The 144,179-nt window shown below is 50.9% G+C and overlaps 7 protein-coding genes and 2 long non-coding RNA genes across 14 annotated transcripts in view; 7 read left to right on the top strand and 2 right to left on the bottom strand.

Moving 5' to 3' along the window:
• Window positions 1-616, top strand: part of LOC144732174 (uncharacterized) — an 8,726-nt gene extending 8,110 nt beyond the window's left edge. Inside the window, exon 4 of the mRNA XM_078613521.1 lies at window positions 1-616. This exon is cut by the window's left edge and continues 1,258 nt beyond it. The gene's annotated coding sequence lies outside the window, so the exon portion shown is untranslated.
• A 14,931-nt stretch (window positions 617-15,547) lies between these two features.
• LOC144732173 (growth-regulated alpha protein-like) lies at window positions 15,548-24,731 on the top strand. Its single transcript, XM_078613520.1, has 4 exons — window positions 15,548-16,043; window positions 18,151-18,268; window positions 19,989-20,066; window positions 21,258-24,731. Exons 1-4 carry the CDS (start codon window positions 15,980-15,982, stop codon window positions 21,271-21,273), a joined length of 276 nt encoding a protein of 91 aa, XP_078469646.1. The 5' UTR covers window positions 15,548-15,979; the 3' UTR covers window positions 21,274-24,731.
• Window positions 24,732-33,394: 8,663 nt separating this feature from the next.
• LOC144732172 (uncharacterized) lies at window positions 33,395-43,497 on the top strand. 2 transcript variants are annotated; one of them, XM_078613518.1, is made up of 6 exons: window positions 33,395-33,520; window positions 35,742-35,871; window positions 37,730-37,798; window positions 38,781-38,844; window positions 39,674-39,756; window positions 42,067-43,497. In XM_078613518.1, the coding sequence occupies exons 1-5, from the start codon at window positions 33,457-33,459 to the stop codon at window positions 39,740-39,742; spliced, it is 396 nt and encodes a 131-aa protein (XP_078469644.1). In that variant the 5' UTR covers window positions 33,395-33,456; the 3' UTR covers window positions 39,743-39,756; window positions 42,067-43,497. The 2 variants fall into 2 exon arrangements, with proteins under 2 accessions (XP_078469644.1, XP_078469645.1); XM_078613519.1 differs by having other exon boundaries at window positions 39,674-39,757; window positions 42,064-43,497.
• A 13,045-nt stretch (window positions 43,498-56,542) lies between these two features.
• Window positions 56,543-65,363, top strand: LOC144732171 (interleukin-8-like). Its single transcript, XM_078613517.1, has 4 exons — window positions 56,543-57,045; window positions 60,608-60,734; window positions 63,019-63,103; window positions 63,906-65,363. The coding sequence occupies exons 1-4, from the start codon at window positions 56,976-56,978 to the stop codon at window positions 63,927-63,929; spliced, it is 306 nt and encodes a 101-aa protein (XP_078469643.1). The 5' UTR covers window positions 56,543-56,975; the 3' UTR covers window positions 63,930-65,363.
• An 18,115-nt stretch (window positions 65,364-83,478) lies between these two features.
• Window positions 83,479-89,449, top strand: LOC144732167 (uncharacterized). 5 transcript variants are annotated; one of them, XM_078613513.1, is made up of 5 exons: window positions 83,479-83,819; window positions 86,124-86,224; window positions 86,712-86,824; window positions 87,512-87,604; window positions 87,911-89,449. In XM_078613513.1, exons 2-5 carry the CDS (start codon window positions 86,155-86,157, stop codon window positions 88,172-88,174), a joined length of 540 nt encoding a protein of 179 aa, XP_078469639.1. In that variant the 5' UTR covers window positions 83,479-83,819; window positions 86,124-86,154; the 3' UTR covers window positions 88,175-89,449. The 5 variants fall into 5 exon arrangements, with proteins under 5 accessions (XP_078469639.1, XP_078469638.1, XP_078469640.1 ...); XM_078613512.1 differs by lacking the exon at window positions 83,479-83,819 and adding an exon at window positions 84,893-85,319; XM_078613511.1 differs by lacking the exon at window positions 83,479-83,819 and adding an exon at window positions 84,896-85,238.
• Window positions 89,029-99,734, bottom strand: LOC144732169 (uncharacterized). The gene is made up of 2 exons (XR_013588158.1): window positions 96,615-99,734; window positions 89,029-93,337 (listed from the first exon to the last, which is right to left on the bottom strand). It is a non-coding gene; the product is annotated as an uncharacterized LOC144732169 (long non-coding RNA).
• Window positions 96,605-110,473, top strand: STAR (steroidogenic acute regulatory protein). Its single transcript, XM_078613509.1, has 8 exons — window positions 96,605-97,021; window positions 98,622-98,756; window positions 99,768-99,922; window positions 101,318-101,380; window positions 101,562-101,657; window positions 102,283-102,467; window positions 104,357-104,450; window positions 105,504-110,473. The coding sequence occupies exons 1-8, from the start codon at window positions 96,958-96,960 to the stop codon at window positions 105,639-105,641; spliced, it is 930 nt and encodes a 309-aa protein (XP_078469635.1). The 5' UTR covers window positions 96,605-96,957; the 3' UTR covers window positions 105,642-110,473.
• On the bottom strand, window positions 100,443-102,132 carry LOC144732168 (uncharacterized). Its single transcript, XR_013588157.1, has 2 exons — window positions 101,946-102,132; window positions 100,443-101,664 (listed from the first exon to the last, which is right to left on the bottom strand). It is a non-coding gene; the product is annotated as an uncharacterized LOC144732168 (long non-coding RNA).
• Window positions 110,474-116,260: 5,787 nt separating the features above from the next.
• RACK1 (receptor for activated C kinase 1) lies at window positions 116,261-121,928 on the top strand. Its single transcript, XM_078613515.1, has 8 exons — window positions 116,261-116,574; window positions 117,487-117,658; window positions 117,970-118,117; window positions 118,806-118,901; window positions 119,973-120,083; window positions 120,296-120,436; window positions 120,865-120,975; window positions 121,715-121,928. Exons 1-8 carry the CDS (start codon window positions 116,466-116,468, stop codon window positions 121,778-121,780), a joined length of 954 nt encoding a protein of 317 aa, XP_078469641.1. The 5' UTR covers window positions 116,261-116,465; the 3' UTR covers window positions 121,781-121,928.
• Window positions 121,929-144,179: the final 22,251 nt, after the last annotated feature.

Below are 144,179 nucleotides of genomic sequence, written 5' to 3'. Positions count from 1 at the left end.
CAGGCAAGCTTAGCACGGTTCGGTTCCAATTCAGCTTGGCAAATAGTGGAAACCACCTGGACCATGACGGCCGCTTGCTGGCTCGGCTCAGATGTGTCAATGGAAAAGACGTATGCGTGCATGATTGGGGCCCTTTTTGTTGTATTTTGTAAACTCTCAGTTGTCAAAAATTTGGCCACCTGAGTGATTGTGGTGCTGGGTGGAGGCAACTGTAGACACCTACTGTTGTGTAACGATTATTAATCCCCTTGTTTCATGAATGTCGAGATCAACACGTGGGGTTTCTCACAGCAAGTACGGCGATGCATAACTGGTTTCTGGATTTGGGCAGATCAATATCCGGCAGAATTCTGTTGCAAGACTCCTTCGCCAAACGAACGAAACGGTCAAGTGCCCAGGCGATGAACAATTCACACATTTTGGCAACCTCAGTGTTTTGAGTCGCACGATTTATCTTAAAGTTAATCCGCTGAATTTACTAACTTTTTTTTACAGCGATCATAAATATATATATCTGTATAATCTTCCGCTGTATAAATGGGGCATGTTTGTGCTTTGGTGCCGTATATAAGTCGCCTTTGCTGTTTTTCCTGTGAAATAAAACTTCTCTCTGCTACCCCCTTCTCCTCGTCGATCGATGTGTCACTCGCCAAGTTCGTAGCGCAGCGCGCTAACCGCTACACAACACACACACATCAACCAACACACACACCAAACCCACACACACATCAACCAACACACACACCAAACCCACACACACATCAACCCACACACACACCAAACCCACACACACATCAACCAACACACACCCACACACACATCAACCCACACACACACCAAACCCACACACGCACACCCCAATCCACAAACACACACACATACCAACCCACACACATCAACCCACACACACATCAACCCACACACGCACACCCCAATCCACAAACACACACACATACCAACCCACACACACATCAACCCACACACGCACACCCCAATCCACAAACACACACACATACCAACCCACACACATCAACCCACACACACATCAACCCACACACGCACACCCCAATCCACAAACACACACACACATACCAACCCACACACACATCAATCCACACACACATCAACCAACCCACACACACATCAACCCACACACGCACACCCCAATCCACGAACACACACGCATTGAAACTGCCCAAGTAATTAAAACGGTCAAAATACCGTACATTGCGGGAGTAACTAATAAACTAGCCAGATGTTTGGAAAAACAAAACACCAGAATCAGATTTGGCACGGTACATAAAATACAGAAATTAATATCTGATACAAAATATGTATTACCGAGGCTATCAACTAACGTCACTTGTGGCAAATGTTATGCTGGGCAAAGAGGACGAATGATCAGCATGAGACTAAAATAACACCAAGGGAGATATTAAATTCTCCCAAATACAACTGTCAGCAGTAGCAGAACACGCGTGCCAACAAGGACACTCAATTGATTTTGATAATGTTGAAGTTCTGTGCAAAACTAGCTACTGCTGGCCAAGACTAATTAGATAATCTATTGAAATTGAAAGAATGTTTTTTTAACGTTCGGATAGCTACCGACTTGGAAGGGAATAATCAAATAACACATTGTTTAAATGCATGCCTACACAGGCCACCATACTTCAATAGGGATTACCGTTGGTACGGCTGTTTTAATAAATACAATGGGCAGGAAGGACAAGATTAATGGGCCCGCATAATGCACGTTGACTCAAGGGCACAGAAGCGTGGCCACCACATCTACGCCTCGATAAAAGGAATGAAACAGGAGGATTTCTCCACCAATCTGGCTGTCGCCTGATGAAGCTGGTTGTAATTACTGGCGAAACGTCGTACTCCGTTTGTAAATGTTGAGGCTTGGCTCTCCAACACACCGGTTTGTGCTGTACTAGTGACGATTGGTCACGTTCTGTTTACGTGACAACCCTTATAGTTGGCTGTGTCGGGTGGTGGCCGGTTTTAATGACACATTTATATATTTACGCGATCTAACCACAAAACCCCTCTACTATGAGCACACACATCCCAAACAACACTCACCAAACCACACACACGACTCCTAGGTGCCATGCCCTCTGGCAAGACAGGGCAGGTTTGAGGCGGACTATTTTTAGGGCACCTTTTGTAAGCGACTTCCCAACTGCGGCGGCGGTGGGGACGCGGGTGGTGGCGGTGGTGGTGGTGTGAGCAGAGTTGGATCCTAAAGAGGACTGCTCAGACACAGCTACAGCCCACCGCGCCAGCTCGCCACTCAAAGAGCTTCCAGCCGCACAAGCCGAAGACTTTCGTGGGGGTGCGTGGGGAGGTGGTGACGGTGAAGTCCACTGAAGGACGCTCGCGCACGAGCAGATTCGATGTGAGGACAGCCGCTGCTGGGCGCCAGTTTCCCCGCACGACGCTGAATCAGCACAGGACCTAGACGTGTGTAGTGACATAGAGTCGCTCACTTAGCAGCATAGCGCTGGTTTCTGGCAGGGAAGGGGATCTGCAGCTACAGCAGGCCTGACTACCATCCCACACACACCACCCCACACACACACACCGCCCCCCACACACACACACCCCCCACTCACACACACCACCCCCCCCCCACACACCCCCCCCCCCACACACACCACCCCCCACACACTGCACCCCCCCACACACACACCACCCCACACACACACACCACCCCCACACACACCACCCCCCACACACACCACCCCACACACACAACCACCCCCACACACACCACCCCACAGACACACCACCCCACACACACCACCACACACACACACCACCCCCCACACACACACCCCCCCCACACACACACCACCCCCCACACACTGCACCCCCACACACACACACCACCCCCACCCCCACACACACCACCCCCCACACACACACACCACCCCCCCCACACACACACCACCCCCCACACACACACACCACCCCCCACACACACACACCACCCCCCACACACACACACCACCCCCCACACACTGCACCCCCCCACACACACACCACCCCCACCCCCACACACACCACCCCCCACACACACACACCACCCCCCACACACACACACCACCCCCCCCACACACACACCACCCCCCCCCACACACACACCACCCCCCACACACACACACCACCCCCCACACACTGCACCCCCACACACACACACCACCCCCACCCCCACACACACCACCCCCCACACACACCACCCCACACACACAACCACCCCACACACACCACCCCACACACACCACCATCTCCACACCCCCCACACACCCCCCACACACACCCCCCACCCCACCCCCCCCACACACCCCCCACCCCATCCCCCCACACACACACACCACCCCCCACATACCCTCCACACACACCCCCCACCCCACTCCCCACACACACCACCCACACACACACCCCCCACCCCATCCCCCCACACACACACACCACCCCCCACATACCCTCCACACACACCACCCACCCCACCCCCCACACACACCACCCACACACACACCCCCTACCCCATCCCCCCACACACACACACCACCCCCCACACACCCCCCCCACCACCCCCACACACACCACCCCCTACACCCCCCCCACACACACCAACATCTCCACACCCCCCACACCACCCCCCACCCCCCACACACACCCCCCCACCCCCCACACACTGGGGGTGAGATGGTATCACACGACCCCCACCCACGTGACCCAGGCCCACACGGTGCGAACTTGGCTCGTGGCCAAACCGAAGAGGCACGAGTCGTTCTGCCGCTTCGCATTCCTCGCACTCGGCCAGGGCGACGCCCAACAAACTCACTCTCGTCTCTTTAACACAAAATCTCGTCTCTTTAACACAAAATCTCGTCTCTTTAACACAAAATCTCGTCTCTTTAACACAAAATCTCGTCTCTTTAACACAAAATCTCGTCTCTTTAACACAAAATCTCGTCTCTTTAACACAAAATCTCGTCTCTTTAACACAAAATCTCGTCTCTTTAACACAAAATCTCGTCTCTTTAACACAAAATCTCGTCTCTTTAACACAAAATCTCGTCTCTTTAACACAAAATCTCGTCTCTTTAACACAAAATCTCGTCTCTCTAACACAAAATCTCGTCTCTTTAACACAAAATCTCGTCTCTTTAACACAAAATCTCGTCTCTCTAACACAAAATCTCGTCTCTTTAACACAAAATCTCGTCTCTTTAACACAAAATCTCGTCTCTTTAACACAAAATCTCGTCTCTTTAACACAAAATCTCGTCTCTTTAACACAAAATCTTGTCTCTTTAACACAAAATCTAGTCTCTTTAACACAAAATCTAGTCTCTTTAACACAAAATCTCGTCTCTAACACAAAATCTCGTCTCTTTAACACAAAATCTCGTCTCTTTAACACAAAATCTCGTCTCTTTAACACAAAATCTCGTCTCTTTAACACAAAATCTCGTCTCTTTAACACAAAATCTCGTCTCTTTAACACAAAATCTCGTCTCTCTAACACAAAATCTCGTCTCTTTAACACAAAATCTCGTCTCTTTAACACAAAATCTCGTCTCTTTAACACAAAATCTCGTCTCTTTAACACAAAATCTCGTCTCTTTAACACAAAATCTCGTCTCTCTAACACAAAATCTCGTCTCTTTAACACAAAATCTCGTCTCTTTAACACAAAATCTCGTCTCTTTAACACAAAATCTCGTCTCTTTAGCACAAAATCTCGTCTCTTTAACACAAAATCTCGTCTCTTTAACACAAAATCTCGTCTCTTTAACACAAAATCTCGTCTCTTTAACACAAAATCTCGTCTCTTTAACACAAAATCTCGTCTCTCTAACACAAAATCTCGTCTCTTTAACACAAAATCTCGTCTCTTTAACACAAAATCTCGTCTCTTTAACACAAAATCTCGTCTCTTTAACACAAAATCTCGTCTCTTTAACACAAAATCTCATCTCTTTAACACAAAATCTCGTCTCTTTAACACAAAACCTCGTCTCTTTGACACAAAATCTCGTCTCTTTAACACAAAATCTCGTCTCTTTAACACAAAATCTCGTCTCTTTAACACAAACTCTCGTCTCTTTAACACAAAATCTCGTCTCTCGCGATAAGCAAACTCTGAGCGCCCTCCCGCGCCTTCATAATTCCCCGCCATCGCCTCGTCCCCCAAAGGTCTTCGTCTGATCCAGAAACGTGTGGACGTCTCGATTCGGGGCATCAGCGCCGCTTGCCCGGACGGGCAGGGCAACCCTACAGCTCGGCGAATGATCGCGACGACCGTCTTCCTCTGTCCGCACTGCGTGGTGGTGGTGGAGGAGGGGGTGGGGGGCGCGTTCGTTGTCACGATGCCACTGAGATGAGCGATTGTCACCCGCGGCTGGCGAGTCCCGAGTCGCGCGAGGTCGTGGATGAGGCTGAGTGGTCATGGTGAGCACAGAGTGGGGTGGGTGAGTGGGGTGGGTGGGGTGGGTGAGTGGGGTGGGTGGGTGAGTGTGGTGGGTGAGTGGGGTGGGTGGGGTGGGTGAGTGGGGTGGATGGGTGGGTGAGTGTGGTGGGTGGGTGGGGTGGGTGAGCGGGGTGGGTGGGGTGGGTGGGTGGGTGAGTGGGGTGGGTGGGTGAGTGGGGTGGGTGGGTGAGTGGGGTGAGTGGGTGGGTGAGTGGGGTGGGTGTGGTAGGTGGGTGAGTGGGTGAGTGGGGTGGGTGGGTGGGTGGGGTGGGTGAGTGGGGTGAGTGAATGAGTGGGTGGGTGAGTGAGTGAGTGGGTGGGTGGGTGAGTCGGTGAGTGAGTGGGTGGGTGGGTGAGTGGGGTGGGAGTGGTAGGTGGGTGAGTGGGGTGGGTGTGGTAGGTGGGTGAGTGGGGTGGGTGAGTGTGGTGGGGTGGGTGAGTGAGTGGGTGAGTGAGTGGGTGGGGTGGGTGAGTGGGTGGGGTGGGTGAGTAGGGTGGGTGAGTGGGGTGGGTGGGCGCTCAGGAGGGTAGAGAGCGAGCGGCTGGCCATCAGAAGCGCCACGCTTCAACTCGTGTCTGCGGCTCTGATGAGAATGTATCGCAACCAGGTCGAGCAACCAGACACCAAGTGGCTGTGAGAATGGTTCACGTGACCGGTCCATTTGTTTTGGCTGCGTCGGGTGGTGAAGGGGTCTGGCGACACGACAGAACTCCGCCAAGGTCACGAGGTTGCCGAGCACGAAACATAAAACCGATGTGTGAATCACAAACTCTGCTCATTGCCGTGTTTCGCATGCAGCTGTCGTGGCGACTCGTGAGGAGTTTGAGGCAGCGTGGATGTGTCTCACTTTGACACTCCGCATTGTATCCCGTGGCCTTTATCTCTCTTCACGGCCTGCTGGTTGCCGGCTGCACACCTAGGGGCGTGGAGAGGTCGCCGAGATAGAGAGAGAGAGAGGCGGGCTACAGGAAAGTCCCTGGAAGCACCGTGGGGCAGCAGAGCGAGAGGAGGGAGGGAGTCGCTATCGTGGGATCGATCGAGACCAACAGCAGCACTTCGATGTCTTACGCAACTTCGTTTTGATGGCGAAAGTTGACTGAATATTACTGATAATCACCATTGGAACCTCATTTGCCAGAAGAAAAAATATGATAATTGTTTTTTACCCTTTTATCTGGCAACAAAACTGACACCTTTTTTTACAAGGAGTCATGTTTGCATAGACCACAATACCTGCAGTCATAATGTATGCGCCTTTTTGCGTCATCTGGTCCAACCCATGTGAGACTAGGCTCTAAGGAAAGCTGTCTCGGGTGTGGACCAATCAACTTCAAGGACAGTGCATACATTATCAGAGTTATGTTTTTGTTTGCATTATGACTGCAGGTATTGTGGTCTATGCAAACATGACTCCTTGTAAAAAAGGTGTCAGTTTTGTTGCCAGATAGAAGGGTAAAAAAACAATTATCATTACTGATAATATTGCAACGTTGTTGTTGGTGGTGGTGATTAGTGGTTGTTGTTGTTGGTGGTGGTTGTTGTTTTTGTTGGGTCACGTTAACAAGACGTGCCAATCAGTGAGCACGCCAGGTGGTGGCGAAGGAGTTCGTGTCACGTGGGTGATCAATCGGCACGTGATGCGCCTTACGAGTTGGCCGTGTCGGGTGGCGGTGGGTTGACGACACATTTGCATTGACGCGATCTCAGAAAAGCACGTTCGTGTGAATGAGTGATTCTTGTCATTTGTCCGACCCGTCGCTTGATTGTAAATGAAGTGATTAATTAACGTAATTAAACTAAATAATGGGAATTGACGTTAATCGTGCACTGTTTTGTAACGCCGTGTTTTATTGCTCCGATGTGGATGTGTCTCGTCGTCATGCCGTCGTACTGCTGTCGGTTATCGCCTTGTCACGCTGTGACCCACGAGACGTCTCCTTATCTGCTGCTCAACAACAACTAAAGCAATAAACTCGCTTTATTGTGATCACCGCTGGTCCCTTTCTTTCACCACCCGAGCGCAAAACGTGAACTTTGCTCCCGACAAGAGGAGCAAGCGCCCCCCCCCCCCACTCGGAGAGCCACCGGGCGCTGCGAGCGATGCCCCCCCCCCCACCTCCCGCCCCCCACACTCGAGAGCCCCCCCCCCCCCCCCGAGTGTCGAGTCGCCGTCGGCATCCGCGCGGCGTCTTGGAGCCGAAGAGCTGCGGGCGGTGGCGGCGTCGTGACCAGCAGAGAGCGGTGCTGCTCCGCCCGGGGCCATTCAAACATCGGCGCCCAACGTCGTGGTGGTCGAGACGACGTCGTGATGAGCCGACGTGGTGGTGAGCGAGCCACGTGGCGGTGAGCGACACTCGCGACGTCGATCGCGCTCACGGCTGTGCACGTGACTCTGTGCTCGGAGGCAACACCGGTGGCGATTGTCTTGAACCAGTCCCGGGCCTCCCCTGGGTCAACTCAGCCTCAAATGAGGGGCTGGTGCAATGCGTAAACGCCGCCACGAGGGAGATAAAGGCGGCCGGGCATGGTGTTGGCCACCCACCCCCTCGTGTGCTGTGGGTGAGTGAGTGGGTGGGTGAGTGAGTGGGTGGGTGAGTGAGTTGTTGTGACCTGCAGTGTTGTGAGTGGGTGGGTAGGTGGGTGAGTGGGTGAGTGAGTGGATGAGTGAGTGAGTGGATGAGTGAGTGAGTGGATGAGTGAGTGGGTGGGTGGGTGAATGGATGAGTGAGTGGGTGGGTGAGTGAGTGAGCTAGTGGGTGAGTGAGTTGGTGAGTGAGTGGGTGAGTGAGTGAGTGGATGAGTGAGTGGGTGAGTGAGTTGGTGGGTGAGTGAGTGAGTGGGTGAGTGGGTGGGTGGGTGGGTGGGTGGATGAGTGAGTGAGTGAGTGGGTGGGTGGGTGAGTGAGTGGGTGGGTGAGTGGGTGCGTGAGTGGGTGAGTGAGTGAGTGGATGAGTGAGTGAGTGGATGAGTGAGTGAGTGGATGAGTGAGTGGGTGGGTGAGTGAGTGAATGAGTGGGTGAATGGATGAGTGAGTGGGCGGGTGAGTGAGTGAGCTAGTGGGTGAGTGAGTTGGTGAGTGAGTGGGTCAGTGGGTGAGTGGGTGAGTGAGTGGGTGGGTGAGTGGCTGGGTGGGTGAGTGGGTGGGTGAGTGAGTGGATAGGGGAGTGAGTGAGTGAGTGAGTGGGTGAGTGAGTGGATGAGTGAGTGAGTGGATGAGTGAGTGAGTGAGTGGATGAGTGAGTGGGTGGGTGGGTGAGTGAGTGAATGAGTGGGTGAATGGATGAGTGAGTGGGTGGGTGAGTGAGTGAGCTAGTGGGTGAGTGAGTTGGTGAGTGAGTGGGTCAGTGGGTGAGTGGGTGAGTGGGTGAGTGAGTGGGTGGGTGAGTGGCTGGGTGGGTGAGTGGGTGGGTGAGTGAGTGGATAGGGGAGTGAGTGAGTGAGTGGGTGAGTGAGTGAGTGGGTGAGTAGATGGGCGAGTGAGTTCCTGTGACCTGCAATGTTGTGGTTGGACACAATGTGAATGAGACGAAACAGTCAGTGTCTGGTAGCCCAACTCCTCAACATGGATGGACAAATCAATGAGTGAGCTTCACGTGTAACCATGCTAGCAGTGATAGAAGAGTGATATGAGAAGGCGACTGACCCCCAGTGAGTGACAGCAGTGAATCAGTGAGCGTTGTTTCATCGATCACTCCGACTGCTTCACTCAGAACTTCATCCGGTGCAGCAGTAAGTGAGGAACTGCGTGGCTCCAGCAGCAGGAGGAGGAGTCCGTCTTGTAAACGATGCATCGACTCATCGATTAAAACCGATTCCTTGTGCTTTAACTGCATTCACGTTTCACTTTTGTAATCGAACCATCATCACAATTGTCACCCAGCACTTTGGTTCTGTAAAAACAGAAAATCGCCAAGTTATGATGATTACGCTTTGCTTACCCAGGGAAGCCTCATTGAGTCTCAAGACTCATTTTTCAAGAGGGTCCTGCCAAGTTTTCGCAGTAATGGGGGTGGGGGCGATGTTGCTGCTGCTACCGCTGCTGTGTAGCACCCCAATCGAGTAATTTTCAGGTACATTTCTCAGCAGCAGTGGAGACGTTTGGTCAGTACGAGTGGCACTGCGTGTGGTGCTGATGTTTTACTTTATTGCAGGCAAGAGTGAGAGACGTTGCCCCGGGCACGGGGTGGAGGGGAGGGGGGAGAGTGGATGTCTCTCGTGTGACAGCGACGCGCGCTTGCCTCGTCATTTCACGAAAGTCACGATTCGGGGGATTTTACGAAGAGCACTTTTCTTCGGGGAAATTACAGCGGCGTTCTCACTTGATCCGCTCAGCAGATTGTCATTATCGCACGCACGTCACGCGCCACGGCAAGCGGGCGGTAGGCGCGCGAACCATTTGTCACCGCTTGCACGGTGACGCAATCCAGGTTTGCGGTTCGAATCCGGCCGGCCGCCCCGGCTATTAGTTGGGGTGCCGCGGTGGCGACGTGTTAACTCCCTCGCCTGGTATGCAGGAGGGCGTGGGTTCGATCCCGACCCTGACGATGCCAGGTTATTTAGGCGTTTGCAATGTTCTCCCCGTGGTCGTCGTGGATTTTTCTCCGGGTCCTCCGGTTTTCCCCTCCACACTTAGAAACGGCCGTGTGGAGTATTTGCCTGCTCTAAATGCGCGATTAACCACCACTTCGTTTGTGGCCAGGTCGCTTCTGAAAATAGCTCAGTGGGCCTTACCTGGTGAAATGAATATTTATCTAGCTTAGCTTATAGTATTCCTGCGGTGGTATTTACCAGAAAAAACTACACGGCGTCTGTTCCAAAGTGGACGTGAAACACCCATTTGACATAATTCTAAACCGGTAAAGGCTTTGTGCCGGGTGTGCATCATCCAAGAGTTGGTGGTGGAACTGGCGATTCTTTGCCTACGAGTTGATGGTGGCACCTTGAGGGACATTGCCACGACAACAAACCCGCTCGAACAAAAGGGCATTCACCAACCCGTGCCCTATTTCATTTTTGGCCGTACTGACAAATACGTCAATGAATAAACGTCGAGCATTGAGCACAGCTCCATGCCAATACACTGCTGCCCGAGGGTTTCCCGTGTCGTGTCGGCCACGTGATCTCCGTGGCTGAACTTCACCACGCCGGCGTGCGCGGGCCGGCAGAGGCAGCCAGAGGCTCAGGGCACGACCGCGACGCTCCGGCTCCCCCGCGAGCAGGAATGTGAGGATGCTCGGGCGAGGCCAGCGGCTTTGTGCCGAAACGTGTGTTTGCTGAAGCGTGTTCAAAGAGATGGAGGAGTCGGGGGTGGGGTGGGGGGTGCGAGCTCCTCCGCCTACCTGCGATGGCACCATGAGCGCGGCGCGAGAACATTCCTGCACACACGAGGGCGGCACTAAACTTAGACTGGCAGAAGCAATAACTCGGCATTCACACGCACGCCAACAACAACACGGCGGCAACAAAAACCCCGCTTTCAATTCAAGGTGAGAGGTCACGTGAGGATGCACAGACCCACCGGTGACCCCCCACCCCCCCACCACGTTCCCAGCGCAAACAACTTGAGATCAACAGGCAAATAATTTTGCGAACAATAATCGTTCCGGGTGCGTGCGCGAATGTGTGTGGTACGTGTGTGTGTGTGGTACGTGTGTGTGTGTGTGGTACGTGTGTGTGTGTGGTACGTGTGTTTGTGTGGTACGTGTGTGTGTGTGGTACGTGTGTGTGTGTGTGGTACGTGTGTTTGTGTGGTACGTGTGTGTGTGTGGTACGTGTGTTTGTGTGGTACGTGTGTGTGTGTGGTACGTGTCCACGTCTAGTGGGGAGCGGTAGTGTAGCGGTCAGCGCGCTGCGCTACGAACCTGGCCACCCGGGTTTGATTCCCGCTCACGGCCAACACCGGTGACGATTGTCTACGTCGACTCAGCCTCAAACGAGTACCTGGTGCGATGTGTAATCATCGCCACTTGGGAGACAAAGGCGGCCGGGCGTGGTGGTTGGCCACCCACCCCCCCTCGTGCGCCGCGCCGGCATTCATAGGTGTTACTCGCTCACAGCACTTGCCCCTACAGTCTGTTAAGGCTACACGGGGGATCTTTGTCTGTGTGTGCCCACGTCTCTTGCGAGCGGGCGCGTGGTCCGAATCGCCCGGGACTCTGACGTGTCGCTGAGCGCGCTGCTCGGGCCTCTTCAGGAACTCAACTGGCCGCAGAAGAAGCTCCCAGCACGAAACGTCGGACATTATTTGCATGCCCACTCCCCCCCCCGCACCTCCCCCCCCAAGCGCATGAAGACAGATCATGAGAAGACGCTTCCAGCCTTAGGTTGGACGTGTTCTCAATGTGCGGATTGCAATGAGGTGGGGGAGACGGAGGTGGGTGATGGGCTTCAGAGTCGATCACCAAATCCGCACACATTTCTCAGTCAGCCGAGGCCCATCATAAAAACTGTGCAATATCCTGCGATGTAGTTCAACGCAAATGCCACCATATCTCGGTACAAAGATCAAACTACTGCCACCCGAGCACGCACACCATTCGCCGGGGATGTCCCGGGTTACACCGGGACGGGTGATAACCTGAAGTGAAACAGGAGGAGGAGATGAAGCGCTCAGCGTGGTGGACTAAGCTAGTGCGGGGCCTGTAGCATATGTTGTTGGTAAAGGGGCCCTAAATATATAAAAAAACATAAAGGTTAAAACATAAATGCTTAACTTGCATAGTAAAGTAATTGTATTTGTTTCATTTGCTATACAGCCAGATAATACGACAACTCGCTAACCTTATACACCCAGTCGTTCATACAAGTTGAAGGCGGTATAGTACTCCAGCAGCATCACACCCCTTACGGACGACCTTTGTCCGCGAAGGGGCTAAACCACCGAAGAGCGGCTCTACACCATTAGAGCGAGACCAGCTGCGCTTGGCCCGCGACTGGAAAATGCTCGCTGACATTGGCCGGCAACTTGTGTTTCCTCCGGAGATCGCAACCACCACCCTAAGACCTGACATGGTGCTCTGGTCCCGTTCGCTCAAGAAGGTCTTCATCATTGAGCTCACAGTACCCTGGGAGGACTCAGTAGATGAGGCTTATGAGCGAAAACATCTGCGCTATGCCGATCTAGCTGCCGAAGCACGGCCTCATGGCTGGAACACAGAAGTCCGACCAGTGGAGGTGGGCTGCAGAGGTTTTGTGGCAACATCTACAACCAGACTGCCTAGAGACCTGGGAATTAAGGGCCAGAGCCAGCGTTCGGCAATCAGAGCTGTATCGGAGGCGGCAGAAGGCAGCAGTCAGTGGCTCTGGATGAAGAGGAAAGACCCCAGCTGGGCCCCAAAGTGAGAGGGCCAGGAGGTATGCAGTCAACAATGCTTGACTCAGGGAGGAGGACGCCCCTGCCATGCATAGTCCCATGGGATGTTGGCTATCAACAACAAGGCAACTCCTATGACTAATTGGGAATGGGACGCAAGCGTAGGATTGATCACCCTGTCGCTGGCCGCCTTTGGGGAGGGTGTATAGTATGAAAGGCCGAAACACCCTAGGAACCAAAGGTTCACTACTGACGATGCGCTCCCCAAATGTCACCAGGCTCACTGTTCATGAACTCTTGGAAGTGCTTGCACAAAGGATAGTAACATCTCATCCTGTGTTCTTTGGAATCTATAGTAAGAGCAAGTGCAGAATCACTGAACCGCTATTGATAGCTTGAAAGCGTTTAGCGCAGGGCCCTTGAAAGTGCGGGGCCCGTAGCTACGACATATGCAGCTACTACTTATATATCTACTACTTATATAACTACTACTTATGTACAGTGAGGGAAAACAGTTTTTGATCCCCTGCTGATTTTGTACGTTTGCCCACTGACAAAGAAATGATCAGTCTATAATTTTAATGGTAGGTTTATTTGAACAGTGAGAGACAGAATAACAACAACACAATTCCAGAAAAACGCATGTCAAAAATGTTATAAATTGATTTGCATTTTAATGAGGGAAATAAGCATTTGACCCCTCTGCAAAACATGACTTAGTACTTGGTGGCAAAACCCTTGTTGGCAATCACAGAGGTCAGACGTTTCTTGTAGTTGGCCACCAGGTTTGCACACATCTCAGGAGGGATTTTGTCCCACTCCTCTTTGCAGATCTTCTCCAAGTCATTAAGGTTTCGAGGCTGACGTTTGGCAACTCGAACCTTCAGCTCCCTCCACAGATTTTCTATGGGATTAAGGTCTGGAGACTGGCTAGGCCACTCCAAGACCTTAATGTGCTTCTTCTTGAGCCACTCCTTTGTTGCCTTGGCCGTGTGTTTTGGGTCATTGTCATGCTGGAATACCCATCCACGACCCATTTTCAATGCCCTGGCTGAGGGAAGGAGGTTCTTACCCAAGCTTTGACGGTACATGGCCCCGTCCATCGTCCCTCTGATGCGATGAAGTTGTCCTGTCCCCTTAGCAGAAAAACACCCCCACAGCATAATGTTTCCACCTCCATGTTTGATGGTGGGGATGGTGTTCTTGGGGTCATAGGCAGCATTCCTCCTCCTCCAAAAACGGCGAGTTGAGTTGATGCCAAAGAGCTCCGTTTTGGTCTCATCTGACCACAACACTTTTACCCAGTTGTCCTCTGAATCATTCAGATGTTCATTGGCAAACTTCAGACGGGCATGTATGTACTTTCTTGAGCAGGGGGACCTTGCGGGCGCTGCATGATTTCAGTCCTTCACGGCGTAGTGTGTTACCAACTGTTTTCTTGGTGACTATGGTCCCAGCTACCTTGAGATCATTGACAAGATCCTCCCGTGTAGTTCTGGGCTGATTCCTTGCCGTTCTCATGATCATTGCAACTGCACGAGGTGAGATCTTGCATGGAGCCCCAGGCCGAGGGAGATTGACAGTTCTTTTGTGTTTCTTCCATTTGCGAATAATCGCACCAACTGTTGTCACCTTCTTACCAAGCTGCTTTGCGATGGTCTTGTAGCCCATTCCAGCTTTGTGTAGGCCTACAATCTTGTCCCTGACATCCTTGGAGAGCTTTTTGGTCTTGGCCATGGTGGAGAGTTTGGAATCTGATTGATTTCTTCTGTGAACAGGTGTCTTTTATACAGGTAACAAGCTGAGATTAGGAGCACTCCCTTTAAGAGTGTGCTCCTAATCTCAGCTCGTTACCTGTATAAAAGACACCTGGGAGCCAGAAATCTTTCTGATTGAGAGGGGGTCAAATACTTATTTCCCTCATTAAAATGCAAATCAATTTATAACATTTTTGACATGCGTTTTTCTGGATTCTGTTGTTGTTATTCTGTCTCTCACTGTTCAAATAAACCTACCATTACAATTATAGACTGATCATTTCTTTGTCAGCGGGCAAACGTACAAAATCAGCAGGGGGTCAAATACTTGTTTCCCTCGCTGTAACTACTCGTGCTACTGGGAGAATCCGGTACTGGCTGGAACATACCTCGCCGCGCTCGTCAGCGCGGGTTTTGCGAATGCGATTCGACTAGACGAGCAATAGACGTGCAGTCCAACAACGGGTCAAGGCTGCCCTGCTGCTGCTGCTGCTGCCCCCTCGACTGCCCTCCGCGCATTCCCCGAGTGACGCGGCACATCACGAATCTGCTCCGCAACGAAGACGCGAGGAATTGGAGCGGGACCGCTCTGAACAGCCCGGAGTGCTGCTCCAGAGTGCGCCAGTTCGACTCAACTACAACTAAACTCTGCTTCTTTTCTCTCTTTTTCTTTATTTCTTTCACCAGCCAAGGCCCAGCGAGCGCCCAATCTCACGGCGCGGCAGATGGAATACCAAGGCCAGCGGTGGGGGGGGGGGGACACGCCGCTGGCACGGTGCGCGCATCGCCAGAGACCTGCTGCACCATTGCGGCTTAAGCCGGGCAACCGCGGGGGGCGGGGGGGGGGGACTTCTTGATTTGGTTGACGTTCGTGAAAGCACGGCGGGAACGACCGCCGCTTGTGCGTGCCCAAGACGACGACCCCATCATGGCGCTCCACAGACCGCACACGGCGCAAAGTGCCGTCAGCTGAGCACGCGCGTGGCGTGGTGGGTGGCCAAAGCCGATGTCTCCCCGGTGCTGATGTTGACACTCCGGGCGAGGTGCTCATTGTCAGCGGCGAGTCGCTCCGGTGGTGGCCCAGAACCGGTTCAATATTCGCCACCGTTATCGGTCGTGAGCGGGAATCGAACTCGAGACGCCGGTTCCGTAGCTGCGCTTACCGCTGCGCCACCGTTCTCCCTCTTGGCCTAATCTGCATCACCTCCAACCACCCCCCCCCACTCCACCTTCCGGCGTGCGTGGGAGTGTGCTTGGGGAGTGGCGTGGGAGCCTTGCACGCGGTTGCTGCTGCTGGTGGTGGTGCCACTCGGGGAGAGAGTCGAGGGAGGGGGTTTCCTAGGACCCTGACCTTCAAGTCAGCCGGCTGCTCGAGTCGCCTGACCGCCCGCACGAGAGAGAGCGAGAGAGAGAGGGGGATGGACTCACGGGCGCTGCTGCTGCTCTTGCTCGGGCTGGTGCTGCTGAGTCAGGCTGCTTCAGGTGCGTACAAGTCAAGGCGCAGCACCGCAAGCGCTCGCTCACGCCACTGCTGGCGGAAGGACCTCCGCTATGGCAACCCCCCCCCCCCTTCGATGTCTGACTCACGCCCGGCGTCTTGGCAATCGGCGTGAGTAGTGCCAACATTGTGCCACGTGGCGCCGATCGACGACCCGAAGCTGCGACCGGGGAGGGTTCGTTTTTGTTTCACTGAATAATCCGCGAGTCGCCGGTTGACCCGAGCAGGTAACCCGTGACCAGCAGCCACAGCCACAGGTATACTGGACGCGGTGTGCCGGGCGCGACAGCCTAGTTCAGTTCGTTGTGCGCCCATCTGTACGTGCAGTGCGTCGACCTTCTTTTGCACCGTACATTGTCGCCGACCGCGCTCAAGTGTGGGTAGGTGACGCAACAACGCCGATCGCCAGTGGGTTGTCAAAGCGTCGCTATGAAACTCGCGGCTGAGCTCGCAGGCTCAGCAGGTCCGAGCCTGGGTGGAGACTGGATGGGCGGCGGCCTTGCCCACGACTCGGAGGCGACTGCGCGAGATTTGCATTTACAGCAGAGAGCGGCGCAGAGAGGCGACGTTGTAAAACGGTGACGATGCTCCGACGTCAACGCTCCCCCGATCCTCATCAACGCGCTCGGGCCGTCGTGGTGAAATACGGTCAAATAACCCCCGACGGTTCGGGAATGGTCCTCATCCAGCGGTGGAGTGACACCGACAGTTGTTTACCCGGTGGGAGCCTCGCGGAGTCTCAAGGCTCCTCATCAGGAGGGTGCTGCCTACACCTGCGAGGCTCTGACCGCGCGTCCCACCAATGTGAGTTTGACTCGTTGACCCGCGAACACCGAAGAACCGGGAGGCGACTCCGCGCGCGCGAAGGGGTTGACACTTTAAGAAATCCGGATAACGACACTCGTCCAAGCAGCGGGTGCACAGTTCGAGAATGATCCTCATCATCATCGTCGTCATCTTCATCGCCGCCGCCACGCACGGTCGATCCGCTGATGGATGAAATACCGTCATCGTTTCCGCACTAGCTGAGTCTCGCCACGCGCCCCCTCTGTGTGCACAGAGAGGACGCGTGGATTTAGTGTCGGTGCGCTCGACAGCAGAGGATGGGAGCGTGACGGCGCAAGCTCAAAGCCGCCTGTTGTAACACGGAGAGGGGGGGGGGGTGTCACGACAAAGCTGGTAACGACGATTCAACAGACATTCATTTGTTTAACACGTCGTCTTTCGCGACCAATACCCCCCCCCCCCCCCAAAATAACCTCTATTATGGAAGACATTTCATTTACTTACAGTCGCGTTACTATGACAGGCAACTTACCCCGATACAAAACCAGCGACGTCGACAAGATGGGTCGCCCAAAAACCTGAAAAATAACTGGAACAAAAACACTTTGTGTTTGGCCACGCGAGCGCGCGGAACGTAACTTCATCATTGCCGTCGTTGAATATTTGACGAGGACAAAACTGCGGCTGGGCGACGCATGCCCAGGGAGGCCTTCTGTGGCCCTCCGGCGGGGCCACGCGGGTCCAGGGAGGCCTTCTGTGGCTCTCCGGCGGGGTCACGCGGGTCCAGGGAGGCCTTCTGTGGCTCTCCGGCGGGGTCACGCGGGTCCAGGGAGGCCTTCTGTGGCTCTCCGGCGGGGTCACGCGGGTCCAGGGAGGCATTCTGTGGCTCTCCGGCGGGGCCACGCGGGTCCAGGGAGGCCTTCTGTGGCTCTCCGGCGGGGCCACGCGGGTCCAGGGAGGCATTCTGTGGCTCTCCGGCGGGGCCACGCGGGTCCAGGGAGGCCTTCTGTGGCTCTCCGGCGGGGCCACGCGGGTCCAGGGAGGCCTTCTATGGCCCTCCGGCGGGGTCACGCGGGTCCAGGGAGGCCTTCTGCGGCCTTCCGGCGGGGCCACGTGGGTCCAGGGAGGCCTTCTGCGGGCCTCCGGCGGGGTCACGCGGGTCCAGGGAGGCCTTCTGTGGCCTTCCGGCGGGGCCACGTGGGTCCAGGGAGGCCTCCTGCGGGCCTCCAGGGGAAATTTTGAGAAGTATTTTAATCGGCGCGTGTGCTTGGTGTTGATGTTGTTTGTTTGTTCCCTTGTGTTTAGGTTTACCCCCCGGGTTTAGGATATGCCCCTGCTGGGGGTTCGCCTCCAAGCACGAAGCCAGACACGTGCGGTGCGTCGAGAAGGGCAGAGGGGGGCCCATCTGCAAGAAGCACGTGCTGTGAGTTTCATTCATTCGCTCGCTCTGTGAGGTTCATTCATTCGCTCACTCTGTGAGTTTCAATCATTCGCTCACTCTGTGAGTTTCATTCATTCGCTCACTCTGTGAGGTTCATTCATTCGCTCGCTCTCTCACAAACACCATGGACTTGCAGTTATACCGACTGATCGGGGAGAGAGGTGGGGGGGGGGGGGGTAACTTAGCCATCAGCTATCTGTGGGGCGATACAATTATGTAACAATTTGCGGGAAGGCCAGAGTGGTTGTAGTGTTGAGACACTGGCGCTCGCCGTGAGAATGTGGAGTTCCCCGCAGAATATTCGGGGTAACGTTGGTCTGGAAAGTCTGGCCCAATAAACGACACCACACGACCACTCCATCACCCCTCATCCACACCTGTCACCCCCTTATCAGTGGCCCTACCTTATTACAGAACATTTCAGACCGTATTAGTCACCCCGTGCCATTTACAAATCTCAACGTTCATCCGACAAAGTCTCATCACAAAGGAGAAACACAAACAAATAGACACAAACTTATGTTGCCCATATTGAGACGGCTGTACGCCGTATGGACCTGAAAACTCAATTTCCCTGTACAAGAATACGGGGTAAACCTCTTATGGGTTTAGACAGCTGTGATCATCCCATCGCTACACCATGCCGCACCACCACACCAGACCACGCACCACGCCATACCACCATCACACGTGTCTCCATAGTCAAACACTCCACAAATCTCCCACACTCCACCGCACCACCCACACCACCACGTTACTCCCACCCGCCCCCCTCCTCACACGAAGACAAACCCTCACCACTCGTTGCGTTCATCGCCCAAACATCTCATGGCAATATACCCTCCTCAAAAATAAACTTGAGACTCGGTGAGGTTTTCTTGGGTAAATTGGCGGTGTTATTGGTGCGCTGTGTTGTCACGTGTGCACGTGTGTGTGTGTGTTGGGGTTCTTTGTATGTCTGTATAGTCACGTGTGCACGTGTGTGTGTGTTGGGGTTCTTTGTATATCTGTATAGTCACGTGTGCACGTGTGTGTGTGTTGGGGTTCTTTGTATGTCTGTATAGTCACGTGTGCACGTGTGTGTGTGTGTGTTGGGGGTTCTTTGTATGTCTGTATAGTCACGTGTGCACGTGTGTGTGTGTGTTGGGGGTTCTTTGTATGTCTGTATAGTCACGTGTGCACGTGTGTGTATGTGTTGGGGGTTCTTTGTATGTCTGTATAGTCACGTGTGCACGTGTGTGTGTGTGTGTGTTGGGGGTTCTTTGTATGTCTGTATAGTCACGTGTGCACGTGTGTATGTGTTGGGGGTTCTTTGTATGTCTGTATAGTCACGTGTGCACGTGTGTGTGTGTGTGTGTTGGGGGTTCTTTGTATGTGTGCGTTGTTGTGTGTTGCAGTTAGCGCGCCGCTCTAAGAACCCGGCGACCCGAGTTCGATTCCCACTCACGGGCAACACCAGTGACGATTATCTGAACCCGTCCTGGGTCTCCCCTAGGTCGACTCAGGCTCAAATGAGTACCTGGTGCAGTGTGTAAACATCGCCATTAGGGAGACAAGGGAGGCCGGGCGTGGTGCTGCCCAGCCACCCACCCCCTCGTGTGCCGTGCCGGCCTTCACAGGTGCGACTCGCTGACAGCACTTGCCCCAACAGTCTGTGAAGCCTGTACGGGGGATCTTTGTCTCTGTGCTGTGTGAACTGTAGGGCCACAATATGGAAGGGAAGCCAGCTGTGCCTGAACCCTAAATGGCACTGGGTCAAGAGGCTCATCAAGAGAGTTGGGTGAGTGTCTTCTCCGTTCCTGGTGGGGGGTGGGGGGAGATAGGGGGGGGGATAGGGGTGATGGGGGAGAATGGAGGGATGGGGGGTGGGGGATTTGGGGAAATGGGGGAGATGGGGGAAATGGGGGGGGGGGGGTTGGGGGGGATGGGGGGTGGGGGATTTGGGGGTTGGGGGGGGATGGGGGAGATGGGGGAGTTTCCCTGCCACAAAAATCCTCACCGCCATCTTCTCTGTGGGGCGGGGAGGCTGCCCCCCGTGCTCGCCGCTCTGCCACAGACGTTCACGGTTCGAATCCGTCGGCCGCCCTGGTTCTCTATCCACCGTGAAACGCTTCACGATTCCCACGACCGAACGCAACGGCGATCGCAGTCCGCGTGTCGCTCGGAGCTGCGCGCGCCGAGCGACCAGGGGGCAGACATCCGCCAAGGCGGCCGTCCTGACACCGGCCGCGGCGTGCGGTCGTGCGCAATGTCCTTCGACTCGACCGGAGGAGCGAGCTGGAACGATGGCGACTTGGCGCGCTGATCGCCGCCACCGCCACGTGTGTGTGCCGCCTCTTGAACTTTCTTTCGCCCCGCACGCAGCCTCAACGTACGCTGTGCTCACGTCACTGTTGGTGAAAGAGCCTCCGCCAGGCGGTGCTCTCGAGAGCTTGAGGTAGCGCCCTCGAGAGAGAGAGAGAGTCGTTTCTGACCTGAGATTACCTATGTTGACCTGGGATTACCTATGTACGTGAATGTTGAACTTCTTTCGCACCGTACGTAGCCAACCGTGCTAATCGGAGGTGCAAACCACGTGACAAATGCATTTCCTTGGCTACGTCGGGTGGTGGAGGGTTTAAAGACGTGCATTCAGGCAGATCATTTGCGTACGCCTAACCCAAAATCCAATTATAAATCACGAAGCATAAAGGCAAGGCCCACGATCTCATCAGCCGTCAGGAAGGGGCAGTGCAGAGCGGGTGGACGGGCAACCTCCACGTGACCCGCGCTGTGGTGCAACGTGGTGGCAGCAGCAGCAGCAGCAACATCCACGGTTGTACTGTACTTCGTTGGTCGCATTTTCTTTGTTGCCCGCGTTCACCAACCCGCGCTGAGCATTGTGCTGAAGTGTGGGCGCGCGATTCACCAAAGGGCTGTGCGCGTACATGAATCACGACCTGCACCTCTCACCTGCCATTGCATCTCACAGGTACTGCTCGCAATGAAGACTGCAAGGCGTGGATGGAAGATTGACTTTCGAGTGCAACGGGGCGGAAAACCAAAGCAGCAAACTATCAAGCGACGGTGGATAGAGAGTGATGACACACGACCAAGCCTCTGCATCTAACGTGCACAAAATGAACCTCCACATCCGAGCCTCAGAGTCGAGCTACCACGTTTCCTGTCGCTTCAACGTTTACCGGGAGCATAGACGATTGAGCCTCGCGGAAGAGTACAACACTTTGATTGGATATTCTACTCACCGCTGTTGTATATATGCCTTTTTTCCAAAATTCATATCAAGAATAATTAGGGCAATATATATTTATTAAACAATTAAAACAAACATTTAACCCGCTACTCCTCACAAGCACCCAGCATTTGGAGGTCGTAAAATGCCATTAAATAATAAACTCGGGGCATAGGAAGGTTAGCGACTCTCTGGAAATCTCCAGATCGACAAAGGGCATATGAGCCCGACCTTCCCAAATGTTCTAGACAGTTCACAAACAAATACGCAGAGCCAGAGAAAGAACACACACGCACAGAGCAGAGACAAACAACACTACAACTCGCATCTTCTTTAACGATAAACATTTGAAACTCAGCAAAAAGAACAAATCAACGTCATAGGCTGCCAGTCTATATCAGTGGTTTTATCATTGTTAATTATTTTATTTCACCCTTATTCAACTCATATATTAGTGTGTATGGTATCTTTCTATCTATGTGACTTCACCAAATGAACCAAAATACACGAGCCCCTGCCATCACGAAAACTTAAGTCCAAACTAAAGCTATTCCTGCAGCATCAAAATATAACTCAAAATAAAACGCCAATCCCTGGAGACAGACTTATAACAAAGCTTGGCAAAACCCTCAAAATAATGACGTCACGAGGAGCATTACGAATATTGATTAAACATGAACCGAATAACAACCACGATATATTAAGACCGGGGGTAACTCATAAGAGATACAAGGAATAAATCCAACACACACAAGACCACGTCATGTGTATTCCATGGAACCAAAGCCTCCCCGGCCACCTTTGTCTTCCAACAATTCGACACAAACACATGGCAGCCATGAATACGTATGAAGGGTGTCTGGCCTCGAGATAACAAACACTAAGAAGGAGGGGGGGGAATGCAAACGAGCATAAACTTGACGGAAAACAGCCCGCTCGATTTCACCAAAGGAAGAGGGGGGGGCAATCAGGCGGAGCCGCGGGGGAAGAGACGCAGGGAGGGGAGAGAATTCAGATAGAACCAGAGACTCGGCCCATACATTTCAGAAGCTTGCCAGCAGAAGAAGAATCCAACCGAAGAGGACTCCAGCAAACGAAGAAGACTCTGCAATCATTGCATAATGCACGGGCATAATATGACTTTGAACCCCCCCCCCGCCCACCTCCTACGCATTTCACAAGTAGTACTAATCACATTCCTGCATTTCCCATAAATATGCTAAATTCCTCTTGATATGCAAATTCTTTTGTCAAGGCGCCCTTCCCCCCTTCCAACCCAACTTAAATATACGCTCCAAGCCTGGTGGTGTTTCATTCAGACGCTGTCTCCCTGACAGACCTGGTCTTCACCTGAGGACGGCTGCTTGCGTTGTGGCCGAAACGTCGTGAGAATTATTTTATTATGTTTTATTTTTATTATTGTATTACTTCCCTTCTACGTGACTTTACCGAAAGAACCAAGAAGAATACTCTGCAATCATCCAGGATGGCGAGGCTCGCTGAGTAGCGATGTGCTACCCAGCGCGAATTCGGAGTTGACTGACGAGGCATCGCTCGAAGCCACTCTGCCCCGAGTGCCGCTCCCACGAGCCGCTGCGGTGCGAGTGGAGCTGACAAGAATTCCAGCAACCATCATCGTCGAGTAAGGCCGGAAAGCGCCAAACATCGACCAAGCCAGCATCACAGAGAACCAGCTCCATCAGACATTGGTGCCTGCCACCAGCGAACGAGAGCATCGTTCATCGCCAAAGAACCCGGAGCCGTGGAGAGAACGCAGAGCCGCGCCGCCAGGGCCACCGAGCACAGGTGTCACATGCCAGCGGACGAGCGACACGAGCGACACAGCATCTTCAAGGACAAGCATCGTGCCGACGCAGCTCATCCCGCAATGGAGAGAGACGGCAGCTAACAGCAGACACGCCACGTGCGAGAGGGAGCTCCGAAGGCGTCCGTATGATACTCCCGCATTCACACTTCACACGCCAACACTCACCGCGCCGGCGTCCGCTCGACATAAAGAATTGATCCAGGGAATCAAAACCACACACACACACATGCACACACGCACACACACACATGCACACACGCACACACGCACATGCACACACGCACACACACACATGCACACACACACACACATGCACACACACACACATGCACACACGCACACACACGCACACACACACATGCACACACGCACACACACACATGCACACACGCACACACACGCACACACACACATGCACACACGCACACACACACATGCACACACGCACACACACACATGCACACACACACACATGCACACACACATGCACACACGCACACACACGCACACACACACACACATGCACACACATGCACACACACACACACACATGCACACACGCACGCACACACACACACACATGCACACACACACACACATGCACACACGCACGCACACACACGCACACACACACACACATGCACACACGCACACACACACATGCACACCCGAACTAACACAAGAATTACCAAGGAGACGATCCAACACACACACACATGTAACCAACCCTAGCCAATCATAAGAAGACTAATTATAAGAGGATGAACCATTAGCTGACTGTGAAAACATTGATGCTCATAGAGTGATACGAATACGGTCGTTTATAAGTACATTAGTCGTTAGATTTTTAAAATTATTTTTCTTTTTAATTGCGTAAAATTACCAATAGATTAATCGATGCAAACTAAACTTTTGAAACCTTCGTTACGAATCTACACGCTCACAGGGAGAATATTGTGTTAAACTGTCTTTTGAACACCGAATCCTGCCCACGAATCAATGGAAGCTTAGCAAAAAGACAAGCATCTCGCGTAAGCAGGACACACCGCTGCACACAATTGTCTCAAGACGTTTCGTTAATTATACAATCTTGCCGATGAATCTATTGACGTATACTTTTACCTTCGGGATATAATAATTTGCTTTTTATTGCCTTTCGTATGAACATCGTCGCGTGTATGTTTTAAGGACTTTCCCTATCGCCGTATTTGCTCGCGTTACTAATCAATTGTTTGGTTGCCCAGTTAACAACGCAATCATTGATGGTTACATGTACGGATCGGTGAGGGCTGCTTTCCCGTTGGTACCGTGGATAATTACAAGCATGAGAGTTCGCATATTAGAGTGTCATGTTTTTGTTTAAAATTAAAATTGCTTAAAGAGTCTGAGTGCTTCCTTCCTGAGTTAATGCATAATAATCTTATTTTTAAGAACTGTATCCTGCGTTGAGATTAGAATTCAAGACTTGACATGAACACACTAAGACATAATCAGTAAATGTTAAAGCGTGAATAATTGTATTTTCCCGATTGATAATACGACTCGAGACAAAGAAGCTTAACCTAATTGTCATAACGACCTACATTAGCATAATCACATACATTCGTTTCGATTTAAAGCTTTCGTAACTGCAGGGATTCATCTTCTAAAAGAATAAAAATAATACAATAATATTTTATTATGTTTTATTTTTATATTATTTCCCTTCTACGTGACTTTACCGAAAGAAAATAAAACATAAAATAATATTATTTTATTATTTTATTTTTATTATTTCCCTTCTACGTGACTTTACCGAAAGAACCAAGACACATACATTCGCATAAATTAATATTTGCTCACTAATTGGCATACATAAATTAGCATAATTTCTAATAATCGCACATTTTTCCAATTTCAATTAAATTTTTATTATTTCATTAATTTTTCAAGACCCAACATATACAACACCGCTGCCCAACCACGTGGCCGCACCGGAGCCTGCAGCACCTTCAGAATCATAAAATATATACTGCAGGAATCCGATGATCTATAAAGCTCTTTTTGTTCACGATGCCAGCGTCTCCGTAGACTCAACCCCTGCCAACAGCTGACGCGACTGTGCGCCCCACCGCCCTTGGTTTGGGTTTACACGGCCAGCATCGCTCCCTCCCCTGCGGTGTATTTCGTTTTCTGTTTTTATTTGTCCATTCACGAAGGGAGAAGCGTGAATCTGCCCCTGTTCGTCGTTTAGATGCGGTCGGTCAAGCCACGTGTCACGTGTCTTCCAATTACACGACGGCAGTGATGACGATGATGATGATGAGCGTTGTGGATGATTGTGACGATGATAACTGATAGCTACCGGTGATTGTGGAGGATGATGATGATGGCTGATGATTGTGGATGATGATTGTCGATGATGATTGTGATGATGATGATCGCTGCTGTCGATGACAGGCGGAGGAACAAGCGCCGAGTTCCTCTTGAGAGTGGGAAGTGACGTCGCAGCGGGGTGGGTGAGGTGAGTGCATGGGTGGGTGGGAAGTGACGTCAAGCGACTTTGCCGTGATTTCTCGGATGTGAGGGAATTAATTGGTGGGTGCGAGAGTGGGTGGGTGAGGGGATGGGTGAGTGGGTGGGTGCGTGAGTGGGTGGGTGGGTGCGTGAGTGGGTGGGTGGGTGCGTGAGTGGGTGGGTGGGCGCGTGAGTAGGTGGGCGCGTGAGTAGGTGGGCGCGTGAGTAGGTGGGCGCGTGAGTAGGTGGGCGCGTGAGTGGGTGGGTGGACGCGTGAGTGGGTGGGCGCCTGAGTGGGTGGGCGCGTGAGTGGATGAGCGAGTGGGTGGGTGCGTGAGTGGGTGGGTGCGTGAGTGGGTGCGTGAGTGGGCGCGTGAGTGGGTGGGTGCGTGAGTGGGCGCGTGAGTGGATGAGCGAGTGGGTGGGTGCGTGAGTGGGTGCGTGAGTGGGCGCGTGAGTGGGTGGGTGCGTGAGTGGGCGCGTGAGTGGATGAGCGAGTGGGTGGGTGCGTGAGTGGGTGCGTGAGTGGGCGCGTGAGTGGGTGGGTGCGTGAGTGGGCGCGTGAGTGGGTGGGTGCGTGAGTGCGTGGGTGCGTGAGTGGATGAGTGAGTGGGTGGGTGCGTGAGTGGGTGGGTGCGTGAGTGGGTGGGTGCGTGAGAGCGTGGGTGCGTGGGTGGGTGGGTGCGTGGGTGGGTGGGTGGAAAGTGACGCCTACACCCCGCCCCCACCGGCATGTTCGCATCGCTCGTCATCATGGCCTGCCATCTCTACAATGACCCTCTCCCCGGGGTGGGACAAGGGCGATGATCATGCCCGATTGATGATAATGATGATGATAACTAGTTGCTGATGGTGACCATCGGTGATGCGTGTGTACAGTGCCGCAATAAAGCCGGGAGTCCACGCGGCTCGCGCAAGAACACAGCAGCCATAAAGTCGCTCGAACGCTCCGCCTTGCCACCAAATTGCTCCGCAAATCATGAACGCTGATTGCCTGCGAATTGCCTGCTAATTGCCTGGGTATTTCCACTTTGGCCTTCCCTCCCCCTCTCCACCACCCCTCCGAACCTGCCTGCCCTTCGGCCCCACCTGCAAGGCACATCATCATCATCATCGCAGTGCCACATCAGCAGGAGAGCGCAAATCAGAACAAACTCGTTCCGCAACCCCCCCTCCTCCTCCTCCTGAAGACACCCGGAGCTGCGCCTCCCACGTGGCACCTTCGCGGGGGAGAGGAGGAGGAGGAGGGGTGGGGGGGTCCACGCGAGCGCATTCGATTATAGGCGCAATTAAATAAATAAGTCGTAAATTCTCCACCCGTAATAAAAATATATAATGGTAATTGCACGGTGTCGGTGTGGGGGAATTTACTGCGTGGGAGGGATGTTTACCCGCGGCCCTTGCGAGTTGTGTGAATGGGGAGCGGTGGCGCAGCGCTTAGCACCGCGCCGCCACGAACCCGGCCACCCAAGTTCGATTCCCCTTGACGTCCGACAACAGTGGCGAATGTTTGAAGCGGCCCCGGAGCCTCCTCTAGGTCGACTCGGCCTTAAATGGGTGGCTGGTGCGGCGTGTAAACTTCATCACTGGGGAGGCAGGGGCGCGGCCGAGCGTGGTGCTGGGGTCACCCCCAGGGGTCATGGGCTGACTGACTGAGATGAGTGGCATAGCTGCACCACCTGTGCTCCCCACTGCGCCAACTTGCTGCTGTTTATCCGCCCGGCGTTCCGCTCGTTGTTGTGAGCTTCGCTCCTGTCCCCTGCTGTTGATGGACGGCGCGACTGCCTCCAACTGCCCAGTCGCCTCCTTCACGAGCCTCCTCCTATTGACACCGCTGGTGCAGAGCATTGGCAAGTCCACTCAGCTCCACATCTTCTGTACCACGGCCCATCTCTTCTCAAGCCCGTGCCGCGACTGTTCAGTTCCCCTCTATCTGGCCAAAGAGAAGCTGCCTGGGCATGCGGTGGTTTGCGCCGACTGCTCACATTACTCGTGGCACAAGACAAACACACCAGACAAAATGTTATTCCCACGCAGTAAAACGCCTTCAGAGTGTTTACACACGGGTTTAAATGGCCCTCACCTGAGTATCCCTCGCACGCAATAGCCACGTCCGCGACCAGCTCCCAGGGCGTTCTCGGTCTGACTCCGGCTCGGTCTGGTGGTGAGCGCGGAGGAGAAGAAGGCTGTTCAGATCCGTTCAGGGTTACCGGTTTTCTGCGCCTACACCAATGTGTCCCAAGAAGCAACATTGTGGAGACGCATCGCGGCTCCTCAACAACGACTCAAGTTCCTACCCTCCGGCTTCTGGGGTCGCGCTGCTGCTGCTGCTGCTGCCCCCATCCTAGAATCTCAGCCGCTGTGCGGACAGAGTGGAACAACGCGGACGAACCCTGGCCAATGAGTTCCAATGTCTGGGTTCTAATATATTTAGGCCTGTCGGGATTCGTCACCCGCTCACCACGATGGTCGCGATTCCATTCAACAACTGATGGACGTTTTTTCAAATATATATTGTAGCGGCCTCCAGTGGCCAGTGGCCTCGTTATAGACAAGGTGTCATCGGTTCACGACGAAGAGCGACCGAGGGAGGCATCGTCGTCTCTCCGGGGATCTAACAATCCGAATGGTTCCGCACGCCCAGAAGATCGCTGCCCGGCGAACGGAGACCCGAATGTCATCGCGCCTCCTGGCTTGGACATTCCTCCTAGACGCCGGCGGAATCATCAACCGTATCAGAACATCACCAGGGCCATGCAGCCCACACCACGGGCCATGCAGTAAACCCGCTGTGACCTGCGCTCCTTCACCGGAGGATGGGGTGGAGCAGCAATACCACGCGAACTCTCTCTCTATCTCTCTCTCCTGAAGGCCCTCTGGTCGTAGCCAGCAGATGAGACATCGACATTGGCATTTGGCTCCTGAATCTATTGCTGCAAAAATAAAATGGCATTTTGGTTTGAAGAAGGTATCCTACCCACAGAGGTTAGTCAGTAGAACACGTCGGCTTTTGCGACCAATATTACCCATAATAGTGGCTGTTTGGGGCAGATCGACGACAATTGAGTGCCAAACGTCGTACTCGAATTGTAAATGTTGCGTGTTTACACTCCCAACACACCGGCGTGCTCGACTGATAACGAATTGGCACGTTTAGTTTCCCGTGACAAACCGTCTCACTTATCGGCTGTGTCGGGTGGTGGCGAGGTTAACGACACATATTGACGCGACCTGCCCGACAAAGAAACCTTCATTGTGAAGTGTTGACTGCGCCCACCACTTCCAAACCGCGTGGAGGCCCAAATCGCTGCGTGGTTCATTCTCCCTCCGCCGCTCACTTACAAAAGTAAAAGGTGGAAGCCCCTCCAATTGGTCGACCTCCGCCACTGCAGGCGAAAGAACCCTCCACTAGAGGGAGCTGTGGAGGGTTATTTGGCCTACTCTTCCACGCGGACCAGGCGTCTTGGAAGAGGCGCGCGTACCCACACTTTACCCCACCGCGCGCGCGACCTGCGATCCACGGTGGTGTACCCACGCACGCGCTTCGTGACCACGTGAACCAGGTAAACGTGGTCACGAAGCGCGCTCGGTAACCTGCGTGTGTTTTTTCTCTTTCTCTCTCGACCAGTCTTCCCATTCGGTTGCATTACCCCCCCCGCCCCTTCGATTCGCCTCGCTGGAGCCTCTTACGTCTCAACCATATGTTCTATAGGGGCCCTTAATTTTAAAAAAACACTTAAATATTAAAACACATACATGTTTTAATTGCATGCTAAAGTTATTGTATTTGTTCATTTGCTATACAGCCAGATAATACGACAAATCGCTAACCTTGAACACCCAGTCGTTCATAAAAGTTGAAGGCAGTATAGTACTGTAGTAATAGAGCAAGTGCAGAATCACTGAACCTGAATTGACAGCTTGAAAGCGTTTAGCGCGGGGCCATTGAAAGTGCGGGGCCCGTAGCATTTGTAGCTACTTTTGCTACTACGACAATCCGTCACTGTGTACGCATGCACGTACATGTACGCATGCACGTACATGTACGTATGGTGAACTTCTTTTTGCTGGCACGGTGCGTGGCCAGCTAACGGGAGGTGCGGCGGGGAGGACAACGAACTAAACACGAGCAGCAGCTCCAAAGAAGCGAGTTTTCATTCCGTACAGGGCAAGGCCGTGGCCATGGAGTCAACATTGGGGGGAAGAAAATCTTCCGGGGGGTGTGGGGGTCCCCCCCCAGAAAAAAATATCTAAATTTGAAAACGAATATCCTGCCATTTCCTGCCTAAAATATTTAAAAAATCACTAACACACAGGATGGACTTTTTATTTATGTTTTACAATAATGTCTAATAGTGTATTGCATTACATTGCTTTGTTTTTTTTTACCCTTTATTGTTTCATTCTATGTAATGGCAGAGATTAGGGATTAATAAAGTACAACCATAACCACAATCATATTAACAAAAATCTATTTTATAGCAATATATTGGGGGCCTTGGTACAGGGTGACTTATCAGTTTCGTTTCTCGATCCCTTTAACACTTCCATTTATATTAAACGGAATCATTTTAACGATCGGGGCCTGTACCTTGACCCCGGGCGCGTTTGTGTGAGCGCCCCCGCGGAGAAAGAGTTCCATGCGGCACATTAGGCCGGTTCCCTCCTGCCGTCGACGATTTCAACCTCGCACTGGGATCGTCTTCACGCGTTGGGGGCGAGCGTGAGCTCACCCATGGTGAACCACGCGTGAGCTCACCCATGGTGAACCACGCTCACGACTATACACTCTGCTCATAGCCAGGGGTAGCGAGGCGTGTGTTTGTCACTGCTGTTATTATTATTATTTCAGTGAATGCAATGGCTGATCGGTACTGGGCACGCGCCTCCAGTTGAGATTAGGGCTGGCCTCAGGACTCGGAGATTGAGGCTGTGGTGCTGTGACGAGGAGGGTGAGGCTCTGGTCGCTATTGCAGATGCCCCACTGCCCCTCTGAAGAAGACATTTAAATAAAATTTCACCGTTTCAACACCCGCCCCCCCCCCTTAGTGATCAGCTGTTGGGGAGTCGCCCACTTCTCCGGAGGACAGAACACAACGCAGAGTCTCGACTCATCGTTCCCTAACTTTATTTCTTCATCGTTGTTGTTGTTTATTTAGCCGACCTGTACCCCCCCCCCCCTCTACCTCGTGTCAAGGATTCACGACGGGAGGAGAGGGGACGGAGCGGCCCCGGCTCCACTCAACCCCCACCGCTCCGTCGGTTCCCCAGCGCCGCACGTGGCGGCTTCGTCGTCTTCACCACCACCATCATCATCATCATCACCACCACCACCACCACCACCATCACCACCATCACCATCACCACCACCACCATCACCATCACCACCACCATCATCATCATCACCACCATCACCACCACCACCACCACCACCATCACCACCACCATCATCATCATCATCATCACCACCACCACCATCACCACCACCACCACCATCACCACCACCACCATCACCACCATCACCACCACCACCATCATCACTACCATCACCACCATCACCATCACCACCACCACCACCATCACCACCACCACCACCACCATCATCACCACCACCACCACCATCATCATTATCATCATCACCACCACCACCACCATCATCATTATCATCATCACCACCATCACCACCATCACCACCACCACCACCATCACCACCACCACCACCATCATCATCATCTCGGATCCTGTTGTAGACCCCATAGAGAGCCCCCCCCACCCACCTCGCTCTCTCCACATTCTTATTGAGCTCTTTGTCCAGGCTTTGCCCACTGGTTTCACATCTCGATTCGCTTAATTTGGGGATAATCCGTTTTGCGACTTCTGGCAAATGTGAATATATACACACAGGGTGCTTCAAACAAATGTGAACACCTCTGAAAATTTGCAACGACACCACGACCAATGTGTTTCCGGGCTTTGGAGACCACCTGGAGAAGATTCCAGGCACGTGTTGACAACGATGGCGAACAAGTGGAGACTCATATTCTTGGTTCTTTCGGTAAAGTTACGTCGAAGGGAAATAATAAAATAATAAAAATATAAAACAATAAAATTCTCACGATGTTTATTTATTGTTTTATGTTTTTATTATTGTATTGTTTCCCTTCTATGTGACTTTACCGAAAGAACCAATAATATGAATCCCTGCAGTCACGAAAGCTTTAAATTGAAATTGGAGACTCTTTGACTTTTTGAAGCTATTAACATGACATTTGTTATCATGTTAGTGCATTATCCGTTCTTTTCCCATTAAAAACGATAGTCCCATGTAAGTGTCAACATTTTTTTTGAAGCACCCTGCGTATTCCCATACTGGTTGCACATCATTGTATCCGAGTCCGATTCGTTTCCACCTTCTCTCTCCGCCTGAAACGACAGTGGTGGTCTCGGACAGACAGCTGTTGAGCGCTCCCTCGGTGGTCGAGACTTTGCTGCGTCCGCCGTGCGATGCTCCGGCGTTTGGCGTCGATAGAACGGCCCTGCGGGTGACCGGACACCAGGAGCGTCCCCCGGGTTCACGAGCAAGGGGGGACGAGGAGGGACGGGGCGATCCCCCAATCCACGAACGGACACGTGGCCGCGTTCTCGGCAAAACAACGGAGACGATGAGGACGTTTTGCTTGGGCCCGCAATCAACAAACCAATCGAATGGGGAACCCCTACGCACAGGCACACACGTTATCGTGCTTGTCATCGGTTTACAGTGACCTTTGGAGCTGGATAAACGCCATAAAGCTCGGCCCGGTTAAAGCCCTACACGATGCGCTGACCAGATTGTCAATCTCGAGCGCCCGTCAACGTGTAACACAAACACCAGACGATGACCCTCCTCCCGCACGCGTGCACGGCATTGTGGGGGTTGTTTGACCACAACGCTTCAATTGCTCCGGGGTCAATTGCGGCTTGGTGAGTGGAGCGCGTGCCCCGAACTGGTTCAGACGCGGCAGCTTCGAGGAACGAGCACAACGATCGATTGAGCTGCACTTGCGTCTGCTGCCCACCGGCCAAGTCCCCAACGTTCAACAAACACAGCGACCATCGCGACCCCCTCGTGCGCCCTGCCGGCACGAACAGCACCTCGCTAACAGCACTTGCCCCAACAACCTGAGTGGGATACACGGGGGGTCTTTGTCTCTTCTCTAGGTACATGTGTGGGGGGGGGGTTTGGTCAATGTTTGTTTCAGCTGTCACACACAATAAAAACAGACTTGTGCCAAACCGGAGCTCTGGGGTACACACAAAGACACGAAGATCCCCCCCCCGTACATGGCCTTTCAACAGACTGTTTGGGGCAAGTCTGTAAGCGAGAACGTACCAAGGTCTAACAAAGACAGACGCACAACACAACACACACATAACACGCGCACACACACGTGCACACACACACGGCTCAAGGGGAATCACCGAGTCTGCGACTTCCTATAAACCGCGCGCGTTACAAGAATCCGCGAGCCCCCCCCCGCCGCACTCGCCAGCTATAAATCGAGGCGCGGGGCCGCGCTCGGCACACGCTCCAGCAGGGCGAGACGAGAGGCGAAGATTTGCGGCTGTCTTGCCATGGCGGTCGGCGTGACTCTGTTCGCGATCCTAGTGCTGTGCATCGCTGCCCTTGCAGTGACAGGTAAATAGACATCGATGTCAATGTGGATGCGCGCGCGCAGACAACGCAATTATTGTTTTTACCCCCCCCTTTCCAAAACTTGGCACAATTATTGTTCGCACACGCGCAGGTGCGAATGGGCAAATCACGTGGGGTATGCGGACGTGTGCATCTGCCCGTTGCTTGCAGCGAAATGTTAATTGTCAAACGTTTCGAGTTTGTTCCCTGCCATTGAGTGCATACCGCCAGCGAGGTTCGTCGAATCTTCTCCATGCGGTGTGTGTGTCTGTGTGTGTGTCTGTGTGTGTGTCACTGCGTGTGTCTGTGTGTGTCTGTGTGTATGTCACTGCGTGTGTCTGTGTGTGTCTGTGTGTGTGTCTGTGTGTGTGTCTGCATGTGTCTGTGTGTGTCTGTGTGTGTGTGTCTGTGTGTCACTGTGTGTGTCTGTGTGTGTGTCACAGTGTGTGTGTGTCACTGTGTGTGTCTGTGTGTCACTGTGTGTGTGTCACTGTGTGTGTCTGTGTGTGTGTCACTGTGTGTGTGTGTCACTGTGTGTGTGTCTGTGTGTGTGTCACTGTGTGTGTGTGTGTCACTGTGTGTGTCTGTGTGTCACTGTGTGTGTGTCACTGTGTGTGTCTGTGTGTGTGTCACTGTGTGTGTGTGTCACTGTGTGTGTCTGTGTGTGTGTCACTGTGTGTGTGTCACTGTGTGTGTCTGTGTGTGTCACTGTGTGTGTGTCACTGTGTGTGTGTCTGTGTGTGTGTCACTGTGTGTGTCACTGTGTGTGTCACTGTGTGTGTGTGTCACTGTGTGTGTGTCTGTGTGTGTGTATGTGTCGGTCTGTGTGTGTGTCACTGTGTGTGTGTCTGCATGTGGGGAGCGGCGGTGTGTGTGGATGTCACTGTGTGTGTGTCTGTGTGTGTCACTGTCTGTGTGTCTGTGCGTCTGTGTCTGTGTGTGTGTCTGTGTGTGTGTCACTGTGTGTGTCTGTGTGTGTCTGTGTGTGTGTGTCTGTGTGTGTCTGTGTGTGTATGTGTGTGTCACTGTGTGTGTGTCTGTGTGTGTGTCACTGTGTGTGTGTCTGTGTGTGTCTGTGTGTGTCTGTGTGTGTCTGCGTGTGTCTGTGTGTGTGTGTCACTGTGTGTGTGTCTGTGTGTGTCTGCGTGTGTCTGTGTGTGTGTCACTGTGTGTGTCTGCGTGTGTCTGTGTGTGTGTCACTGTGTGTGTCTGCGTGTGTCTGTCTGTGTGTCACTGTGTGTGTCTGCATGTGGAGAGCGGCGGTGTAGCGTGTAGCGCGCTGCGCTACGAACCCGGCGAGCCAAATTCGGCGAGCCTAGTTCGATTCCCGTTCACGGCCAACACCGGGTGACGATTATCCGAACCGGTCCTGGGCCTCCCCTAGGTCGACTCAGCCTCAAACGTGGTGCGGTGTGTGAACATCGCTACTAGGGAGACAAAAGCGGCCGGGCGTGGTGCTGGCCACCAACACCCTTCGCGTGCCGTGCAGGCCTCCACAGGCGCTCGATAACAGCACTTGCCCCTCCAGTCTGTTAAGGCTACACGGGGGATCTTTGTCTTTGTGTGCACGTGCTGCGAGCGTTAGTGTAGCGGTTAGCGCGCCGCGCACTCGGCGACTCGAGTTCGGTTCCCTTTCACGGCCAACATCAGTGGCGACTCTGAAAACGGTGGAGATCGACTCAGCCTCAAATGAGAAATTGGTAACGGCCTTCATGATTCTTGTCATTCACTGCCTCTGTTGGCCGTATGTGGAGAGATGAGTTGGGGGATTGGGGGAGGGGGGTTCCCGGGGGCAAAGGAACCCAGATCGAGCATCGCTGTTGCCGGCAGTGAGATGATGATATGATGATGGTGGTGGCGGTGGTGGTGTCGGTGATTGATGAGATGATGATGGTGGCGGTGATTGATGAGTGTTGCTCACGAACTCAGGCGCGCACCTCGAGTCGTCGAAATCTGTCCCGGGATGTCTCGGCCAGCCCGGTGAAGTGGCGACTGCGTTCGGGTGGCGGGTTGGTGGGGGTTGGGGCTATTTAAGAAACTTTCACCGTCGTCTCAAATGCCGCGCCGGGAGATAGAACCGGTGACCATCTGGAATGCAATTTCCACCGCACGCGTTGCACGCTGCACACTGCACGCTGCAGGCTGCACGCTGCAGTATGTACGCTGCAGGCTGCACGCTTGACGATCGTTCTCCGCTCCTCCTCCTCCTCGTCCGCGTGTGCAGTGCCCCAAAGCGAAGCCTACAATGGCTGTCACTGTGACTGGAAATCTGTCGAGAAAAAACCCTTCGAACAGAAACACCTGAAATGTTACATCAAAGAATTGAGAAGAATCGGCTGCATTGATTACGCGAGGTGGGTACGAAGTTGATCCCACGCTCACCTCACCGGTGTGTTTTTTTGGGGTTGCACCGCGTGTTGTTGAGCGGATCGATGGCGCGAAACGTCGGACATCGTGCCGAATGACGCGCTGCCGGCTTCTGCAGAGGCTCGCGCACGCTTCGAATCCCAGCGGACGCCCTGGTTAACACTGCGCGAGTGTTGACCGAAACACGTGGCACGACAACGGGAGCAGGCCTATTACCGTTCCGGCATCATTAACCCACGTTTCGATATGACCCTCAAATGACATTCACTGGGTAAAGCCACGGACCGACACTGCCGCCCCGGGTTTTGTTCATGCGGCTTCAGGGCCCCTTCAGATGTCGCTTCTTCCGTTGCAACGGAGCGCGTGCTGCAATGTGACTGTGATGGAACTGACACAAAGACAAAGATCCTCCCGTATAGCCTGGAACGGACTGTTGGGGGCAAAGTGCTGTTAGCGAGTAGCACATATGAAGGCCGGCACGGCACACGAGGGGGTGGGTGGACAACACCACGCCCGGCCGCCTTCGGCTCTCACAGTGGCGATGTTTACACACCGCACCAGGTACTCATTTGAGGCCGAGTAGACCTAGGGGGAGGCACAAGAGCGGTTCAGATAATCGTCACTGGTTTTGGCCGTGAGCGGGAATCAAGTTCGGGTGACCGGGTTCGTAGCGCAGCGTAGCGCTAACCGCTACGCCACGGCTCCCCACGCACACGCAGACACAGACACACACACGCACACACAGAGACACGCACACACACAGACACACAGACTCACACACACAGACACACACACTCACACGCACACTCACAGACACACTCACACGCACACACACAGACACAGACACACGCACGCACACACAGAGACACGCACACACACAGACACACAGACTCACACACACAGACACACACACTCACACGCACACTCACAGACACACTCACACACACACACACGCACACACAGAGACACGCACACACACAGACACACAGACTCACACACACAGACACACACACTCACATGCACACTCACAGACACACACACACTCACACACACACAGACACTCACACGCACACAGACACACACACAGACACACACAGACACACACACAGACACACTCACACTCACACAGACACACACGCACACACACACTCACACAGACACACACGCACACACAGACACACTCACACAGACACACACGCACACACAGACACACTCACACAGACACACACTCACACGCACGCACACACACACACACAGACACACACGCACACACAGACACACTCACACGCACACTCACAGTGCGGCAGGGTGGCGCTGTGGTCACGCGTGTGCCTTGTGCCTCACGTAACAAAAGGGCTTCCGATTTTTAACTTGGGCGCCTTTGCGACTGAGCGAGGATTTCCTGGGTAAACAATTACAAATAAGTAATAAGATCTCGCAGCGGTGGCGAGATGTTAACTACCTCGCCCGGTATACAGGAGGTAGTGGTTTCGATCGCGACCCTGACGCCTGCTGTTGTATATTTGGAGTTTGCGTCTCTCTCCCCGTGGTCGCGTGGATTTTTCTCCGGGTCCGCCGGTTTTCCCCTCCACACTTAGACACACGCGTTTAGAGTAGTTGTCTGCTATAAATCTCCACGTGATAAGCCGCTTCGTTCAGCTATCATTTGTGATAGCCAGGTCGCTTCTGAATAAAGAGCTACACAGCTCAGTGGGCCTTACCTGGTAGAATAAAAAGTTTAGTTTCATAAAATAACAAGTTTTAGTTTTAGTAATTTTACTTAAGCAAGTACAATAAGCAAGATCATTACATAATTAACTGCCATGTGCCCGCGTGTCCCGACAGGTTCAGGGGCAGAAGAGGGAGAGAGTGGTGTGTGTATCGGGGAGACGAATGGGTTCAAGTCCTGCTCAGGTAATAACAGACACGGAGGGTGTCGCAGCCAATGTCACGAGATGCATGGATTCATGGGTTGAAAAAAATTAACACGTAAAAACAAAGTTTTTCACTATAAATCCTTTATATGCGTGGCGGCTAGAGTCCTCTCGTCCTCTGGCTTGAGATGGCTGCCACATATGGGTCAGATGATTGCATGCCAGCATTAAGCAATTGGAAAATTAAATATAATATTTTTGTCCTAAAAAGTGTAAAATTTTGGAGAAAAAAAATTCACGAACATTAATTGTCACGCACAACGAGTCTGTGTGCTAAATGTCAGCTCGATTGGATCACGGGAAGGGGGTTAAAAAACGACCGAAAGATTTGCACGGTCGTAAACAAGCAAGCAAGCGCGCAAGTGAACTTAATATAAAGGATTTAAAAACACAGAGATCCCGCCGATTTTTGTTGCTTTGAAAACTCTCCACCACCCAGCGACGTATTCGCGGTTGGACCAGAGGGCCGGGCAGAGACGGCTTCACGACGTGAAAGACGCTTGCCGCGGTTTCAAGCGAAATGTCGCGAATCTAATCGCTGCTAAACTTGGCCGTGATAAATGAGAGCTGGAACAACAACAACAATAACAACAACAATAGCACGTTGACGTGCCGGCCACCGCGTGACATTTTTTACTTGTTCGCCCGTGTCGGGTGGTGACGGGTTTCCAGACGTGCATTTGGCCGGATCACTTAGAGGCATGACCCATAAGACAGCAACGATGATGACTTTAGAGATACGGGCTCTTAAAGAGAGACGCAGCCCGCTACGGGAAGGCGTGAGAGGCTTGGGGAGGCCTTCATCCAGCGGTGTATTCATCCTGGCCGATCATGAAAACGAACCCGTCTAATCAGTCCACTGCCGGGTGACTTCCCGCACGTTTTGGCCACTGTGGTTGCTTGGCCATACTTCACCACGCTGGTCTAACGTTGTTTTTATAAACGCACGTGTGTGTCCGCAGAAAGCTGAAGCCGTGCAGAAATGAAACTAACTTCGAGGCGATGACCCGCCAATACAAACCGAAGGTGAGACGAGCAAATAGAGAGACAAGAGGTGTGCATAGCAATAGAGCAGGTGGCGGTGCTGGTGGTGCTGGTGGTGGTGCTGGTGGTGGTGGTGAAGGTGGTGGTGAAGGTGGTGGTAGTGTTGGTGATGGGAGTGGTGGTGTAGTGATTAGCGCGCTGCGATACGAAACTGGCGAGCCGAGTTCGATTCCCACTCACGGCCAACACCGGTGATGATTATCTGAACCGTGCTGGGCATCCCCTAGGTCGACTCAGCCTCAAATGAGTACCTGGTGCGGTGTGTAAACATCACTACTGGGGAGACAAAGGCAGACGGGCGTGGTGCTGGCCACCCACCCCCTCGTGTGCCGTGCCGGCCTTCATAGGTGCTTGCTGACAGCACTTGTCCCAACAGTCTGTTACAAGCTATACGGGGGATCTTTGTTGTTTGCTTTGTTTGGTGGTGGTGCTGGTGGTGCTGACGATGGTGGTGTTGACGATGGTGGTGTTGGTGGCGTTGGTGGTGTTGGTGGCGTTGGTGGTGTTGGTGGTGATGGTGGTGGTATTGGTGTTGGCGATGGTGTTGGTGGTATTGATGATGGTGGTGGTGATGGTGTTGATGGTGTTGGTGGTGCTGGTGGTAATAGTGGTTTTGGTGGTGGTATTGGTGGTGTTGGTGGTAGTGACCATGGTGTTGGTGGTGTTGTTGGCGGTGGTCTAACGAACGATGTGACTGTGGTGGTGGTGGTGCTGGTGGTGTTGATGGTGCTGGTGGTGCTGGTGGTGTTGGTGGTGGTGGTGGTCTAAAGATGTGACTGTAATGGTGGTGGTGGTCGTTGTGCCCATGAAGCGCCACCATAGGAAGCGGAGTCAGCACAGGAGGGGCGATGGGAGGAGACGGCAACCGCGTGCCGGCTGAGCTCACCGCCCCAGGTATCTCGAGGGGAGGGACACGGGGGGCGGGGGGGCGCGGTGAGGGGGGGGGCCCACTCGCTCCATCCCTGCGTTGTTTGTGTTTTTCTCGAGCGCCGTGAGCGCGATGATCACGAAAACAGGCGACGCGTCTCGCCACGCAGACGTCGCCATGGACACTGCACGCGGCGCAGCGCGCGGTGTCCATAGACCCGTCATCGACTCACTCCGACTGGCCCCAGCGCCGCACTCAGCTAGTGCGGGGCCTGTAGCTTCATGTTGTCAGAAAGGGGCCCGAAATAAATAAATAAATAAAACCACGTACATATTAAAACAGAAATTTCTAAAATATCTAACTTGCTTAGCAAAGTAATTGTATTTTTTTCATTTTCTATACAGCCGGATAATACGACAAATCGCTAACCTTAAACACCCAGTCGTTCATAAAAGTTGAAGGCGGCATAGTACTGTAGTAATAGAGCAAGTGCAGAATTACTGAACCGGAATTGATAGCTTGAAAGAGTTTAGCGCGGGGCCCGTATCTGAAGTAGCTACTACAGAGTAGCTACTACATGTGTAGTAGCCTTCATCGCACATGTAGTAGCTACTACACGTGTAGTAGCTACTACATGTCATTGGGTACTACATGTGTAGTAGCCTTCATCACGCATGTAGTAGCTACTACATGTGTAGTAGCCTTCATCACACATGTAGTAGCTACTACACGTGTAGTAGCTACTACATGTCATTGGGTACTACATGTGTAGTAGCCTTCATCACGCGTGTAGTAGCTACTACACGTGTAGTAGCTACTACATGTCATTGGGTACTACATGTGTAGTAGCCTTCATCACGCGTGTAGTAGCTACTACACGTGTAGTAGCTACTACATGTCATTGGGTACTACATGTGTAGTAGCCTTCATCACGCGTGTAGTAGCTACTACACGTGTAGTAGCTACTACATGTCATTGGGTACTACATGTGTAGTAGCCTTCATCACACATGTAGTAGCTACTACATGTGTAGTAGCCTTCATCACGCATGTAGTAGCTACTACACGTGTAGTAGCTACTACATGTCATTGGGTACTACATGTGTAGTAGCCTTCATCGCACATGTAGTAGCTACTACACGTGTAGTAGCTACTACATATCATTGGGTACTACATGTGTAGTAGCCTTCATCACACATGTAGTAGCTACTACATGTGTAGTAGCCTTAATCACACATGTAGTAGCTACTACACGTGTAGAAGCTACTACATGTCATTGGGTACTACATGTGTAGTAGCCTTCATCACACATGTAGTAGCTACTACACGTGTAGTAGCTACTACATGTCATTGGGTACTACATGTGTAGTAGCCTTCATCACGCGGGTAGTAGCTACTACACGTGTAGTAGCTACTACATGTCATTGGGTACTACATGTGTAGTAGCCTTCATCACGCGTGTAGTAGCTACTACACGTGTAGTAGCTACTACATGTCATTGGGTACTACATGTGTAGTAGCCTTCATCACACATGTAGTAGCTACTACACGTGTAGTAGCTACTACATGTCATTGGGTACTACATGTGTAGTAGCCTTCATCACACATGTAGTAGCTACTACATGTGTAGTAGCCTTCATCACGCGTGTAGTAGCTACTACACGTGTAGTAGCTACTACACGTGTAGTAGCTACTACATGTCATTGGGTACTACATGTGTAGTAGCCTTCATCACGCGTGTAGTAGCTACTACACGTGTAGTAGCTACTACATGTCATTGGGTACTACATGTGTAGTAGCCTTCATCACACATGTAGTAGCTACTACATGTGTAGTAGCCTTCATCACACATGTAGTAGCTACTACACGTGTAGTAGCTACTACACGTGTAGTAGCTACTACACGTGTAGTAGTTACTACACGCGTGCCTGGAATCATCTCCAAGTGGTCTCCAGAGCCCGGAGGCAGCCCATTTCTCGTGGTGTTGTTGCAAATTCTCGGAAGTGTTCACATCTTTTTGAAGCACCCTGTATATAAGTCAGACTGCGCCTACGATGTCACCTCTCTCCCTACTGCACTTTCCTGGGCGATTCCAATGGCCCAGATCTCACCGACGTTTACTCGAAGCTTCCTCACGACGAATTGTCGCGTTGAGGCCGCGTGACGAGTCATTAGCTGCACTGCGGCAAAGCATTGATATGAAATTCTGACCAATACAGCTCGTGACGGAATTTAATCAAAGGACGACGTTTTGGGTCAAAGGCGTTGAAGCCAACAACCATCTGAAGGCAACGATGACGGTGGTAATAATTGTTGTTGTTGTTGTTTTCCCGGCAGGAGAGGGGATTGGAAGTGGAGGTTTGGCTGATGAAGACGATGAGGAAGGGTGGAAAGTGACCGCCGAGGGGCAGAGAGAGACCGCCGGCTTCGGATCTTCATTCCTTTTTCTTTGTGGCGGGGTTCTTTTCTTTAAGGTTTTGCGAAAAACGTAAAGGTACAGACATTCGGTGGGTATCCTGACCCCAGTACCGCAACACCGAGCTAATTTTGGGAATCCCTGGTGCATCCGTTACAAAACCCCGTTCTTTTCATGAATACCCAATCTAGCCCACGCACATCGTATAATTAGATTCGTGTTCTGTGTTGTTTAGGTTGTTTTACGTTGTTATAATATTCAAAAATGTGTGTGGGGGGTTGGTGAGTGGGGTCAGTGCGGAACCACCACGAAATCCAGATGGGATTCTGGAGCGCGATTGTGACGGAGTTACGTGTTGCATGCCGGGAAGGAGGTTGGGGGCGGGTGTCCACGAGGGAACGCGGCCATAGGTGGCTGAGCTCCGCCAGGGACTCTGATCCAGGACCACTGAGGACGCGGGTTCGACTCCCACGGTTCGATTGCACCTGGAACTGGCGTTCGTTCTTCACAGCCACGGCTCACCTTCGGTGCGAGTGTGGCGAGTTGATGACGAGCTGATTGGCTTCATCTCGATCTCCAGCGGCCTCGCAAACAATGCTCACCACCACCACCACCACGACAAACGTGGTTTGTGGCTTAATTCGGCAATTTCTGCAGCAGGGCACTGCGGATGTGGTCCATGCGTGTGGACGGTGAGGCCTGTTGCGGAGACTTCAGAAGCGTCTCTGTAACGTCATCTTCTGAGACTGCTGCCCCGCACAAGGTGGTGCACTGCTTGCTGTGAGAGCCGCTGATTGCTCGTCTGCTAGGCCCTCATCGTGCCGCCAGGAGAGCGTCACGTGGGATGCGTCATTGGGTAATAACGCCAAACCGACCGCGTCTCAGCACCGTGAGTGTCGTTCGTGATAATAACACAAACCATAATCAGCAGATCCTTTGTCAACGTACTGCTGGACGAAGGCCTACCCGAGCCGTATCTATAATGGGGGTTGTATGACCATACTTCACCGTGCTGGTCAGTGCAGGCTGGTGAAGGGGGCCGATTCGGACATCGCCTGCCATTTATGTTGACCGTGGCTGGCGATGAAGGTCAGGTCACTAGGTTCAGAGGACGGTGCGCTAACCATTGCGTCACCGCTCCATTCTTCTCATAATAATGATTCGTGATCAATTTCCCAGGAAAGCCTCACCGAGTCTCGCGACACGCGCTCAGGAGGGTGCTTGCCTGAGGGTGTGTCGCGTTGTGAACAATTGTACATTTCCCCGCTTGTGTGATCGCTACTGTGTTGTGTGCTTAGCGTGCTGTACAATTACGAGTTAAATAAATGTTGGTCTTTTTGTTTTCATACCAACCATGTTTACTGGAACTCGATCGATCGTCTCGTCGTAAAGACTGAACCTCAAGCGAGCACTGGGCTACGTTGAGGCCTCTTCTCTGTGAACGGTCCTGAATCAGTCGTGGAAATTCCACATTCCTACTAAGTACAGTCACGACAACCACTCCCCCTCCCTTCCTCAAACACCCCTCCCCACACCCCCCACGATGCTCTCGTTGAGACGAGATAGAGAGCTGCAACGCGAACATTTAGAGACGTGATTCTTGACCTCTACTCCACCCCATGGGCTCTCAATCGTAAACAAATCAAGTACAATGTGAATAGAGACGTAGGTTTGGTGAAAACAAAGTAAGTTTGTACTGACGTGCCCGTGCTCGATTTGTGTTTTAGATTATTGACCTTCTAAAAAAAACGAGTCTGTCCGTGTCTCGCACCCCCAGAAAGGGCGTCTCGCATCCCCAGGGGGCGCAGCGTGATGCCCCCCCCCCCCCACCAGGTTATGAAGAACGGCCACTGATTTAGAGCCAGAAAGCAGCATCAGGATTTGCGTCGTATTCATCGGCAGAGTTTGACTTCTATTTTTATCGGGGACCGGGTGGGGGGGTAGTGGCAGGGGGTTTGTGTAATCATTTCGTAAGTGAACTTGAACACGAAAAATGCGGTGGCATAAGTTGCATCACTCTCTATGTGTAAAACACAGCGGCATGGCAGTGCAGTTGGGTCCCGGTTCGCGTTGTCCCTCGCGTTAGGAATGGCGGGTTCATATAATAATAATACAACTTCCACCCCTCCCTTATTGTAAACTACTGAAAATAAATTAATAAAGGTGTGCAGTTTAGGGGGGCACGGGGGGGCATTGCCCCCCTCCACCCCACAACTCCGCCCATGGGCGTAGTCTATTGTTGTTGAGGGGTCGCACACCACGTGAGGCGAGTTACTTGGTCCACCGATGACGGTGATGGTGATGATGACGGTGATGATGCCGATGACAGTGATGACGGTGATGATGATGATGATGGTGGTGATGATGACGGTGATGATGACGATGACGGTGATGATGATGACGGTGATGGTAATGATGACGATCACGGTGATGGTGATGATGGTGATGGTGATGATGGTGATGGTAATGATGACGATGATGATGATGGTGGTGATGATGATGGTGATGATGATGATGACGATGACGGTGATGATGATGGTGATGATGATGATGACGGTGATGATGATGATGATGACGGTGGTGATGATGATAGTGGTGATGGTGATGACGATGATTGTGATGATGACGGTGATGATGGTGATGATGGTAATGATGACGGTGATGATGGTGATGATGGTGATGATGGTGATGATGATGGTGATGACGGTGATGATGGTGATGATGGTGATGATGACGATAATGGTGATGATGACGATGACGGTGATGATGGTGATGATGCTGGTGATGGTAATGATGACGATGACGGTGATGATGGTGATGACGGTGATGATGATGGTGATGATGGTGATGATGGTGATGATGACGATGATGGTGATGATGACGATGACGGTGATGATGGTGATAATGATGTGGTGATGATGGTGATGATGGTGATGATGATGATGGTGATGATGGTAATGATGACGATGACGGTGATGATGGTGATGACGATGATGGTGATGATGATGGTGATGATGATGGTGATGATGATGGTGATGATGATGGTGATGATGGTGATGACGATGACGGTGATGATGATGGTGATGGTAATGATGACGATGACGGTGATGATGGTGATGATGGTGATTATGACGGTGATGATGATGGTGATGATGGTGGTGATGGTGATGATGATGATGGTGATGATGGTGGTGATGGTGATGATGACTGTGATGATGATGGTGATGATGATGATGGTAATGATGACGATGATGGTGATGACGATGACGGTGATGATGATGATGATGGTGGTGATGGTAATGATGATGATGATGGTGATGATGGTGAAGATGGTGATGATGGTAATGATGGTGATGGTGATGATGGTGATGATGATGGTGATGATGATGATGGTAATGATGATGATGGTGATGATGGTGATGATGGTGGTGATGGTGGTGATGGTAATGATGATGATAATGGTGATGATGACGATGACGGTGATGATGATGGTGATGATGATGCTGATGATGGTGAAGATGGTGGTGATGATGGTGATGACGGGTCCCGTGCCGGTGTTGAGCACCTTGAGGGCAACCCGCCTCTGGATGGACCCCCCCCCGAGCTGAACCAAACTCAGGGGGGCCGCGCCGAGAGCCCAAACATTGTCGCGGTGTCCACGCACAGCCATCGTTTCATTTCGTGTGCCTTCCAAATCCTCCGCCTTATGTCGCCAACTTTTCTTAGAGGTCTCATAATGAACCAACGCACATTTTGCGAGCATCCCCAAGAGCGCAGAAGCGTGGTCACCACATCTACTCCTCTATACAAGGAACGAAACGTGGACTTCTCCACAAATCTGGCTTTCGCCTGATGAAGCTGGTTGTAATTACTGGCGAAACGTCGTACTCAGTTTGTCAATGTTGTGGCCTGGCTCTGCAACACACCGGTGTGCTGTACTAGTATACTACACTATACACTACACTATACACTACACTATACACTACACTATACACTACACTATACACTACTATACACTACTATACACTACACTATACACTACTATATACACTACACTATACACTACACTATACACTACTATACACTACTATACACTACACTATACACTACTATACACTACACTATACACTACACTATACACTACTATATACACTACACTATACACTACTATACACTACTATACACTACTATACACTACACTATACACTACACTATACACTACTATACACTACTATACACTACACTATACACTACACTATACGCTACACTATACACTACACTATACACTACTATACACTACACTATACACTACTATACACTACACTATACACTACACTATACACTACTATACACTACACTATACACTACTATACACTACACTATACACTACACTATACACTACTATACACTACACTATACACTACTATACACTACACTATACACTACACTATACACTACTATACACTACACTATACACTACTATACACTACACTATACACTACACTATACACTACTATACACTACACTATACACTACACTATACACTACACTATACACTACTATACACTACACTATACACTACTCTATACACTACTATATACACTACACTATACAGTACACTATACATTAAACTATACACTAAACTATACATTACACTATACACTATACTATACACTACTATATACACTACACTATACAGTACACTATAGACTAGTGCTGTACTAGTGTAGCGTCGGTGTCAGGCATTGTTATGCACCCTTACCTGTAGCAGCACGCGTGTGTCCATAGGGGGTGGTAAGCCGGGATAGGCAGGGTGAGCCGGGCCGTTGGGACACGAGGCCCCCCCAACCCCAAGGGAGGGGTTGGGGGGATATTCCAGAGCCCCCTGGAGAGTTCCAGAAAGGGAGGCGTGGCCAGGGGCGGAGAGACCCGGGCACGGGTATAAAAGCCGGACCTCTGGGCGAGTCTGGCAGTCGTCGTCAAGCTGAAGAAAGAAGACCAGCGAGGCTAGGACCCTGGGAACACCCAGACCCGCCGTCCTTCTAAGAGTGGGCCAGTGGGGTCGGGTGCCCTGAGCCCGATGAATGCGGGTGTAGTCCCAGTGATTAGGACACGCGAGCCCAGAGGCTGTACCTCCTTGGGTATCGGGTAGAGGGGCCACTACCCCTCTGTGTTAGGGTCCCGTGTATCCCGCAGTTGTATTGAATTAACGTGTGCCTCAAGCGCTCCGTCTCTGGTCTCCCTGGAACCCACTACACTAGTAAAGCATTGGCCACGTTCTGTTGACGTGACAAACCTTACTAGTTGGCTGTCTCGGGTGGTGGCGGGTTTAACGACACATTTATATATTTACGCGATCTAACCCAAGCGATGACGACGGCTTGTGTTGCGATCAAAACCCAAAGAATAAGAATGCCTGCAGTCACGAAAGCTTTAAATCAAGATACTTCCACCGTTAGTTTCTAACAATGCAAATAATGTTTAAAAGTGTTAACAACGTTAGTTTCTAACAATAATGTTAACATTGTTAACATTCTTTCTTTTTCAAAGTGACACAACTCACCGTCAGGACCGACCCATCGATTGATTAATTGATCATTCCATGTTCAGCTATTTTAATTACATTTATTACCAAAATTATTCATGAATCTCGATGCTCTTCAGGTTCCCATGGGAACTCAAGGCAGCAGCTATCACCCGGCTCTTTAAACAATCCGTCTCTTGATCCTGCGTGCAGACTACCGCCCCGTTTGAAGTCTTCCATTCTTATCGAAGGTAATATCATCGGACGTGTCGTATAGAATCGCATCATTAACCATCTTCTTCAGCAGAACTTCTATGATGAGTGTTCTTGGTTCTTTCGGTAAAGTCACGTAGAAGGGAAATAACAAAATGATAAAAAAATAAAACAATAAAATACAATTTTCACGACGTTTCGGCCACAACGCAAACTTTTAATCGAAATTCTATGATGAGGTTCAATCGGGTTTTCGGAAAAAAAACCACTCAACTGACACTGCTTTACTTCTTATTTCCAACGATCTTCTCGTCTTCTGATTCTGGATCTCTTTCTCACCTCGTTCTCCTTGATTCATCTGCTGCGGGCGACACTTTCCATCATCCCATTCTCCTCGGGCGCCTTCACAGCCACGTTGGCTGCTCTGATGCCTCATTCCCATCTTGGGTTTCTTCTTAGGGGCCGTCCATAAATGACGTCACGCGATTTTGGACGATTTTTGACCCCCCCCCCCACCTCGTCACACGGCGTCACAAAAAGTCAAACCCCCCCTCATATATGACGTCACAAAGCTCTGCCCCCCCCCCCCCCCCCCAAATAAAACATGCTTCAAATCGCTTTAAACTATTGTCATTGTAGTGCGTATTTAATGTGGCGCTGCACTCTGATGTTGTAGGAGAAAACATTTATTAAAAAGTCTATTTAATTAAGTAGAACGTGTTGTCTATATTTATTTAAAGTTGCGCATTTTTACGTGACGTCACATTTCCCAACCCCCCCCCCGCCCCCCCATCGTCACACATCGTCACAACTGTCTGACCCCCCCCCCCCCCTAGGTACGTGACGTCATTTATGGACGGCCCCTAATTCCAACTTGGTTTTTCGTCCCTCTCATCCAACCGAAAGGAATCTTCTGTTGGCTCGGAATCACTCTGCCAGCTCTGCTCACGCTGCTCGCTGCTCTCTCGCTTCTAGTCCTCAAACTACACGACCCTCCCGACTCTCCCGACTCTCCCGACCCTCCCGACTCTCCCGACCCTCCCGACTCTCCCGACCCTCCCGACCCTCCCGACCCTCCCGACTCTCCCGACTCTCCCGACCCTCCCGACCCTCCCGACTCTCCCGACCCTCCCGACCCTCCCGACTCTCCCGACCCTCCCGAACCCTCCCGACCCTCCCGACCCTCCCGAACCTCCCGACCCTCCCGACTCTCCCGACCCTCCCGACCCTCCCGACTCTCCCGACCCTCCCGACCCTCCCGACCCTCCCGAACCCTCCCGACCCTCCCGACTCTCCCGACCCTCCCGACCCTCCCGACCCTCCCGACCCTCCCGGCCCTCCCGACTCTCCCGACCCTCCCGACCCTCCCGACCCTCCCGACCCTCCCGACCCTCCCGACCCTCCCGACTCTCCCGACTCTTCCGACCCTCCCGACCCTCCCGACTCTCCCGACCCTCCCGACCCTCCCGACTCTCCCGACCCTCCCGACTCTCCCGACCCTCCCGACCCTCCCGACCCTCCCGACTCTCCCGACTCTCCCGACCCTCCCGACCCTCCCGACTCTCCCGACCCTCCCGACTCTCCCGACTCTCCCGACTCTCCCGACTCTCCCGACCCTCCCGACCCTCCCGACTCTCCCGACTCTCCCGACCCTCCCGACTCTCCCGACTCTCCCGACCCTCCCGACCCTCCCGACTCTCCCGACTCTCCCGACCCTCCCGACCCTCCCGACCCTCCCGACTCTCCCGACTCTCCCGACCCTCCCGACTCTCCCGACTCTCCCGACTCTCCCGACTCTCCCGACCCTCCCGACCCTCCCGACCCTCCCGACCCTCCCGACTCTCCCGACCCTCCCGACCCTCCCGACCCTCCCGACTCTCCCGACTCTCCCGACCCTCCCGACCCTCCCGACTCTCCCGACTCTCCCGACCCTCCCGACTCTCCCGACCCTCCCGACCCTCCCGACTCTCCCGACTCTCCCGACTCTCCCGACTCTTCCGACCCTCCTCTCTGTCTCTCTCTCTCTCTCTCGTCTCGGCACGCCGCTGTCCTGCTGCCCGCAGTCCCAGTCTCTCTCGTGCGCACCTCGGCGGTCTCGTCCACTCACCGCCACTCCCCCCCCCTCCTCCTCACAGCCCTCTTCACTGTCGGTGTTTCTCCAAGGGGCTGTTCTTTGCCCCCCCCCCCCCCATTTGTCTCTCAGCTCTGTTCCTCCTCCTCCTTTGACCTCCACCCTCGCCCCCTTCACTCGCCCCCTTCACTCGCCCCCTTCACTCGCCCCCTTCACTCGCCCCCTTCACTCGCCCCCTTCACTCGCCCCCTCCACTCGCCCCCTTCACTCGCCCCCTTCACTCGCCCCCTTCACTCGCCCCCTCCACTCGCCTCCTTCACTCGCCCCCTTCACTCGCCCCCTCCACTCGCCCCCTTCACTCGCCCCCTTCACTCGCCCCCTTCACTCGCCCCCTCCACTCGCCCCCTTCACTCGCCCCCTTCACTCGCCCCCTTCACTCGCCCCCTTCACTCGCCCCCTTCACTCGCCCCCTCCACTCGCCCCCTTCACTCGCCCCCTTCACTCGCCCCCTTCACTCGCCCCCTCCACTCGCCTCCTTCACTCGCCCCCTTCACTCGCCCCCTCCACTCGCCCCCTTCACTCGCCCCCTTCACTCGCCCCCTTCACTCGCCCCCTCCACTCGCCCCCTTCACTCGCCCCCTTCACTCGCCCCCTTCACTCGCCCCCTTCACTCGCCCCCTTCACTCGCCCCCTTCACTCGCCCCCTTCACTCGCACCGCTACACTGGGGAATTCCCTCCCATCGCCACCTTTCTTCCTCTTCTTATTCTTCCAAACTCTTACAACAACAACAACCTCGCTCCATTGAAGAAACATGTGCTACACTTGTATCTGTGATAACATTGACGAGAGTGTGCTGTTTGTTGCTGTTCGTTGCTGGTCGCATGACGCCTTGGGGGCCCTGTGCTCAGCCTCCACGTCAGCAGAAGAAACACAAAGACGCAACGGCTCGAGGCGGGCTTCATCCAGCAGTGGATGGATCCTGGCTGGCGACGATGAGTGTTTACGGGAGACCTCCGTGCACCGATTTCACTAATCGACGGCGACTCGTCGCCTGTGAGATTTACGGCACAGATAGTGGAGGCGGGGTTTGCCCTTGAGCTTGCGCCATATCAGGTAACACGATGAATATATCACGCTTTGCGGCAGCTAAAAGGTGTACATATTGACAGCAGCTGTAAACGCGAAGCAGGTATTTACACGCGCGCGTGTGTGTGTGAACACGCGCGTGCGTGTGTGTGTGTTTGAACACGAGTGTGTGTGTGTGTGAACACGCGCGTGCGTGTGTGTGTGTTTGAACACGAGTGTGTGTATGTGCTTAAACAAGTAATTGTATGTGTGAGCGCTTCTCACAGGCGCGGGTTTGCCCCGATGTGACACCCTCAGTGGCAGTCTCTCTCCGTGCGCATGGTGCCAGCAGCAGAAGCAGCAATGTTGTCCAGAAGCCGAATGCCAATATCGATGTCTGCTGCTGGGACCCATGAGAGAGGGCTTCAGGAGTGGGGAGGGAGTTCGTTCGCGTGGTTCTGCTGTCCCTCGCCCCGTGCAAGGGGCACAGGCCACAGCTCCATCGCGTGGGGCTACACGGCCACAATCGCACCACTCCGGCTTCGTCTTTCATTGTCCACCGTCGAAGGAGATGTGGAGCATCGGCCCTGGCGATGCTCCGATGCGGCTGCTGGTTCCACCGCGACTGCAAGGGGATTGATTTCAAAGCCAGGAAGTGCCGTGATGTTTGGGTTCCTTGTTCGCCAGCGGAGGTCTTTAAGATCCGTGCGAGATTCTAGGATGGTTGCAGCAGCAGCGGCAGCGCGATCCCAGAAGGGGCATCGGAACTCGAGAAGGCGTAACACTGCTGCGGGGCTGGGTGGACTTGCCGACGACCGGTAGCAGTGGTGTCAATATCGGCCTCGGTGGAGGAGGCTCGTGAAGGGTGCTATTGGGGAGTGGGAGGCAATCGCCCTCCAAAAAACAAGCGAGTGTAAGAGGAGCGACGCTCACAACAACGAGTGGAGCACCGGGCGGATAGAACGCATCAAATTGGCACGTTGGGGAACAGAGGTGGTGCATCTGCCAGTCATCTCAGTCAGATCACAAATGGCACGTGGGTCTGTCCCGTGACCTCCTGCCAGCGAGCCTTCCGACAACGCCACCTGGCCTCAAAGTGCACGCGGCCTGGCACAAGCACTGCGGTGACGTCACAACCACTCGGTCACGTGCTCTGCCCGGGGTTTGTATCCCCCCGGCTGGAGCGTGGGGAGCGCAACAGCAGCCCTGGGCCCGCCGGGGGAGCGCGCCGATGGGGCGGCCTCCATCCGGCGGAGGATTGGCGCGGGGCCGCGGCCAAGACGGCGCCGGCTCCGTGCCTGGACCCCGGCTGACGCCTCCGCGAGCCACCCGCTCGTCGTCGAGACGCCGCCTTCGTGTGGGCCAGCCAGGCCACGTTGGGACTCGTGCGGAGGCGTCAAGGTGGCATCTCGAGGAAGGGTCTCACCCGAGACACGGGGACCGCTTCCTCGTCGACGCATCCCACCGGGCCCCGCTTGACGGTCGCGTTCCAAACCGGCCAGGTGGCCAGGGTGTGCACACGCAGGTGTGGCCACCTTCCACACCTGGGGCCAACGTGACCACCACCACCAACAACAACAACAACCGCCATTCGCCACTAAGTGGCGGTGACATCACCACCACGCTTGTGCAAGGCTATGTGCACCTTGAGGCCACGTGAAGTGTCGAACGCCCGCTGGCAGGAGGTCACGGGGCAAACCCAGCAGGTGCCACGGGTCGACTGACTGAGATGACCGAGATGACTGGCTGATGCACCACCTGTGACCACCACCACCAGCACCACCACCACCAGCACCACCACCACCAGCACCACTACCACCACCACCACCAGCACCACCACCACCACCACCACCAGCAGCACCACCACCACCAGCACCACCACCACCACCAGCACCACCACCACCAGCAGCACCACCACCACCAGTACCACCACCACCAGCACCACCACCACCAGTACCACCACCACCAACCCCACTAATTTGGCCTCACGAGTGGCACCAGACGGGGCGCGGGGGCCCTCGCTCCACGCCGCTCGCGAAGCGGTCGAGAGATAAAAAAAAAACCACGCGAAAAAGAAACACTCTTCGCCAGATTCATCATCGTGATGGACAAAGCCATTGAACGTTCGACACGCGCTGCCGTAACGTTTCATGTTGCCATAACACAGCCGTACTGATATCACACAGACGCATCGCTCGTCGCGTATGAAGCGCTAACAGCATTCCTGATGGTGTAAAGGAGATACACCTCGTCTCGTTCTAAAGCGCGTGCAGTGTCCAGGGTCCGGGGGGGGGGGGGGGCGGAGGGACGTTCGCTCGCCACCGCACGCGATGACGAAATGCGATTGGAGCGATTTGAGTCGATCAATGCGAGTCGATCAACGCCGTCTTGCGTGTGGGAAAGCAAACGACGGCGAATTTTAAACGGGGCTTTGAATAAACAGCCCCCCCCTCCCGTCGCCCCCAGCCTCCCCTTATCATTAACATCTCCGCGTTATGATGATTTACAAGCTGCGAGTGCTTTAAGGCAGCTGGACTGGCGCCTGCAATGCTGCCAGCACCCGTCGGGACAGGTAAATCGAGGCCAGAGCTGGGGTGACTGACACCAAATCCGCCCTCAAACTCAACGAGCTCCTCAATCAACCAGCCATCAACCAATTCAACCACCCAGACACATGTTCACAAGCTCAATCACCCATCCATACATCCACAAACGCGATAATTCACCCGTCCACCTGTTCAACTGAACCATCCTCTCACCCACTCACTCACCCATACACCCTTTCAATCACCCATCCATTCAAGCCATCGACTCATCCATCAGCCACACACCCATACATCCACCTATCCACCCATCCACCAATTATCCACCTATTCAGACATTTCCTCATCTACGCAGCCATCCATCCAAACCTCCAAACATTCATCGAAACACAGGCCCAACTACCCAAGGTTCGTGCAATTCGAATCTTTGTGTTCAGCCGCCAGCAAGTGTCTGAACAAAACCGACTAGGTTCTTCACTGGGGATTTTACAGACCTCAGCCCGATCGCCAATGATTGCGAGATAAATTTATCTCGTAATTTACCGCATATCGTTTTTGTACTTGCGTGGACAAATTCCGCCTCTGATACCCAAAACATTTCGGGCCCCGATTGATTGACATGCTGTGAACGCGCCGCGGGGCATGCTGGGTGGTGTGCCCGAGCGTGAATCAAAAGGTCGATTGTCAGCGAGCCCTCGGAAGTCGCTGTCAAACATCAACTCCCAGAGCCACCGTTTTGACGCACGACAGGACACTGCTACAGCTGCATTTCTGAATCGAAATTGTGCCACGCCACATGAATTTGTCGTCGCGTTTATCTCGTTTCGTTTGTATCGGCTTGCCTCCTTCAGTCCGCCGTATTTGTTCCAACAGCTGAGAGAGGACATATAAACGATGTCCACGAATTCTCAAGAGATCTCTCTGGCTCGCACAGGGCGATTCGTTTATGACCGCGTGGCAAGTGATCTGATTCGATTAATTAATGTTGCTTCCATCCAACCACTCATCCATCCACCCACCCACTCATCCATCCACCCACCCACTCACCCATCCATCCACTCACCCATCCACCTACTCACCCATCCACCCACCCACTCGCCCACCCATACACTCACCTACCCAACCACACGCCCATCCACCCACTAGCCCTTCCACTCACCCATCCACCCACCCACTCGCCAATCCACCCACCAGTGCTCCCTGCACTATCATAAACAATGACACACACACATTCGCGCAGCTATTATCGTGTAGGCCACTCGGACTATTAAATGATGAGCGGCAAACCGGTAACCGTTTTTAAATCCTTTATTAAATCCTTTACATTAAGTTCGCTTGCTTGCTTAGGACCGTGCAAATCTTTCGGTCGATTTTTAACCCACTTCCCGTGATCCAATCGAGCTGACATTTTGCACACAGACTCGTTGTGCGTGACAATGAATTTTCGTGAAAAATGTTTTCCTAAATTTTACACTGTTTAGGGAAATGTTTTAAAATATTTATTTACCAATTGGTTAATGCTGGCACACAATCATCTGACCAATAGGTGGCGGCCATCTCAAGCCAGAGGACGAGAGGTCTCTAGCCGCCCCGGTGCCACGCATATAAAGGATTTATAGTGAAAAACTTTGTTTTTACGGGTTAATTTTTATTAAGTTCAATTGCTTGCGACCGTGCAAATCTTTCGGTCGTTTTTTAACCCACTTCCCGTGATCCAATCGAGCTGACATTTTCACACAGTCTCGTTGTGCGTGACAATGTATTTTCGTGAAAATTTTTTTCAAAAATGTTACACTTTTTTGGAAAAAATAAATTATATTTAATTACCAATTGCTTAATGGTGGCAGCCATTCATCTGACCCATAGGTGGCAGCCATCTCAAGCCAGAGGACGAGAGGACTCTAGCCGCCACGCATATGAAGGATTTATAGTGAAAAACTTTGTTTTTACGGGTTAATTTTTTATAGGATCGATTTACCGCTTGTGATATTTTGGGTACCTGTGACCGTTTCCAGTGAGACGGATGCAACGCATGAGATGATTGTGGCACCGGCGCAAACACGTGCAAACCCGCAGTCAACCGCGTGGTTCACTTGGGCTTGCTTCTCAATTCAAACGTGTCAAGGTGCAGCCCTGCGATTTCTCGCTCTCGCCACCGCTGTCAGAAGAGCTCTCCGCTGGAGAAAATCTCCTTTAAATGAACTTTGAAGGCGCGCTGCAGCGCGAGGCCGCTGAATAACGAATTTAGCTTTAATTACGTGCGATCATAGTCAAATTGTAGAACCATGCGTCGTGTCACGGTGACCAGACGCTGATTGCGATCGGAAATCGCAGTGAGCAGCGCACCGCTTTGCGTCTGATGAAAACTCCTTTCTCTCGCCTGCACGGCGGCGGTTTGTGTTACGACTCTGCAAGAATTCTCTCTCTGCCCGCGGAGTTCCCACAGCAGGTCCCACGCGCACGTCATCTCATTGCTGGCTAACTTTGCTTTTGTGGCGGTGGTTGCGGTGTGGGGAGCGGTAGTGTAGCAGTCAGCTCGCTGAGCTGGCCACCCGAGTTCGATTCTCGCTCACGGCCAACTGCAGTGACCTTTATCTGAACCGGTCCCGGGCCTCACCTAGGTCGACTCAGCCTCAAATCAGCACCCGGTGCGGTGCAGTGTAAACATCGCCACTCGGGAGACAAAGGCGGCCGGGCGTGGTGCTGGCTACCCACCCACTCGTGTGCCGTGCCGGCCTTCATTAGTGCTCGCGAACAGCACTTGCCCCAGCAGCCTGCTGAGGCTACACGGGGAGGATCTTTGTCTTTGGTGGTTGCGGTGGCGCTGTAGCGACTGCCTGGCGGGACATTGCGAGCCCCGGGTAACCCACACAGGGCTGGGGTGGATGTGTGTGTGGGGGGGGGGGGGGGGCTGCCCGACTCTGGAGTCAAATCGGCGGCTGGTGGGGAATGATTATTTTGTTGGTGGCGTTGGGCGGTGCCGACGCTCCGCCAAATCGGTTGGGCGGGGAGCGGTGGGCGAATGGCGCCAGAATGTCACTTTCTGCGAGCGCCGACCGATCGGGCGCCGGGGCGAGTGGAGTTTGCGGAGCGGTGCCACCTCGCTAACACAACTACACTCACTCGCGACACAACGACAACGCGACGCCTCTGACGCGATAGCGACAAAGATTACTGCCGCCAGAGACCTCCTCCGACTAAAAGGTGCCTCGGTGCTCCTCCGCCTCCTCCTCCTCCTGTTGTTGTTGCTTTTGGTTTGAAGTCGCGAGCGAGTTCATTCATTATTTTCTGCAGCGCTCGCTGAAGGGGGGATACGAAAAAAAAGCCTCCGCTGCTATTTATTGGCCCGGATGCGCGTCCTGAGCTCAGAAGCGCGGCGCGAACGACGCGGAGAGGAGACATCCCTGCAGACATGAGGTCGCCTCTCCTGCTCCTCCTGCTGCTGCTGCTGCTGATCGCCACTCTCCTCTCCACCTCCCACGGTGAGACGTGGGCGCCAACGCGCTCCATCTCACCAGCTCACACAGGCGCGGCGGGCTCTGGGTCGCTTGGATGGGCGGCCGCGCCGCGCTTCGCACGAGACGATCACGCCTCGTCGCGATAAGACGATTATCGCGATATCACGCCCGGCAATAAATGTGGAATTGCACGTGGTAATGGTTGCGGCGCTTTGCTGGAGCCTCCGTGCGGCTCTCGAGGTGCGGTTCGTGTCTTTGTGGCGACTGCCAAAGGGGGCTGCTCGTCATTGCTGCGCTCACAAGGCACGCGCCCTCGCTCACACGTGCCACCATCGGTTGGACCAACTGGGACAAATCAAGTTGCGATGCGATGCGATCACGCCACGCCGTCAATGAACTCCGGCAAACGTTTCCAAGGCGACGGTGCGGCCGACGAGCGATTGTCGAGTTCCAACACGCCGATCGATCAGTTATTTCACAGGCATCGCGTCAAGAAAGTAAAATATGTTTGTTTTGTTTATAAAACGCGAGCGCGGCGCGACAGCGCGACCACCGCGGGCTCCCCCTCCTCCTCTCCCCTCTCTCTCTCTCTCGCGCCCGCGATGTTCGCCGCGGCTATCGCGAACCGAGCGAGGTGGCGCTGCACAGGGCTGCTGCTGCGGGGAGGTGGTAGAGGCCACGCTAGCGGCCCCAGTCGGGCAGCACCACCGCGGATGTCGTCTCGAGCTTGTGCGGCACCCACGTCTATGACCACCCCCCGCCCACATTCCAGCAGTGGGTTGACAAAGAGGTGATTACTGTGGCACATTTATTCGTTTGCTCCTCAAATGCTTTATTTCCTGAACAAATGAAACGACAGGTAAAACAACTCTCGCTCGCTCACTCGCTGAAAACTTCGTACAGTTGTTGACCCAACTTTAAACGTGTGATGCTAATTTGGGTTCTATGATCGACAACCGGTCCCCTTATTATCGGTCACGCGCGCCCAAAAGGTCAGCAACAGGAAACCTGCTTTTCTGCCGAATGCAGATAATTGAATGAGGCAATCGGCACGCGCCGATGTACAAACGGCACGGCGCGTGCGATTCTGATTGGCCAGCGACGTGCGATTCTGATTGGCCAGCGATGTGCAAACGGCACGGCGCGTGCGATTCTGATTGGCCAGCGACATGCGATTCTGATTGGCCAGCGACGTGCGATTCTGATTGGCCAGCGACGTGCGATTCTGATTGGCCAGCAACGTGTGATTCTGATTGGCCAGCGACGTGCGATTCTGATTGGCCAGCGACGTGCGATTCTGATTGGCCAGCAGCAGCCCTGATGGCAGATCACGAGCGGTGCTTTCACGATAAAGAGGTAGCAGGTAAGCGAGCACGTAAAGGCGCAGCCCTGCAATATCTTGCTCGCTGGTGGAGCGAGCTCTCGTGGGTACACTGTTCAAACTCTTCAAGATGTCATCGAACCGGTCGGCGTACCCACACTTTACCCCACCACACACACACAAGACCTGCCAATGCACTAAGTCTGGCGAATCCATTCATACTGCTGAGTGGACAGAGACAAGGAGGATATTTAGGTGGCTTTCCCCATTGGGCTTAACGGATTCGCCGGCAGGTTAAATTGAACAATTCTGGATTTGCAGGCCCAATGTGCAGCTCGCCATCACTCCGCATATGAGATGGCAGATGAGGATGAGGATGATGCAATTCACAATATTTCACGGACATACGCGGACCGTGACTCTGAGGCACGGAGATCGTGACCGATTCTGGAAACGTGTTCAGACTTTGCGTTCGTCCGCAGAAGACAAGAGCGTACTCCGGCGAAACTCCAATCATCCGTCCTCCACAAATCGGTGCATCCTAAAATCCGCGTTGCCCCTGCGGCTCCTGGCAAAATCGTATAACCCTGTGGCACTATTCTACTCTCGCGAATGGCAGCAGTTACAATATGTTCAGGAGTTTGATGCCAGTGTCTGCTGCTAGCCACGACGAGAGGGCTTCCGCATAGTGAGAGAGATAGTTCGTGTTAGATTTGCAGTTCCTCCTCCGTTGAAGGAGCGCAGAGCCACAGGGAGTTTACTGCATGGTCCGTAGTTCGGGCCGCATGGCCACAGTCGTACTCCACTCTGGCTCGTGTATTTCATTTTCCACTCGTGAAGGAAGAGCGCACATTGCTCTGTGCCACTGCAGTGTACAGCGCTCATGTCGTATCTATGTAGTCTAACACGTAGTAGTAGTAGTAGGGCTTTCGCGACCAATATTATGGACAATAGAGGTTTTTTTGGGGTTACATCGCGCAAATATAAATGTGCCAATTAGTAAAGTTTGTCACGTAAACAACGCGTTCAGATTCGTTACTAGTTCACCGGTGTGTTGGAGAGTAAGCCGCCAACATTTACAATTCGAGTACAACATTTCGCCGGCAATTACAACCAGCATCATCAGGCGACAGCCAGAGTTGTGGAGAAATCCTCCTCCTGTTTCGGTCTCAAAGTGGCTGTCCCTGATGGCCGAGGTGAGGGATTTGAACCCTAAGGCCCTTCCCGTGACGCCGCCCAACGTTCAAATCCTCATGAGTGAGACAGCGCATTTTAGAGCCAGACTCGAAAGTGGTCAAAATGTTGAAGATATTTCACCTGTGCCCATCAGAGTGTGGCGACATCTCGCCCGTCCGTATAGCCTGAGGTGCAACCAAGTGTGTTTGGGTTCACGGGGTTTATGGCGCCGTGCGCTGAATTGCACTTTGAGACTCTGCGGCACACCACGACATTCTTTCAGGTTTAGAGAGTCGCGTGTGTGGCATCACGAGGGAGTGGCGGCACAGTGGGTGCGCTAACTTGTGTTGACGCTGGCGACCCGAGGTAAGAGTTTCGGATCCTGAGCTCCGCCTTTCACCAACCCGTACTGACCAGCGTGGTGAAGTATGGTCAAACGCCCCCCACCGTGCAGGGAAGCCTTCGTCAGGCACGAAGAGGGCTGTGGTTCTTAGAGTACGGCACTCAGTGCAAGGGCGATACATCCCAGATGGAGCGATGATATATAATTAAATAATTATTATTATTAGCTTATTTTATCTACATTTTTATTTTACCAGGTAAGGCCCACTGAGATATTTAGCTATTTGTATAAGCTACCTGGCTATCACAAATGATAGCTCAACGGATTGGATTATAGCGTGGATATTCATAGCAGCCAAATACTCGAAACGCAAGTTGATTCTAAATGTGGAGGGAAAATCCCGAGGACCCAGAGAAAAATCCACGCGACCACGGGGAGAGAGAGACACGCACACTCCAAATATACAACAGGCGTCAGGGTCGGAATCGAACCCACGACTTCCTGTATATCAGGCGAGGTAGTTAACATCTCGCCACCACGGCAAGGCGAAGGGAGAGCGGCGATTCGGACGCCAGTCAGCGTATCGGACCAACGCGGTGAACGGACAAGAACCACCGCTCACACGGCCACGCGAGCCAGCAGGCGCGCTGCCGACTCGGCGATTTATCTCGGAACAACGCGATTCGTGAGCGTCGCGCGGTGACCCTGAACAGTGGTGACTCGCGCTCGCTCCACCCGTTGCCCAGGAGTGATCGTCCATGGGTTGGACACCCGGTGCCAGTGTGCCGACTTCTACCGCAAACCGCTGCGGCTGAAGTCCATCAGGGGGTTGGTGGACCACCGCTTCACCAGCAGCTGCCACCGCGACGTCATGTGAGGCACCACGCCACGTGACACACCACCACCGTGACGTCACATAGGCACCACGCCACGTGACACACCACCAACGCAACGTCACGTAGGCACCAGACCACGTGATACACCACCACCGTGACGTCACATAGGCACCACGCCACGTGACACACCGCCACCACCGGCGGCCATCGCTCGGGATTCACTGCACTGCACAACGACGCGCAAGATACCAAAGGCCACGACGTTTTCGACACAAACCCACACACCGCTACCCCTCATCGAAGTTTGATTTGTGTTTGGTTTGCTCAAATGAGAAAGGGGGCGGTTGTCCGTCTCCTGTTTCACGGCTCCCGAGCTGTTGGTGGAATTTCCACGTTACTCTGTCGGGGTCGAGTCTCTCCATAGAACAGACGCTTGTCATGTCCCGCCCAAACCTGACACCTTTATTAATTTATTTACAGGAGTTTAATTAAGATTAAAAATAAATAAATTATATGCACCCCGCGATTGTTAATGTGAGGGGCAAAGCGAACTCCTGCACCCCCCCCCCCCCAAATATAGAAGTCAAACTCCGCCGATGAGAGCGGTGCTCATTTGATCGACCCCCTGAGGGCTGATGGGCTGAGTTGAACCCCCCCCCCTCCCACACAATGTGGATCTGAACTCGCGACCTGCCGACTGTGAGCAGCTTTGACTCGAGCGCTGAGCCATGTGGCGTAGAGGCATCCCTCACAGGGGAACACCACAGGGGAACATCACAAGGAACAGCACAGGGAACACCACAGCGGAACACCACAGGGAACATCACAGGGGAACACCACAGGGAACATCACAGGGGAACACCACAGAGGAACACCACAGGGAACACCACATGGAACATCACAGGGAACATCACAGGGGAACACCACAGGGAACATCACAGGGAACATCACAGGGGAACACCACAGAGGAACACCACAGGGAACACCACATGGAACATCACTGGGAACATCACAGGGGAACACCACATGGAACATCACAGGGAACATCACAGGGGAACACCACAGGGAACATCACAGGGGAACACCACAGGGAACATCACAGGGAACATCACAGGGGAACACCACAGAGAACATCACAGGGAACATCACAGGGGAACACCACATGGAACATCACAGGGAACATCACAGGGGAACACCACAGGGAACATCACAGGGGAACACCACAGGGAACATCACAGGGAACATCACAGGGGAACACCACAGGGAACATCACAGGGAACACCACAGAGGAACACCACAGGGAACATCACAGGGAACATCACAGGGAACATCACAGGGGAACACCACAGGGAACACCACAGGGAACATCACAGGGAACATCACAGGGGAACACCACAGAGGAACACCACAGGGAACACCACATGGAACATCACAGGGAACATCACAGGGGAACACCACATGGAACATCACAGGGAACATCACAGAGGAACACCACAGGGAACATCACAGGGGAACACCACAGGGAACATCACAGGGAACATCACAGGGGAACGCCACAGGGAACATCACAGGGAACATCACAGGGGAACACCACAGGGAACACCACAGGGAACACCACAGGGAACAGCACAGGGAACACCACACAGGAACACCACAGGGAACATCACAGGGAACACCACAGGGGACACCACAGGGAACAGCACAGGGAACAGCACAGGGGACACCACAGGGGACACCACAGGGGACACCACAGGGGACACCACAGGGAACAGCACAGGGGACACCACAGGGGACACCACAGGGAACAGCACAGGGAACAGCACAGGGGACACCACAGGGGACACCACAGGGAACAGCACAGGGGACACCACAGGGGACACCACAGGGGACACCACAGGGAACACCACAGGGAACAGCACAGGGAACAGCACAGGGAACAGCACAGGGGACACCACAGGGAACAGCACAGGGGACACCACAGGGGACACCACAGGGGACACCACAGGGAACAGCACAGGGGACACCACAGGGGACACCACAGGGGACACCACAGGGGACACCACAGGGAACAGCACAGGGAACAGCACAGGGGACACCACAGGGGACACCACAGGGGACACCACAGGGGACACCACAGGGGACACCACAGGGAACAGCACAGGGAACAGCACAGGGGACACCACAGGGAACAGCACAGGGAACAGCACAGGGGACACCACAGGGAACAGCACAGGGAACAGCACAGGGCACGGCCGGAGAGCATCACCCCAGGGCGTCGTCACCGCGGGGAGTGACGCGAGGGTGCGTCCGTGCCGTTGCAGCGCGTCTCTGCCCAACGGGAGGAAGGTTTGCCTGGACCCCGACAAGGCCTGGGTGAAGCACATCCTGCGACGCTTCAAGAAAGAGGTAAACATGAGGAGGTGCGGGTGTGGCGGTGGCGCGTCCCTCGCTTGTCGCAGAGGTTTCACGGCGCCGAATCAGCGAGGCTGCCCCCCGCCCCCCGCGGTCGCTAGCGCGGGCGTCACAATGCTGTCACAACACCACGTCACAATATCACGTCACAATACCACGTCACAACACCACGTCACAACACCACGTCACATGACTACGTCACATCACTACGTCACATCACTACGTCACAACACCACGTCACAACACTACGTCACATGACTACGTCACAACACCACGTCACAACACTACATCACAACACAACGTCACGTGACTACGTCACAACACCACGTCACATTACTACGTCACATGACTACGTCACATCCCTACGTCACATCACTACGTCACAACACCACGTCACAACACTACGTCACATGACTACGTCACAACACTACGTCACAACGCTACGTCACATTACGACGTCACGTTATTACGTCACAACACTACGCGCGGTTTGCTTCACAGTGGACGTCAAAGACCCCCCCCCCCCCATGATGCCATTCACAAAAGTTGGCCAATTCTGTGCTGGCGTCACTTTCAATATAAAACGGAACAAAATACCAACAAATTGACTTAATTGTGATGATACACACAGCAGCAACAATCACCGCCCCGTACTCACGTACTCATGCCCCAGGTCATTCATGCACGCGAGACTATCCCGGATTTCTTTGCGTTCTCACCCGGTTCAACGAAATCAGCTGAAAGCGAACCACGGCGGAGCGATTGTGAGACCTCCGATCTCCCCGTGCCGTTGCAGTTTGGCCTCAACAGGAGCGGGTGAGAGACAAGACGGGGCAACGAGGGGCGCAGCTTCAGCAGACAACCGCGGCACGCACACACAAGGCACACTCAACTCACCCGGGCAGCGCGCGGCACACACACGCGCGCGTGCACCCGGCACGGTGCACGTGCCCTGGCTCCGTGCGTGCGCGTGCCACGGACACGTCCCACACGCATGCACCGCGGTATGACGTACGTGTGCGCCGTGGTGTATACATACCACGGTACGTCACGTTCTGCATTGTGTAGCTACATAGGGCTTGGCATGTAGGTTGGGTGTGCAGGAAAGGCAGCTAAATAGTGTAGATCTTTACTTCAGTAGGCTTGTGTAACCTCGCAAGAGATCTGGGACTGGTCCCGCAAGGATGTCCAGCGTGGAGATGGAGCCATCAGATCGGCTCACGTCCAATGAGTCAGAATTTGGTTTTGTGGGATGATGATGAGAAGTTGGCGACAGCCGGGGGGAGGACTTAATCCAGCAGTGGAGAGACCACGGCTGACAAAGATAATGATGGCGATGAAACAAAATCTGTAGTCATGTAGGTAAAATATAAAATAAATCACGACGTTTCGATCGCAACACGGAAAAAATATCATCCATCAGTTCCACTGCTGGATTATATTTTGTGTTGCGATCGTAACGTCGTGATTTATTTTACTTTCTACCAACGTGACTTTACCGAAAGAACCAAAGGGTATGGATTCCTGCAGTCACGAAAGCTTCCAATCAAGATGATAATTTGTCGTCTTTACGTAGAATACTGCGCTCCCAGTGTATTTCAATCTAACAAGTTACTCCGCCGTGAATGGGATTCGCAATGGAACATTGGAACATTAGAATTAGAACCTGAAGAACAATGGGCTTGTTCGCGACAGCAACGTGCTGTTTGATGTTTGGTGCTTTGTCTCGGTGGTGTTCTTCAGCTGCGGCGATCTGGCAACTTCAAGTGGCTGTCAGTTTGACACGTCGTAGGGAGCAGTGGGCTTTCGCGAGCAATATTATCCATAATAGAGGGGCTTTTTGGGTTAGATCGCGTAAATATAAATGTGTCGTTAAGTCTGGGGTGATGGGGTTTAAAGGAAATATGATTTTCCACAATCGCATCGTTTTTGGGAAGCTTATTTAGTTTTTTAAAAGGGCAGCCGTACATTTTGAGACGCAATCACATCTGGACATTTGTGGGGTGGGGGAGGAGAGCTTAATAGCTCATCGGATTCCTCCCAGTCCAAAAACAAAGATTTTGATCAAGATTCTGACACCGTTGGCAAACCAAGAAAATCGACTCCTGTTGAGTAGCCACACGACTCCTTGCTTACCGAGGGCTTTTCTGGGTTCGGGTCGATAGATACAGTAATGGTTTAAAAAAAATACGTGTCCGAGAAGTGATCTGTTGACAATGAATAAAAATGGACGGCTCGCTTCCTCTCCACACAAGCGTCGCGTTTGTTCTCCCTCCCTCTCGCCCTCGAGTGCAAGTCCATTCCCCTCTCAAGCGCCCGTTCTGAGAATCGCCCTTCTGCAGGAGCGATCCTTGGAGGCAACCTTGGGCCGAACCCGATGCGAACCGCTGCCGCCTCTCACTGGTCGACTCGCGTTGTGCCCCAGCCTGGTCCCGGGAGCTCGGCGCAATGTAACTGCGAGATGCGCCGGAGACATCGCGCGATGGCGCGCAGCGAACACCGGCAACCCTGAGACAGACACCGAGTCCCCGTGGCTCCCAGTTCCGGCGAATATTTTGCCACCAAATATCTGCGCGTGTTGGAGACACGCACGCTGCAAAGGGTTGTTGACGCGCTAGTCAGACAACGTCGCTATTGTGTACAACCGTTGGTATACATCATTATTCATCTTCGGATTAGGCCACGTAATGTGCCCGACATCTGTGTCGTAAGACCCTGCACACTTGCCAAACTAAACAAAACAATCGTCACTCGCCCAAGCGTTTAACGCGACAGTCCTCGCTGTTCCAGCACGTAGGGGCGAGTCGAAGACCGAAACTCGGGGCCAGGAGTCATTGGCAGCGAGATGGGCGACGTTTCGCCAGGCACAGCGCTGGCCGTGAGGCTCCCACACACAACACAGACAACGAGAGACCCGCCCCCCTCCCCCCCCCGTGTCACCTGAGTCGACTCTTGGGACAAGTTCTGTTCGCGAGCGCCTTTCAAGACCGGTACGGCACACGGGAGGGTGGGTGGCCAAGACAAACACTTACACACAAACTCTAAACACACACACACACACACCCACAGCTAAATGTGCGGATTATATATAAATAGACGCCTCCTGGCACAGCAGCAGAAGTCAAACTCTGCTGGTGTGGAAATCCCCAGATTTAGCTGCACGCTCGGTTACAGCTTATCAGCCTGAACCACGCACACATTGTTTGCATTGGGTTAACATCGTTTAGTGGTGATTAACAGCCACCACATTGGGTTAACATCGTTTAGTGGTGGTTAACAACCACCACTAATTGAGTAACAACCACCACCGCAACTAAATAGCTATCGGGGCAAGTGCTGTTAACGAGTAACATCGATGAGGCCCGGCACGGCACACGAGAGGGTGGCCAGCACCCCGCCCGGCGGCCTTTGTCTCCCTTGTGGCGATATTTACACATCGCACCAGGTACGCTTTGGAGGCTGAGTCCACCTGGGGGAGGCCCAGGACCGGTTCAAATATTCGCCACTGATGTTGGCCGTGAGCGAGACTCGAACCCAGGTTGCCGGGTTCGTAGCGCAGTGCGCTGACCACTTCGCCACCGCTCAGCCACCACGAGCAGCACCACCACCACAACCACCACGAGCAGCACCACCATCACCACCACAACCACCACAACCATCACCACCATCACCACCACAACCACCACGAGCAGCACCACCACCACCACAACCACCACGAGCAGCACCACCATCACCACCACAACCACCACAACCATCACCACCACAACCACCACGAGCAGCACCACCATCACCACCACAACCACCACAACCATCACCACCACAACCACCACGAGCAGCACAACCATCACCACCACAACCACCACGAGCAGCACCACCACAACCACCACGAGCAGCACCACCATCACCACCACAACCACCACAACCATCACCACCACAACCACCTCGATCACCACTGGCACCATCACCGTGGCCACCACCACCACCGCTACAGTAGCAGCACCGCCACCACCACCACGAGCAGCAGCAACACAGCCACCACCGTCGCTTCAAAACATCGCTCCGCAAGCTCACGAGGCTAATGGACCTCAATCTGTTTGATGATTTACGCGGCTGTAACCGATCATCGTTTCATTTTAAGGACTTCACGCGTTGGGGATGTTTCGCCCTGGAGGCGAAGATGCGAGATAATGGATACATCTGAGACCACGAGAGCTATGGGACGCTCCTCCATGACGACAGCCGTGCCCAGGGGCACTGCTGCGGCAAAGTGGCTTTGAAAGTGTCCCTGTCCATGGCACGGGTGCGTGCGGCCGCGACCATGACACAACCCTATAATTTCAAGGAAATCACAAAAGAGAAAATAACACGCTCCGCTAAAAAAATAGAAGTCAGGCCATTGTAAGGGTGTGAGCTGTGGGCGTCGACATGGTGATGATGGTGATGATGGTGGTGGTGATGATGATGGTGGTGATGATGGCGGTGATGATGATTATGATGGCGATGATGGTGGTGGTTGTGATGGCGGTGGTGATGGTGATGATGGCGGTGGTGATGGTGGTGATGATGATTATGATGGCTATGATGGTGGTGGTGATGATGGCGGTGATAATGAGTAGCGTGTCGAGCACAACAACCACAGTCAAGCTGGCACAGCAGCCATCTCTTTGCGCTGCCAAGATCCAACATCGCCCTGTCGAGGTTTACGAGGCGCTGGCGATGACTCTGCGCCAGCGGTCCCAACGAAGGTTGCCAAAACATACATAGTCAATAAATAAATATCGCGCAAAACCCAGAAGTGAAGCAGAAAACCCCGCGCGCGTGTCGTCTCACAAAGCGCCCCGCTGCACTCTGCCGAGGGGCTTCTTGTCTCACCGTTTCCCCGCCACGAACCCGCAACGCGACGCCGCGGAGCCCAGGACTCGCGAGTGCAGCTGCACAACACCGATTACACCCCCCTACCCCCCCCCCACCCCCACACCATGTTGTCGTTCAGAAGATCCTGCAGAAGCCAGCGGCGCGCGGGGCGAAAAACGTCGGACTTCGCGCCGAACGACGCGCGATACAACCCCAACAACAACAACAAAAACAAACGCAACAACAAAAACAACAACAACAAAAACAACAACAACAACAACAACAACAAAAACAACAACAAAAACAACAACAACAAAAACAACAACAACAAGAACAACAAGAACAACAACAAAAACAACAACAAAAACAACAACAACAAAAACAACAACAACAAAAACAACAACAACAACAACAAAAACAACAACAAAAACAACAACAACAAAAACAACAGCAAAAACAAAAACAACAACAACAAGAACAACAACAAGAACAACAAGAACAAACGCCACGCGCGGCACGGACACAGCCAGCGGCGACTGCGCGCTACGAGGATGGAACCGGACCCCCCCTACCCCCCCCCCGGTGCACTCCCTCCACGCTGCGGCACCGGGGTGGTGGTGGCGGCTCTTCGCGCGCGTGTGGGGGGGCCACGCGCTCCCCTTCATGAACAGAACTGCCCCCCACCCCCACCATTCCCACTCCCCCCCCCCCATTGATAATGATGATGACATTGATAACGCGCCAGATGTAGCCGACAAGTCAACAACTCGGAGGCGCGGGCGTCAAGTTCGTGGCCGCTCGACAGCGTCGACCCGACGCAGACCGAGAGGCCTCTCTGCTGGGTGTTGCTGTAACGCCCGAGTGCATTTGACGTTGCGGATGTGCAAAGGGAACGAAGAGTTCCACACCGAGGGGACGACTGCAGAGAAACCCACGTGAGGCTGGAACAGTGTAGTGTATAGTGTAGTGTATAGTGTAGTGTATAGTGTAGTGTATAGTATAGTGTATAAGAGTATATAATAGTGTAGTGTATAGTAGTGTAGTGTATAGTGTAGTGTATAATAGTGTAGTGTATAGTAGTGTAGTGTATAGTAGTGTAGTGTATAGTGTAGTGTATAGTAGTGTAGTGTATAGTAGTGTAGTGTATAGTAGTGTAGTGTATAGTAGTGTAGTGTATAGTAGTGTAGTGTATAGTAGTGTAGTGTATAGTGTAGTGTATAGTGTGTAGTGTAGTGTATAGTGTAGTGTATAGTAGTGTATAGTGTAGTGTATAGTGTAGTGTATAGTGTAGTGTATAGTAGTGTATAGTGTAGTGTATAGTAGTGTATAGTGTAGTGTATAGTAGTGTATAGTGTAGTGTATAGTGTAGTGTATAGTGTAGTGTATAGTGTAGTGTATAGTAGTGTATAGTGTAGTGTATAGTAGTGTATAGTGTAGTGTATAGTGTAGTGTATAGTGTAGTGTATAGTGTAGTGTGTAGTGTAGTGTATAGTGTAGTGTATAGTGTAGTGTATAGTGTAGTGTATAGTAGTGTATAGTGTAGTGTATAGTGTAGTGTATAGTGTAGTGTATAGTAGTGTATAGTGTAGTGTATAGTGTAGTGTATAGTGTAGTGTATAGTGTAGTGTATAGTGGTGTATAGTAGTGTATAGTGTAGTGTATAGTGTAGTGTATAGTGTAGTGTATAGTGTAGTGTATAGTGTAGTGTATAGTGTAGTGTAGTGTATAGTGTAGTGTATAGTGTAGTGTATAGTAGTGTATAGTGTAGTGTATAGTGTAGTGTATAGTGTAGTGTATAGTAGTGTATAGTGTAGTGTATAGTGTAGTGTATAGTGTAGTGTATAGTATAGTGTATAATAGTGTATAATAGTGTAGTGTATAGTAGTGTAGTGTATAGTGTAGTGTATAATAGTGTAGTGTATAGTAGTGTAGTGTATAGTAGTGTAGTGTATAGTGTAGTGTATAGTGTAGTGTATAGTAGTGTAGTGTATAGTAGTGTAGTGTATAGTGTAGTGTATAGTGTGTAGTGTAGTGTATAGTGTAGTGTATAGTGTAGTGTATAGTGTAGTGTATAGTAGTGTATAGTGTAGTGTATAGTGTAGTGTATAGTGTAGTGTATAGTGTATAGTGTAGTGTATAGTGTAGTGTATAGTGTAGTGTATAGTAGTGTATAGTGTAGTGTATAGTGTAGTGTATAGTGTAGTGTATAGTGTAGTGTAGTGTATAGTGTAGTGTATAGTGTAGTGTATAGTGTAGTGTATAGTGTAGTGTATAGTAGTGTATAGTGTAGTGTATAGTGTAGTGTATAGTGTAGTGTATAGTGTAGTGTATAGTGTAGTGTATAGTAGTGTATAGTGTAGTGTATAGTGTAGTGTATAGTGTAGTGTATAGTGTAGTGTAGTAGTGTAGTGTATAGTGTAGTGTATAGTAGTGTATAGTGTAGTGTATAGTGTAGTGTATAGTGTAGTGTATAGTGTAGTGTATAGTGTAGTGTATAGTGTAGTGTATAGTAGTGTATAGTGTAGTGTATAGTGTAGTGTATAGTGTAGTGTATAGTAGTGTATAGTGTAGTGTATAGTGTAGTGTATAGTGTAGTGTATAGTGTAGTGTAGTGTATAGTGTAGTGTATAGTGTAGTGTATAGTGTAGTGTATAGTGTAGTGTATAGTAGTGTATAGTGTAGTGTATAGTGTAGTGTATAGTGTAGTGTATAGTGTAGTGTATAGTAGTGTATAGTGTAGTGTATAGTGTAGTGTATAGTGTAGTGTATAGTGTAGTGTATAGTGTAGTGTATAGTGTAGTGTATAGTAGTGTATAGTGTAGTGTATAGTAGTGTATAGTGTAGTGTATAGTGTAGTGTATAGTGTAGTGTATAGTGTAGTGTATAGTGTAGTGTATAGTGTAGTGTATAGTAGTGTATAGTGTAGTGTATAGTAGTGTATAGTGTAGTGTATAGTGTAGTGTATAGTGTAGTGTATAGTAGTGTATAGTGTAGTGTATAGTAGTGTATAGTGTATTGTATAGTAGTGTATAGTGTAGTGTATAGTGTAGTGTATAGTGTAGTGTATAGTAGTGTATAGTGTAGTGTATAGTGTAGTGTATAGTGTAGTGTATAGTGTAGTGTATAGTGTAGTGTATAGTAGTGTATAGTGTAGTGTATAGTGTAGTGTATAGTGTAGTGTATAGTGTAGTGTATAGTGTAGTGTATAGTGTAGTGTATAGTGTAGTGTATAGTGTAGTGTATAGTAGTGTATAGTGTAGTGTATAGTAGTGTATAGTGTAGTGTATAGTAGTGTATAGTGTAGTGTATAGTGTAGTGTATAGTGTAGTGTATAGTGTAGTGTATAGTGTAGTGTAGTAGTGTATAGTGTAGTGTATAGTGTAGTGTATAGTGTAGTGTATAGTGTAGTGTAGTAGTGTATAGTGTAGTGTATAGTGTAGTGTATAGTGTAGTGTATAGTGTAGTGTATAGTGTAGTGTAGTAGTGTATAGTGTAGTGTATAGTGTAGTGTAGTAGTGTATAGTGTAGTGTATAGTGTAGTGTATAGTGTAGTGTATAGTGTAGTGTATAGTGTAGTGTATAGTGTAGTGTATAGTGTAGTGTATAGTGTAGTGTATAGTAGTGTATAGTGTAGTGTATAGTGTAGTGTATAGTAGTGTATAGTGTAGTGTATAGTGTAGTGTATAGTGTAGTGTATAGTGTAGTGTATAGTGTAGTGTCTAGTAGCGCAAGGCGAGGCTCACGGGGCGCGGTGTTGAAGATCAGAGGCGGCTCCTGCTCGCGGTGACCAGCGAGGTGCTCGAGGTCAAGAGGTCATCGCGGCCAGTGCCCTCCACGCGTGCCACCGTGAGCCCAACGGGACGAGGGTTTTTTACTTCCAGCGCGCCTCGTCAGCTCGGCGTGGCCCCAACCGTTGCCTGCAGGGGGTTGTCTGATGCCACGGGGGCAGGGGGGTAAGGGGGGTAAGGGGGGTACGGGGGGCATGGGAGGCAAGGGGGGTAAGGAGGGTAAGGGTGGTAAGGGGGGCAAGAGGTAAGGGGGTTAAAAGGGGGGCAAGGGGGCATGGGGGGCAAGGGCTGTCCACCCAAAGTCGTCCGCTTGTGCCCTCTGAGCGACTCATTCATGCCGCCAGCGCGCGGGGCAGGACCCCCTCGTGAGAATCGGATATCCCAGATCCACCAAGACGCACATGCTGCTGTTTACATGATGCAGGTTTCTTTTTGAGTTCGATGGCGCAACTATAAATGCGTCGCGAAACCCGCCACAGCCAGTAAGTAATGTATGTCACGTAAACAGAACCGTGGCGATTCGCCACTAGTCCAGCACTAACCGGTGTGTTGGAAAGTGAATCCACAACATTTACAATCTGAGTACGACGTTTCGTCAGTAATTACAACTAGCAAAATCAGGCGACGGCCAGTTGAACGACACATTTATTTTACGCGATCTAACCCCCCAAAACAAAGCTGTATAATGGATATTATTGGTGCGAAAGCCTACGTGTTCAACTTAAAAAGTTGTCATTTATTTGATTACATTGCCAGCGTGCTCCGCCGATGTTCTAAACGGAACGTCCCATTGTTCTTATTTACCACGTGTTTGGGCATTCACGTGGCACGGATGTGCGGCGTGCCGCGTCTCCAGAGATGCTCAGTCTGTTCCTGCCATACGGGGGGACATTTGCGTTTGCATGCGCAGATTGCTCTGTGAAGGCGCACGCACTGCGCACGAGAGGAAACGCTCTAAATTCAACATCGGCCCAAGCAGACAATTGACACGGGCAATAAAGCACCGCAGGATCATTAACATTTCTGCGGGCACGCAATGTCGAATCATAATCAACATCTGAGGCCAGGTCAAACTCCAGCAGACAGCGCCACGCAGAGTGTGATGGGCAGAGGTCAAGGCGCAGCCCCTGCAAGATCTCGCTCTCGCCGCTGCTGCCGACGGCCGCTCAAGAGGGAGTTTGGCTCGCTCACTCTTCCACCCTGTACGGTCACATCGTGGAAGAGGTGGCGGTGCCCACACCTGAGCGCACCACACGCAAGCTGTTCCGATCGAATAACTGGGGGGGGATTGGAGTTGACTTGCGCAATTGTTTCAACGCGCACGCGCATCTCTCTCACACACACACCCAACACACACAGACACACACACACCCAACACACACACACACCCAACACACACAGACACACACACACCCAACACACACACACACCCAACACACACACACCCAACACACACAGACACACACACACCCAACACACACACCCAACACACACACACCCAACACACACAGACACACCCAACACACACAGACACACACCCAACACACACACACCCAACACACACACACACCCAACACACACACACCCAACACACACAGACACACACACACCCAACACACACACACCCAACACACACACACACACCCAACACACACAGACACACACACACCCAACACACACACACAACACACACACCCAACACACACACACACCCAACACACACAGACACACACACACCCAACACACACACCCAACACACACACACACCCAACACACACACCCAACACACACAGACACACACACACCCAACACACACACACCCAACACACACACAACACACACAGACACACACACACCCAACACACACACACCCAACACACACACACACCCAACACACACAGACACACACACACCCAACACACACACACACCCAACACACACAGACACACACACACCCAACACACACACACCCAACACACACACACACCCAACACACACAGACACACACACACCCAACACACACACACACCCAACACACCCAACACACACACACCCAACACACACACACCCAACACACACACACACCCAACACACACACACACCCAACACACACACACCCAACACACACACACACCCAACACACACAGACACACACACACCCAACACACACACACACACCCAACACACACAGACACACACACACCCAACACACACACCCAACACACACACACCCAACACACACACACACCCAACACACACAGACACACACACACCCAACACACACACACACCCAACACACACAGACACACACACACCCAACACACACACCCAACACACACAGACACACACACACCCAACACACACACACCCAAAACACACACACACCCAACACACACACACCCAACACACACACCCAACACACACACACCCAACACACCCAACACACACACACCCAACACACACACACCCAACACACACAGACACACACACACCCAACACACACACACACCCAACACACCCAACACACACACACCCAACACACACACACCCAACACACACACACACCCAACACACACACACACACCCAACACACACACACCCAACACACACACACCCAACACACACACACACACACACACCCAACACACACACACACACCCAACACACACAGACACACACACACCCAACACACACACCCAACACACACACACACCCAACACACACACACACCCAACACACACAGACACACACACACACCCAACACACACACACACCCAACACACACAGACACACACACACCCAACACACACACCCAACACACACAGACACACACACACCCAACACACACACACCCAAAACACACACACACCCAACACACACACACCCAACACACACACCCAACACACACACACCCAACACACCCAACACACACACACACCCAACACACACACACACCCAACACACGCACACACCCAACACACACACACCCAACACACACAGACACACACACACACCCAACACACCCAGACACACACACACCCAACACACACACACACCCAACACACACAGACACACACACACCCAACACACACAGACACACACCCACTCTGTCTCACCCAGACACACACACTCAGTCTCACACAGACAAACACCCAACACACACACACACCCCTCTGTCTCACACAGACACACACACACCTCTCTCAGACACAGACACACCCAACACACACCCTCTGTCTCACACAAACACACACACACCTCTCAGACACACACACACCCAACACACACCCTCTGTCTCACACAGACACACACACACCTCTCAGACACAGACACACCCAACACACACCCTCTGTCTCACACAGACACACACACACCTCTCAGACACAGACACACCCAAAACACACCCTCTGTCTCACACAGACACACACACACCTCTCTCAGACACAGACACACCCAACACACACCCTCTGTCTCACACAGACACACACACACCTCTCAGACACAGACACACCCAACACACACCCTCTGTCGCACACAGACACACACACACCTCTCTCAGACACAGACACACCCAACACACACCCTCTGTCTCACACAGACACACACCTCTCAGACACAGACACACCCAACACACACCCTCTGTCTCACACAGACACACACACACCTCTCAGACACAGACACACCCAACACACACCCTCTGTCTCACACAGACACACGCACCTCTCTCAGACACAGACACACCCAACACACACCCTCTGTCTCACACAGACACACACACCTCTCTCAGACACAGACACACCCAACACACACCCTCTGTCTCACACAGACACACACACACCTCTCAGACACAGACACACCCAACACACACCCTCTGTCGCACACAGACACACACACACCTCTCTCAGACACAGACACACCCAACACACACCGTCTGTCTCACACAGACACACACACACCTCTCAGACACAGACACACCCAACACACACCCTCTGTCTCACACAGACACACACACACCTCTCAGACACAGACACACCCAACACACACCCTCTGTCTCACACAGACACACGCACCTCTCTCAGACACAGACACACCCAACACACACCCTCTGTCTCACACAGACACACACACCTCTCTCAGACACAGACACACCCAACACACACCCTCTGTCTCACACAGACACACACACCTCTCTCAGACACAGACACACCCAACACACACCCTCTGTCTCACACAGACACACACACCTCTCAGACACAGACACACCCAACACACACCCTCTGTCTCACACAGACACACGCACCTCTCTCAGACACAGACACACCCAACACACACCCTCTGTCTCACACAGACACACACACCTCTCTCAGACACAGACACACCCAACACACACCCTCTGTCTCACACAGACACACACACCTCTCAGACACAGACACACCCAACACACACCCTCTGTCTCACACAGACACACACACCTCTCAGACACAGGCACACCCAACACACACCCTCTGTCTCACACAGACACACGCACACCTCTCTCAGACACAGGCAGACCCAACACACACCCTCTGACTCACACAGACACACACACCTCTCAGACACAGACACACCCAACACACACCCTCTGTCTCACACAGACACACACACCTCTTTCAGACACAGGCACACCCAACACACACCCTCTGTCTCACACAGACACACACACCTCTCAGACACAGACACACCCAACACACACCCTCTGTCTCACACAGACACACACACCTCTCTCAGACACAGACACACCCAACACACCCCTTCTGTCTCACACAGACACACGCACCTCTCTCAGACACAGACACACCCAACACACACCCTCTGTCTCACACAGACACACACACACCTCTCAGACACAGACACACCCAAAACACACCCTCTGTCTCACACAGACACACACACACCTCTCTCAGACACAGACACACCCAACACACACCCTCTGTCTCACACAGACACACACACACCTCTCAGACACAGACACACCCAACACACACCCTCTGTCGCACACAGACACACACACACCTCTCTCAGACACAGACACACCCAACACACACCCTCTGTCTCACACAGACACACACCTCTCAGACACAGACACACCCAACACACACCCTCTGTCTCACACAGACACACACACACCTCTCAGACACAGACACACCCAACACACACCCTCTGTCTCACACAGACACACGCACCTCTCTCAGACACAGACACACCCAACACACACCCTCTGTCTCACACAGACACACACACCTCTCTCAGACACAGACACACCCAACACACACCCTCTGTCTCACACAGACACACACACACCTCTCAGACACAGACACACCCAACACACACCCTCTGTCGCACACAGACACACACACACCTCTCTCAGACACAGACACACCCAACACACACCGTCTGTCTCACACAGACACACACACACCTCTCAGACACAGACACACCCAACACACACCCTCTGTCTCACACAGACACACACACACCTCTCAGACACAGACACACCCAACACACACCCTCTGTCTCACACAGACACACGCACCTCTCTCAGACACAGACACACCCAACACACACCCTCTGTCTCACACAGACACACACACCTCTCTCAGACACAGACACACCCAACACACACCCTCTGTCTCACACAGACACACACACCTCTCTCAGACACAGACACACCCAACACACACCCTCTGTCTCACACAGACACACACACCTCTCAGACACAGACACACCCAACACACACCCTCTGTCTCACACAGACACACGCACCTCTCTCAGACACAGACACACCCAACACACACCCTCTGTCTCACACAGACACACACACCTCTCTCAGACACAGACACACCCAACACACACCCTCTGTCTCACACAGACACACACACCTCTCAGACACAGACACACCCAACACACACCCTCTGTCTCACACAGACACACACACCTCTCAGACACAGGCACACCCAACACACACCCTCTGTCTCACACAGACACACGCACACCTCTCTCAGACACAGGCAGACCCAACACACACCCTCTGACTCACACAGACACACACACCTCTCAGACACAGACACACCCAACACACACCCTCTGTCTCACACAGACACACACACCTCTTTCAGACACAGGCACACCCAACACACACCCTCTGTCTCACACAGACACACACACCTCTCAGACACAGACACACCCAACACACACCCTCTGTCTCACACAGACACACACACCTCTCTCAGACACAGACACACCCAACACACCCCTTCTGTCTCACACAGACACACGCACCTCTCTCAGACACAGACACACCCAACACACACCCTCTGTCTCACACAGACACACGCACCTCTCTCAGACACAGACACACCCAACACACACCTTCTGTCTCACACAGACACACACACACCTCTCAGACACAGACACACCCAACACACACCCTCTGTCTCACACAGACACACACACACCTCTCAGACACAGGCACACCCAACACACACCCTCTGTCTCACACAGACACACGCACCTCTCTCAGACACAGACACACCCAACACACACCTTCTGTCTCACACAGACACACACACACCTCTCAGACACAGACACACCCAACACACACCCTCTGTCGCACACAGACACACACACACCTCTCAGACACAGGCACACCCAACACACACCTTCTGTCTCACACAGACACACGCACCTCTCTCAGACACAGACACACCCAACACACACCTTCTGTCTCACACAGACACACGCACCTCTTTCAGACACAGACACACCCAACACACACCCTCTGTCTCACACAGACACACACACCTCTCTCAGACACAGGCACACCCAACACACACCCTCTGTCTCACACAGACACACGCACCTCTCTCAGACACAGACACACCCAACACACACCTTCTGTCTCACACAGACACACACACACCTCTCAGACACAGACACACCCAACACACACCCTCTGTCGCACACAGACACACACACACCTCTCAGACACAGGCACACCCAACACACACCTTCTGTCTCACACAGACACACGCACCTCTCTCAGACACAGACACACCCAACACACACCTTCTGTCTCACACAGACACACGCACCTCTTTCAGACACAGACACACCCAACACACACCCTCTGTCTCACACAGACACACGCACCTCTCTCAGACACAGGCACACCCAACACACACCCTCTGTCTCACACAGACACACGCACCTCTCTCAGACACAGGCACACCCAACACACACCCTCTGTCTCACACAGACACACGCACCTCTCTCAGACACAGACATACCCAACACACACCCTCTGTCTCACACAGACACACACACCTCTCTCAGACACAGGCACACCCAACATACACCCTCTGTCTCACACAGACACACGCACCTCTCTCAGACACAGACACACCCAACACACACCCTCTGTCTCACACAGACACACACACCTCTCTCAGACACAGGCACACCCAACACACACCCTCTGTCTCACACAGACACACACACCTCTCTCAGACACAGGCACACCCAACACACACCCTCTGTCTCACACAGACACACGCACCTCTCAGACACAGACACACCCAACACACACCCTCTGTCGCACACAGACACACACACACCTCTCAGACACAGACACACCCAGCACACACCCTCTGTCTCACACAGACACACACACACCTCTCTCAGACACAGACACCCACCCCCTCTGTCTCACACAACAACAACCGCCATTCGCCACTAAATGGCAGTGACGTCACCACGACGCTTGTGCCAGGCTACGTGCACGTTAAGGCCACGTTAAGTGTTGAACGCCCGCTGGCAGGAGGTCACGGGGCAGACCCAGGTGCCATGGGTCGACTGACTGAGATGACTCGCCGATGCACCACCTATGCCCCCTACTGTGCCAACGTGCTGTTTATCCGCCAGGGGGTCTGCTCGTTGTTGTGAGCGTCGCTCCTCTGCCTTCCGTTGTTGCTGGAGGGCGACTGCCTCCAACTGCCCAGTAGCGTCCTTCACGAGCCTCCTCCACTGAGGCCGATCTTGACACCGCTGGTACCAGTCATCGGCAAGTCCACTCAGCTCCACGTCCTCCTGTGCCACATCACTCCATCTCTTCTCTAGCCCGTGCCTCGCCCGTTTAGCCCACTCTATCGGCCGAACAAAAAGCTGTTTAGGAATGCGGTGGCTGGGCATGCGGGCTACATGACCCAGCCAACGCAGCCTTGCCTGCCGGAGGAGCTCACCGATGGGACTTTGTCCAGATCTTTCATGGATTTGTGAGCTCCTCACACAATCCAGCCTGGTTATACCCAGGATGGATCTTAGGCAAGCCAGCCTGAATGTTTCTAACCGTCGAAAATATTCCATTAGGGGGGTCCACGTTTCGCAAACGTAGAGGAGGGAGTGAATGACCGTGGCCTAGAAGACCTGAAGCTTCATGTGGAGCGAGAAACAGGGTAGCTTCCACACAGCAGCGTTACGCAACCGATGAAAAGATATTGCCGCTCGACTGATTCGGAGTGAGACCTCTGCTGTTAAACCGGAGCCGGTCATGAGCACGCTGCCAAGGTATGGGAAACTCTCCACTCTCTCCACAACTCCCTTATCACCATTTGGAAGTTGTGGGGGTGGAGTGTCCGATGGTACAAAATACCCAGGCAGGAGCTTAGTTTTGGTGGGGCTGATGGTAAGGTCCCACCTCTTGTTGTCAAGCTCCAGGTTCAGCAGCAGCGCCTCCAACTCCTTTTGAGTGAGCGGCAATTACCAGATCATCGACATACATAACACGGTTGACCAATAGGGAGCCATCCCTTGACCACACCCGGACATCGATCAGCCTCCCATTGTATCTGTACCAGATGGAAATTCCTCCGGTACAGCCATCGAAGGCTTCACGAACTAGAAATAGATGATAAATAATGTGGGAGCTGGAGGACATCCCTGTCGCACCCCAAGGTGAACAAGGAATGGCTCCGACTCCCGGCCACGTAGTTTTACCCGGGCCTGCTCACCATCATGAAAGTCCTTAATGATTGTGTGAGAGAGTCAGGGACTCCGAAAGCACGAAGAACAACCCAGAGCCCATGCCTACTGATGGTACCATAGGCCTTGACTAGGTCAATAAAGCAGAGATGTAGGTTCTGTTGGAATTCCTACACCTCTACTGTAGCAGACGGACAGAAATATGGCATCTGTGTAAGACTGCCCTTTTCTGAAACCACATTGGGGCTCTGTAAGCCTCTCCTCAGCGTGCCTGGCAAGGCGATGTTGAATAATCCTTGCCAGGACATTTTTCAGCACACTGAGGCAGATGTCCCTGTAGTTGTTACAGTCTGTGTGGTCCCTCTTTTTAAAGAGGGGGGGGCACAAAGGGCATCTTTCCAATCCTGTGGAACCGGAACAGAGGTTCAGACTTATTATTATGTCATGTAGGGCAGTCTGCGCAGAAACGCCCCCCCCACCCCTCCCCCCTCAGCATTTCACTTGGGAGATCATCTCTGCCCGGTGATTTTCCTGGTGTTCCTCAACAGATGGCACCTCAGCCAGCCACTTACAGGGGGTGACTACTTCTTCCAATAGTTAAGGTACTGCAGCCTCAGCAGGGTCGCCTCACTTTGCCCCATGATGTTTACCAGGTTGAGGAATTTCCCCTTCACCAAGACCTCATATAAATGCTCAGCAAATCTGCAAACCTGTTCCTGGCGGTCGGAAATTGGATCACCTTTCTTACCCCTAATGATGGTGATAGGTGTGGCGTTGCAAGTTACTCCATCTCCCCAGCAACCCGCGACCACCACCCATCCTTGCAGTGTCTCACGGCTCTCCGAACCTCCTTGCAAAAGCTGCGGTAAGCCTCCTTATTCTCTGACGTGGGATGCTGTAGACGTTGAGAGTGGACCTGTCGCTTTTTCGCAACCAGCCTGAACACCTCCTCTGTCAGCCATGGTCTCTGGGGAGGTCTGGACCGTGTAGCCAAAACAGCCATTGCAGCTGCATGAGTCACAGTCCTAAACCTCGCCCATTTACCCTCGACATCAGGAGGAGTGGGGGACGATGCCAACCCCAAGATGCAAGTGATGATGACATTCTTGCTTGCAGCTTTCATCAGCTAGTTGAGATCAGGCCATTGTGGGTTTGAATGGGGTCCTGGGTGTACACCCACCACTGGAGTGGAAGAATGGCAGGCGCATCTTACAGATGACTAGCCGATGGTCAGTGGGCAGATCAGCTCCAGTGTAGCTCCTGGTGTCAAAAACATGGGCCCACATCCGCTGTTCCGTCACTATGTAGTCCAGCAGATGTTCTTGCTTGGACCCGGCATGCACCCATGATGTTGTGTGGATGCGCCGATGCCGGAACAGCGTGTTGGTAATTACAAGCCCATGGGCTGCACAAAAGTCTAGCAGCATCATACCGTTTTTATTTAGCTGATCTGGCCCATGCCTTCCAATCACTCCTGACCAGGTGCCAGCATTATGACCAACTCGACCATTAAAGTTTCTGGAGGAACCCCGAGGGTAAGGATTCAGTCTTCTGGCTCCACCACGTGAAGTTTGACCAGGATACGTCATGGACGACTGTCCCCCCGGGGCCTAAGCTAAGGGTAATGAATTGAAGGTGGAGGGGTTACCAGCCCCCCGCACCCGTGCAGAGCCCCATTTGGCCGCTGTGGTGGCTACAAACGCCATGAGGGGAATGGCCAATCGAAACTCCCCCCATGGCACTGCTCACCACAGCGTTACCGTCTGGCTCCAACGAGGAGGTAGGGGGTTGTTTTGCCGGACACACACACACACGCAGACACACACACGCAGACACACACACGCAGACACACACACCTCTCTCAGGCACACAAAGACAAATATCCCCCGTATAGCCTGAACAGACTATTGGGGCACGTGCTGTTAGCGAGCACCTATGAAGGCCAGAACGACACACGAGGGGGTGGGTGGCCAGCACCACGCCCGGCCGCCTTTGTCTTCCCAGTGGCGATGTTTTTACGCACTACACAAGGTACTCATTTGAGGCTGAGTCGACATAGGGGAGGCCCAGGACCGGTTCAGATAATCGTCACTGGTGTTGGCCGTGAGCGGGAATCGAACTCGGGTCGCCAGGTTCATAGCACAGTGCCCTAACTGCTACACCGCCGCTCCTCAGACACACACACCCTCTGTCACACACACATACAAGTCTCTTAGACACACACACACGTCTCTTAGACACACACACGTCTCTTAGACACACACACACGTCTCTTAGACACACACATACACCTCTATCTCACACACACCCCTATACATGCAGACACAAACTGCTATCTCTCACACAAAGTGAAGATGACCGATGGTCTACTCTGGAATGACGACGGAGTCAGAGCCAAGGGACGAAACGCCTCCCCAATGACCTCAGCTAGGGAGATGGAGCGATGAAATCCGCTACTGCGCAGCTTTTGGTGGATTACTACATCGTGGGATCGGTGAGATGGCGCCGGTTGAGGGGGAGGCCTTCATCCAGCCGTGGATGGACCCAAGGGTGGTGATGATGGTATGATGATGATGATGATGTCGATGATGGTGATGATGATGATGAAAACCACGCTGAGGCCTCTAGCAAAGCCTCTCCCTCTTGCTGGGCCGACCGCGCGATGGGCTCTGACTGCGAAAGTTCTTGCCCTCTGCGTCACGAATTTCGCAGAAGATGAGAGAGAGAGAGGGTCTAGTGGTTCATATGGAGGGGGCGAGGTTAATTCGTAGGATTACCACTTTTTGCCTTCCCCCGCAAAGTAATTGGGAACGTTGGTGAAAATCGAGAAGGGAGAGTGAGTGAGTGAGTGAACGGGGGACAGCGGACCGCCCGGATGAGTCGTTCGGGGTACGCGCAGAGCCACTCTTGGGGTCACAGCGCCCTCTCGCACGCGTCGCTGGCCACGTCGCCTGCAAAGCTGCGGTCACGGCGGCTGCGTTCGTTGGTTCGTTCTGAACACGACGCTGAAGTCACCCGACGTGATGCGCGCGGCGCCAAGGGCGCGATCAAAGGTGAGCGACGAAGCCGCTTCGCGCGCGCGCGGTGCCACGTCTCGACGGCTCCGCACCGCGCGCTGACAGCCTCGCTTCGGACACCAACTCAATATTAGTTGAGGCATCTCTACTGCTGCCTGGACAGAGGCGTGTGGGGTGGGGAGTGGGGGTTAAGATGCTGGCACCGTCATTGCGACTATCGCGCCGCAAGTCGAGTGCGCCAACCGCCGCAGCAAAGTAAAAACATCAACAACACAAATACGAATTAAAATCCCCAAATTGGGCTGGAAAATCTGAAAGTCTGATGTGTGAACGAATCGCAAGTGCAACTCGTTACGAAAGTGACTTTCCTGCGGCACTGTGCAGACTTCGTGTCGGCGGTGAGCAGGAGGGGGCGCTCGATCCACAAAAATAAGAAATTGCGTTGCCTGAAAGCCACCCCCGCTCAACCACGCAACCCATCCCACGCAACTCATCCCAAGCAACTCATCCCACGCAACTCATCCCAAGCAATTCAACCCACGCAACTCATGCCCAAGCAATTCAGCCCACGCAATTGAACCGACGCAATTTAACCCATGCAAATCATGCCCAAGCAATTGAACCGAAGCAAATTAACCCACGCAACTTATCCCAAGCAATTCATCCCAAGCAAAGGGTGCTCAGTGAGCGATGTGGGGGTGGGGGTGAGTCTGTGAAGGAGAGGGGGGGCTCAGTGAGTGAGCAGGTTACGGGGAGGGGAGGGTAGGTTTGGTCACAATGGCATCGTGTGGTTGTGGTGTTGTGGCCGTGATGGCGTTGTGGTTGCATTGTGTTGCGGTGGTGTTGTCGTTGTGTCAGATTGTAGTTGTGTCAGGCTGTGGTGTTGTGCTGGTGGTGTTGCGGCCGTGTCAGGCTGTGGTGGTGTTGTGGCCGTGTCAGGCGGTGTCGTGGTGGTGACGTGGTGGTGGTGACGTGGTGGTGTCGTGGTGGTGGTGTCGTGGTGGTGTCGTGGTGGTGGTGACGTGGTGGTGTCGTGGTGGTGGTGTCGTGGTGGTGGTGTCGTGGTGGTGGTGTCGTGGTGGTGTCGTGGTGGTGACGTGGTGGTGGTGTCGTGGTGGTGTCGTGGTGGTGGTGACGTGGTGGTGTCGTGGTGGTGGTGTCGTGATGGTGTCGTGGTGGTGTCGTGGTGGTGGTGACGTGACGTCGCTGGGTGGTTCCCGGACGGCCGCGTGGATTCCGGTAAATCGCTCATGGGGAATTCCATAGAATCCGCGTCTCCCTCCTCCCCCCCCCGCCCGCTCAGAGCGAGCAAAGCAGCGGAGAGAGAGAGAGGACCGAGTGCTCAGCGGAGAGAGAGAGGGGACCGAGAACTCAGTGGAGAGAGAGAGGGGACCGAGAACTCAGCGGAGAGAGAGAGGGGACCGAGAACTCAGCGGAGCCTCCTGGGTGCCTCGGGTGAGTGCTGCACCGCACGCGGCTCGACGTCGATCAGCGTCGCCAGCGGTGTCCGCTTCTAACGACGGGCCCTGTTTGCCGGTGATTGTGCAAATTCCACATTTCTATGGCCGGGGGATTTGTGTGTCTCCCCCCCCCCTCCCGCCTTCAAATGCAACTGAGAAGGGGTTCCTTAGACGGAGTGTCGCGGGCCTCGGCGGCGGGGCTCTCGTGCTGATTTTGATCGCTCCGGGAAGAGACGGCGGCACGAGACGCGGCGCGTGAAGACGAGAGAGAGAGAGAGACGCGCGAGACGGAGGGGTGGCGATCATCAGGCGTAGACAGAGATGTGGAGGGGGGAGATGTAGACGAGATGAGCGAGATAAAGACAAGATAGGGACGGAAGGGATCATCCCGCGCGTCACATTGATTAGGAATCGAACTTCAGCCGATATTTGGTTCTCCCTGCTACTTTTTTTGTTTCCGTAATGAATCCGGGACCATCATGGGACCTCCTAGCTGCTCACCCCGAGCTCTCATTACTCTGATAGTGCGTTGTCTTTGAACTGTGCGCCTTTTGGCGTCATCTGGTCGAACACCATATGAGACTATAATAAATCTGTCTCTGGTGTGGACCAATCAGTTTCGAGGACAATGCATACATTATTAGAGTATTGTTTTTTTGTTTGCATTTGACTGCAAGTATTGTAGTTAATGTTAACATGATTCCTTGCAAAAGGTGTCAGTTTTGTTGCCAGAAAAAAGGGGAAAACCCCTATTAATCCGGGACCACTTGAGCCGCTTGGGGCTCTGTCCCCTTCGCTCGCCGTCCCCTCCGTTCACCCGTCTCCCTTCGAGTGGGAGTGGTGAGCACAACGCCGCTCATCATCGCCGCACTGCCCACAGGACACCGCGGGACACGGAGGAGGAGGCCGCCATGCGCGCCTCGCTGCTCGTCGCTCTGCTCGCCGCGCTGGGCGCCGTCGTCGTCGCTGCCTTCTCGCCGGGTAAGAGGCGCCCGCGGCATCGCAACCAACCCTCGGCAGCTCCGCAGGGCGATCGATCAACGCTGCAGATCAAATGCGGCATCAATAGAGCGACATCTCAACATGTCAATAGATTAACATCTGCATATTCAACTAGTCATGAGGCTGATGTATGTCACGTGTTGTACTCACTATGAGGCTCCTGCATGCCACGTGCTGCACTCACCATGACGCTCCTGGTCTTAACAGTCTCACCGGCTCATCGAGTTCATTTATAATTGCGGATACTCCACCTGTGAGCATCGCCCCACTTGTTGTACATATCAGTGTCAGAGGTTCGTAGTTTGATGCCAGCGGCCGCCCTGGTTAATACCGTGGTTGTTTTACACACTAACTGAATTGTAGTGCTCGCAGTATTACCATCAAGGAGCACCAGCCGGCGTATACTCGTCGCTTAACCCGAGCTCCCCCGCGCGCCCGTCTTTGTCTCCCTCTGCCTGGGCGCCAGGTTACTACGCAAGGTGCGAGTGTGTGAACGACCTCTTCACGGGCAAAGTAAAGCCCAGGTCGGTGCGCAGGGCGAGGCTGGTGGAGAGGAGCTTCAGCTGCAGCCACGAGGAGGTCGTGTGAGTGGACATGTACACCCGTGACGTTGTGTGCCCTTGTGTGACGGGTCCCCATATCGCCACCTGTTCCATCTGTGTGGGATAGAGTGTTTCCCCCTCGCGTGTTAGAGGGGGGTTTTCCCCTTTCTGGGTGCTCCAGTTTCTTCCCACCTGCAAACACTCATTAATTGGCCGGAGGCAGAGCTTAGGCAATTGTCACCATCATCCACCAGTGGATTTGACAAGGGACTGAAGAACGATACGTATTGCTGCATTATGAACATTATGAACATTATGAACATTATGAACAATATGAACATTATGAACATTATGAACATTATGAACAATATGAACAATATGAACATTATGAACATTATGAACATTATGAACAATATGAACATTATGAACATTATGAACATTATGAACGTTATGAACGTTATGAACAATATGAACAATATGAACAATATGAACATTATGAACATTATGAACAATATGAACAATATGAACATTATGAACATTATGAACATTATGAACAATATGAACATTATGAACATTATGAACAATATGAACAATATGAACATTATGAACATTATGAACATTATGAACAATATGAACATTATGAACATTATGAACAATATGAACATTATGAACATTATGAACATTATGAACACAGTTGTTTGTGTGTGTTTGCTCTGCCTTGCAGAATCGGCATACAATGGGAGAAGGAAGTCGTCGATCTGTGCCTCGACACGAGCGTGTCTTGGGTGGTCAGCGCTGTGGACTGCATGCGGGCAAGGTGCGAGAGCGTGACCCACCACCACCACCACCACCACACCGCGCGCCCACCACTCGTCAACAAAGACAAAGTTCCCCCGTATAGCATTAACAGGCCGTCGGGGCAAGTGCTGTTATCGAGCACCTATGAAGGCCGCCACGGGACACGATGTGGTGGATGTCCAACACCACGCCCGCCCGGCCGCCTTTGTCTCTCCAGTGCGGATGTTTACACGCCGCAACTGGGTACTCATATAAGGCTGAGTCGACCTAGGGGCATCCTCTCGATTTGCGGCGGTTGACGTTCGCGTGGGTGCGTGGTCCTCAGCGGCTCTGCAGGCCACGTGGCGTGCGTGCAGAGGGCGCTGCGACGACACCACCGCAGGAGGGGCCCTGCGCCGACGAACGCGCCGGGGAGACGGCGCGGGAGGAAGCCCGCGGCCGGGAATCAGCGCCGGAAACCACGAAGGAACGGAGACCGCTAAACCGGATGTGGGTTACCGATTTTCAACGGCGACATGGAACTTCACATCCGATGTTATTCTCTCTTGCCCTGACAGCGTCGGCCTTAGCCTGGCCGCCGAAACGTTAACCGCTGGAGCAAAACTTGTGACCACATAACCGTGATGGGCCCGTCGGGTTTCCAGGCAAATGTTGTCCCTCAGCCATTGTTTAAGCAAGCAAGCCTGGACTGGTTTCGGCCATGCGAGTCTCGTCAGCAGAAACGGGCTTGTTCAATGCTGCTGTGTTGCCAGAGGCGATTGGAAGACGTGCTCAACGCGAAGCGACGATTACGCTCGCAATACGTGCAACGAGCCGTGTGTGTGTGAAAAGGTCCGTGCATAAGTTATGCTAGTGAGATGCGATGTTACATTTCGGCAGACGGAGAAATATTTGCACACCTGTCAACCCCTTATCAGTGCCCGAGCTTATTACAGACCAATTCAGACCTTATCGGTCACCGCGTGCCCTTATAAAGCTCAACGTTCATCCTGCAAAGCCCTATTTAATCGGCTGTACACCGTTTGGACCTGAAAACGCTCTTTCCCTGTACAAGAATGCGGTTAAAACGTATGCGTCGCCAGGTGTGTATTGGTTAATGCACTCCATGTATATTTTGTCGATGTTTTACAACCAATTCTAAAAGCGAAAATTCATCAGCGACGTCTTCCGATCTGTAACCGACGAGACACCATTTGAGAAGACGATCCGACATGTAACAAAAAAGAATTGCCACGGTAGGTCACGCAGCCTTTCTTAGTTGTGGACTTTACCTCGTGCGACAAGAGGCCACGTTGCTCAGAGCGTCGCCCCAAAAGTGGGAGCTGCGTCTTGCGCGGTATAGCCGGCGCGTCGACCTCTGCAGCCGTGAACGCGACACTTTGGGGGAAAATAAAAAGTAATTTTAAAAAAAAACTTTTTTTTAAAAACACGCTTTTATGAGATGTACTAGTAATGGCACAACTCCAGGAAGTGGCCCTGAAGCTTGCCATAACGTAAGGCACCGTGGCCAATTACAGCCAACGTCAGTTGAGTGTGGACAATTATACCCAAGCCGAAACATAACATATAAAAAATAAAGTTTAAAAATATATTTTTATTATAGAATATAGTGTTGTCATCAGTATGACATAAGTATACCAAGTTTGCAGTCGATACCACATTGGGAAGTGGGTTAAAATTGAGTTACAAGATTTGAGGATACGACAACAACAACGACAACAGACAAAGTGAGTTAATAGAAAGCGTGTAAATAAAGACGCGTGTTGGAAAACGAAACGCAAGACAACGTGTGTGTTACGGGGTTTTTTTCCCCTTCCAGACTTCTGTTACCCATCAGCGCGTGTTGAATAGATTACAAATTCTGCGCTGGTTTCTCCCGTCGTGTTGTTTGTGAACTTTGCGCCGCTGTTAAGTCTCCGCGCGTGCTTGTTATGACACTTCCCACGTTTGTTGCCACCTCTCGCGTCCGGCGCGCTGGTTAGCGCGCACTGCCCTCTGAAGCCCAGTCACCCACGAAGTTCAATGTCCGCAACGGTGGCGAGTGACAAACGAACAGCGCTTGGGCTCCCCTTTTTTCGTGGCGCTGTATGCTCAAACAACCCCGATGAGTGTCACCGTGTGTGGCAGCCTTCCTCTCGCAGTGGATTGACACAGGGGGCTATTCACAGTGAATACAGTCCGGCGTTTAATCTCCACTCTTCTTCCTTCTAGCGAATGGGAAGTGCGTGCGAGCCACGCGTCCAGGTTTAAGTCCGCGAGCCACGCGACACATTCGGGAGTAGCCGCGAATTCAGTTTCATGTATTAGGTATAGAGCCCTGTGAGCCATTCGGCTCTTGAATCGGGTGCAGCCGCAACATACAAAAAACAACAACATGAACATGAAAACATCTTAAAGTGAAAGAGAAAAAAAGGTGTCAGTTTTGTTGCCAGATAAAAGGGTAAAAAAACTATTATCATCTTAAAGTGACTATGCGCAAACAGAAAAATCCAGGACAAATCCAGCAAAAAACTGCAAAATCTTCCAGAAAAAGCACCGCACACCAACGCTGTGTGCAAAAATCCCGTGGGATGCAAGTCAAACAACAACAACCACAAGACAACTTAGATTAAAGCCATCAGTCTAACTCCGTACTACAACAACACAAACATGGCCCAAACACCGCTGACACCGCTCAGTCCGCCGGAGAAAGCGGGCGCGCAGGATGATGCAGTTGTTCGTGCGAACGGCGGTGCCATCGTCTGGTTCGGGCGCTCCGCCGTCACACCGTGGGCTGTGCGTGGTTAATGCACACTTGATCCCTTGCAAAAGGTTTCTATTTGGTGTTTGAACATCTTAACACCTCCTGTGTTATTGCCAGAAAGGGTAAACCCTATTTTGTATATGTGTAGTGTGATAGCGCCGGCTGGTGGACAGCAGCGGCAACTGCGGTGGACAGACAGCGCAGACGCCGGTGAGGGCGCACACGCCGGTGGGGGTGTGAGCACGGTGTTGGCAGGGCGGAGGAACTGGGGCAAGGGTCACGGAGGACCCCGTCTGGAGGCCCCTGGAACCTGCTGGGAGGTTCGAGAAGGGAGGCGTGGTCAGGGCGGAGCCAGGCCACGCTGGGAGCATAAAAGGAGGCGAGAGTGGGAGCTCGAGGCTGCCGGTTCTGAGATTGGTCTCGTCCCGTCGTCGCTGCCGTGTCCGCTAGATGTTGCGCTACAAGAGAGCAGTTGGCTGTCTCAGTGCCGTCAGTGTCAGACTGCCGGTGTTGTGTACAGGCCAGGCTGAGCTACTGTGGAGAGTGTGTGGACGAGCCCGTGGAAGTTGTGGTGAATAAAGAAGGTGCCTCCTAGAAACTCTGTCTCCGAATCGTTGACACTACATGTATATACTTCGATACTGGCAAAAATGTCCCATTTCGGATGTCGTTTGTTGCAGTGAGTGTTCTAAAATGCGCGATGTCGCTGACCGAGTAAGTGGCTGTTTACCGGGCGATGTTTTTAGTAGGCAGGCGTTGTTGTGTCCGTGAGCAGGTGTGACGTGGTTGTTGTTGTTGAATATGCGGCCGTGGGCTGTCCCAGGACACGCGTTGCAACAAGGGCACTGCATGCCCCGGCCAAGCGAGGCTGGCTTACGGAAGCAAGCACAGTCGCTCAGGAAACCATCGCGCCTGTCGCCCACGGGGTACACACAGTGGCAGCCTTTGTGCAAGAGCCGCTACGAACCAAGAGACACACCACTGCATACCTGTCAACCCCTTATCAGTGCCTACCTTATTACGAACCAATTCTCACCTTATCGATCACCCCATGCCCTTATACATTTCAACTTTCATCTTACAAAGTCCCATCACAAGGGAGAGACACAAACAAACAGACCATTGTTTTCGTTTCCTGTATTGAAACGGCTGTACGCCGTATGGACCTGAAAACTCAATTTCCCTGTACAGGAATACGGGGTAAACCGTATGGGTTGACAGCTACGCAACACAGCACTTCCATACCCAACCTCCCACCCACGAAGAGTGCGCAATACTTGTATTGTTCTGTGTCAACATTTTAGGTGCTCGAGTCGTGTGAGTAGAATATAACATGTGAGCAGAATAAAAACAACGAACCTTGTTGCTCGATCGTCACTCAGAACCAACACGTAAACATTGCGAGGACATCCCAGTGGCCTTACGCGCTTGTGGTAGCCAACGGCGTCTCTGTTCACAGCCTCACCCCTGCGTGGTCTCAACAGGGCTCGTTTACGCAGACGATGCTCACCTGAACGACGATTCGTGAAGCGGCGATATAGAAGGATAGGTATTGAAAGGGTAGTCCGGCAATGCGATGCGCTTCGACCAAAGTTATTCACGGTGACAAAATATTTTCTCCCCCGAAAGAAATTGGAGCGTAGAGGGAAAGGCATGAAATATTAATTGAGAAAATATTCGTTCTCGCATTTGAGTGTCCAATGGGAACGAGCTGCTGGGCACGTGATCATGTGTGACTAACGCAGGCTGCGAAGTTGTGCTCAGGATGGATGTGAGCAAGACAAAGGTGGCACGCAACAATTTTCTCAAGGATCATGCTCCCTCTGTCATGGGAGCACGCTGTTGCCGGTGACCACGTGGGCAGGTGCCTGGCACGCTGTTGTTGGTGACCACGTGGGCAGGTGTCTGGCACGCTGTTGCCGGTGACCACGTGGGCAGGTGTCTGGCACGCTGTTGCTGGTGACCATGTGGGCAGGTGTCTGGCACGTTGTTGCCGGTGACCACGTGGGCAGGTGTCTGGCACGCTGTTGCCGGTGACCACGTGGGCAGGTGTCTGGCACGTTGTTGCCGGTGACCACGTGGGCAGGTGTCTGGCACTTTGTTGCCGGTGACCACGTGGGCAGGTGCCTGGCACGTTGTTGCCGGTGACCACGTGGGCAGGTGTCTGGCACGCTGTTGCGGGTGACCACGTGGGCAGGTGTCTGGCACGCTGTTGCGGGTGACCACGTGGGCAGGTGTCTGGCACGCTGTTGCGGGTGACCACGTGGGCAGGTGTCTGGCACGCTGTTGCTGGTGACCACGTGGGCAGGTGTCTGGCACGCTGTTGCGGGTGACCACGTGGGCGGGTGTCTGGCACGCTGTTGCGGGTGACCACGTGGGCGGGTGTCTGGCACGCTGATGGTGGTGACCACGTGGGCAGGTGCCTGGCACGCTGTTGTTGGTGACCACGTGGGCAGGTGTCTGGCACGCTGATGGTGGTGATCACGTGGGCAGGTGTCTGGCACGCTGTTGCCGGTGACCACGTGGGCAGGTGCCTGGCACGCTGTTGGTGGTGACCACGTGGGCAGGTGCCTGGCACGCTGTTGTTGGTGACCACGTGGGCAGGTGTCTGGCACGCTGTTGTTGGTGACCACGTGGGCAGGTGTCTGGCACGCTGTTGTTGGTGACCACGTGGGCAGGTGCCTGGCACGCTGTTGTTGGTGACCACGTGGGCAGGTGTCTGGCACGCTGTTGTTGGTGACCACGTGGGCAGGTGCCTGGCACGCTGTTGTTGGTGACCACGTGGGCAGGTGTCTGGCACGCTGTTGTTGGTGACCACGTGGGCAGGTGCCTGGCACGCTGTTGGTGGTGACCACGTGGGCAGGTGCCTGGCACGCTGTTGCGGGTGACCACGTGGGCGGGTGTCTGGCACGCTGATGGTGGTGACCACGTGGGCAGGTGCCTGGCACGCTGAGGGTGGTGACCACGTGGTGTTCCGCGTGGAGCTGTGCGCTAGCACAGAACAGCGGTCTGCAACCGAAATAGCAATGAGCCATTTGTTTCGCGTTCGGTACAAACAAACAAACAAAAACTCGATATTTCATGATATTTCAATGCATGTTAATAAGAACGTCACGAAGCAGCCCCTAAAGAACCGCATGCGCCTCCACAGCGGCGGGTTTGCCGACCCCATGGCCGCAGCAGTTCCAAAGGGCGACTGCGACCGTGCAGCTCAAACTTGCGGAGCGTAGAGCAAGATCGCTGTGGCGGAGGAGTAAGCAGCAATTACACGAACTCTTGATTTGAAGCTTTCGTAACTGCAGGAATCCATACTCTTTGGTTATTTCGGAAAAGTCGCGTAGGTATAAAATATTAGATCACGACGTTTCGATCGCAACACAAGCAATCGTCATCAGGTGGGACAACCACAGCAAGAAAGAACTGCCGAAGTAGGCCACTTCAAAGAGTATCTCTCCTGAAGCCCCTGTCCCCGTGGCGAGCACATTGGCATCTCGCTCCTCAACATATCGCCACGGGCAAGAATGGACTAGAATGGCCCCGCCAACCAACGAGTGGCGCGCTAGCCTTAATAGGTGCTCGCTAACAACACTTTCTGCGCGGTGTGCAATATGGCTAGAGGGGGGGGGGTGGTCTTTATCTGAAGACAGGCAGCTCTGACGCCGAAGTTCTTCCCCCGCTCGCCTTGATCTTATCGGCGGCGCCTCGTCTATCAGAGTTGTCGCAATGGAGGGACCTTGACGTTCAATGGAATGAGAGGACAACTCCGTGGCATTGAATGTGGGCACACTCTCCCCTCCCCTCTACCCCCGCCCCTCCCCTCCCTTTCTACCAAAACCCACTCACCTCCATTATGACTGAAACATTTGGGGGAAGAGTCCCAGCGGTGTAAATGGGTAAACGCCGCGGTGAAGTCAAGTGCGGCTTGCTCGCGCCTCGTCCAACACGTCTGGCCAAATGCCCTCTCGAGGGGCTACCCAGCGAGTCATCTCCAGCGGAGGCCCCTTGCGCCGGCAGTGGCGAGAGCGAGCACTTGCAGGGCTGCGCCTCTACCTTGCGTGTGATGGAGGGCAGCAGTAGAATACCGTCCAATGCCCCCCCTCCACTACCTTTGCTCTATTCGCTGCTGGATGAGGTCTATCCGTAATAGAGGTGTTGGGCTATATCGCGTCAATATAAATGTGTCGTTAAACACAGGCAATTAGTAAGGTTTGTCGCGTAAACAAAGCGTGCCGATTCGTTACGCGTGCAGCACACCGGCGTGATGGAGAGTAAACACACGACATCTACAATGTGTAACCCCACAATGGGTTTACTCTCCGAGGCACCGGTGTGCTGCACTCGTAACGAATTGCCATGTTTTGTTTCCGTGAAAAACCCTTACTAATTGGGTGGTGGCGGGTTTAACGACGCATTTATATTTACGCGATCTCACCCAAAAAAACCTCTGTTAATGTCGAATATTGGTCGCGAAAGTCTACCACGTGCTAAAACTGAGGCCTATCTTTGTTGATCATGTGGATTGTTTGGCCACACGTCACCACGCGTGTCAACGAGGGGGGTGCATGGCTCTGGGGTGGCCCAGGATCCGTTCAGATGTCACACGCCGCTGATTTTAGCCGCGGCCGGGAGTCAAACTCAGATGGCTGAGGTTTTAGTTGCATGGCGCGATTCATTTTGCAGGAATCCCAGTTCTGAGATTTTAGATTGATCTGCGCATCTTCCCAGTACAGTGGGGGGGTCGCCTTTCAAGGTATAAACAAAAGTGACGGACGCTTCACGAATCAGGGATGTTTTGGTTAATCTCTTTATTGTTGAATAGAGGCAGTCATATTTTTTTGCTCGAACGTAAATAAAAACACGCCCTGAACTTAATTTTGAAACAAAACATCAAACATATGAGCGCATCAAATATCAGCTGAAATTAAAATCCACGTAACCATAAATGTAAACAAACATCCGATTCAAGTCTGTCATCTCCATGTCTCTCTGCATCTCTTAGTTTCGTTCACAGTTATCTTCTTTCACGGCATCTGCATCTCTTGCCTCGATGTTTTCCGTCGTCGCACGAGGATTGTGTCCACTGAAAGTGGGCCGAAGCTGTATGTCTGTCTCGGGCCACCAATGGGCCTTGAGCTGGTGTTAGAAATTCCGCATTCACGTGACGAGCTGTGTGCAATTGTGCTGCTGTGTCTCGTGTACACAGCGCGTGTCGTTGTCCAGAGGAGCGGGGAACCAATGTACCATTTGTTTAATTTGCGCAATTCTTCAACATTACTTCTTATATATATCAGATTTTAATATATAATATATTATTCAGATTAGAGGTTTTTTTGGGTTAGATCGCGTAAATATATATATGTGTCGTTAAACCCGCCACCACCCGACACAGCCAACGAGTAAGGGTTGTCACGTAAACATAACGTGGCCAATTCGTCACTAGTACAGCACTAGTGTATAGTAGTGTATAGTGTAGTGTATAGTGTAGTGTATAGTGTAGTGTACTGGTACAGCACACCGGTGTGTTGGAGAGCCAAGCCACAACATTCACAATCTGAGTACGACGTTTCGCCAGTAATTACAACCAGCTTCATCAGGCGACAGCCAGATTTGTGGACGAGTCCACCTGTTTCGTTCCTTGTATTTATAATAATTATGTAATATATGGTTATATATTAATATTATAATATGTATTCTATATTATTATATATAATATAACATATACTATTTATAAATCATATTTATATGCATTATTTTACGTGTAATATTTTTCTTTATTAGGTTTTTGTTGTACGCAAGCACGTAGGCCCGCAGCAAAACGCCGGGTGAAACAACAAACAAAACAACAAACAAAACAACAAACAACGCTACGCGAATATCCGCAGGCCTATGCACTCGACGTGTTCCGACTGATAGTGGGGGATAATGGGGGGTGGATCATAAAATATCACAGATTGGGTAATCCAAAACTTCCGACCACCAACATCTGTGTCCGGATATCTGTGACACGGACATCTGTGTCCGTGTCACGGGACACAGCAAGCGGCTCTTCTGACCCTGCGTCGTGCCTCCGATGTTTGCAGGCATCGCTTGTGTCAACGTGGCCGGTGTCTCTGGGGACGAGTGTCTGCCAGGGACACAACTCTATGCCTCCGGACGTTGGCTCCCCTTGGGGCGATGCCAGCCACCGCTGCCCCCCCCCCCCGACCCCCTTACAGAGGGACACAGCCGCACGCACGAAACGCTTTTTAACCTTCAGGTGGAAAGTGTGAAATACAAATATACTCACTTTTTGATGGGTCTAATCGGCCTTGCGCGTGCGCGATGCCGTTTCAAGGCTTCGCGTGTCGCGGGCTCACGCAAGGACTGCAAAGATGAGGCGGAGTGATGGGTCTGACCGTGAGATGTTCCACGTGGCCTTGCGCTCATCTCCTCCTGCCGACCAATAACCTCCCCCCCTCCGCATGCCGTGCCAAGAAAGTGAACGTACGCACGCGCGAATCGACGAAGTGAATAAGATAACAAGGGCGATCGTCTGCCGAGGCGTCTCTATAAAGGGCGAGAGCTGAGAGGGGACGCGCAGAGGCGCTGCGAGCGGCATCGGAGTGAGCGAGAGTCGACGCGTGTGCACCATGCTCCCTGCCACATTCAAGCTGTGCTGCGGAACCTCCTACCAGCACTGCCGCACGCTCACAGGTGACGTGGTGCGCGCGCCTGTCACTGTGGTCCAGCGCATGTGCGTGTGTGTGAGAAAGAGAGAGAGAGACAAAGGCGGCCGGGCATGGAGCTTGTCACCCACCCCCTTCGTGTAACGTGCCGGCCTTCATGGGTGTTTGCTACTCGCTAACAGCAATTGCCCTGGCAGTCTGTTGAACGATACACTGGTGGATTTTTGTCTTGTGTATATTCCTGTATGTGTGCATGAGCATGTGTTTGTGTATCCAGGGATGGCTCCCTATTGATCAACCGCGTTGTGTATACTGATGATCTGCTAATGGCTGCACCTGGAGCGTGCCACTAATAGCCCCACCTAAACAAAGCACCTGTCTGGGTCATCAAATACTCCACCCCCTCAGCTCTCCGCGAGTGATGAGGCAGTTGTGGCCAGCTCTGGTTTGGCAGCGGAGGTCTCACTTCAAATCAGTGAACCGGTAATGTTGTTTGGAAGATCCCTGACCTATCGACTCCATACAAAGTTCCAAGTTTTCTCGACGACAGTTATGCCCACCCTTCTCTATGCTTTAGAAGCAGACACTCCTCTACTGGAACATCTGCGCCGGTTATAAACGTTCAGGCTGGCCTGCCTACGATTCATCCTGGGTTTCACTAGACTGGATTGTGTGAGGAGCTCCCAAACCATTGAAATATATTGACGCAATCCTACCATGTGAGCTAGCTGCTCCAGCAGACGAGGCTGCGTTGGATTGGACCACGTAGCGCGTATACCCAGCCACCACATGACCAAGCAGCTGATGTTTGACCGGATAGACGGGGCTAAACGGGCGCGGCACGGGCCAGAGAAGGGATCGGCTGATGTGGCACAGAATGTGGAGCTGATCGGACTTGCTGATGATTGGTACCAGCAGTGTCAAGGTCGGCCTCTGTGGAGGCGGGAGGGAGTTTGTGCTATTGGGGCAGTCGGAGGCAGTCGCCATCCAACAACAGCGGAGGGCGAGAGTGGCGTGGGGCTAGTGGCCGCGTGGGCGTGGTTATGCGAGAGTGACGTGGCGCTAGTGGGCGTGGTTATGCGAGAGTAGGCGGGGCTAGTGGCCGCGTGGGCGGGGTTATGCGAGGGTGGGCGGGGCTGATGGAGGTGAGGGATGAACCGGCTCACCTTGAGTCCCCATTTGAGCCTCTTGGAAATGTGGCCGCTCTCTCGCGCCTGTCGGTCTCATGCCCCTCCGTTAACTCGTGCGGCAGCCGAATACGCCTCTAACTCTTTGGAATTAAACATTGGTGTTTAGGAGCACGTAATGGCATTTACCCCAAATAGCCATTCAATTAATTGGTGAATATTTTAATGCAATGTGTTAAGGGTCAATGATCTTGTTGAGTCTTCGTCAGTGATTTGCAGTCTCTGATAACGTGACGCAATCAACTCAATCCGCATCTTCATACAAACTCGTTCAGTCGCTTCGGTCTTCGGTGGCCGCTGCGTTCACCGTCAAACTTCGACGGTTTTCGTCTCCTGCCATAGTTTTGGTGATGCTGCCGCTTTGACCGGCGGCGCCTGTCATCCGTGATAACTCAATGAAGCCACCTCCCCCCCCCCCCTCTCTGTGCGCGTGCACCGCAGGCGTGGGCACGCGCCGCCTCGTGCGCACCGCCATCCAGCACGACGCGCTCGGCTCGCTGGCTCGGCACGCATCCTCCGCCCTCGGCTCCCTGCGCGCGCCCGGCGGGGGCGGGGGGCTGCATCGCTTCCTGCCGGGTGAGGGCGCGGCTCGGGGCGCGGCGTCGATGGTGCGGGGCCCTGGGGGCAGGGAGTGCAGTGGGCACCTTCCCCGTCCAGGTTCTCCCCCTGGGGCCTCCTCCGACCCCTTCGGGGGCCCTGATCCACGCCGAGGCAATTGCCCACGGAGCAGTGCCGGATTATCCCAGTAGCACAAGTAGCTACATATGTAGCAGCTACTACACGTGTAGTCGCTGCTACACATGTAGTAGCTACATAATTCTACCGGCACCGCACTTTAAAGGGCCCCGCGCTAAATGTTTTCAAGCTATCAATTCCGGTTCAGTGATTCTGCACTTGCTCTATTACTATAGTACTATACTGCCTTCAAATGTTATGAACGACTGGGTGTTTAAGGTTAGCGATTTGTCGTATTATCTGGCCGTATAGCAAATGAAAACATGCAATTACTTTACTATGCAAGTTAACCATTTATGTGTTTTAATATTTATGTTTTATTTTAATTTAGGGCCCCTTTATAACATATGCTACAGGCCCCGCACTATCTTAATCGGCACTGCCACGGACCATAGGAATGTGGAGTGTCCACGGCCAACGGAGATGAGTGCCGTTCCCATCGCTCACTCTCCTCCCCTCGATGGGCCCTATGCCCGGCCAAAGATGATCGCAAACTGCGATGAACATCTCAGACGGGTGACGACGCTTACCAATCTCCTCGCTCGGTTCCCAAGACGTCTAGACGCCCATGAAATGTAGGGCAGAAGCTTGAGCTGTCGAGCAGCAAGAGTCGTCTCCAGGAGCAATTGAGGATCGGTTAGTCCACTCGAATGTCCTCTGAAGCCAGGAGCTGGACCGACAACTTTTACGACATCGATGTATCGTGTGCCACTCAACCCGTATCCATACGACGCGCGTAATCGGACCGATAATGATCATCATAATTATTGAATATCCCAAATATCCCAGCTCTGTCATGATTGTCATCACGTGACTCCCCTCCCCCTTCCGTCCTCCTGCCTCGTTGGGCAGCACTGGGGGAGAGCGCGAGCCGCGGAGGCGCTGACGCCGCCGCGGTGTCCGACGCCGAGCTGCGCTACCTCAGCCAGGGCCGCGAGGCGCTGCAGCGGGTGCTCTCCATCCTGGACGGCGGGGACGGCGGCGCGTGGCACAGCGAGGGCGGAGAGGTGAGGGGCCCCCCACCCACCGGGCACTGGAGCCCCCCCCCCCCCCACCCACTCACCACCACCCCCCCCCAACTCTCACCTCATAGCGAAGAGACGAGTGGATAATCCCGCGAAAGATACTCGACACGCAAGTGTTGATGATTGTGGTTGTCTCCTTGCCCGCGTCTCTCCCTCCGTCTGTATCCATGTCATTCGTTATCCGTCTCACCTTTGTCTCTCTGCATCTGTCTCTCTCGCTCTCTCTATCGTTGTGTTTGTCTCTGCGTCTTTGTCCCTGTGCTTCTATTTGCGTAGAGATCGCAGGCTGTAAACAAACAAACACCTCTCCTCCCTGTAAAATAAAATGATTTCGTTCCACCACCTGTGATCAACGTCACGTGACATCATGATGCTCCAGCACGTGGTCATGTTACTGGAGTGCGCTAAAGACAGCATGCCAGTGGCCGTCAAGTATCGGGTTCTCACGATTTAAAACTGTCATCTTCTCGTGGGATAGCCCACGGCACGGCCTGTGTGTACAGCTGGGGAATAGGAATGTCTACATGGGATGGACGGGCAGCCAACACATGAGCACACACATGAGCACACGACAAAGATCCCCCGTATAGCTTTAACAGCCTGTTGGGGCAAGTGCTGTTAGCGAGCACCTATGAAGGCCGGCACGGCACACGAGGAGGTGTGTGGCCAACACCACGCCCGGCCGCCTTTGTTTCCCGAGTGGAGATGTTTACACATCGCACCAAATACTCGTTTGAGGCTGAGTCGACCTAGGGGAGGCCCAGGGCCTGTTCAGATAATCGTCAAATGGGTGTTGGCCGTTAGCGGAAATCGAACCCGGGTCGCCAGGTTCGCAGCGCTACAACCACCGCTCCCCACACACGGGAGCACACACAACATTCGCGTTGTTCAATATTCACGACAAAAACCAGCAATAAAGAAGCCCTCGCCGCGGCAGAAGTGTCTGAGCGTGCGACAATTAGAAACAGTGGTTAGTGGCCGATAAGTGGTCGGCCTCGTGTGACCCGTCGTGCCTGGGTTCCGTACTCCTGAGCCACAAGAACCTACTTATTTATCCAGGGAAGCCACACTGAGGGTCCTGCTTTGGTTTTTTTTAATTTTAAGATGTGTTCAGTCAATCAACGGCGTTTATTGCACCGCGTGAGAGGAAACCGGAACAACCGGAGAAAAACCCCATTCGTGCGAGGGGACAACACTCTATCCCCCTACAGATGGAAACAGACGGCAGTTAGTCCTCCCACTGTACCGCTTTGGGAAGGGAGCTTACCAACATTTGTGTGATCCACCAATCCTGGAAGACAAGCGCCGCTTGTGTTGTCGCCTGACGTCTTTGCAGCGCTCACTGAGACACCTGGCGGATGCTTCTGTCTCTTTCAGGGACAAGGAGACAGCGTGTCCAGCAAGGTGCTGCCGGACATTGGCAAGGTCTTCAAGCTCGAGGTTTGTCTGCGTGTGTCCGTTGAACTTCTTTCGCGACGCACATATCCAACCGTGCTCATCGGAGGTGCGGTGGAAGGACAACAGACACAAGAAAGGAGTTGCTAAATAAATCTGTGTTTTAAAAGTGCACAGCTCCAGTGGCTCCCTAACATCACTTTGTCATTGTCTTGTTGCTGCGCAGGCCGATGTCCCGGGCAGTGTGGACCAGCTGCACGCTCAGCTGTTCGAGCAGGTGGAGCGCATGTGCGAGTGGAACCCCAACGTGCAGCAGGTGAAGGTGAGTCCTGCACGAGGGACACGGGGGGGGGGGGGCATTGCGTTACCGGCGTCGCGTCACGAGACGGGGGGGGGGAAACATTATCATCATACACGTAGGTAAAAGATAAAACAAAATAAATGAAAACAACTAAATTAAATCACGACGTTTCGGAAGCAACACAAGCATCCGTCATCAGGTATGACCGCCCCAGCAAAACCACTGCAGCGTACGCTACGTGACTTTACCGGAAAGCTTCAAATCTAGAATTAACATTATCATCGCCATCAGGAGCTATTCTATATTTACCATTGGGTGAAGTCTTCTCATCGTCATCGTCACCATCATCAAACATTTTTCGCAGTGCTCATCTCCACTGGCCGTCATACTCCGATGATGGAAATTGCACTTTCCAGTTTCTATAAGAATGATGGCGACAGGATGAACTTCGCTCCGTCCCTTCATCGGAAACGCCATACGATGATTGATGTCTATGGGGGGGGGGGGGTGGGCGACCGGCCCACGCGCCAGACAACCACCGTCACAACGTGGCACCAACGGGGCAGAGTCGTGTGTGGCCCTCCTCGCGACCCGTCATCATGAAAATAAATTCCACATTTGCACGACGGCGTTCGCTCCTCTGCAGGTGCTGCAGAGGATCGGGCAGCGCACGCTGGTGACCCACGACGTGGCGGCCGACGCGGCCGGCAACCTGGTGAAGGCGCGCGACTTCGTGAACCTCCGCCACTCGATCCGCCGCGGCTCCACCTGCTACCTGGTGGGGGTCTCCACGCACAGCGACTCGGCGCCGCCGCAGGACGCCTACATCCGGTACGGGGAGACCCCGCAGCACGACGGTTGGGGAGGGGGGGGGGCCGTCACCCCCCCGCCCCGTCATCGGGGGGGGGGGTTTGATGTTCGCGTTTTGATGTTCGCGTTTTGAGGTTCGCGTTTTGAGGTTCGCGTTTTGATCCCGGCGGGACTGCCCCCACCCCTGGTTCGCGGTGCGCGCACCACCAGCCACGCAGTGGAACCCCTCCTGACGAGCACCCCCTGTTAGCGAGCAATCCGTAGAGCCCAATGCGTAGTGTATAGTGTAGTGTATAGTAGTGTAGTGTATAGTAGTGTATAGTAGTGTATAGTGTATAGTAGTGTAGTGTATAGTAGTGTATAGTAGTGTATAGTGGTGTATAGTGTAGTGTATAGTAGTGTATAGTAGTGTATAGTAGTGTAGTGTATAGTAGTGTAGAGTAGTGTAGTGTATAGTAGTGTAGAGTAGTGTAGTGTATAGTAGTGTAGGGTATAGTAGTGTACAGTAGTGTATAGTGTAGTGTATAGTGTAGTGTATAGTAGTGTAGGGTATAGTAGTGTACAGTAGGGTATAGTGTAGTGTATAGTGTAGTGTATAGTGTAGTGTATAGTAGTGTAGAGTAGAAACCCTCTTCACGACCACCCCTGTTAACGACTAATCGCTTAACGATGGGTCTCCATAGAGCCCAATGTGTAGTGTATAGTAGTGTAGTGTATAGTGTAGTGTATAGTAGTGTAGTGTATAGTGTATAGTAGTGTAGTGCCTCCATAGAGCCCAATGTGTAGTGTACAGTAGGGTAGTGTAGAGCGTAGTGTATAGTGTAGTGTATAGTAGTTTAGTGTATAGTAGTGTAGTCTGCAGTAGTGTATAGTGTATAGTAGGGTTGTGTAGAGCGTAGTGTATAGTGTAGTGTATAGTGTAGTGTAGTGCCTCCACAGAGCCCAATGTGTTCGCTTAGCCACCATTTCTCTGTTGACTACGGACTGTTGTAGGTACAGTCAATTTTAATGAATTATTTGATTAATCACGTTTCTTTTATTAGTATTTGTTTATAATGTTGTCAGTATTTTTATGTATTCACATCCATTGTTTAAATGTTATAAAGTACGTTTTTGGGGTGATTATAGGTAACTTTCGATGCTATCGGAACGAACGAAACCTTTATAGTCTATTTCCTATTCTCGCTTAACGACCAAATCCATAGCTGTCAACCCACACGATTTACCCCGTATCCTTGTACAGAGAAATCGAGTTTTCAGGTGCATACGGCGTACAGCCGTTTCAATACGGGCACAAAAATGTGCCTATTTGTTTGCATTTCTCCCTTGTGATGGGACCTTGTAGGATGGACGTTGAGATGTATACGGGGCACGGGGTGACACCACTAAGGTCTGAATTGGTCTGTACTGAGGTAGAGCACTGATAAGGGGTTGACGGGTATTCTAATCACGAACGGTTTCGTGGACCCAATCCCCGTCGTTGAGAGGAGGAGGAGGAGGATGGCCCACTGCGTGCCATGTGCCGTCTGCTGCACGGTCAAAGTTCAAGATCCCGTGGCGCCATGTGGCCACTGCCGCCCGCTGCCGTCACGTTGCAAACGGATAACTTGCTCGCAAATCGCTCGATTGGGGAAAATCCATTCAACCAAAAAGCGACATCCCGCCCATTGATAAGACGACCGCCGCTTGCAGGAGAGTGCCGCATTAATCCTCGTGCTGCACAGGGGCAGCCGCCACTGGAGAGTTGGCCACAGTAGGGCGCTGGAACGGCTGAGATGCGATGTGGCGCTGGTGATGACTTCATCTTGCACTTGAACGGGCACTCTGATAAGCACTGCAAGACGTTCCCAGCCCACGGTCGGTGTCGTGATTCGATCGCGGTCTGTTGGGTGGGTCTGTGTGCGTGTTAGGGGCGAGACGGGCCCTTCACTCATCATGCTGAGACCCTCAGCCAAGGACCCCAGCAAGACACACATCATTTGGCTTCTCAACATCGACCTGAAGGTGAGTGCACGGACACGTGCGACCCCTTGTGCCAATCCACGTGTGGAAGGAGGTAGATTACCAACTCATGGGGGCTATTTGAACGTACTTCACCACGCCGGTCAGGGTGGGATGAAGGCAGAGAGCATAGACGCTGGAGCCGAGTGCAGTACAACATTAGATTTGCCAGTTTAACACACTTTCGTGACCAATATTATTCATAATAAAGGTTTTTGGGTTAGATCGCGTAGGTATAAATGTGTCGTAACCCTCCACCATCCAACACAGCCAATTAGTTCACGTGACAAATCCCTTACTAGTATATGTGATTAATGCAGACATGATTCCTTGCAAAATACTTCAATTTGGTGTTTTTGCATCTTAACACAACAGTTTTATTGCCAGAATGGGTGAAGCCTATTCTTCACGTAGGACCGTACATGTCACTGTTCCGTTTACGTGACGACCCTTACTAGTTTGCTGCGTCGGGTGGTGGCGGGTTTAACGACACATTTATACATTTACGGGATCTAACTCCAAAAACAAACACCTGTATTGTGCATGTCCCCTCTTGCTAGCAGCTGAACTCCACCCCAGCTATGGCGTGCTGCCCCCTCGTGGACTGTGCCGGCATTCCACTACACACAGCCAAACCCTCAATTGTCTGTGCCCGTCACTTTAACACGAAGTCGGCACTTCGCGACCAACATTATCCATAAGAGATTGTTGGGTTAGATCGCGTGAACGTGGGTTTACTCTCCAACACGCGGGTGTGCTGTACTAGTCACGAGTTTACATGTTTTGTTTAACGTGACAAACCTTACTATTTGGCTGTGTCGGTTGGTGGAGGGTTTAACGACACATTTATATTCACGCGATCTCACCCAAAAACCTCTATTATGGATTACCCATGCCGTGGTGGGTTTTCCTCTGGGCTCTTCAATTTCCTCCCACGCAAGTAGCAAGAACCTCGCCGAGTCTCGAGACTGGGCGAGGCGATTCTGGGTAATTTTAATCATTGCTGTTTTTTTTCTTCCGTGCGCGGCGCGTGTCGTCACCCGACGGTGTGTGCAGGGCTGGCTGCCAAAGTCGCTCATCAACCGCGCTCTCTCACGAATGCAGCTCGACTTCGCCACCAGCCTGCGCGCTCGCATGCTGCAGCCGCCGCACGTGAGCGTGGCCGCGAGCGAGTGCGCGCCCTTCGTTCGCTAAGCTCGGCGCCCGGCTCCTCCGACCGCCGCCTCATGTGCTCGTCGTCCAACCAGACCACACGGCCCTTTGATATTTCACCTACAAGCGAGCCACTCCACCCAACGTCCACCCCATCCACTCGTAATCCACTGAACCAAGTTCCACCCATCGTCCATCCTACCCAACAATCACGTCACTGACACTGTCCTACCCCATCACCTAAATATCTCCCATCCCATCCCAAACCATCCTCCATCACCCCTATTGCACCCAACACCAACCACAGCCAATTATTACACTTACATCATCGACCCATCATTCACACAATAAATCACCCAAGTATCACCCACCCCACCGATTACGAACACCACACACCCCCCACCTATTAACCACTGCACCTGCCGTTCACCGACTACTCGCCCAACATTCATCCACCTATCCACACCCATCACCGAGCCAACCTACTATCACGCACCTACAACACAGCCAATCCACCCGTCAGCAACTTCAGCCATGGCCCACCTATAAATCCTGGCATGTCAGTCCCTCTGAAGTGTAGAGAATTTGCAGAGTCTGCAGGAATCGTAAGAGCATTCCGAACGAGCGGCGTGCCTGTTGAGTGTGCAGGTGGTGCAGTGGCACTGGGGACTACGATCCAGAGGGGCCCAAGTCCTGGGTTACAAAGGGGAGGGCATTTCATTTTTTTTTGCAGAAGGGCCCATGCCAGCTATACTGTACACACTGTTCCAGACATTCTCCACCCAACTGAAGTGAGATTTCGGAGTGCTTAGAGCTCCAAATGTGTTCCAGAAGTTCATGATATAAATATGCGCGTTGTGTCGCTGAGGTGTGCCGGCTCTTCAGGGTATGGGGAATCCCAAAAGAATTCAAACATTTAACGAGGCAAGTTTGTCTCAATGGAGTTTGATGACTCTTGAGAGTGTGTGGGGTTGTAAATGAGCTCAGTAGGTTGATTTGGCACCGGATTAGCTGTGGTTTGCTAGGTTTTGAGGACTGTACTGTAGCTGTAACAGTAGCATGCAGCCGATTGCACGTGTGTGCAACATTCAGAACGGGAGCATTAATGTAGTGTAGGCTTAACTAAAACAAACATGGGAACCAAAGTTATGTTTCGCATCATCTGAGGAAGAAGTGAAGAGGCCAACTGATGTGTAACATTCATCAGTTTCTATACTGGTAACTTCGTGACGTCGTTGATAAATATGAGAATCTTCATTAGAATTTCCTCAACAGCATGAGACAATATTCTTCGAAATTTTAACATCCAGATCACAAATAGTATATATTTACGACTTGTGAACACAACACATGGCCGTGCTGAAATCGTCCCAGAGTGTGAAGCTGGCTCTAATTGTCCTGAGTCACCCGTGCATTGCATCGTCTCGTACGTGTCGTGGGTCACCTGGGGAAGTGAGATTGAGGGCTTGCGACCGATGCGGTGTGGGTTTAGTGAGTTGTTCTGTGACCACCTCCACTGAAAACTTAAACAAGTAAACCCGTAAAAACTAAGTTTTTCACTATAAATCCTTTATATGCATGGCATCGGTGCGGCTAGAGTCCTCTCGTCCTCTGGCTTGAGATGGCTGCCACCTATGGGTCAGATGATTGTCTGGCAGCATTAAGCAATTGGTAATTAAATATTTTAAAAAAATTCCCTAAACAGTGTAAAATTTTGGAAAAATTTTTTCACGAAAATGCATTGTCACGCACAACGAGTCTGTGTGCAAAATGTCAGCTCGATTGGATCACGGGAAGTGGGTTAAAAAACGACCGAAAGATTTGCACGGTCCTAAGCAAGCAAGCGAACTTAATATAAAGGATTTAAAAAGCAGTGGTACAATGTGCCAGAGATGTGATACGGATTGGGTTAGGTGGAGGACCAGAGTCTGGTTGTCGAGTTGCTGCTAGGGTCTTCTTGTTAAGTGTGATTAGGGTTATGGTTTGGTTGGATAGTGTGGTTATGGTTAGGGTCTGGCTGGATAGTGTGGTTATGGTTAGGGTCTGGCTGGATAGTGAGGTTATGGTTAGGGTCTAGTTGGATTGTGTGGTTATGCCAGTGTCTGATTGGCTAATGTGTTCCACGCCTGACAGTTTGCTCCTCCCACCATTTCCACATAAGGTCTTGGGCCCAAACAAATGGCATGCCCTGCTGTATTTGCCAATGGTGCATTTCCACCTAAAATCCAAACAAAACGTGAAGCAGGTCCCCAGTGTTCATACCACTGTGAACCTCTGTGTTCAAATCTGACCTATAACCTTTAGATAATGTAAATATTCATTTAAACAAGATAAACATACGACTTGTAACGCATTTTTCAACAAAGGGAAGTTGTCGGGCTAAGAACTACGTTTTAAAACATGTGCAGGGATATATTAAGTATTTAAATGAAACATGGCCAATGGTTTGCTATTGTGTGCAAGTCATTGCATTTTCTAAAGCATGGTTTGTGTGTCCTAAGTTATTAACTGAAGTATACATGTGATGTAATATGATATGTGTAACCCATTATTTATGCGGTGATGTGTCGTGTGGGCTGTCGGCCGATATAGTTTGTAACACTGGACTTTCTCTGTAAGGAAACCGCTGTTAGGAATCACAACAGGCGTGACATACGCTACGATGATTATAACATAAAGTGATGTTAACGTCACCATTCACATCTTATATACTAGAGAAGAGCTGTTTTGGGTTGCATTCTGGTTTAACGGGAATGCATTAAACTCGTAAACCTTACAGCTTTTAGGATAACAAAATATATACAACCTTAGAAAGCTACCTAATATGTCCTGCTCTGGTAGGGATTGGTTAAACGTTGTTGGTGAGTCACTAAGGACTTGGCTAAACCCACAGTTGGGAAGAGGCTATAAGTTACAGTCCAGTCAGAGGATTGACACATCCATTATAGTATATCCAGCGTCAGGTAACAAACTCAGATTTATTAAATCCAGGAAATCTCCACCGAGTCTCAAGACACTTTTGTTTCAGGACGACCGTGCATTTGGAGGTTTAGAGTTTGGCTTCATGTGGAAGCCCGAGTTCCCGGAGAGAACGCACATTGCGCTATGAGGGAACAACAACCAACGTGCCATGGATACATGGGTTCACAAACACACTCGCTGTACTGCTGCCATATCCTGGATATTTTTGGATTTTTTGTTACAAATCTCTGCACGTTATTTCGAGAACAGTCTGGATTAAACGTCGCCTCCGTATTTTCCGACAATCATCAGGAGCTACCAAGAGCTGGCAGGATCGTTTGAGGGTGGGACATTGACTTCTGTTTTCTTGTCCGAAGTGGCATGACGTTTTGAATGATGGCTCTTCAGAAAATAAATAATTAAATTGGTACAAAAATCTAAAAAATTCTAAGTTTAAAAGTTATATTCTAACAATATATATAAATATATAAGTAGAAAAATGTATTATGTATTTAAGAATGAAAACTTCACAAGTTATCCCTTGGTATGACAGGTGGTCAGAAAGCAATGATAACCGAATGTTGAACAAATTGACATTCGCTAAACTTGTAATTATTATTGCAAAGAGTGGCAATTGCGTGGGGAAACCTTCATCCAGCAGTGGATAGAAAATCGCTGACGATGACGATGGCAAAACTTCCAGCAATTCATATCCAATTACTGCCGATGATGATGCACATTCGAAAATGTATCAAACACTTTTGTGGCCCACATTCCATCGGGACGAAGACGAAAACAATTCCTTTCATTTCAGGCCACGGACTATTCGATCACCCCTTATGCTGCAAATGTCCATGCCGCAATGTATTTGTGACAGCTGCCGGTTTGCGCCAAAGCTAAACGCAACGTGGGCGGTGCAAACCTGGGCGGTGCACATGGCCCAGCGGTCGTGCATTAGCCACTATTTGCAGAGGTTCGCATCCAGCGGCCGCCCTGTTTATGATTGCAGTTGTATTCACCATAAAAAATATATACATGTATGCGCGTGCCGTCTGCTTCACGGTAGGCTTTAAAGATCCCACGATGGCATTCGCAATGAGTTAGGCCATTGTGTCCCAATGTCATGGTCCAAATTTGCCCAATTTGAAAATAGATTACAAAGCGACGAGCAATTGTCGGCATTGTCCTGCGAAAAGCTAGCCAGGACCCTCCTGCAAAGGGGGACTCAGTGAGGCTCTCCTTGGGTAGACAAGTGACATAATAGCTCCGAGTTGTCCTCTGCCCAAACTAGGCGTCAAGTAAGCACGTGTAATTAATGCGTCTGTGCTTAATTAGTGCTGTTATTAGTAACAGATTAGTAAATTGGCTGGCTGAAGTCATAGAGCGCGCACATGGGTTATATATCTATTTATCTTTCTCTTGCATAATTCATATATCCGACAGATTGTGTTGAGCATTACCATAAAACATGGAACGTGAGAGTGCGTTGGCCTAGCATTGAGAAATCTCACGATATCTTTGTGAACTGTGGCTTTTGTGGTATGTTTACACCGTGCCGCATTGGGATGGTTGCCACTGGTGCCCTTGCATTAAGCGTAGTAATCTGGGTGTAATGTGTACCGAGATGTGTGGAGGACATGTAGAGAGAGCGACTTCAATATTACAATGCTCTTTCCTGATTTAAATTATTTTAGTGGGGTAGTTAAACAGTCCACGGACCACGCTATATATTGATGTTTAGAGTCATTTATTTTCTGGGCGCATTCACGGTTCCACTTCATCGAACAACCACGAAGATCAACGGTCGCACTCGAAGTCAGAGACGCCCGGTCCGTTCAGCAGTTCAAGCGCTTCGTTCTCAGATTTGCTCCGTCGCATCGCGCTGCTCCAATAAACGAGAGGCCCTATCCCTGCCCGTGACTCGAGTCCGCTTTCTTTCACAGCGCGCGCGCCACGCTGCGCTGTGCTGACGACGGCGTAATCATGAGCGTTAGACATCATAGATATGAATCGAAAAATCCTCATGCTTCTCTTTTAATTACACGATAATCCGGTGGCATCACTAACGCTGTTACTTGTTGCAACTTAAGGTGTTTTACTCTTGAAATGAAACACAAATCTCAGCATCTTCGTCGCTGGTAGACTTCACAGCTGTACGTGGCACGTGACGAGGAGCCGCAGCGAGAGCGATACGGCACTGGATGCGGTCTTTGAGGATCACCGATCCATGCTCGGGACACAGCCCACCGACTCGGTGTGCGCGTCTTTGACCGCTGCGTCCTTTAATAAACATTTTCAATAAAAAAAAAACTCAGTTGTACAATTGTTTCTGCAAAAGTCGACTCCCATCGGGACTTTGCTGGGCCGGGAAAACGAGCGCGGTTGATCCGGCTGGCCATGCAGACCCGTGCAGGGTGGGGGGCTCTGTCGAGCCGTGCCCTGCGAGTGATAATAACTGAACTCGCTCGAGTTCAGGGTATCGATTGTTTGTGGGGGATGCGAGGCAGAGTCGTATAGAGCGTCGAGGGTTTTTTCGACGTAGACAGCGTACCGACCCGGCAGACCTGCCACGCGATGTTGGTCGGTTAACTCGGCGGGCCGCGAGGGTTTAGGGCATTGTTGGGGGTTTCCCCCATCCATAATGGAGGGGGTTTTTTGGCGAAACGTCGTACTCAGATTGTAAATGTTGTGGCTTGGCTCCCCAACACACAACCGGTGTGCTGTACTAGTGATGAATTGGTACGTTTTGTTTACGTGACAACCCTTACGAGTTGGCTGTGTCGGGTGGTGGCGGGTTTAACGACACATTTATATATTTAGACGATTTAACCCCCAAAAAACCTCTATTAGGGGGTTGAGGCAGGATTATCGGTGGGTATGTTAACTGGCACAGACACGGAGGATAACTCACCCGACGTACCGCCAAAGCACGCACAGGGTGAAAGAGGCCCCCGAATGGTGCCGATAAACCAGTGACGAGTCAGGCGACTCGAAATCAAACACCGACTGTCAATGGGTCAGAGCGCTCTGCCCTGGTGCTACGATTTCGGAAGTCACCTCTCATTGAACGGTGTGTTAGGAGAGCGCTTTTTCTTTAAATGGCAGAAACAATTGCACAACGGAATTTTTTTTATTGAAAATGTTTGTTAAAGGACGCAGCGGTCAAAGACGCGCACACCGAGTCGGTAGGCTGTGTCCCGAGCATGGATCGGTGATCCTCAACAACCGCATCCAGTGGCGTATCGCTCTTGCTGCGGCTCCTCGTCACGTGCCACGTACAGCTCTGAAGTCTACCAGCGACGAAGATGCATCTTCAATGGGAAATTAGTTCTGGCCCAGGCTGAGATTTGTGTTTGATTTCAAGAGTAAAACACATTAAGTTGCAACAAGTAAAAGCGTTAGTGATGTCACCGGATTAGCGTGTAATTAAAAGAGAAGCATAAGGGTGTTTCGATTCATATCTATGATGTCTAACGCTCATGATTACGTGCGTATATTGGTGCATTTGCGATGTACAATGTATGCCAGTGATATGTATCGTGTTCATGTTGCATTTTGGCTAATGGAGCAAACAAAACATCGAATTAGGAAAAACAAGATTAAAAACCGGATGGATTCTTGATATTCGATCGTAACCATAACATCGAGACGATAGCAGGTGAATCATTGCACGTCTACGTAAACAATGTTGAGTGAACCCACAATAGTTGTCATAACGACATAGCCGACAGAACTTCAGTGTTTACACTCATCAATGACGCTTCAAGCTTGTGTCAGATTCGGCAGCACACTGTTACGGTGCGTGTAGAAAGAGCTGCTTGCGTCTTTGATGAAAACTTCTGGGTTTACATCTGAAAACTGAACCCAACGAAAACAATGTCACTTGCGTGAAAATACTTTTACACGTTTTATTATTTTACATCGGTTACTGTTCTGGTCAAAGGTTTGTGTATTTGTTTCAACGTTAAACGAAACTAAAACGTTTTATTTTATTTTACCAGCCATATAGCTCTTTTTTCAGAAGCGACCTGGCCACAAATGATAACTCAACGAAGTGGATTATCACCAAGTGGAAATTTATAGCAGCCAAATACTACAAAGGTCAAGTTCCTAAACGTGCAGGAGAAAATAGGAGGACCCAGAAAAAAGAAAAAAAAACTACAAATATTCAGGGAAAGTAGTCGGGATCGAACCCATCGATCCCACGACCTCCATGGATACGAGGCGAGGGAGTTAACATCTCGCCACGGTGGCCACGTGACTGCCAACGCTGCCTGTGATCGTTCTTAGTCGTCTGTGGCAACGTCTCAAAACCCGACGTGGGTCACCCGGACGTGACAGATTGAGACAAACGGGGAGCGGATTTAGCGAGAGTGGGGGGCAATGAGGTCAAGAGGCCTATTGGTTTCGCAGCCCAGGGAGCTATGGGATAAACAAAAAAACAATGTATGTACAGTATGTTGAAACTTCTTTCGCACCGTACGTAGCCAACCGTGCTCATCGGAGGTGCGGGGGAAGGCCAACAAAGAGACAAGAACGCTAAGTTTGAGGGTCGAGTATTAGAAAGCGGTAATTGAAGGAGGGCGATCTGTCATGCTGCATGGCTCAGAGGTGGACGCCAGGCGGTTCGAAAATAAAGTTGCATTTTGCACATAACCGTCTGCGTGGTCTCATTGCGTCACAGTATTGCGTCATGACAATTGGCGCTCCACGTGGCAGTCAACTACAGTATCTAGAAAAGGATTATTGTAATGTGTTGCCAACAGGGCTACATAGGGGCCGTCCATAAATTACGTCACGCGATTTTGGACAATTTTTGACCCCCCCCCCCCCTTCGTCACACGGCGTCACAAAAAGTCAGACCCCCCCTCAAATATGACGTCACAAAGCTCTGCCCCCCCCCAAATCGCTTTAAACTATTTTCATTGTAGTGGCGCTGTACTCTGATGTTGTAGGAGAAAACATTTATTTAAAAGTCTATTTAATTAAGTTGAACGTGTTGTCTATATTTATTTAAAGTTGTGCATTTTGATATGACGTCACATTTCTCAACCCCCCCCCCCCCCTCCATTGTCACACATCGTCACAAATGTCTGACCCCCCCCCCTAGGTGCGTGACGTCATTTATGGACGGCCCCATACCTGTCCGCCCCTTATCAGTGCCTGCCATATTAGAGACCAAGTCAGACCTTATTGGTAACCCCGTGCCCCCTTATACATCTCAATGTTCATCTTACAAAGTTCCCATCACAAGGGAGAAACACAAATAGACAAAGCATATTTCGCCCGCATTGAGACGGCTGTGCGCCGTATGGACCTGAAAACGCAGTTCCCCTGGACAAGAACACGGGGTGAGCCGTGTGGGTTTAGACAGCTGTGCGGTGAAGCTGACGCAGTAGTCCATGGGAGAGAACGCGTACTGTAGAGGTGTTGCGAAAACAATCAATCAAATTTGATTTGAAGCTTTCGTGACTGCAGGAATTACTGTTTGGTTCAATCGGTAAAAGCACTTAGAAAACAAATAAAATTAGACAGTAAATTAAATGATTTAATTTACAAGAATACGGGGTAACAAAATATTAAATTTCTTTTCTATTATTTTATTTATTTTCTTTCTACGTGACTTTACCGAAAGAACCAAAGAGTAATCAATCAAGTCTTTATTTCTACAGCGCTATATCGTGCAAAAGATGCAATTCAAAGTGCTGTAAAGATCATATAAAACATTGTTAAAATAATACATCGCAAGAACAATAAATGCAAGTTCCATACAAAAAATTGCATTATAATAAATTACTATTGAAAGCATATACAAATATAACACTATAAAATAATCTTAAGCAAGTTTAAAAGGGTACTTTTTAGATTTAACTTAAATTGCTTAATGCTTGCGAAGCCAAAAGCTGTACAGAATAAAATGCAGACTCGTCTGCCTGGGGTAGTACCCCCCCCCCTCTCGCACGCGTGGACTCCCGCATGTAAACCACTCCGGTGATTATTGGCTCGAGAACACTTTAATGTATAAGGGACCGTCCATAAATGACGTCACGCGAATTTGGACGATTTTTGACCCCCCCCCTTCATCACACGGCGTCACAAAGTCACACCCCCCCTCAAATATGACTTCACAAAGCTCTGCCCCCCTTCCCCCCCCCCAAAAATAAAACATGCTTCAAATCGCTTTAAACTATTGTCATTGTAGTGCGTATTTAATGTGGCGCTGCCCTCTGATGTTGTAGAGGAGAAACATTTATCAAAATGCCTATTTAATTAAGTAGAACGTGTTGTCTATATTTATTCAAAGTTGCGCATTTTGATGTGCCGTCACATTTCTCAACCCGCCCCCCCCCCCTCTTCACACATCGTCACAAATGTCTGACGTCATTTATGGACGGCCCCTAAAAGGAACGCAGAGCTTGGGCAATTGTCTGGCGCGCCGGCTCCGCGCCGCGTGTGGCCGTAGTCGCCTCTGGCGCGAGGCGATAACTCTCCTCTGAACCCCGAGGAGAGGACCAACCGCGTGCGCTTTCTTAGAAAGTTTAAAGTTAAAACAAACCGAGTATCGTAGCTGCAATGAGGCAGGACGGATAGGGTTGAGGAGGGGTGCAATTGGGCGAGGCAGGCATTACAGTGGGGAAGAGAAGACCAAAGGAGAGGATCACGAGACGCTGCTGGCAGGGAGAGCTTTGGCGGTGGTCAATGCGCACGGCTGCGGGGTCTGGCGGAGGGCAGAGCGCCCTAAGCGACGACGCGCCATCTCGCGCTAGAAACATTAACATAAGTTATGATAACTTATGATCGCGTGATGTTTTTAATATAAATTATGCTAATGCCTGGGGGAAAGCCAATCAGCGTCAGGGGGCGGCGGAACGTGGGCTTTGTCGATCTACAAATTGTCTCTTTCGAACCAGAAATCAACACACGTGCGTGGCTGTGTTCGAGATTGGCGTCGTTTAAACGTCTCTCTATTCTCGTGTAATCTTGCTGTGGGATCGTAAAAAAAATACTTCGCGTTCCGGTATTACTTATATGGGCAAAGCCACACCTAATTACTCGACATTTGAGCCTAAATCGTTAACAAAATGTGTCATTCATTCAGTCGGCATCCTGAATAGAGGTTTTTGGGTTAGATCGCGTTCGTATAAATATGTAAATATGCACATGTCGTTGAACCCGCCACCACCCGACAGGTTTGTCACGTAAACAAAACGTGGCCTCTTCTTGGTTCTTTCGGTAAAGTCACGTAGAAGGGAAATAATACAATAATAAAAATAAAACATAAAATAATTCTCACGACGTTTCGGCTACAACGCAAGCAGCCGTCATTCTTCACCTGAGGACGGCTGCTTGCGTTGTGGCCGAAACGTCGTGAGAATTATTTTATCATGTTTTATTTTTATTATTTCCCGTCTACGTGACTTTACCGAAAGAACCAAGAAGATGAATCCCTGCACCTGAAGACGGAAGCTTGTGTTGCCTCCGAAACGTCGTGATTTTTATTTTATTTTACTTTTATTAATTGTTTACCTACGTCACTTTACCGAAAAAACCTAAGAATATGAATCCCTGCAGTCACGAAAGCTTCAAATCTAGAAATACGAATATGAATCCCTGCAGTCACGAAAGCTTCAAATCTAGAAATACGAAAATGAATCCCTGCAGTCACGAAAACGTGGCCTCTCTCCGAGGGGGCGGGGCTTCTCTCAGGGGCGGGGCGAGGGCGGACCGGGAGGTGTGGCGGCGTCGTCCACAATGCACCGCTGCGCGTGACGTCATAACCCGTGTTCGGCCCCTTCTTCCGGTCTTTTCGCGCGAGGACGCCATTGAGGCAGTAGAGCGGGCGCCGAGCGCTCACGCAGCAATCCGCATCCATCCGCGCGCTCCGAGCCGCCACCGCGCTTCATCATGACGGAGCAGATGACCCTGCGCGGGACCCTCAAGGGCCACAACGGCTGGGTCACGCAAATCGCCACAACCCCGCAGTTCCCCGACATGATCCTGTCCGCGTCGCGAGGTGAGAGAGAAGGAGGGATGGTGCGGCCATGGCCGCCGTTACTCTCGTTACGCCTCCGCGCTCCTCTCGTCTAAGTCCACGTCTATTAACGCTGTTACGTTACTTACGCAAGGCGTCTGAGATAGTTTTTAAATAATTGTAAGAAAAAAAACTGTCCGGCTGTGAAGCTTTTATGATATTCTTGAGCGTGCCGTTAAGCCTGGGCCTGACCCAAGTTTGGAGTGCGCGGGGCCAGGTGGTGATGGTGGTGGTGAGCGTGGTGGTGGGGAGTGGTGGCGATTTGGGTGAATTGTTGGTGGCAGTGGGTCTCGCCAGGCTTCCCACACGCGTTAACGAAAGACATTGAATTGATGTTTGAACCCTGAGATGTCCCATGCGTGTAACTTGTAAAACACCGGCAGTGTCTGTTTAAAGCTCTGTTTAGCAACGCGTTACATTACGCAACTTATGCAAGTGAACTCCAGTATAATTCCGAAGTACCGTAGATGCATGGCAGACTTGCACCCATCCCAGCTTGACTTGTTGAGTCTTGGTGCCTAATCGTATTCACTTTAAACCCAGAAGCCCTCAATGTAACTAACCACTGTATGGGAACTCTAAACGAGTGGCGTTCCTTCATTTTCCTTCAACTTGGGCGATGCCGAGGGACGTCTGCGATGCAATATCCGCGAGGCCTTGTTAGCGAGGCGTTGTGCCCCGTGGTCAATCCCGACATTGAGGGCCCGGTTTCATGGCTGCGCATTTGGCGTACGATCAATCAGACCCCCACCAAGTTCCGTATGGAGAACAGTCCAGCCGGCTTCCATCAAAAGATAACTCCGTCAAACGTGTCCCACTTAAAGCACGAACCTGCCCTCCCCAACGTTCACCAACAATCCCCCCACACACACACACACCTGTTGGACTTTGCAGACAAGACGCTGATCATGTGGAAGCTGACCAGAGACGAGACCAACTACGGCATCCCACAGCGATCTCTGCACGGCCATGGGCATTTCGTGAGCGACGTCGTCATTTCCTCCGACGGCCAGTTCGCCCTCTCTGGCTCGTGGGATGGGACCCTGCGTCTGTGGGATCTCACCACGTGAGTCGTAGCCCCCAAAGTCTCATTCACGAGCGAGTGCGCGACTTTGACGGCTTCTGTTAGTGCCACCCGCGTGCACGTTTCATTTTGGGTACAATTTTTGTGAACGAAAAATCTCTCCTGAGCGCACGTTTTTAAATATTTGCTGGGATTTTAAATGCTGTTTGTTAACGCAACTAGCAATTTTTATTTGATAGTTGCATTTGAAGTGTGTGGATCATTCAAGCTACGTTAGCATTTTTCGATGAACGTGAACTTGTGGTTTTTTGGGGAGTTGGTGCTGGTGGTAACATTGTGCTCTGATGGTGCAGGGGCACGACCACACGCCGATTCGTGGGCCACACCAAAGACGTGCTGAGCGTGGCGTTCTCCGCTGACAACCGTCAGATTGTGTCCGGCTCGCGTGACAAGACCATTAAGCTGTGGAACACCTTGGGTGTCTGCAAGTACACCATCCAGGTCTGTTGTTGCGTGCCCGGCATGTTGCTGGTTAATGCTGCAGATTGTTAAGATTACTTTTAAGTTTCAGAAGCAACTTAAAACATCACATTTTGTCATCCAATTTATTGGAAGATATTTCAGAATACAGTACTGAATAATGATATTGTAATCATTGGACTTTTTATTCAGAAATGCCTTGTTCCTTTTTAGCGTATGTGCTGTTTTGTGTCCGTGAGAGAACTCATCTTTTCAAAGGGGGGGGTGCATTTCTGGCCCAGTATAATAACAGTGTTATGCTTGACCAATTCTCTTGCTATTTTTTCAGTCCAAAACTGGTAAATTCCATAAACTTAAGTGTATATTTTGCATATAATTTGTATAAATTGTAAATTAAATATATTTTCTCATTCCCAGAATTATTATCTATGGTTCGTTACATGCCTGTTACGTGCACATCATTTCAGTGGCATGGCACTGCATTTGCAACATTCAGTTTGTGGACAAGCGAGCTCTGTGCAGTCCTGCTTCAATTCAATGAAAAGGAGTATGTCATGTCAAATGCGGTACTCGTATTGAGACTAATAATTCTACGATTGCATTTCAGTTTTAAAAGTTGAAGTAACATGTGTTGGGAGGTTGTAATTGGACAAGAGCCTGAAATAAACTCGTTGATCGTTGACAGCAGCGCATTTGACTGTTTTCACAGGAGGATGGCCACACCGAGTGGGTGTCATGTGTGCGCTTCTCGCCCAACAATAACAATCCCATCATTGTCTCTTGTGGCTGGGACAAGCTGGTCAAGGTATGTCGTTCATAATCGTCAGAACTCGTATCTCCTTTATCCATGACCGGATAAACGTTCCCCCCATTTATGCTGGCATCTGTTGCATGATAGCACACACTACTAGCTAGCTTCTGAACACGAGCCGATCTTGTCATGCCATCTCTGGTTGTTTTCCTTGAGCCGTCGCTCAGCCTCAACCCCTCGCCCCTTGCTCTCTCCCTAAATGTCCCGCCCCAAGCCTTTGCTTTGATGGTCCTAGATGTTTCTAATATGCATTTGCTCTCAGATTCATGCGTTGTTTCTGTCAGTGTGCACTTATCAACTCTTTTTCCATTTGTATTGCCCAAAACCATGTTTTTGATCCATAATTCATAGGTGATAACTTTCAATCTGTAACTTTCTTGTTTAGGCACATTGCTATCTCTTCATCAGAATCTTTATACTAGAGAAAGCTGATGAGCTATACAAATCTTTCACAGATGTCCAAATTATAAAGTGTTTCCAAAATCACTCCAACTTGTTGTCTCACTTATTCATTTAATCATTTTAATCTGGTTCACCTTCAAAAATAGCCCCTAAAATGTTTTGTTTAAGCTATATCTATTTTGAGCCCAACTATTATTTTATTCAGTTTAAATAATGTTAAATTTGAGATGGTTTCCGCCGGTATCTTTGCTCAAATGGTATCTACTTGCTGGTTATTCTGTCCAGTCATCCAAGAAAATCTGCTTTGAGGCTTGTAGGATTTGGATGTTTCTTTGCAGTTTTGTTTCCCTTTTTAAATTCAGGAATGATTGTTGCATCAGTCCATGATTGGAAGTATTACAATTATATGTAAACATTTAGTAAATAGGTTCAAACATTTGGCTCTGCTTGTTTGATGTTGTTGTCCCACCTTTTTCAAGCTTTCATTTTTTTCATACTGAGGGTCAATGTTTAAAGGTAATTTGCTAAATTGTTAACTCTTGTTACGGAGTTGTATATTAGATTTGTAAATCCAAAAAGTCCAAGTTGAGCTGTATTTTACACGTACTTTTATACCCCATGATGTCATAGTTAACAGTTATGTGTTTTGTGATCTGAATGAAGGTGTGGAATTTGACCAACTGCAAGCTAAAGACCAACCACATTGGCCACACGGGCTACTTGAATACAGTGACCGTGTCTCCTGATGGTTCCCTGTGTGCCTCTGGTGGGAAGGTATAGTAGATGCTGGCATTGTTGACACCATTTGTGCTTCACCCAAATTTTGTGACGACATTCACTCACGCACCCAGCATGCCGAAAGAAACCACCACACAAACACAACTTCAGAGGCACATGGGAATGAATAACCATGATATTTTATTGAGAAAAACATTTGCTTATCTTAAGAACTTCCTATCAAATGTAAATTGTGTGTGTTCATGTAGGATGGGCAAGCCATGCTGTGGGACCTGAATGAGGGCAAGCATCTCTATACACTAGATGGAGGTGACACCATCAATGCGCTCTGCTTCTCACCAAACCGCTACTGGCTGTGTGCAGCCACTGGGCCCAGCATCAAGATCTGGGTAAAATGCGAGCTTCTGCACTTGCCTCTCTTGCTTTCATTAAAACCTTGTCATAGATTGAGACACCCAATGATTATTCCCAATCACTACCCATCTGACCTCTTTTGGAGGAAGGATTACAAGTCCTGCAATTATGAGGGTGATCTGAATAAGTTGAGTGTGCAATAACACATGTTTTTTTGTAATGTGAGAATGTAATATTTTATTTAAAATGCACCTGAAATGTCGTGTATAGTGATGGAGGAATGCCCATCAGTTCACGCTAACAACTTTGTTGGTTTATTTAAAGATAACAGGTTGAGACTGACCATCAATATCCTTTATCGCTAAACTTGGGAGACACAGCAAGTTCCCATTGTGCGAACCCGACGTCTGCTGTGTGCGATGGTGTTAATTGATTTGCTGCTCCTAACTCTGTGGCCGTGCAGGATCTTGAAGGCAAAGTGATTGTGGATGAGCTCAGGCAAGAAGTGATCAGCACAAGCAGCAAGGCTGAACCACCCCAGTGCATTTCCCTGGCCTGGTCTGCTGATGGACAGGTAAACACTCCATTCCTTCCACTCTTCTCCAGTACGTCTTGTTAGACGCATAGTCGTCTGGACTACATTTGTGCAGAAACTCATTTTTCTTAACCCTTCTAGAATATTTATATATGCATCGGTCACACCACAATCATCTATATCATACTACTGTTTATGGAAAGCTGTTTGTCATTCCGCTTGCATCTCAAGAACCATAATTAGTATGAGGACCAGCAGACCTTACAAAATCGCCTTTCCAAACTGTACATTTGCTTTTTCATGAGTTATGGTTTGGCTTGAAGAGTGGGCCAAACGTCTACCACAGTGATTGGTTTGTCTGCTAGACATCTGATTGTAGATGGTCGTATCACAACATTTATAAACTTGTTCTTCTTGTGGATTGGAAGTTTTCCATAATTACCAAAAGTAGTACGAGGCTTTGAATGGCCACAGTTTTCAGCATTGGCCCAGTTTACAGACTGCTCGTCCGATCTTCCAATGTAACGTCCTACAGTGAAGACACCCAATGATTATTCCCAATCACTACCCATCTGACCTCTTGATAGAGGAAGGGATGACAAGTCCTGCAAATATGAGGGTGATCTGAACTGAAGCAACTGCATAACTTGTGTGCATAAGTCCTGAAGTTACTGCAGCCTTTCGAGGTGTGATTAGACATTGCACAAAAGGAGTCGCTGAAAGGCTAATGTGTTAGATTTTCAAAAGTTACAATTTTGTTGTATTTTTATGTTTTCAGACTCTCTTTGCTGGTTACACTGACAACTTCATCCGAGTTTGGCAGGTGACCATTGGCACTCGCTAAGACCTGTCAAAGGGATGTGCTGCGACATGGGTGCAAGCACATGATACGGCTCATGAGTGTGAGACTATCACATGGCATTGGCCATTGTCATCATCATTGGTGTGCTTGCACTTGCTTTTTCAGTGCTCAATAAACAATTGAAAACATTTGTTACCTGTCCCTTTTATTTTACTCACTAAGTGCAGTGTCCATGGTGCTTCAATCTCAAATCTAGTCCCCATACCAGCTTATTCAGCCAACTCGGAATAAATGTGTTTTGGCGGTGACCCTGAACTATTAGTTTTCAGCCACCCCTCCCCCCATTCCACCACTCTGGTGGTAGAACAGCCAAGTCTCCATCTCCCAAGAAGCAAGGCCAACGGTGCCGTAAAGCCTCGCGCAGCAGCAGCACGCTCGTGTGGTGGTGGTGGCCATGCACGTGGCCTGTAGTCTGGCACACTGGAGGCGAGGGTTGGGTGGATCGCATTGCAAAAAATACTTGCCGTGGGTGTTGAGGTCCCATACCATGGTTTGCCAGAAGAGGGCAGTACTGTACAGCTAGTGCACTAATCTATTTACATCTTCAGGGATGGTGTTGCCCCCTCGCACATGTATCGCTGGAACCCTCAAGTCGCGACCCCAACACCCTGGCTGTCTGCTTTCACACATTTCTCCTTCCACCCATCCGCCACAACAACGGTAACCCTCTGGATAGTTGCAGGACTTAGCGGAGTGTTACAGGGCCTTAACATCCCTCGTCATCGCTTGAAGTCACGCGAGGCCTTTTGGAGCCATGCGCTTAACCTTCAACAATGTGCGTTAAACCCTGATAAAGCTTGGAGAGCTGAATGGAGCTAAAATTAACTTGAAAACTCTTTGTAAAATACCTAACGCAGATAGCTAGCTGGTTTTGATCTTCCCTGAAGATCATGGTCCACGCTGAACTGCATCTGTACAAACCATGGCAAATGTGGATACCTCGTGGACAAATGGAAAATGTAACTCTGCAATGTGCGACTGGTCTTCCAGAACAAACCAACAAAGATACAATGCCCGATCCACATACAAAGTGGACGTTGCAGTGATGCACTCTGCTGCTCCGACAAGGTTATCTGGTTTGACCACCTGAATGTGAAATTCTAGTTGGTCTGCATCTACATTAGCCGTATGAAGGAAGCAGCGTTCTATGAAGTCCCATTAAAGAGGCTTCAAAGGAACATGAGACTGGATGGAGGTGAGACCTACCCACTTGCTTACGAACTCTCTCCCTGACTCGCTATCCTACTTTTACCCACTTGCCTACCTACCTACTTTACCTCGCCTCTCAACCTGTCTCGGTGCCTGCAAAATGAACGAATCACACGGACGTTCCCGGCAGAGCCAGGGGTTTTTTTGGTGGGTTTGGGAAGCTTTGGGGGGAGGGGTGGTCTGGAGTATGTCTGGGTGGAGGGGGGTGAGATTTGCGGGGTTTGGTTACATCAAACTTGTTTAAGACCATGTTTCAAGCCGAAAGTTCCAATTTTTGTTTTAATGTACAATTTGAAGCAAGTGGTGCAAGGCTGTGGATGGCCACATTTTTCAGCATCGGCCCAGCTTTAAGAGACTGCTCGTCTGATCTTGCTTCCATTGAAGCGTCATGCAGTGAGACACCCAATGATTATTCCCAATCACTCTCAATCTGACCTCTTGATAGAGGAAAGATGACAAGTCCTGCAAATATGAGGGTGATCTTAACTGAAGCGACTGCATAACTTGTGTGCATAAGTCCTGGATATACTTGCAGCCTTTCGAGGTGTGATGCAGACTGCACAAAAGGGGTCGCTGAAATCTCATGTCAGATTTTTTAAAGTTAAAATAATTTATACTGGTAGGAACCTAATTGCACCAGCCCACAGGGGATTATTGTGTCTGTCGTGCAGGGAGGGGCTGAGAGGGGAGGGGCTGGGTGGGGGGTGGGGAGGGGCTGGTCACCCCGTGGTGCCCCAATAAAACTCAACGTTTAACCTACGCACGCCGGCTTGTGCCCGCCCTCAGTCGAACATTTGCGGAATACACCACGCCGCCGTTGACCCTGGCCATTGACCGAGTAACCCAACGTTCCTACCAGCTCCCTCCGCAGGAATGTGTTTTGTATCTTTTCTGATTCCATTCACAACTTCATCCGAGTTTGGCAGGTGACCATTGCCGCTCGCTTAGACCTATCAAAGGGATGTGCTGCGACATGGGTGCAAGCACACGATGCGGCTCATGAGTGTGAGACTATCACATGGCATTGGCCATTATCATCATTGATGTGCTTGCACTCGCTTTTTCAGTGCTCAATAAACAAGTGAAAACATGTCTTACCGTCTGTCTCTTTGAGCTCACAAAGTGCGGTGTCCATGGTTCTTCAAAATCTCAAATCTAGTCCCCACACGAGCTTATTCAACCAACTGAATAAATGTGTTTTGGCGGTGACCCTGAACTATTACAGTTTTCAGCCCCCCCCCATCCCACGCCTCTGGTAGTAGAACAGCCAAAGTCTCCACCTCCCAAGAAGCAAGACGAACGGTGCCGTAAAGCCTCGCGCAGCAGCAGCACGCTCGTGTGGTGGCGGCGGCTTTGCACGTGGACGAGGGTTTGATGAATCACAAAATATCTTGCCCTGGACGTTCAGCTCCCATACCATGGTTTGCCAGAAGAAGGCGGTGTTGTACAGCTAGTGAACAAATCTATTTACATCTTCAGAGATCGTGTTGCTCCCTTGCACACATTTTTGCGGTCCGGGGTGTGTCTCGGTACATCAAATCTTTTTTTTTATTCCATGTTGCTTTCATTCGCAAGCCCAAAGAGTCTCTAATCCATTGCGGAGAGTTTCCAGTTCTAAATCGAGGAGTCTTCCAACGCTGTCAATCTGAATATTCCTAACTGGAGGAATCCGATGAGCTATGATGCTCTTTTTACAGATGTCCAATGCGGGCAGGTCAGCAACAAACAATACAAACACGGCAGAAGTGCAACAGAGATCAAAGGTTAGCAAGAAAGTGACTTGAAATAAAAAATAAGTGTCATATATAGTCCGATTTTAAACACTGCTTGGACTAAACAGCAAAACAACAACAATCTCAGACCACACCAAGACAACACACTGCCTCTATAAAATGTCACGTTAAATGAAATCATTGATATACAGCTCAGGATCTAAGTTGCAAATCACGTGGGCACATGTGGCTGTATCCAGCACTCATCTGCATCAGGATATTTAAAAAATGAGGATTTATGATGGGGGGCCGTCCATAAATGGCGTCACGCACCTGGGGGGGGGCAGACATTTGTGACGATGTGTGACGGGGGGGGGGGTTGAGAAATGTGACGTCACATAAAAATGCGCAACTTTAAATAAATATAGACAACACGTTTTACTTAATTAAATAGACTTTTTGATAAATGTTTTCTCCTACAACAGAGTGCAGCGGCACATTAAATACGCACTACAATGACAATAGTTTAAAGCGATTTGAAGCATGTTTTATTTGGGGGGGGGGGGCAGAGCTTTGTGACGTCATATTTGAGGGGGGGTTTGACTTTTTGTGACGAGGGGGGGGGGGTCAAAAATCGGCCAAAATCGCGTGACGTCATTTATGGACGGCCCCATGGAATTGGAACTCCCAAAATGGAATTGGGGTTCCTGAAATGGAATTGGGATTCCTGTAACCCCAGCTAGGGTAGGGTTAGCGGTTTTAGATAAAGGGGTTAGGGCTATAGGGTTGTGAATACAGGATATATACACTATAGGTTCTACATAAGTTGTAAATGTTGTGGGTTTACTCTCCAACACACCGGTGTGCTGTACTAGTAACAAATTGGCACGTTTTATTTACGTGACAAACCTTACTAGTTGGCTGTGGCGAGTTTAACGACGCGTTTCTATGTAGGCGACCTCACGCAAAAACCTCTTATTGATAATATTGGTCGCGAAAGGCCTACGACATGTTACACTGAGGGTCAATAGAAGTCTCGCGATGCCCTCTGGTGGACAAACGCGTAACTACAGCTGCTGTGTGACAACTGAGCAGACAGCCCTCCACACAAACAATGCACGAGTGCGTCTACTCATCCCATCAGCCGCACAACATTCTGAGGGTACATCCCCATCAGCAGCATTGATTGAACACAAGCAACACCCTGGAGAGCAATACTCAGGGTCTCGTTGTCAGTACAGGCTCTGCTTGAAACAACACTGGTATCACTGCAGAAGTGTGTACAGGAAGAAACACATTTCTGGCGGAGTTCGCTCTTGTTTAGAGACAACAGGAAAATCACGTGGCTCAGAAGGTGCCAGTGATGCAAGGTAAGAGAGTAAGTGGAAGGCAGAATGAGAGGTGGGTGGGGTGGGGGCGATGTGGTGCGATCGGAGCGTGGTGGCCCGAGGAGCATCATGAGAGACGGCGCAGGAGAGGGCGGCGTGGGGAAGGTTGGCAAGGACAGCGGAACACGCCACGTGAGTGGGAAAAACGCGTGGAAGAAGAATAAGTGTGTTCATCTTCTTGGTTCTTTCGGTAAAGTCACGTCGAAGGGAAATAATAAATAATAAAACATAATAAAATACAATTCTCACGACGTTTCGGCCACAACGCAAGCAGCCGTCCTCAGGTGAAGAACAGGTCTGTCGGAAAGACAGCGTCTGAATGAACACCACCAAGCTTGGCAGCGTATATTTAAGCTGGGTTAGAGGAGGAAGGGCGCCTTGACAAAAGAATTTGCATATCAACAGATGAATTTAGCATATTTATGGAATGCGTAGGAGGTGGGGGGGGTCTCAAAGTCATATTATGCCCGTGCATTATGTACGATTAGCAGCAAAAAAGGGAGGAAGTAGGGTTAGCAGTAATAAAGGTGACTTTACCGAAAGAACCAAGAAGATGAATCCCTGCAGTCACGAAAGCTTTAAATCGAAATTTAATTAGTGTGTTGTACATGACTCAGCAGTACACAGTGCTGCACAGCCTCGCTTGAACCAACGCTGATGAACTGCCAGGTATTGTCAGATGTGGGCTCTAGTTTCAGCATAGAACTCGATAACGCGATGCTGCAGATGGTTGGGCGGTGAAGCTGCGTTGACAGCGGCGCATGAACAGAGCAAAACAACATCTCAACATATTCGTCAATGACGCTGTGGTCTTAAAATAACAACGCGTGCAGGCGACGTTTCGACAGTGGCCTTTCTGTACATATCAGCGGGTTGTCACTTCACCAGCGGAGACTGCCATGGACTCCAATGCTAAAGGCTCCCAGACACTTAAATGTGAAATTCTCCCATAGACTTCAATGTCAAAGGCTCCCAGAGACCTCAATGTTAAATTATCCCGAAGGCTTCAATGTTAAAGGCTCACATCGACTTCAATGTTAAAAGCAACCATATACTTCAATGTTAAATTCTCCCATAGACTTTAATGTTAAAGGCACCCAGAGACCTCAATGTTAAATTCTCCCGAAGACTTCAATGTTAAAGGCTCACATAGACTTCAATGTTAAAGGCTCCCATAGACTTCAATGTTAAAGGCAACCATAGACTGAATGTTAATGGCTCACCTAGACTTCAATGTTACATACTCCCATAGACTTAATGCTAAAGAGTTCCATAGACTTCAATATTAAATCCTCCCATACACTTAATGTTAAAGGCTCCCATAGACTTCAATGTTAAAGGCTTCCATAGACTTCAATATTAAATCATCCCATACACTTCATGTTATAGGCTCCCATAGACTTCAATGTTAAAGGGTCCCACAGGCTTCAATGTTAAAGAGTCCTTGAAATTTCTGATTTCTCTATAGTTTCTCCATTTTATGAATATAAAAAAACCGAAATACTGCATATATTTTACAAAATACATTTATAAATAACACTGCGGCCTCAAAATAAATCAAACGTAGGCGACGTTTCGATGCAATGGCCTTCATAGCACATGGAGTAAATTTTGCACGTGCACCACTTCCAACGCAGCATTTACCAAATAATGTGTTCCCTTTCGTTTGAGAGTGGTATCTACCGTATCAATGTATTCGAGTGTGGCTTTAATTGAGGTCGCTTCAAAGGAGTCTAGCCAACGTGGCACTGTGGTTGGCATGGGAGTCAAATTATTCCTCTCATCCGTCCGGGCACATTTGAATGAGGACCGCTGCGTGAGAGGTTGCTCCACGGAAACAATGAGCCCTGGCCATGGAAACGTGGAGTTTCCACCACCGCCTCAGGGGCGCATATGTACACGAGTGCAGCTTTTCTGTTGGTTCGCGTGAGCTAAGGACGTCACGACTCGACGTCCTTCACGATAGCAATTGCCACTTAGATGTTCAAGTCTTGGCCATGCTCTTGCTTATTAAACACACGGCCACATTTCGCCAGTGGTCTTTCCACTGGTGGATGAAGGCCTCCATCCGTCCTTTCTATCCCTCACTGGAATGCGATGCCACGACCATCTCGCTCCTGCACACGAGCTGATCCTTATCGTACTTCAAATCTAGAATTGATCTTTATCGCTCCAGCTCTGTGATGGTCATCCCCCTCCGGCGTCTTCTCACCCTCAGCTCGCACTCCATCACCAGGCCCCGTCCATCGGCCGTCAACTCTGCGTGTGACGTGCCCTGCACAGGCCCACGTACTTACCTCAATGTTGTAGCTCATTTTTCGCTATTGTCTGACCCACGTGGGCCTCCCTCTGACTCATATGTAGTTCCCAGCATGCACCTTGTTCGTCTGCATACTTTTCAGCTTTTGTTAAATTTTGGTTGATAGTGTTCACGATTCCGATCCATCGATCATATAGCAAGACATTTCACTGATTGAAAACGTTTATATTCAGGCGGATTGGTATTTTGCTTTTTACATTTATGTTTTCAAATACACTTTTATCTGCCCTTGCTCGCCACTTTATTTAATTATTAGGATCCCGGACTGCCTTCAAGAATTGCCCGAAATAAAAAGTCCTGTGTTGAGCAATTACTTTATTCTCTTCGGCAAACGTATCGTACACGACTTGATTCGCTCACATTTATCTTTGTTCTAACTTTCTTAAGTTTTTTAAATAATGTCGATTGGTTGTTATAATGACTGTGACATCAGCACATCTGAGACGGTCAATACTTTGCCCCAGTTATGTTTATACAGCTTGTGTTTATTTTAGTTAATGTTTATAAAAACCGACGACTTAATAATATATATTTAAAACTTATAAAAGTAATTTATAATGCTGGAAAGGGCACATATACAATACATTAATAATGCGTTAAAATCATCGTGTGACGTTTACACTTTAAAGGACATAAATCCAAACAGCTGACAAAGGCGAGCCCACCATGTGCGTCCGTCAGTGGGATGGTGGCCACTGGTCCAGACGAGTGGTCGAGGGACATCCAACGGAATGAAACGACACTGCGAGGCCGCCAATTGTAGGTAGGGTGAACTTCGTTCGCACCGTACTTCGCCAACCGTGACAATCAGGAGGAGATGGAGCAATGCGGCCAGCTGGCGTGCAGGCACTAGAATTGTTCTATTACAGAAAACATTCTCAGTCAGTCAACCCACGGCACCTGGGTCTGTTGCGTGACCTCCTGCCAGCGGGCCTTCGACACTTCACGTGCCCTCAAAGTGCACCTAGCCTGGCACAAGCGCCGTGGGGACGTCACCGCCACTTAGTGGCGAACGGCGGTTGTTGTTGCTGTTGTTGTTGTCACGGAGCCACGAGAGATGGCGACGGCTTGCGGAGACCGACATCAAGCAGGGAATGTAATGTGGTTGACGACGATGATTATTAAATACGTTCTGTAAGAGCAATTGTTATCAGGAGCCCTTCGAACTGAAGGATCCATAATAGAGTTGTTTTTGGTGAGATCGCGTAAATAGAAAAATGTGTCGTTAAAACCCGCCACCACCCGACACAGCCAACTAGTAAGGGTTGTCACGTAAACAGAACGTGGCCAATTCGTCACTAGTACAGCAAAGAGCCAAGGGTACTCAGATTATAAATGTTGGTCGCGAAAGCGTACGTGTTAAACAAACTGAAGGACGCATGCAGATGTGGTAGTAACGTTAGGGCAGAAGTAAAAACTAAATTTACGAAACTGGTTTTTCTTTCAAATTAAGTAAAATGTTAACACGTTCCGCAGACAAGGTGAGGAGGAAGAGGCGGAGAGGCAAAGAGGTGGTGTCAGCATTGCTTTTCATGTCAACGCATTTTACCTCTTCACTTATGAACTTTACTCACATGAAAAAAAAAAATCCAAACACCAATTTAAAAAATGTGTATCATTTCTCAATGCAGTGCTGGATGAAGATTTCCCATTCCAAGTCGGTTCTTTGAGAGTGACAAAATGGGACCTCTTTTGCCAAGGCCCTATGTTGTAGCTGCTCACCCCGAGCTCTCAATACCCTGAGAGTGGCATTGTCCTTGTGCTGTTCGCCTGTTGGCGTTCTCTGGTCTGACACCGGTGAGACTGGGCCCTAAAGCGGGCTGTCTCTGGTGTTGGCCAATCAGTTTCAAAGACGATGCTTTTTTTTTTATCAAAGTATGTTTTGTTTTCATGTTCACCATAAGGGGCCGTCCATAAATGACGTCACACACCTAGGGGGGGGGGGTCAGACATTTGTGACGATGTTTGACGAGGGGGGGGGGGTTTGAGAAATGTGACGTCACATCAAAATGCGCAACTTTAAATAAATATAGACAACACGTTCTACTTATTTAAATACGCACTACAATGGCAATAGTTTAAAGCGATTTGAAGCATGTTTTATTTTCACAATGGAAATATGGTTTGGGAGGGGGCATATTTGAGGAGGGGTCTGACTTTTTGTGACGCCGTGTGACGAGGGGGGGGGTCAAAAATTGCGTGACGTCATTTATGGACGGCCCCTAAGTACTTGTGGTTAATGCAGATCCACGATTCCTTGCAGAAGGTATCCATTTGGTGCTTGAACATCTTAACATCTGGTTTGTTTCCAGACAGGGTAAAACCGTTTCTCATTGTTTCATTATTTGAGAGTTGTTGGACCCGACTTCACCGCACTGGTTCGTGTGGATCCGTGAACGGTTTGGGGGAGGGCTAGAGACGGGGAGCAGTACCGGTTCAGATTTCACGAACCGCTGATGTTATCCATGGCTAGGAATCGAACTCAAGTTCCTGGTTCATAACGCTGCACCGCCACTGCGCCTGCGTGTGGTTTTGCAAGCGTTATTAGCGGCCACCTTTCAAGGGCAGCACGCTGCACGAGGGGGTGGTGTAGCCAGCACCTCGGGGGATCTCTGTCTCTGTGGTGTAGTATGTTTCCGCAACAAAGATAAAGATCCCCCGTATAGCCTTAACAGACTTTTGGGGCAAGTGCTGTTGGCGAGCAGCTATGAAAGCCGGCACGGCACACGAGGGGGTGGGTGGCCAGCGCCACGCCCGGTCGCATTTTGTCTCCCTCTAGTGGTGATGTTTACGCACTGCACCAGGTACTCATTTTATGCTGAGTCGACCTAGGGGATGCCCAGGACCGTTTCGAATTTTCGCCACAGTTATTGGTCGTGAGCGGGAATCAAACTCGGGTCGGTGGGTGCGTAGCGCAGCGCGCTAACCGCTACACTACCGCTCCCCAATATGATGAAGACAAACATCCCCCGTATAGCCTTTAACAGACTGTTGAGGCAAGTGCTGTTAGCGAGCACCTATGAAGGCCGGAACGGTACACGAGGGGGTGGGTGGCCAGCACCATGCCTGACCGCCTTTGTCTCCCCAGTGGCGATGTTTTCACACACCGCACCAGGTACTCGTTTGAGGCTGCGTGGACCTAGGAGAGGCCCAGCACCGATTCAGATAATCGCCACTGGTGTTGGCCGTGAGCGGGAATCGAACTCGGGTGGCCGGGTTCGTAGCGCAGCGTAGCGCTGACCGCCACACTACCGCTCCCCACTCCCAATACAGCACCACGCACGCCTGTTTAGCGCATTTTACTTTTGCATTTCTCTACAAAAGCAGTATAGTCAGCGGACCTTTACATCATTGCACCGAGTACTGGACATTGCCGCTATGAAGCGGAGGCAAGAGCAGCTTCCTTGATATGAAATTCCGTTCATGTTGTTCATTATAGAGCCTCGGGGGCAGGCACGTTAAACCACTGGTTTTAGACAGTACTTTGTTCAACTTTTGTGTTCACGCATTGGCCAATTGGAACTTAACAAGACCCGTCTGTCAGTTGATCAACATAAGCGTGGAAGAAATGTGCGTGCCTGTGTGCAAGCGTCCTATTCCTACAGAAATTGCGCCGGTGTTGACAAATTGGGGTCCCAATGCGGCCAGAGTGGCCATGCGAACATCGTCAACGTTGTTTGGTTGACCTCTGACATTTGAGGAATTAAAATAAAACCGTTTTACACGAACACCCGACGCGAATCAATTTAAAGGGATTACCACTAAGCCCTTTAACAGACACGCATGTGTGCCGAAAGGCACTTTACATTGACTTGTGTGACTGACCAATTAAAGCCAATGAATGATTATCAAGAAGATAAATATGCCCCCCCCCCCTGTTCTTTTGTATCTGTTGCCCTCCTCTCTCTTCCCCCTTTCTGTCTCGACGTCTTTGCGGCGTCTTTCCGCTGCACGCTGAGATGCAGTCGTGCTTGTATGTCACGTTCAGTTTCAGCGCCTTTGCCAACCCGCTGTTGGACGAATGCATCCCCATGCTGTATTAGTCATTGGGATTGTTTGACCATACTTCACCACTCCGGTCGGTGGTGCGGGTGGGTGAAGCGAGGGGGGCACGGGAACGGTTCAGATGTCACTCGCCACTGACGTTAGTGAGTGGCCGGGGATAGCACTTGGGTAGTGCGCTAACCACTGCGCCACTGTTCCACCCCTGTCAGTCGCAATCAAGTGCAATATCGATGCAAACGTCTTGATCCTCGTCACTTCTTGCTCCACTACACGACGCGTTGTCGAGTCAGCCAGACGTGACATCACAGTCCCTGTGCCTGACGTCCGTCACGGGCAATATCATTCACGACTGTTCGCCCAGATGGCGGCGTGATGTGGGTTAGTGGGAAGGATATAGGTTCAGCTCCCAAATCAGGTGTCACCCCCGGCCATCATCCCTCTGGTACGTATTAAAATCAGTCCCTTTTTTTGTGGGATAGAGGTTGTCTCGTGGAGAGAGAATGGCCCCTTCCAGACTAACGTGACATTTGGCTCAGAGCTGCCGACTGCCCGTGGGTGTTTAAGCAGCACAGGGAAGAAACTCTTTGGACCAAACCGTCACCTTGATGAGAGTTAATTTTCGAGTTTTTTTGACGAAAAATTTTCCCACGAAGTTTTCATCGCCTGCAGTGGGGCGAAATCGCCAAAGCGATGCATTTGGGCCATTCCGTCAAGTCTTGAATCTCTCCCTTGAGCTTTTAAAGTGGGCAATTTGCCACCATCCCCTATGGGCGGCAAGCACTTCATACCCGCCGTGCTAACCTGACCACTCTTGAGAAAATATCAGTGGTTTAAATTTTACAAAAAGCCCTCGACTCTTCTTTCCCGAGTCACGTGGCCCCAGTGAATGCGAAAGGCCGCAACTCCAGGGTCCTATTGGCGAGCCAGCAGCAGAAGTCCCACGTGGCGGCCAAAGAAAACAGCACAACATTTTCCAGCTGCTTCAAGCAAAGCCGATCTAATTTTTTCCCACCGGAGTTCAGGAGCCGCAATCAACGTCTTGGGCTGCATGTGGTTAGCCGAATGTTTATGCGCTGATGTATTTTATGCCCCGGGTTTTCACCGCGAGGGAGCGTGCTACATTTCCCTGCCGCCATGTTCGCAATAACAGTTCGTGTTATTTTGTCTCGGTGATTGTTATTTTTATATTGTCTAACCCATTCCGATCAGTGCCGATAATTCACCGAGGGCCCGTTTCGCCGCTGGAGCCATGAACCTGGGATCAACGTGGACGTCTGGAGCGTGCGGCGTGTCAGCCCGAAGTTCACTCAGTGGGGACACGTATCTCACCGTTAAAATACTGTGACCTGTAATGATCATTTAAGCCATCTGTGTGCGGTTTATTTTTCATTTAATGGTTAGTGGTGCTGCGGGTTAGAGGCAGGGCTTAAATTGCCCCAGAATATTTGTACGGGTCACTGGTCGACTCGAGTAGGCCAGGTCGGAGCATAAGCTTCCTCCGCCACAGCCATGCTGAGAAGTATACTCGATGTGATGTGCCGGGTACGGCAATATATTCCAGGTAGGCAATCGGGACAGACCCGGATAAGATAAACCCCTTTTTAGAAAGTTCGACTCATAATATTAAGTTGGGGTACAAGGATGCATTGATTCATTGGTCAATATAAATTCGCATGCTCACGATGCATGCAAGAAATTGCACGTGTAATCATTACTTTTAATTCGTATATAATGTATGTAATATGCTCACTCGACGTCTACTATCACTAGGGAACTGCTATTTCAACCACGATGCCAAAATAATTAATTTCTTGAATCAAATCACAAACCCCAAATCGTGACCATCGAATCCCAAGGATGGTGGTGGAATAGTCGCCTACCTCATCTTAAAGTTATAAGTTTCAACCTTGTTAATTAATCAACCGTAATCTTAACCTACCATATATCTGGAGTTGATTAAACTACTGTAGTACCATTTAGTGGGGAGTAAACAGCAGTTGCCCTTCGGGTAGACTGAGGAATTTCATTTAAAAAATTGAATTACCACCACTTAGTCATAGGGCCGCGTAGAGAAACGAGTTCCGGCCCGTTCTTATAATACAGGGTATTTAAAAAAAACGGACCCGATTTGATATCGCTATATCTCTGCAACCACGAACCGCCCATGAATGAAACTTTTACCACTTGAAAGGGCGGGACATAGAGTTTCAAATGATTACCACTCGATGTCTCTCCCAGCGCACAAACAGCCCCTAGCCATTCGCAAGGCACACTGCCTCAACGTTCGATAGGTCGCATGGGACCCCAAGACTTGGCGCTACACTCTTGGCCCCCAAGATCCCCCAACATCATCACACCTTGCGACTTTTCTTGTGGGGATACGTCAAAGACCGTGTTGTTTTTGTGCCACCATTAGCGACTAATCTGGATGACCTCAAAAACAGAATCACGGCAGCGGTGACTTCAGTGGAAGAAGACACTTTGAGAGGCGTTTGGGACGAATTCAACTATCGTCTCGATGTTGTCCGTACAGCAGGTGGAGGGCACATAGAGCATTTATAAAATGGTTAGTAAAACTTGATAACTCATTAAACCGTTTGTCACTTTTTGTGTAATTGTAACATGTTTCCATCGTTTTCTTGGTTCTTTCGGTAAAGTCACGTAGAAGGGAAATAATAAAATAATAAAAATAAAACATTATAAAATACAATTCTCACGACGTTTCGACCACAACGCAAGCAGCCGCCCTCAGGTGAAGAACAGGTCTGTCGGAAAGACAGCGTCTGAAGACAGACCTGTTCTTCACCTGAGGACAGCTGCTTGCGTTGTGGCCAAAACGTCGTGAGAATTGTATTTTATTATATTATATTTTATTATTTTATTATTTCCCTTCTACGTGACTTTACCGAAAGAACCAAGAAGATGAATCCCTGCAGTCACGAAAGCTTTAAATCGAAATGTTTCCATTGTGAAATATACTGCTATGAAATTGGGTAAATTTTTTCAAACACCCTTTACATGGGTAGACGTTTTGACTTTAACCTAATCCCATGTACAGTGGATGTAAACAATCACTTGGCTCGTGAAAATGTGAATCACGCACCCAGAAGTGGAGAGGCTTGCCAAAGACAGACCCAGTTGGAAGTTGGCCTTAAGTTGGGTGGGCTGCAATCGCGTGCTGACCTGCCGTGTCACCTAGACATTCAGCAGATGTTGGCTGAAGATGATGTCTCGGTGGGGGTGTTGCACTTGTGCTGCTGATGATGGTGGCGGTTTCAATTGCTAGTGGTGGAATTGGAGATTACACTGGTCAACATACTTTTTCTGGCATAAGGTATTCCAACGGTTTTAAGGTAATTTGGGGTGCTGATTCCAAATCTGGCATCAGTTGTTGTCTATCACATCAGGTTTTTGAGATATCAAATATTGCATTTTCAATGAAAACTGCAGAAGAAAAATATTAAATAAATGTGGATATCTACATAAAATTATATTATAAACACACTATCCTAAACATACAGCACCATATTTTAACACTAAAGCAGTCACTGACTCGTAACAACTTGCAATCATATGTGACATAGTTAATTTCGGGTAAAATCAATGAAAATGGGGTATGCCGATAGCATAAAAATGATGTGATAGAGCAAATCTGAGATCAGATTTGGAATCAACACCCTGAAATTAGTCTAAAACAGCTGCAAAAGTCCAGGCCAGAAAACAATGTGTTTTTTTGTTGACCAGTGTTATGATCAACTGGTTGACTATTTTTATTCGACCAGGTAAGCACCATTGAGCTGTAAAGCTATTTTTCAGAAGCGACCTGGCTATTACAAATGATAGCTCAACGAAGTGGTTCATCGTGTGGAAATTGAGAGCAGCCAAATACTCTAAACGCACGTTTTTACATGTGGAGGCAAACTCCAGAGGACCCGGAGAAAAAATCCACGTGACCACGGGGAGAGAGACATGCAAACTCCAAATATACATATTCGTAGGTTTTTTCGGTAAAGTCACGTAGGTAAAACATCAAAATTAATGAAAATAAAAACAAAAATCACGACGTTTCGGAGGCAACACAAGTCTCCGTCTCTGCATCAAGTGATGCAGCTAATTCGGCTGTGACGGTCCCACCTGATGACGGAGACTTGTGTTGCCTCCGAAACGTCGTGATTTTTGTTTTTATTTTATTTTCATTAATTTTGATGTTTTACCTACGTGACTTTACCGAAAAAACCTAAGAATATGATGCCTTGCAGTCACGAAAGCTTCAAATCTAGAATCCAAATATACACGCATCGGGTTGGGATCAAACCCACGACCTCCTGTAGACCAGGCAAGGTAGTTAACATCTCGCCACTGCGGCGCCCCTATGATGGTGGTGTTCATGTTTTGATGATGATGATGGTGGTGGTTGTGGTACTGGTGTTAGTGATTGTAATTATTACTTTAGCTGTTCAGCCACGAAAACCTCACTCAGTCTCAAAACTGTTTCTCAAGACTTTTTTCCTGCCAAGTTTTCACAGTACGTTGCTGCTGTTTGTACTCGCAATTGAATAATATCCGGGTAATGTTTCAGCATTGGGGTGTTTAGCCGATACCAGTAACATCAATCGTTTCTTTTTTGTAGAGTAGCATGGCGACGTGACGTCATATGCGCTGTGCGGTGCGATGACGTCATGTCTCCTCGTGGTACTTCAGGGGGCCCGGGATGGAGAGTAGTTGAAACGACAGCAGAGGGGGTAGAGCTCTGGGAGTCTGGAGAGAAGCCGGCGTCACAACCCTGATTCATAAATCGGTGCAAGCCCTCACATGAAGACCTGCCTCCGAGTCGTCATTAAGTACACAACATTTGCATCTATGGGAGGAGACCGGAGAAAGCAGAGGAAAGCCATGCAACGTAAGGGGAGAGCATACGAATAATATACAGGAAGGCTCCCGAGTTGAGAGTTGAACCTAGACACGTTTTGCTGTGAAGCAGAATGGTCATCACTGCTCCACGCTGATGATGATTTTGATGCAAATGCAGACGCCAAAGATGGTGATGTGTAGGTCTGTTGTTGCTGATGGTGATCTATGCACATCTAATGATGTTGCTGATAGTGTAATTGGAGATGATACTGATGATGCCGATGATAATGATGGTGATGATATCCAATAAATTCAGAACATTCATAGCTTCGTTGCTGAACTGTTCAAACATCCTGTGCACAAATTATTTTATGACGCAGATCCGAGTCCATTTTCTTTGTGCAAAAATAAACACGTCGCTTCACTTCCGATTGCTATTGTATGCTCCATTTACGACCACACGAGTTTGCAATTTTAAAATCAAAAGGGGCCCTAATATTACGGTGCAATGTTTTCCCTGCATAGGGTTGACTTGGCGACGTTGCCTTTGAGAATTCTGAAGAGAAAAAGAACGATTTCCTGTCCGGAAAAAAACGCGAACACGTACATTCTTTTGTTTGCACCTGTGCAATAAACGTTGGCGCTTGATTCTGAATCGGAATGATCACATTTGTGTCTCAGTCTGGATTCTTTTACAGCTGGCCTATCCAATTATTTAAGTAATCAATTACTCAACTTTAATTACTTTATTGATTAAGTAATCGATTACTTTTAATTACTATCGGTTACTCGACCCATCGAATAGCCACAACGTTTTTGAGAGATAAAAAAAACAGTTTCACCTCTGCCCCTGTGTGTGCTGCTGGACGGGAGGTGGAAGGGCTATTCTTTGGTGACGTCATCGGGATAATCAACCTGCGTCACCCTTGGGCGTGGCTCCGAGTGGGGTTTCCCACCTTCAGGGGTTGAATTTTGTTGAGAATGGCCAACACATTCAGAGAGTAATCGACCGCAAAGAAAGTAATCGATTACAATTTTCAGTCAATGAATCGGCTTTCATAGACTGATCGTCCCAGCTGTAGTTACATTAGCATCAGGTGCAAACGGTCAATCCGACGCATCTTATTTGTCTGAATCTATCATTTGTCTGAATCTATCGATGCGATGCAGACATTACGAATGGATTCTTAACAAGAACAGTCCTAAATCCGCCTGCAGAAGTTGCATTGCAAACAAGCAAACGAAGATCCCCCAGTATAGCCTCAACAGACTGTTGGGGCAAGTGCTGTGAGCGAGCGCCTATGAAGGACGGCACGGCACACGAGGGGTGGATTGCGAGCACCACGCCCGACCGCCTTTGTCTCCCGAGTGGCAATGTTTTTTACACATCTCACTAGCTAATCAATTTAGGCTGAGTCGACCTTGGGGAGGCTCAGTACCGGTTCAGGTAATCGTCACTGGGTGTTGGCCGTGAGCGAGAATCTAACTCGGGTGGCTTTGCTCGTAGCACAGCGCGCTCTCCACTGCAAACGCGTGCACACTCACACACAGACACATTCACACACACAAACAGACACACACACAAAGACACACTCACACACACAGAAACACTCACACACACAGACACACTCACACACACACACAGACACGACACACAGACCCATGCACACACACACAGACACACTCACTCACACACAAAGACACACACACATACACAAGACCCACGGTGCATCCACGTGGGCAAGTGATATCGGGAGAAACGCTCAGGGCGGGTGCGGCAAGCGAGGAGGTTGTGTGACGAGCACAATGCCCAGCCGCCTTTGTCTCCCCAGTAAGGTCTACACACTGCACCTGGCATTCACTTTAAGGCAGGGTCAACGTAGGTTCATATGCCAATGATGTGCCATTTTTCTACTCCTTACGTGAAACAACGGTTGTTTTTTTGTTTTCGTGTTCTAAATTGTTTTTTTACTTTCGTCATTTTGGTGACCCGTGCACTCCTGCGACTGAGGCAATATTCCTGAACTGTCGAGTTATAAACTTTGAAAAAAAAATTGAAACCTGAATGTTGAGCATGGCCGGAAATTGAATCCAGGTCACTGAGATCGTGACGTAGTGCGTGGAATGCTCCGCCACAGCTTCCACACACAAAGACAAAGGTCCCCCCCCATGTAGCCTGCATAGACTGTTGGGGCAAGTGCAGTTAATGAGCACCTTATAAAGGCTGTAACGGCATGTGAGGTGGTGCTTTGGCCAATAGCAATCACATTATTAATTAGGTATTCGTTTAAGGCTGAGCCAATCAAAAGAAGGCACATAACTATTTCAGATTCCACTGCTGATGGTAGCCGTGGCCCATGACCAGGGATCGAAATCAGGTAGCCAGCAATACAAAAAATATACTAAAACTTTTTATTTTATTTTGCCAGGTAAGGCCCACAGAGCTATGTAGCTCTTTCCAGAAGCGACCTGGCCACAAATGATAGCTCAACGAAGTGGCGTATCACGTGGAAACTTATAGCAGCCAAATACTCGAAACGCGTGTTTCTAAATGTGGAGGGAAAACCGGAGGACCCGGAGAAAAACCCACGCAACCACGGGGAGAGAGACACGCAAACTCCAAATATACAGCAGCAGGCGTCAGGGTCGGGATCGAACCCCACGACCGTCTGTATACCAGGCGAGGTAGTTAAAATATTCGTAGCACATCGTGCTAACTGCTGCACCACTGCTCCCCACAATTCAAAACACATAACACATGCTTGCCATGCACACGTGGCATTTGCATTCATGAGCCTCCTTTGGAAATTCCGTAACAAAAGGGGAAATCTTTACGATCAATTCATCTGCTTCTGTGTTTACTGCAGCACAGTAAACGCGTTTCTCATTCTGTGTTGGTTCTAAGAAAGTCGACAAACATTCCAAGCACTGCAAATCCCCAGAGGCGAAGGATTCTTCCGCCAAATGAACAGACGCGCGTCACATGTGCACTTCGTAAATGACCAGCCAGGAATATTAATCCAACAGGCGAGCCTCAAAGGCTAAATTAATCATGGAGGCATACGACTTGAAACTTCTTCTTGGTTCTTTCGGTAAAGTCACGTAGAAGGGAAATAATAAAATAATAAAAATAAAACATAATAAAATACAATTCTCACGACGTTTCGGCCACAACGCAAGCAGCCGTCCTCAGGTGAAGAACAGGTCTGTCGGAAAGACAGACGCTGAATGAGACGTTTCGGCCACAACGCAAGCAGCCGTCCTCAGGTGAAGAACAGGTCTGTCGGAAAGACAGCGTCTGAATGAAACGCTGTCTTTCCGACAGACTTGTTCTTCACCTGAGGACAGCTGCTTGCGTTGTGGCCGAAACGTCGTGAGAATTGTATTTTATTATGTTTTATTTTCATTATTTCCCTTCTACGTGACTTTACCGAAAGAACCAAGAAGATGAATCCCTGCAGTCACGAAAGCTTTAAATCGAAACTTGAAACTTGGTCAAAGAGACCGGGTTTCAGGGCATGGTCATCACCATTCCTAAATACACTGCTGGATGTATGTTTGTTGAACTTCTTTCGCACCGTACGTAGCCAACCGTGCTAGTCGGAGGTGCGGGGAAGGACAGCAAACTAAACACAAACAGCAGTTCTCAAGTAATGGGTGTTCAATGTAGACATGAAAGTGCCATGCTCCAGGAGCTTCCTAATATTCGAAGGAAGAGCGTTCCAGACGGTCACAAAAGCGCACCTGAAAGCGTGCGATGCAGTGACCATCATTGGGGATGATATCCTTAATAGCTATTTGATATCCCCAATGTATTGGTATCTTTCACGATCTTGCGAGCTGATTTCATTGCTCCATCTCGTCCGTGAAGGTCTTCCCAGAAGTATTCCATTCCTTGGCTGCCACTTTGTCGCTATTCTTGACCGTCAGCCATCAACCGTCCTGCAGTGAATCAAATTCCTTTGCTGGGCCGGATTTAAACAATCCCTTGCTTGCCACCAGGAGCGGAGAGGTGACCAGATGTCTCACAAGGGTTAGAGACAACGCACCGGCACCACTGAGATATCGAGGTTCGACTCCAGACCAGGTTTTATCGACTCATGATGGCACACGAAAGGGTGTGTGTGGCCAACCCCACTCCCGGCCGCGTTTGTCACCCCAATTGGCGATGTTTACACACCGCACCAGGTACTCGTTTAAGGTTGAGTCGACCTAGGGGAGGAGAGGCCCAAGACCGGTTCAGATAAAGCCGTCACCGGTGTTAGTGGCCACGGATGGGTGTCGAACTTGGGTGGCCGGGTTGGCAGCGCAGCGCGTTCACCGCTACACTCCCGTGTTCGCACGGTTGGCTAAGTACGGTGAGAATGAAGTTCAACATACTACATGCACACCAAGGCCGTAGCCATGGAGTCAACATTGGGGGGGACCAAATCTTCCAAGGGGTTTGGGGGTCCCCCTCCAGAAAAAAAAATCTAAATTTGAAAACGAATTTCCCGCCTAAAATATTAAAAAATTCACTAACACACAGGATGGACTTTTTTTAATATTTATGTTTTACAATAATGTCTAATAGTGTATTGTATTACATTGCTCTGTTTTTTTCTTTTTTACCTTTTCTTGTTTGTATGTAATAGCAGAGATTAGGGATTAATAAAGTACAACCATAACCACAATAATATAAACAGAAATCTATTTTATAGCTACATATTGTGGGGGACATGTTTAGCATATTGTAATTACGGCCTTGATGCACACACAGCGTGTATTGCAAGAAACATGTGGGCGTGTGTTACCAGGGAGGAAAACTCATGTTCCTAATCGTATCGCTAATTACTCGACATATGATGGATTACAAGTGGAAAGAAAAACGGAGAGAAAAAACTGCGAGATGTGAGAATGCGCTTCGAGTACACGACGCCACGTTTAACAACCGTCAATCACACATCCATAATCGTAGACTTTATACGCTATTTTGTTTTAACCCGCGGTTGCACCCATTATGAATGGATCGCCCCCCGTACAACACGACACGACCTGTGGATTTACAAAGCAGCGTCCGAACGCGACCGAATCTCAGACGTGTGTCCCATCGGTGTCCCGTGATTGACATTGAGAAGAGGACTTGCACGTGTCTGCAAGCCGCCACCGGTGTTCGCGTGCCGCTCGTGAGCGTTCGAGCAGTCAGCCCCAGTTCCCAATTTTTTTGTTTGTTAAACTTTCTTGTTGCTGTTGGGGCGGTGAGGTGGTGGGGGGGGGAGTTCCTTGCTTCAGCCGACATCCATCACCGATCGAGGTTGACATTAGCCAGCGTCGCGCAGAAATTCCGGGCTACTAAAAGTTTGTTTGATCGCGTGTCAGGGCGAATTAAAAAAATTAGAGCGAGCCTTCCGAGCGCGTAAATATTTACGCGCTCGTTGTTTACCGCACGACTCCTGCCGCTTCCAATTTTGACACTTGAATCTACGCGCCTCAGCTGTCGGGCAGGCCCGCACCAAATGGCCGTGGCCTCTGTTGACAAAGACAGCGACTGGTCGGTCGCCTATTGCGCGTATTTAGGTGGGCCCCGGGCTTACGAGGAGGGAGAGGGGGTTGTTGGGATTAGACGAAACTCCGAGTGGCGAGCCAGCAGTCCTGAGATCCTGGGTTCAAGGTCCAGGTCAGCAATTAGAGGGAGGGGGGGTGTTGGGGGTCAGTAACGGTTGTGTGCAGAGAGTTCATCGTTTCAGCCCGGCCCTATGCTGACTTCACAGCAAACGAAATAACTGTTCGAAAAAACGAGGTTAAAGCTGCAGCTCTGTAATTGCTCGCTCCACCGCTACACGAAGTACTTTTGGAGTTAGATTCGAAGCTTTCGTGACTGCAGGAATTACTCGCTGGTTCTTTTGGTGAAGTCACGTCGAAAGAAAATAAATGAAATCATTCTTTGGAAGAACGTTAATCAACCAGGTAGGATGTTGACTGTTGTGTTAGCCGACTCTCTGGGTTGTATTGCATTGTATTTCTAAGTTTGCTATGTTTGTTTTCTCATTCATTCGTACCTGATGATGGTTGCTTGTGTTGCAATCGAAACGTCGTATTCTTTTATTATTAAATTTATTTTCTTTCTACCTGACTTTGCCGAAAGAATCAAAGAGTGTAATAATAGGTTTTCCCCTTTTTTTCTGGCAACAAAACTGAAACCTTTTTTTTAACAAGGAATCATGTTTACATTAACCACATTACCTGCGGTCAAAATGCATCCGGTCGAACACCGTATGAGACTAAGCTCTAAGGAAAGCCGTCTCTGGTGTGGACCAATCAGTTTCAAGGACAATGCATACATTATCAGAATGTTTTTTTATTGCATTCTGACCGCAGGTATTGTAGTTAATGTAAACATGATTCCTCGTAAAAAGGTTTCAGTTTTGTTGCCAGAAAAAGGGGAAAAAACCTATTATTACATTTTGGTACTGGCAAAGGAGGCCTCATGAACCAAAGAGTGATCTTCGAGTATTTGGCAGCGGTAAATCTCCACGTGATGAGAAGCCACTGCGTTGAGCTATCATTTGTGGCCAGGTCGCTTCTGAAAAAGAGTGGCTCAGTGGGCCTTACCTGGTAAAATAAGAAATAGTTTACAGTTTATTTGTTTTTTTACCAGAGGAAGATCTCGGAGAGCCCCTCTCCAGTGAGTTCCTCTCGAGCACGGGGCGGGAGGCGCACGCGGCTCTCTAAGGACTGCATCGTGGCTCTCTAAGGACTGCATCGTGGCTCTCTAAGGACTGCATCGTGGCTCTCTAAGGACTGCATCGTGGCTCTCTAAGGACTGCATCGTGGCGTTGTGTTTATTATGAAGGGAATACCGTCTCACCACCACAGTGCATTGCGCCTCTTGAAATATTGAGGTGGTTTTTGTTGGA

Source organism: Lampetra planeri, chromosome 41 (assembly GCF_965212315.1).
Source record: "Lampetra planeri chromosome 41, kcLamPlan1.2.h2, whole genome shotgun sequence".
Lineage (NCBI taxonomy): Eukaryota > Metazoa > Chordata > Hyperoartia > Petromyzontiformes > Petromyzontidae > Lampetra > Lampetra planeri.
This window is presented reverse-complemented; position numbering and strand designations above follow the sequence as displayed.

What these genes read in the sequence shown, in the direction of transcription:
- LOC144732173 (XM_078613520.1), top strand. Translation starts at nt 15,980, where the DNA reads ATGGACTCACGGGCGCTGCTGCTGCTCTTGCTCGGGCTGGTGCTGCTG. An exon ending in GCTGAGTCAGGCTGCTTCAG is followed by an intron (nt 16,044 to 18,150) that starts GTGCGTACAAGT and finishes CCTTGTGTTTAG; the next exon opens with GTTTACCCCCCGGGTTTAGG. An exon ending in ATCTGCAAGAAGCACGTGCT is followed by an intron (nt 18,269 to 19,988) that starts GTGAGTTTCATT and finishes TGTGAACTGTAG; the next exon opens with GGCCACAATATGGAAGGGAA.
- LOC144732172 (XM_078613518.1), top strand. Translation starts at nt 33,457, where the DNA reads ATGGCGGTCGGCGTGACTCTGTTCGCGATCCTAGTGCTGTGCATCGCT. An exon ending in GGCTGCATTGATTACGCGAG is followed by an intron (nt 35,872 to 37,729) that starts GTGGGTACGAAG and finishes GTGTCCCGACAG; the next exon opens with GTTCAGGGGCAGAAGAGGGA. An exon ending in CCCGCCAATACAAACCGAAG is followed by an intron (nt 38,845 to 39,673) that starts GTGAGACGAGCA and finishes GTGCCCATGAAG; the next exon opens with CGCCACCATAGGAAGCGGAG.
- LOC144732171 (XM_078613517.1), top strand. Translation starts at nt 56,976, where the DNA reads ATGAGGTCGCCTCTCCTGCTCCTCCTGCTGCTGCTGCTGCTGATCGCC. An exon ending in AGCTGCCACCGCGACGTCAT is followed by an intron (nt 60,735 to 63,018) that starts GTGAGGCACCAC and finishes GTGCCGTTGCAG; the next exon opens with CGCGTCTCTGCCCAACGGGA. An exon ending in TGCGACGCTTCAAGAAAGAG is followed by an intron (nt 63,104 to 63,905) that starts GTAAACATGAGG and finishes GTGCCGTTGCAG; the next exon opens with TTTGGCCTCAACAGGAGCGG.
- LOC144732167 (XM_078613513.1), top strand. Translation starts at nt 86,155, where the DNA reads ATGCGCGCCTCGCTGCTCGTCGCTCTGCTCGCCGCGCTGGGCGCCGTC. An exon ending in TCAGCTGCAGCCACGAGGAG is followed by an intron (nt 86,825 to 87,511) that starts GTCGTGTGAGTG and finishes TCTGCCTTGCAG; the next exon opens with AATCGGCATACAATGGGAGA. An exon ending in GTGGACTGCATGCGGGCAAG is followed by an intron (nt 87,605 to 87,910) that starts GTGCGAGAGCGT and finishes CGTGGTCCTCAG; the next exon opens with CGGCTCTGCAGGCCACGTGG.
- STAR (XM_078613509.1), top strand. Translation starts at nt 96,958, where the DNA reads ATGCTCCCTGCCACATTCAAGCTGTGCTGCGGAACCTCCTACCAGCAC. An exon ending in GCTGCATCGCTTCCTGCCGG is followed by an intron (nt 98,757 to 99,767) that starts GTGAGGGCGCGG and finishes CTCGTTGGGCAG; the next exon opens with CACTGGGGGAGAGCGCGAGC. An exon ending in TTCTCAACATCGACCTGAAG is followed by an intron (nt 104,451 to 105,503) that starts GTGAGTGCACGG and finishes CGGTGTGTGCAG; the next exon opens with GGCTGGCTGCCAAAGTCGCT.
- RACK1 (XM_078613515.1), top strand. Translation starts at nt 116,466, where the DNA reads ATGACGGAGCAGATGACCCTGCGCGGGACCCTCAAGGGCCACAACGGC. An exon ending in GCTGGGACAAGCTGGTCAAG is followed by an intron (nt 118,902 to 119,972) that starts GTATGTCGTTCA and finishes ATCTGAATGAAG; the next exon opens with GTGTGGAATTTGACCAACTG. An exon ending in TGTGTGCCTCTGGTGGGAAG is followed by an intron (nt 120,084 to 120,295) that starts GTATAGTAGATG and finishes GTGTTCATGTAG; the next exon opens with GATGGGCAAGCCATGCTGTG.